This window comes from Triturus cristatus, chromosome 4_1, assembly GCF_964204655.1.
Source record: "Triturus cristatus chromosome 4_1, aTriCri1.1, whole genome shotgun sequence".
In the NCBI taxonomy this organism is placed as follows: Eukaryota; Metazoa; Chordata; class Amphibia; order Caudata; family Salamandridae; genus Triturus; species Triturus cristatus.
The window spans coordinates 89,565,932-89,710,110 of NC_140585.1; the positions used below are offsets into that span (position 1 = coordinate 89,565,932).

A 144,179-nucleotide genomic window follows, 5' to 3' on the forward strand; every position below is an offset into this window, starting at 1 on the left:
CTTTATCATTGACGGGCCGCATCGCGATACTCAAAATGGTTGTGGTGCCCAAATTCCTCTATCTGTTTGTTAACATCCCCCTACCGTTGACAAAGGCGTTCTTCAACCGGCTGCGTTCTGCCATGATAGAGCAGGTTTGGGCGGGCAGGCAGCCCAGAGTGGCATGGAACCTCCTTGCCCTCCCTTTCCGTCAGGGGGGCCTGGCAGCCCCGGACATCGAGCTGTACGCCTACAGTGCTCAAGCCCAATATTTACATTTCTGGCATCATCCGATCCCCTACCAACCCCACGTAGCTATAGAGACGGACGTGGCGGCGCCTTGCCCCCTCAGGACGGCGGCATACCAGCGATATAGAAGGTCCCAGGAAGACATTAATACAGTGGAGATGGTGCGTTGGGCCTGGTCGAACATTGCGAAGCGCGCGGGCGTGACTGAGCTATATGCCCCGAGTATGCCATTGGAGGGCAACCCACTGCTGGGACCGCTGACTGATGCGGCAGTGGAGCGGCGGGCTGGTTGCTGTGGCCTGAAACTAGCAGGTGACCTCTACCCAGACGACATGTTCCTCACCGTGCAGGACATGGCCGTAGCGCCAGATCCGTCGGCTTCTGAACTTCTACTATATTACCAGCTGAGGGCGGCGTGCAAGCACAGGTATCCTATGTTCCCGAAGGCCCCACCGGCGGTGGCAGCGCTAGAAGACATACTCTCGAATAGTTCCTCGCGCAAGCTGATAACGCGTATATATAGGGCTACGCAAAATGCTTCGCCTATTGCCCATGCAGACTCACGGTCTCTGTGGGAGAGGGAGGCAGGCATTCAAATTACAGAGAAGCAGTGGGAGTTTTGTTGCACCCAACTTGAAAACTTGTCTCCTAATTATAGATTGAGACTTATCCACTTTAATTTCCTTCACAGGACATATCGAACACCCATGCAACTCTTTAAAATGGGATTACAGGTGGATGCGAATTGCTGGAGATGTGGCGAACGAGAGGCTACATTCTACCACCTAGTTTGGGTGTGTGGTCCGATTTATGGGTTTTGGGAGGCAGTCTTCGCCGCCATAGGGAGGATGGTGGGTCTGACTAGTGTGCCGGACCCTCTCGTGGCCCTCCTGGGCTTTGTGCTGAACGTGCCTAGTGCATCGCGCAGGTTAGTGGCCCTTCTCCTATTGCTTGCTAAGCGCCAAATAGCATTACACTGGAAGAAAAAGGCTCCGCCGAGGGTTTCGGGATGGGTGGCGTCAGCAACTTACTGCAAGGAGCAATTGACCGCCTACTGGGATCAGATGCCGCTGCGGTCGAGGCCCGCTGACATTTGGCAGCCGCTGGTGGACTGGTTGGCAGCGTCTGAGGTGGCTGACGGTGACTGAGAGTGACTGCTGGATGTGTGGCATTGTTGCAGGGCTGGCGTGTGGCTGCGAAGTGGAGCCGTGTGTGCAGGGACTCTCGTAACGACGCATGAGTATAACCGCATGGTCGCTGGGTGTTCACTACAAGCAAACTTTGTTCAGGTGCTAGATTGCTCTCCTCCATTTCCAGATTGCAGCCGCTGTTGTAGTTTGTACAGTTCATATTTTTATATAGTAAAATGTGGAAAGCCGAGACAACGATGCTGTTGGAACTTTGCTCAAGTGTATGACTTTGATCCGAGCTCGCGGCGCGATGCTGCAAACACAAGCTGCCTGCCTCCGGGTTGTTGGCTGAATAGCAGTGTACACTTTAATGGTACAATAAAGGTTTTTCAAACTTTAAAAAAAAAAAAAAAAAAAAAAAGATGGTTGCTGAGGGGGTTTGGTTTAGCTCTGTATTACGTACTCTATGTCAATGAATCTATTGCATTTGAAGTTCAACTGATTTTAGTGTTGAGGTCTATGGAGGGGTGAGTTGAGTGAGGTTAGAGACTCCAGCCAATGGTTGTCCCAGATGCAGATGGAGAAACCTCTGGATCTCCTGCCATGAGTGCTCCTGTGCCTTGGCATGAGCCACAAGTTCCCCTCCCCACATCAGTGGCAAAGGAACACCCGGAGAGGTTGACGCGAGGCAGAAGGGCGAGCTTGGAGGCTCAATGAGATGCCCTGCATCTGGGTAGAAGAGAAGCCGACCATTCTTATTCCCATGTTGCTTCAACCTCTCCATTGCTAAATCAGCCAACAGTTTGCTATTGCAACTTTGGTCTTTACCGCTGATGACAAAGAGGATGTGGCCCATGGCCTTCTCGACTGGAATGACACAATCTTTGTGTTCTGGCTCTCGAGGGTCACCAAACACATAGCGAGTGTCCATCGCCCCAGAATGAGTCAAGAGGGTTCCCTCCTCACGATAGGGAATGCAGGGCATGTGGAGGTCTCGGTAGTGGAGAGGGTTCCCGTTCATGGCGTTGAGCCCGTTGATGTAGACTGTGGCCTTCACCTGCTTCAGGAAGGTGGCCATGGCCAGGGCAATCTCTGCCCCTTTCGAGACCGCGATAACCCCCACACCAGGGCCAAGGACCTAAGAGAGAAAAAAAGAGACCGAATTAGGATAAACGTTACTTAGTGAGAACTGAAGAGCCCATCTGCCTCAACATTATAAGCAATCTAGAAACTCATCAAATGCATCATGAAGACTGACCGCATCAGACCTTCCTCATCATCCTCGTCTCAGCCCTTGCTAGCTCACCTCGTACTAAAGAGGAACCCAGCTTCCTCCCTAAATCCCGCCCTCTGATTCCCTCCTAACCACCTCTGCATCTCAACCAAAAATCCAACACAGCAACACAATCACATCTATTTAATGGACCACTATACTAATTGCTTTTTCTAAAGTACTCGATTTCAGAATATTAATTTTTTGACGTTGCTTTTGCACGGATGCCCTCGAAATTTAAACAGCCTGTCTGTCTATCATATCCATGTACAAATGTACAGGAAATATGGAAAGAACAATTACAACTAAAATGTAGTCTCCTGACTTCAAAGTGAAAAGTAATATATTAAATAACCTTCAATTAATATTTTCCTACTGTCATTTAGCCTAGAGACAATATTTAGGTTAAAGGTAAAACAAGATCGCAGTTATTTAATGTAACAAAGGTAAACCTTTCGCCTGAGGGCCACAAGAACAAACATTGGCAAAGCCAATTCGTCTGGTCTTTGTATAGTACGTTCACATAAAGGCACAACATCATGAACACACACACACACACACACACACACACTAAAAACATATAGCCATGTTGACATGCAGGATTACTGCAAAATACACAGTGCTTAATTTGTAAAAGAATAATCAGAAGCACGTGACTGGCGCTGGTGAATGTCGGCGTTGCCTAATTTTATGGCTGACTGGTCTTGATTCCGCTTCATGTCTCTTTCATTCACTACCATATTATCTCTGCCTATATTCTCACCCTTGCAGTTTCTTTTTCCTCCCTACCTTATCCTTTTTTTTTTACAGTTTCCTGTCTTTCTCTTTGCTCTTCTTTTCCTCTTTTCTCCCTATCTCTTACATGTTCTGGGTGAAAGTCTAATAATGAAAAATAAGTGCTGACCCCCCCAAAAAAGTACTAGTGGGCTCCACTTGCAAACATCGTCTCAATTTAAGCACTTATAACAGCAATGGATATCACTGAGCACACACAAACATATTTATGTTTAGTAAGTAATGCCAATGACCAAGTCGTGATCTTGGGTTCTGAGTTAGAGGCTAATTCGTCGCAAAGTACCTTCTCTGCCAAAGCAATGTTCCCCCAGACTCAGGCCCTCATTTACAAGTCCATTGCTTCACTCTTCTGTCGCACAGGCTGCACAGTGTGCCTGCCCATATTCACAAGGCCACGTAAATGAAAATGAAATGAAAATTTAATTCATACCGCGCACTACTACCCTGGAGGTGTCTAGGTGCCATAAAATGGGGTATTCATTGTTAAACAACCAGCTTTTTAAAGATTTATGGAATGAGAGAAGATCAGATTTTTTCGTAAGGGTAATTGTCAGGAAGTACCAGAGCCTGGCTGTGCCAACTACAAAACTTCGGTCCATTGCTGATTCTGATTTTGCTTGACACAGAAGGACCTGACTAGTAGCTTCATCAGGAGGGCTGAACTCATTCAAACTGGGGTTGGTTTCCGATAGGTAAATACCCTGCTTTGTAGCTTCTGAGAGAGGATTAAGATCCTCCAGTGGGGTGTTAACAAAGGAGGTCTCCCCTTATGAGGGGTGAAGGCCATCTCTTCAAAATGTACTTCTCTTCGGTGCCTAGTTACAAACGTATTATAGACCAATTCAACTTTGCTCAGAAAAAAATCCGCCAGGAAATTAGAAACTTCTTGATTAGTTGCGGTGTTTGTAGGTTCAGGCAGTTTCCTCAGCTTGCATACTGCTGTAAAAAGCTCTTCAGGGACTTTTAAGGAAGTCTTTATGTTAGCTGTAAGGTAGCTAGATTTAGCATTGGAGACTGCTACTTTATAGACTTGAAGAGGCTTTTTATTGGACGATTTATCAACGGGGTCATACTGTGACCACCATTTTCTTTCCAGCCTATGACAGGCTTCTTTATGACTCCTGAGATTGTCATCAAACCAGGGCTCAGTGTGAGAAATCCTCCTATTCTTAATGGACTTAAATTGGGCCAGCCGATAGAGATTAGAGGGGATCCAATTATAATAATCTGAGGTAGCCTCCTCCAAATCTAGGGGAATCTCAGGTTTAGAATCGACTAGCAGCTCATCAAAAGCCTCTGGGGTGATTTTAGGTCAAGGCCGACTTAAGGAATTAGATGTTTGGGGGGAAAACAGTAGAGGCTTCCCTTCCCATAGTCAGGGAAAACATGACCGCAAAATGGCCTGACCAAGCCAGCGGAACGATGGACGCAACTGTAAGATTGGAGTTGTCAGAAAAAATACCATCCAGTGTGAGGCCAGCAGCATGTGCGGGTGCATTTATGAGTTGTGCTAGCCCTGCACTTTCCAAACTGCAACTCTGTCTAAGGCGGTTCTCCAGATGGAAATCACCTAGGATGCTTAAGTCTGTGGTGTTCTTTTTTATTTCCAACAGCTGACTGTTGTTGCCCAAAAAAGCTGCTCTGGGACCAGGGGGTCTATAAATAAGAGCCCAATTGAAAGAGTAATGAGTGGCCCAAAGGAAGCTTTAAAATAGTCTCTATATATTATGGATAGTCCGCCACCCATTTTCCCTGTCCGATCAAGCCTAGTAGTGGTAAATCCATTGGGGGTGGCCATGATGAGATCTGGAGCTGAAGCAGCATCAGCCCATGTCTCAGTAACAATGCCAGGTCCAGCGCATGGACATCCAAGCAATCAGAGAAGACCAAGGCATTTTTATTAAGGGATGAAGCATTTATGGGGTTAAAGTCACCCCGCGTGAATTTTCATGGCCTTGTAAATATGGGCCCCTTATACACATCACTCTGCATGAAACGGGAGTTCCATGGGTGTTGCAATGGGTTTTATAATGCAACATCCATGGAACCTGATGCATTCCCAGATTCCCAAAGTGTTGTAAACCTAGGAATGTGTCAGAATCGTATACCTCCCCAGCGGAGGCATAGATGTGGCGCAAAGAGGAGAAATATTTTTATTTCTCCTTGTTTTCTATGAAATAGAAGGAGCAAAATGCTATTAATTATTGTTTTTGTGAAGGAAGCTGTCCCTTCCTGCACAAAAACAGTCATCCCTGCCATGGCGCAAGGGTGTCTGCGTTGGTGCACGACTGCTGTTTATGCGCTGGTGCAAGGGAGAAGGACTGGAATGCGCTGTGTCTTGTAGATATGGCGCTTTCCTGCCCTTTTATTTTGATGTACTTGCTGTGCTGCCGTGCATCAGAATATAGTAAATTTGGCCCTCACGAGGTAAATGTTAGAGACTAACACCTCCTTGCTGCCTACATGCCCCTCAGACGGCCCGGCGGAGTAAGAGCCGTAGGAGCTTTAGCCACGTGTCCGTCGCCCCATTTAAAGTGGGTAAACACATGACCAGTTTTTGCTTTCACATACCATCATACAAATCTCTGTGACATGTGAAAGCAAAACTTTAAATGGCCCCCTCGCCATTGGAGAAAACTCCCATGGTGAGGAGGTCATTGTTTTTTAGGTCTCGCCTGACCCAGCGCATGCGCTGGTCTGCCGAGACTTATTGAGAGGGCTCCAAAAAGTGCTACCAGGCCAGCCTGGAGCTATAATGCATGTGCGTGGGCGCGCGCGCCGAGCTTTACCGCTATTACTTTCACTTTAGCGGCCGCACGGCTGCTTTGATGTTTGATCGTGATCGCGATCACTTTCACTTTTGCGGCCGCTTTGCATAGCCAATAGGTCTCGCTTTTGGGACCTTATAAGTATTTAGTTATGCAACCGTTGCATGGCTAAACACTTATAAGGTCCCAAAGGCGAGACCTATTGGCTATGCCAATGCTTGTTTTATTTTGAAAATAAAAAAAAATCAAAGTTTGATGCACGGATCCATCATGTTGACAGTGCCATCAAGTCAAACTTGTAATGCATTACAAGACCGGCCATGATGGTGCTTCCGGGAAATGCATGACGTGCGCTGGGCGGGCGAACATCTCTAAAGTTGACAGTGGAGTACCTTCGCCATGGCGGGAGTAAAGTATTCTGTACATACTCCATCTGCCATACTCAAAATCGAGGCCCCTAGTAGTGACAACAACCTAGAAGAATGGCACTGAAAACGCTGTGATTTGTAGGGAAAATATTACAATTAATTGAGGTTTTAAAGCACGCAATTAATTTTTTGAGTTTTGGTATTCTTTCTTCTTGAAGAAACACAGGGGCAGATTTACAAGCCCCTTGCGTCACTTTTGCGCTGTTGTTGCGTCACTTTTGTGACGCATCGGCAGCGTAAACGTTGCGGCCCATTTACAACGTGACGCGTCTAGGGAGAGGCGTCACGTTATAAAGCCCTGCGTGACATTATACCTGCGTCAGGTATAATGTATGCAGGGTAGGCGTTCCCACGCAGGAAAGCCTCGTAAAAGTGACGCAGTGAAATCAACAAGATTTCACTGCGTGACTTTTAGGACGCCACTGCGTAAGGAGTGACGCAGTGTATTGGGAATAGGCCGCAACATGCATTGTTGGAGTTGCGCCGTGCTTGCGACACATCTCCGGCAATGCGTGACTTTTCCATCAACAGATGCGTCAGAATTTCTGACGTATCTGTCAATCTTTGCGCCATACTGCGCCGTATTGTAAATACGGCGCATCCATGATGACGCAAGGGTTTTGCATGGTGGCGCAGGGAAAGTGAAGCATTACTCTACAGATGCGTCACTTTCTTGTAAATCTGCCCCAGAGTGTTAAAAATGGTACCTTTTAAAACACACACCAATACCTTTGTACACAACATGATGAGATTTAAAAACAATTTCAGAGGGGTTTTGTACAATAACCACAAGACATTTGCGGAAAGTTCGAAAGCACATAGTGGTATTTAAACACCTTTAGGCAATTATTACAAGTGCTCCTGTATCAGCGAGATACTTATCGCACCTGCTAAATACTGATTTTGGTATTTATAGTTTGCTATAGTTTGTAAACCTACACAGCGCAGCTTTTTACCCGTGGGGCTATCCAGGCGCTGTCCATGGCCATGGGGTGATTAAGTTATTTGCCCAGAATCACAGGATGTTGCGCCGACACCGAGACTTGAACCCGGATTCCAAGCTCCCGGGTCGGCGGCTCTGGCCGCGGAGCCACATCCTTTCTCACAGTGTCATAAATAGCATCTACTACAAGTTCGCCTCGTGAAATAGGGAATAGCATCTATGTACCAAAATCTGCATGCCCTGATATTAACTGGATATTTTCAATCAGTAAATATTGGTAGGTTTGACCTGCTGATATTTACCCGGGGAAAACTTCGAGGCGTGCAGAAAATTCATACAATTGCAACACCCATTAAAACCCGGGTTTACATTGGTGCTAACATTTAACCAGGCAGTTGTCTAAGGCCTAAGTCTGCAACATCATAGAAAAGTAAATATATTTTAATTTAGGTGAAAGACTGTGGCAGGTCTGTTATGTTATCTTTGATACTATCGTGTCATGCTGCCTCGTGCAGGTTCCACGTTCCATGTTCCATGGAACGTGGAGCAGGCAAAGAGCGGTTCAGACTGTTCCTGGACGTGAAGCTGACTGGTTATATTTCCTGTTGCTACTTTCTTCAATAAAGACCTTTCTACTCAACAACGATCCTGGAGTATTTCTTAACAAAATTGGCGACGAGGATGGGATATAAAAAACTGAATCCACAGAGGATTTGCTCCGGTTCACCAAGCGGAATTTTTTTTTTTTTCTTCCGTCTTCAGAAAATGCAGGAAATCATTTCTAATGGACAAACGTGAGCGCTGTATTTACCACCTACGCGAGCATCGGATCACAGAAACGGTGAGCGAAAGTTTATTTTATTATCAAGAAACCAGCCTACCGTTATCTAGGCGTCTGTTGCCAGTTTGAACTGTGCCATCGCTTAGCAACGTGGAATCTTGCTCGCGGCCAGGGTATTATGCTTGCGCTGCTTTGCGCGAAACGTTCTTCTGTCTTCTAAGAACGTAGCGCGTCAGTGACTGCTTGCGCATACAGGAAATAGCGCGTCTTCACGTCATCGCGCAGCGGCCATTTTGAATTGGGGAGGTCGCGTCTTGTAAAAAAAAAAGAAAGAAGAAGATTTCTCTCGTCGGTGCTGCGATTAGCCTACAATTGAGGAGGCATTTAAAGGAACCGGTCAGTCAGCGCTAATAATCGCTATAGCACTATCTTTAATGTTGATTATGGACAGTAAGAAGTTAAAAAAAAAAAAAGTTTTTTTTTAAAAAAAAATTTTTTTTTTGTTGTTGTTGATATTTTACAGTTTTACAACGACAGTTCAACTATCATAATTCCATTACCACATACGAGTGAAAAATGGTCTGGATTTAAGTGGTGAAGTATGGACAGTGTAGGATTTTTTTTTTCTCTCACTGAACAATTCCACTTTGCTTTGCATTTAAACTAGAGACATCATCGGATTTGTTCTTGGTTTATTGTTTTTATTTCTTTCCAGTTCACTTCTCTGGTGTGTTTGCTTTCTTTACAACGTAACCCACATTCATTTTTGACTGAATACTCGTTTTGCCACAATGAGCCAACAAACCTTTTCACTCAGTCATCCTCATGCTTTTTGGTCTTCAGGTTCCGAACCATCTCTCAAATGGTCAGAATGGAAAGAATATTTCCTGAATTACATCGAAACTGTAGACTCTGATGGGAAAATGGCTGCTCAACACAAAAAGCGGATCCTGTTACATTCTTTAGGTCCCCATGGTTTAAAAACGTATAACCAAATGAACAAAACCGTTGGCGATGGTGACAGTAATGTTTTCTTAGCTGCACTTGCCAACTTAGATAAGTATTTTGCACCAAAAGTATGTATTGGCATTACGCGTTATAAGTTTTTTCAGAGAAAACAACAAAAAAGTGAATCAGTGGATGATTATGTTGGTGAGTTAAAGAAACTAGCGGTTGATTGCGCCTTTGGAGCATTGTTGGAAGATTTAGTACGTGACCAAGTTGTTATGCACGCTTCCAACCCTGCTATTCAGGAGCGTCTCTGGATAAATGGTGATTCGTGTCTTAATGACATCCTAGCTATTGTCCGCAAAGCTGAGACTTCCAGCAGGTGTGCCAATGCCTTGAAAACAGATGAGGCGGTTAAAGAAACTGTAGCCAAAATTAAATCCAGTGCTAAAAAAAATGTTTTTGGTAAAACTAAAATAGAGGGAGGAAACAAGTATAAGTTTCATACCGGACCTCCCAAATGTTACAGGAGTGGTAGTTTAGAACATTTAGCGTTTGCGAAATCCTGTCCTGCCAGGAAAGCTAGATGTAGTGCATGTGGATTGTATGGGCACTATACAAAATCCTGCAGGAGAAAAACGAGTGCTGTCAAATGCATTCAGGAGGAACAAAATTCAGATAGTGATGCTAGCAGCAGTGATGATTCCATTTCTGAATGTTCAGGTGCCGTTAAAAAGAAATTAATGTTAAACATAAGAGATGGATGCCTCATAATTGAAAACAAACCCGAGTGTTGGATTCACATTGGTCGGGTGCGTGTTAAAGTATCACCATCTTTTACATATTCCTCATCCCATTTAGTTTTAGAAAATAATGGTATTTCTAAAACTAAATGGGATGAGGAATATGTAAAAGATGGTGAGTTGTGTGATGTTAAAACTCATCTTACTCAATCCTGGCTTAGGAAATTGGGAAAAAATCATCCTTTAAAACCCTATTGGGAAGTTAGATTTGAGTTGAGCATCCGGGGGGACAATATATGGAGAGGAGAAAGAGTTATTCCACCCAAAAGTTTACGTACGTCTATAATAGCCCTGTGTCATGAAGGTCACTTTGGCATTGTTCGTACTAAACAAACTGTCAAAGCTTCATTTTGGTGGCCTGACATCGACGCTGAAACTGAGCTATTTGTTCGCAAATGTGATATATGCAAAGTAGCTGTTTAATCTCTGGTTATGTGTAATCCCCCTTTAGGTGTGATGTCAAGACCTAGCTCTCCTTGGGAACATACCGCGATAGACATTATGGGTCCTGTAGGCAATGAACAAAAATTCATTCTGGTATTAATGGATTTATTCTCTAGATGACCCATAGTTAAAGTAGTTTCTAGAGCTGATACTGAGTCAGTCCTTAAATTTCTTGACAAATCTTTTCAATCTGAAGGTATTCCTTCGGTTCTGCTTAGTGATAACGGTGTTCAATTTATGTCAAACAGAGCCAAAGAGTATTTTGATAAACTGTGCATTAAACACAAAACTACAGCACTTTACAACCCAAATAGTAATGGAATGGTTGAGCGTTTCAACAGAGTCATAAAAAACACTTTTCAAATGGCTGCTAAGCATGGCGATTGGGAGACACAGGTTATGAAAATGGTTTGGGCTTATAGGGTATCTATTTGTGAAGCCACTGGATATCCACCATTTGTTTTAATGCGAGGAAGGAATCCCACTACAAAATTTACACCTGGTTGGTTATTCAAACACAGCATAGTGCATTGGTCTGAAGAGGATGTCAGAGAGAAAGCTGTCACTCTTCAAACTAAAAGGAAGGATTGGCATGATTCTAAACACAATACTAAACTACCTGATATAACAATTGGGCAGTGGGTGAGAGTTAGGAAACCTGGCAAGGTTGCAAAAGAGGTTAGCAAGTTTTTTGAACCTTTACAGGTTATTGAACTTTTGAATAATTCTGTTCGTTTGTCTGATGGTAAAGTGTGGAATCTCAAGAGAATTGCTAAATGTCCTGCACCTTCTACTTGCACAGGTGATGTGCCTCCACTAGTTGATCTAGAAGATTGCACGGACAAGGTCTGTGCTTATGACAATGTAAATGTGATTCCTAATGTTCTTTCTGATGCAAATGCGTCCACTTGTGAACAAAATGATGTTTCCAGCACCTCGTTACAGGCCTCTTGTCCTCTTAATGTGAATACTAATGAAGTTACTTCTGCTTCTGATCTCACACATCACAAGCGGGAAAGAAGACCGCCGGTTTGGCTAAAGGATTACATTTCTGAAAATTTTCCTTTGTGATGTGTGTTACATTTCATTACATCTGTTGTTTTAGTTTTTTTTTATGTTTCTGGTATGCTTTGTATTTTAGCATTGCACCTTTCGTTGCATTTTAGCATTGTACCTTTCGTTGTTGTTTTGCATTATCATTTTAAGTATTTTCTTGCTTTAATATAGTGCTTTGTGCTTTTCTTGGTTTATTGAGAAAAGGGGATGTGTTATGTTATCTTTGATACTATCGTGTCATGCTGCCTCGTGCAGGTTCCACGTTCCATGTTCCATGGAACGTGGAGCAGGCAAAGAGCGGTTCAGACTGTTCCTGGATGTGAAGCTGACCGGTTATATTTCCTGTTGCTACTTTCTTCAATAAAGACCTTTCTACTCAACAACGATCCTGGAGTATTTCTTAACAAGGTCCCTCAAGAATCAGTGAATAAAGGTCTGATAACTGGTGGACTCTGGACGCTGGTTCCATTGCAGTACAGAATCATGAGCTAACCAGGCAAAGGCAGGCCAGGCCCCCGTGATCGCCAGTGAGAGACAGTTTCACAGTTTGGGCCCAGGATTCTGCTCTGTGTGAGGCTCTCCCTCCAGGTTGCTGCTGGGATGGTGCCTCCCATTTGGGTCCAGAAACAAATACTGACTTTCACCTCTCCTCCACATGCAGCAAACCTCCTGCATAAACCCTCGGGGTGACATCCTCTATTCAGTCCCCCCTGCTTTGACAGACATACACCTCGAGTCCTGCCTGGAGCCAGCCTGCCTGTTCTGTCACTGTAGAAGGCATGGGAGTCTAGGGCCCTCATTTGAGGTGGAAAGGATTTACTTGCAGGAGGATTGATGTGAATTTCTGGCAACACAGATAGAGTTTAATCCTACAGAACTAAATTGCAGATTGGGCATGCACCCTGTCACCGCCGTAAGAGAATCCGCATTGCCCCATGTCTCTGGGCTGGGCCGCCATATTTTTATTAAATTAATAGTATCTTACCTCTGCCTTTTTGGCCTTCCTCACTCTAATCCACTTCTTCTCTCTCCTTTCTCTCCCATTCTTTCCCCTTTGCTCCCACACTCTCTCTCATTCTTGTTTCCACTACATGTTTTGCTCATCATCTTTCTAAAGTCTCGGGTTCCCCCTTAAGCTCTTTTTCTCTCTTCCTTTGCCCTTCCCTACCATGTGCAGCATGCGCATCTCTCCTTTGCTGCATATTTTACCTTCTGTTTTCCATCTTCCCATTTCTGTTACCTTGTGTCTTTCTTGATTATCCTCCTTGTCCTTCCATATGTGGTTCACCGCTCTTAATCCTTCTCTTGTGCATTTCCTCTCAGGCCTTGTTTCCTGCTCTCTCATCTTTTCTAGAAGCCATTGCTTCTTTCTCTTCTCTCTACCTTTCACTCTTCTCCATCAGTTTCTCTCTAGCCATCCTCTTCCTATGTGTATCCGCCCTCACACCTTTCTGTAAGTGCTCCTATCACTATTTTCATGAGGCCCATTTGAAGTGCGATTCAGCTGGAAGATCTGAAAGTGATCGATATTATGTAGAATGAAAGGAATGTATTTGGAAAGGGCATGGCAGCTAATAACTAACAGGAACCTATGCTGTATCTTGACATTTCACAGGAGTTCAATGTGTTCCTTTCTCCTAACCATTCTGCTCACCATTATGTAGGGTGGGAGTGTTAGGGGAATTTAATATTTTAGGGGAGACAAATGATTCACATATTTGTAATATCTGAGGGTTTTAAGGTACATAAGATACCTAAAGCGAAACAGCCTGCATTGATAATCCATTGAAGCAGTAGACTCATGCATCTCGCCTTTTCTCTGCACGTGAAACTGAAAAGAGTTGCCTGCAAAAGGCAAATCCAGTTATTCAGCTACTGCATATGGAGTTAGTGTATTTAATTTAGAAGCAGTCGACAAGGGCAGATACAAACATACATCACTTCATTGTCCCGAGAAAGCATTATTTGAAGCAACAAGGGGTGCTCAACGCAGCTGTGGATCCAAATATGCACCGCCTCCTGATTTGGGAAGAGAAATTGGCCCAACTATACCCCAGCTCTTATCCAGAAGAGCTGCACGCCATAAAGAAAAGCCGAGCACTGAAGCCGTCAAGCGCGAGGGTGTTCACATGGAGGGCAGTAGAATCAGGATGTGGTTGTCTTTTCAGCACCACAGTCATGCAAAGAAAAAGAATGGTGCATGATATAAAGGGTGGAGCCTGCATGCATGTAACGGGTGAGCTAAGGGGAAATGTCTGCTCACTCGGCACACTGTAAAATAAGGAGAGATATGAAGAAAGCCATTACTAAGTAACAGTCCAGGGACCTGCCAAAATGAACGTGGACGCAAGAGCAAATAGCTAAGAGGATCAGCCACGACGAACAAATGGACTCAGAGAGATTGCTCGCATCACTATCCACTGAGGTTACTGTGGAAATGACTACACAAACAACTTGCTCTCACAGCCCAATGCAAGACTTCTGATGACACTTCAGTCATGAACAGGAAGGTAGACATATAGAAACACTGACAAGGAAGACAAACATTTTGTTTTCCCTCCTCCATGTTGAAGTTTTCCTAACTTTACCAATTTCCTCTTGTACCATGATGGAAGCCCCAAATATTCAGTGGCATCTAATCCTATTTAGATCACACAACTTTGCTGATTCAGTACCACAAGTAAGCAATAAAGTATAAACTTGGCTCGGCCAAATATTTAAGGCTCAGAGCTAGTCACCTGTTGATGATAACTTACATTATTAATTAAATGCCTTGTAATTTCATTCTAACGAGTTCTCTCCTAATGTATATGTTGTAATCTTGGTATGTTCCGCCCCCCCCTATTTTCCCTGCCCGGTTGGTACCTTCCCCTGGTTGGTTATGAACGTTCTATGCAGCCTCCCTGAGGCACTCACTGTGAGAGAATATAGTGGACCAGTTGGTGATGCGTAATAAACGTTGTTCTTACCTGAGTATATTCTTCTTTTTACAACACTGGCGACGAGGGTGGGATGGATCCAGTTCTTAAAGGACACGTTCTATGAAGAAGGTATTCCGGATGCCATTGTAACTGACAATGGAGTCCAGTTTACCTCAGAGTTGATGAAGGAATTTTTGGCTGGCCTACGCATCAACCATTTAAAAACAGCTTTGTATTGCCCGAGAGCAAATGGTCTTGTGGAGCGTATGAACAGAGTCATCAAGGAATGCATACAAAGAGCAGAGGCCACTGGCATTCCAGCCAAACAAGCTCTACAAGAAATGATATGGTCGTACCGGACGGCACCCAACACCATCACTCATGTTTCTCCTTTTGTATCTTTGAAAGGAAGGAAGCCTAAGACCATTCTCACAGCAGGATGGTTGTGTAAGACCTACAACTGCGGGGTAGACAGGTCGAACATTGCAAGGCAAATTGAGAAACAACAGGAAAAGTACAAGTTGAGATATGATTCGAAACAAAGCGTCAAGGTACCGTCAATGGTGTCAGGTGATTGGGTTCGGATAGACTTACCACCTGCCAGAAGGAGGAATGCTTCTAGGTTCTCTGAGCCTATCAAAATAGCAAGTGTTGGAAGGAACGTAGTCCATTTGGATAATGGACAAACATGGAGAATGGACAAAGTGGTAAAATGTGGCCCTCCAACAAAAGAAGGAGGTACTCATGCACCCTTGATTAGGAACCACGGCCTGGGTCGCAGTTCTACTAGGAACACTACTAGTCCGGTGTGGCACAAAGACTATGTGATTGCTTAGATTTCAGCTCTAATTCTGTTGCTGCATTTATGGTTGCCCAGGGAGATGTGTTGTAATCTTGGTATGTTCCGCCCCCCCCTATTTTCCCTGCCCGGTTGGTACCTTCCCCTGGTTGGTTATGAACGTTCTATGCAGCCTCCCTGAGGCACTCACTGTGAGAGAATATAGTGGACCAGTTGGTGATGCGTAATAAACGTTGTTCTTACCTGAGTATATTCTTCTTTTTACAACACTATACATTGGAAAAATGCTTGGCGAAATGTATTACTGTGTCACACTGCATTACACAACCTAAAAACCTAATAAAAATTAGTTGTATCATCTATGCTAATAGAATAACTTTTAGTGATGCATAAGGACTCATCACTCAAGCCATAAATATGCAAAATCATGCAAATCAGGATAACAGTAACATCTGAAAGTGACCGGAAAGCAACCACAGAAGAGGAATTTAAACAAAAACATCCACGAAGGAAAAGATCTTCATGTCAATCAAAATAACTGACTATCATATCCACCACTTGAATTACTTTCTTATTTTACTATACTAATTCTCCACTAATCCTTTATGAGTTCCGAAGTAGCGTGCTACTTGCCGAAAAAAGCGCTTCAACACCCCTTCAAGGGTAGTAAGTGAAATATAAATGAATTTTTTTCCCCTCTTTTATCCCTCCACTATCCTTCTCAATCCAAATAACTGACTACAAGTACAAGTACAAGTAAACTTTATTCGGTTATTATAACAAAATAACCATAAAAATACAAAAGATAAAATTACAAATGTAAAGTTACTGTCATTGACAACACACAGAGAAAAATCCACATAAGTTCAGATCACAATTGATTTTCGTAGTTTAAAAACATTTTTAAGTGACAACCACCTCTCAGTGCTCTCGATCGCATTGACAACTACCCCTATAGTTTTTTGTAGCATCCTGTCTATTGCTGTCAGGCTTGGTAAAGGGGTTTTTGGTTGAGCTTTAGTTCTTGCGCTGGAACGGGTAGCCATTGGTGTAGTTTTGCCCATCCTTTATAATTTACGTAAGTTCAAAATATATAAAGCACCACTTTCATAGAATTAGAATGGCATTAACATAAATCAAGTTACCTGTAGTAGATGCCAAAGGGAGTGGCCCAGCCCAGCCACGGTCTGCCCCGGATGGCCACAGACGGCCCACCCTTTGCCCGGGCTTAGCCCGGCATACGCCCGCACGCGTCCCGCGTAGCAGGCCTTGACGCTGTTTAAATGCGCCTCCTGGCGCTGTTCGTGCGTGCGTGATGTGCGCCGCCGCTGGTGCTGCCGGGATTCGTAGTCCCGTTGTTGCGGCGACGCTGCAAATGGCTGGCGATGACTCCTGGGGGTGGCGGCACAACCTTCTGCTTCGTGTGACTCCTGGCGGTGGCGGCGTTAAAGATAAGGTAAGTTCTCCCCGCTCCGCCGGCCTTGACGCTGTTTAAATGCGCCTCCTGGCGCTGTTCGTGCGTGCGTGATGTGCGCCGCCGCTGGTGCTGCCGGGATTCATAATAAAAATTAGTTGCATCATCTATGCTAATAGAATAACTTTTAGTGATGCATAAGGACTCATCACTGTAGCCATAAATATGCAAAATCATGCAAATCAGGATAACAGTAACATCTGAAAGTGACCGGAAAGCAACCACAGAAGAGGAATTTAAACAAAAACATCCACGAAGGAAAAGATCTTCATGTCAATCAAAATAACTGACTATCATATCCACCACTTGAATTACTTTCATATTTTACTATACTAATTCTCCACTAATCCTTTATGAGTTCCGAAGTAGCATGCTGCTTGCCGAAAAAAGCGCTTCAACACCCCTTCAAGGGTAGTAAGTGAAATATAAATGAATTTTTTTCCCCCTCTTTTATCCCTCCACTATCCTTCTCAATCCAAATAACTGACTAACATATCCACCACTCAAATCACTTTCATATTTCACTATACTAATTCGCCAGTAATCCTTTATGAGTTTCTGAGTAGCGTGCTACTCGCCGAAAAAACGATTCAACACCTTGTCAGGGGTAGTTAGCGCTATATAAATGCAATTACAATACAATACAATATCCAAGGAATACCTTAGTCACTTGAATTCCGGGACTCTATTTCACAGCAGGTGAAAGGTGTGGCCAGGCTCACCCAATGATGCTCAAAATATGGGGTTATTCAAGAAATGGCAGAGGAGGGATATGTTGTCAAATGTATTATTAGAGCTTGAAGTAGGTAGGTACCTGGGAACCTGCAGTTTTGGCGTGGGACACCTCTTTATACCCTTGTCCAGGAAAGAACATCAGAAGGAAAAGGGTGCTATGTGGAGTAGGCCACTGCAGGGGCAACATGACAGGAGATAAGCTCTCCCAGAGGTATAGCAAAAAGATTGAACGGAATACAAAATATTACAAGAGTATACCTAATTAATCAATCAGGATTTGTCGAACGCGGCAAATCATTTGTGAGGGTTTCAAGGCGCTTGAGTTGCTGCTTACTTCATCATGATCTGTTCATTGAAACAGGTAGGTCTTGAGATGTTTCCTGAATTGCTGGAGCGCTGGGGTGGCCCTGAAGTGCAGTGAAAACATGTTCCAAGCTTTGGCTACCAGGTGTAAGAAGGAGCCTCCTCCGCTGCTGCTTTCGCGGATCTGGAAGGGTTTCTTCAAGAAAGAGGGAGGTGAATTGTAGGTGTCTAGTTGGTTGGTGGAAGATCAAGCATTTGTTGATGTAGGATGTTCCTACAGTGTTCAGGGCTTTGTATGTGTAGATCAACCTCTTGAACTGGCATCGCTTCTGGATTGGGAGCCAGTGTAGCTTCTTGAGGTGGGGTATGATGTGGGTACGTCTGGGAAGGTTGAGAATAAGTCTGACGACTGAGTTCTGAATTGTCTGTAGTCTCTTTAGGACGTGTGCAATCATTCCTACATAGAGTGTATTCCCGTAGTCTAACCTGCTGATGATGAGGGCCTGCATGACGGTCCTCCTGGTGTTGACTGGGAGCCACCTGAAGTCCTTACGAAGCATGCGTAGGGTGGGACAGCAGGCGGATGAGACTGCGTTTACTTGTTTCTTCATTGATAGCTTGCTGTCCAGAATGATACCGAGGTTGCGGGCTTGGCCTGTCAGACCAGGGGATGGGCCGAGTTCAACAGGTCACCATGTGCCGTTCCATGGAAAGTTGTTGTTCCCAAAGATGAGGATAGGTTTTTTCAGGCTTAGTTACAGGGTAAGTTTAGTAGAAGAAGATAGGTAGATGGAAGTATGGCCCCACCAGGAGCAGCTTCCCTGCTGCTCAGCCTGCATCCACCAACTGACACTCCACACATAACCAGGCAACCAAGCATCTGTGACATCATCACACATTCCGAAACTTCTCCTGGCTGAGCAGTAGGGAAGACACAGCTAGGGAAGAGGAATGTGTTGTATCCTGGTTTCTATGTGTTCATGCTCTGCCAGTGAGTTCCTCCTAGAATGATGTAATGTGGAATGTTGGGGGTCAGAGACTACAGTTGGTGGATGGGGCTGAGCAGCTAGCACGCTGCTCCTGGTGGGGTTATTGATTATCACCTACAGACTTCCTACATGAGTTATATACTTGTTAATGATGACCTACCTATTGATAAGGATCTACCTATGAATAAACCTACTTGGATTACAAGCTACAGCATGTCATCATTACCACATTAATTTTGGCGATGAGTTGAAGACGTCCACACGCTCTTCAGTTGGTACAAGTGGATTTCAAAGACATCAAGATGCCTTCCACAACACTTTGGGAAGAAGCTACAACAGGGAAGAGACGACAGGCGAAGGCAGCAAGAACAAGACGCAACATAAAAGAATTACAAGAGGCCACACAAGAATTTCACTTGAAAGACATCGTACTACAAAAGGAACAAATGAAACAGGTACACCGACCGCGCGCTGTGCAGCCCCACCAGTGTCCATTTACATCGGACAGCCCCGCCCTGGCATGCTGTACTCTGTTTCATCTGGATATATTTATAACAGCTGCGCCTTTAAAGGAAGTAAGAAACATCTTTTCTGACTTTATTTCTGTCATCTTTCATAGTAACACTGCAAATGGACATGTGAATGAAGTGTTATGCTGCACTTTTTTGCTGTTCATTCACAGTGACCAACACCTCAGCAGAGACTGTCAGTTTGACAACTACATGGAGTCCTGGTGTGTTTTGGTGTCAAAATGGTACACATTTGTAAGGTCAGCTATATATTTTTTTTAATGTGTGTTCCTGCGCCTTCTGGGAGGGTATGCTGTTTTGTTTAACTTGGCCAAATGGAATCGAGCTATATTGCAGTGCTACGTTTCAAGCGTCTTGGAAGTGCAATCACGAGCTCGCCTCCCGGTGGGATTTCTTCAATGTGCCTGGTGTGAGACATTGGCGGTTAAAACTACATTGCAGCGCTACGTTTCAAGCAGGGACTTCCTATCAGAGGGCGGATTCATCCGATTTGGAAGGTCAGATACTGTTTATTCCTCCTAGAATTATGTAATATGGAATGTTGGGTGTCAGAGACTACAGTTGGAGAAGGGCTAAAGAGCATGCTGGCTGCTCCCGTGGGGCTAGTCCTGGACTGAACTACTGGAATTGTAACCACTGCAATAAATACTCTTGAAATACTACCATCTGTCTGGACCAAGTTACTACAGAATGGCAGCAAGTAATTTATAACAATGTCTGTGAGTGCACAAATAACCCACCTTTGGATGCTTTATTAGAAAATCTGCTGCTTCCTCGAAGTACTCCAGATCCACCTCATTTAAGACGCGGGGCAAGTCGTCATATCCAAAGTAAGGCAGGGCGAGAGATACAAAGCCACGGCTGGCCAACAAACCACTGCGAAACTCCACCAATCCTCCAATTCCACCGAACATGTCAATCACGCCAGGGAAGGGACCATCTCCTGCAAAAGGCAAGCAGAGGCAGGTGAAATCGAAGTGGGGGCAATGACAAGAATGAGAAGCCTGGGTGAGAGAACAAGTTTGGGTGGTCCCAGGGCAATCTGAGGCTACAGGTTTCAAATCATGAATATTGAAGATATTTACCTCTGTCTTGCTCAACCCTTCATATTATTGGACCCCTACAAACCAGCTCACTAAACGTAGCCCCCTTTAACACATTACTCACAGGATAGTAAAGCAGGGTAGTACAAACATCACTCAAAGAGTTGGTGTGGAGTAGAAACTCCGAACAGAGCAACTATAGGAGTATGACTCAATAAGACTACTACAATCAGGTAAAAACAAAAGTACCTTCTTACATACAAAGCTGGATACTACAGAGAGCAACACATAATATGCATCTCCTTATCAATAAGGTATCTCAATCTGGCTGTCTTCATAGAACTTGGGCATTAAACGCTGCACCACTGTCAAAGTTAACTCAAGGTCAATTATTTTCTATGATTGTCATGAATTCCCAAACCCGCAAACCTGCACCCGGGTCCAGAGACACTGGCAGTCAAATCCACACCTATTATTAGGTACTTCAGATGAAGTTCAGCAACCACATACTCAGCAAACATGGCTATATGAGTGTGTGTCATAGAACTGGAAGGGGCGGTGGTAACATCCTACTTCAAAGGTCATGGAGTTGAAGGGTGTACCTGCATACTTTCAGTCAGCTTAAACCTGATCCAAAGGTCACCAACATAATGGGCAGAGGAGCCTGGCCCAAATTAGGTAAAGTAATTCTCACAATAAAGAGGATGATAGGGCCACTAATGAATGCCTTGGACTGCAGCCTCACGGGAGTCCACAGTTTCGGGGGAAATAAAGGTGGTCTAATTTCCTGTTCACCCACTTTTTAAGATTACAGAAGAATACAGTTAGCCAATGCTAGGTGGATTTTAACTAAAACGTGTTTTAAGTAAAATGTGCCGTATCTTTGAAATTGCAGATGATGGTTGGATTTGTCTATTGCCTTGGGATACACAAAGCTCCAGGAAGACATGTGGTGAACAAAAAACACTGATATCTCGACAGAGATCAATGAAGGCACTTCTACAGTACCTCCCAGACAACCAGCAGCCCAGGAGAAGAGACTAAGGAGTGCATCAAGGTGCTGTGAGGTGACTAGGGGCACACATTAAGGATCATGGAGAAAGAGCACATTCCACAAGACACTGCAAGCGAAAATCCTTCCCCTGGGCCCAAGGGACTGTGGTTGGTGGTTGATGGGGCAAGCTCATTTGAGCATGCATGACAAAACAACACCTGCACAACAGGAAAAATACACAGGGGAGAGAACTTTCTGTTGTTACGCGGGAGATGATAATTCAAGACTAGTAAATTAATTGCAAAGAAGCAGGGATACAATGGCAAGAAATGCTGAAGACAGACTGAACCGGGGTCAAAAAGCCCTCCAAGGAAGTAAACTTAGAAGCACATCATGCTTAAGAATAAATTGAATAGAGGAACTGTTAGACCTGACAGCTTTAGGGAAGTCTTCCCCCAAATGTTTTGCCTTACTCCTCCACTTATTTTGATCTTGTTGTTGTTGGTCTTAGGACTCTGTGCACTTAACAATGTTAACCAGTGCTAAAGTGTATGTGTGTTCTCCTCTTAAACATCGTAAATTTGGCTTACATCCAATTGGAACATTTAATTTACTTGTATGTCCCTAGTAAAGTGGTACTACAACTACCCAGGGCCTCTAAATTAAATGTTACTAGTGGGCCTGCAGCACCTATTGTGCCATTCACTTGAGTAGCCCTTGCAACATGTCTCAGGCCTGCCTTTGCAGCCTGCGTGTGAGTCATTTTCAACTGCCATTTTGACCTGGCAAAATAAATAAACCTTTTGCAAGGCCTAGACCTTCCTTTTAAATACATATGTTACTCCTAGAGTAGGCCCTAACTAGCCCATCGGGCAGGCTAGAGTGTATTTAAAAAGTTGGACATGTACTTTTAAATTTTAGATGTCTTGGTAGGGGAAAACTCTTAAAGTCATTTTTCACACTACTGCAAGGCCTGCCTCTCCCATAAGACAACATTGAGTTAAGCTATTACATTTAATAAGTGATAGCTTTAAATTAGGAACAGGTAGGATTGTTGAGTCTGGTGTCTAAAGAATTGTTATTTAAAACCTTCTTTAACCCCTTCAGCGCTGGGCGAATTCCGCCGCGGTGCTGAAGGGTTCGTGCGCGGGCGGGCCGATGACGGAACGGTTCCGTCATGAGCACAGCTCAACCGTGGCTCATGACGGAACCGTTCCGTCATGAGCATGGAAGGGGTTAACCCCTTCCCTGCTCATGACGGAACCACTCCGTCATGAGCCACGGGTGCCGTGTGCTCATGACGGAGTGGTTCCGTCATGCTGTGGCCGTTGGCGGACGCTCCGCCCACGCGGCGCTAATTCCCCACCTGTGCGGGCGATTAGCGCCGTGGGCGGAGTCATGACGGAACCACTCCGTCATGAGCACAGCTCAAGCGTGACTCATGACGGAGTGGTTCCGTCATGAGCACGGCGCCACCGCAGTGCCCCCAAACCCCCCCCCCCCAGCGCCGCGGCGGAGTTCCCGCCGCGGCGAAGGGGTTAATGGTGAAGACGGTTTAAGGCACAATTCTTTTAGAAAGTTGCCATTTTCTTGACCCAGCCGTTTGGTGCCTGTAGCCTATATTCATGGGCACATGATTAGGTGTATCTTGCAGCTGGTCTTTGTGTATTGCTCCCAGAGAGGCATACAAAGGGGACCCAGGTGTTGGCAGGATGGGTAATCTCTGACTCGATGAGAGGAGGAGCTGCCACCTACCACATTTGTACATCACAAAGCCTCTACTTAAACACTCTCAAAAAGGATTTGACACTAGTCTTTTGTGACCCCACTCAAGCTAGGGACAGGGCAGGAAATTACAAACACCTCTGGGGAAATCTCAACAACGTTCACCTACTTCAAAGTGGGCACCAGGTATAAATATTGGAACCACAGACCCAACTCTTGCATACACCTCAAGACCTGTGGAAGCATCAGAAAGACTGTGGTGCTGCTCTGCAAGAAGGACTACCACTCTGCTGCCTTTCTGCCTGAGTGAAAAGGGCTGTACCTGCATCTTGAACTCAGGACAGCCCGAACGCCTCCAAGAGCAGGTTAGATGGCCTGATGATCAGAGACTGAGGGACAAAAAAGGCTCCAACCAACTTAAACCCAGCACCTGAGCTCTGTCAGCTGTGAGTCCTACTACCCAAGTGGAGCCACCGCATTCTTAGGTGCTGTGCCAGCCCAGTCCTGGTCCTGTGAGGAGAACCAATGCAGTATGATGCATCTCGTCGCAAAAGCATCAGTACCCCTGCGGCATCTTTGACACAGGACTTCTTATTGCCGCCAATAGCTTCCTCAGAACAGCCGATGTGCGACACATCCTCATCACAGGCCCTACACATTGTAAGCCCCTCATTAACACCATCCTCGACGATGCAGGACTCTGCACTGCAGCCCTTCAGCTTCCTCTCAACCGCCGCTGTGTGGCGCATTCTTGGCGCAAGGACTTTGCATAGCAAGCCCCTTGTCGATGGCATCCTTACCAACACCAGGACTCCATATCGCATCACTGCAGCTTCCTCGGAACTGCTGCTGCACGACGTATCCTTGACAAGGCATCTATGAATGCTCCACAAACTAGGATTTAAGGTACTTTGTTTAGAGAGCCTACCTAGGTTCCTGTATCCGGTCTCCCTCCTTCACGGCTGGCCTGAACTTATGGCCATGTTCCTGTCTGGTACGACCAGTAACCACAGTTGGCTCTCTGTACTGCGAGGCAGTATTTTCACTTCAAACTTTAAAATTGCATATCTCTTGCTCTACTAATTGGATTTGTGTTGCTTTAGTCATACATCATTTATTAAACTTTACTGTGCTTTCACTTTATTGCTGTTTAAAGTGCTGCAGACATACTTTACACATTTCTTCTAAGTTAAGCCTGAGAGAATTTGTGCCAAGCTATCTGAGGGTTAAACACTGGCTGCTTTGGAGTTTGCTTGGGTGTTTTAACCCTGACAAGAATTGAGGTTGATGCTTGAGTAGGGTGTCAACCCCCTCAGCTAGTAACCCAATGTGCAACAGGAATGTTAACTGCAAGGCAAGAAAGAACAGTATATAAAAGTGGCACACTGGAGCATGGTGTCTCTAGCGGCACAAAGAGAGGACTGGAGTCCTGTGAATCGGAGGATGAGTTTGGAATGCTTTCTGGCGACAGGGCCGTGCCACCGGTGCCACCGCACCGGGTGCTGGCTTCTTGGGGGCGCCGTGTTTGAAAGTTTATTATGCTTTTGAAGCACCTGCTGCAGCGTTTCGTTTCCCCGGCAATTACCAGGCCTCACATAAATGTCAAGATAACTCGTGTGATTAATTATCTTCCTGGAGAGAGATCAGCATTTTGTACAGTTGAGGTTTTGACTTCGGTGAAGTTAGTGCAGAGGGTTAATATGCCTGCTGCAAAGAAGGTGTACCAAGTAGATTACAGAGTGCATATGATGTAAACAGATCAGCAGGTTACTGCTTTCAAAAGAGGCATCCTTTTGTTACTTGCAATTTATAACTTCAAAGTCCCAATATAGAATAGTGAGCTATTAACTTTCATGCTAGAACTGCATACACACTGCAAAGTATACATTATTAGAACACTGATTAATGTTGCAAAAAGGGTTAATTTGGCTAGGAATCCATTCTTATTATTAAAGGAAACTCCCAACTATGCTGTTTCTTTTTCGGCTCTGAGTTTGTGCTTCTCCACACCAAGCACTCTTAAACTATACTGCCTACAAGTATGGATGACATGTGACTCCTACACTTTTAGTCCTTTGGCTTATGCAACAATTCCTATACACTGATTTACACTCGTATGATGGATTGTCTCTGTGTAATGTGCGTGTGATGCAAAGTGCTCGGACACCCTACACTGGTATGAGTGGCGCTATATAACTAATTCAATGCATCTGAGAGAGTGTGGTTATGGAGACTTGGTCACTGTTAAAGGGTGCTAGTGAGGGAATCAGTGGTGGAGGTGGTCATTGGAGGGGCGCCAACAAACATTGTCGCACAGGGCGCCACCAGCACTAAAGCCGGCCCTGTCTGGCGATAATGATGATAAAGAATGTAATGAGTATGTTTTCGATCTCCAGAATGTAGTCAATATGATGGAAAGTTTTGATAAGGTTTTATAATACCCTTCAATCTCAAAGGCAGTTAAAGTTACCCTAGGAGAGGACATGTTTATAGCTCTGAATAGTGGCCTATGGAACATGTGACAAGATTTATAAAAGAATGGTTAACAACAGTTAAGGGAAGAGGATGTAGTCTTACGGCTAGAGCGGTCGACCTCAAAGCTGGGGAACCGGGTTAGGGTCTTCGCAACAACGCTCAACATCTTGTGATTCTGAGCAAATCACCGAATGCCCCCGTGCCTAAAAAAATGAATGTGTCCTCATGTAACGAAACTGGTGCTCATGTAAAGCGCTCTGATACCCGAAGTCTCGGGTCTAGTTTTCACTAAATCAAACTCTAAAAAAAAGAGCTTATTACTTTCCTTTTAAGATGGAATAGGACCCCATAAAGGATACAGAATGTTTACTTAAACAGTGCCAGGATAAATTATATTATAGTTCAGTTTCCTTGCTATGAATTATGAATATGGCAAAGGAAGAACATTTAAAGAATATGGACATAGATGTGGCATTATAAAGAAGGTGGAGCCACTGTGCTTTCAGAATGTTTGGTAATGCTACTGCAGGTTTAATAACGGAGAGAAGGAACACTATCCTAATGGCGATAAACCCTAAACAGGGGCATATGGGCGATCAGAAAGCCTCAGACAAGCCAACATGTTTACATTTTGTAGAGGGTCTCATCAAATCTCTAGGCAGATATGTCTCTAAATCTATGCCCTTAGCAATGGCTCAAATGAGCCTGACATGCATGTTCAGTTCAAGTGTTTTTGGAAGGGCTGGCAGGAGGGGACTGGTTTTCAGCCGTGGAATGAAGAGGCCCCATAACTGAAGAGCTTTCTAATCCTCAATCGGTTTCCTTCCACATGTAGGGAGAGTGGGGCAAACATGAGATATAGGGGCATTTGTATGAAACTATTTCGCGTTCGCAAACGCTGCGAATCGCAAAAAAACAGCGTTTGCGAACGTGAAATAGAGAAACACGATTTATCACACATTTTCGCATCGCAAAGTAAGAAATCGCAATTTAGGTGGGGTCTCACAGAGTTGCCTGTCGTGCTTCTTCGATGCATTCTTAGACGCAATGCTACAGCGGCTACAAAATCACATACAATTCCCCAGCACACAACAGGCATTACAGCAAACAAAACTGGACTTTTACCAGATTGCACGATTCCCCCACGTAATTAGCTGCATAGATGGGACCCATGTGGACCTCACCCCCCCCATCAACCAATAAATATGTATTCAGAAACCATAAATCATACCATTCCCTGAACATACAGGTCGTCTGCAATACAAAACATATTATCAATGACATTGTAGCCAAATACCCAGGCAGTACTCACGACTCCATCTTTAGACATAGTGGGATACACTGACGTCTGAATGCTGGCGAGTTTGGTGAGGGCTACCTGCTAGGTAAATGCATGGCACACATCCCTACATACAGTACATCTTTGGGGGGTGGGACATTGACTCACCTCTTGTTTCTATCCCTGCAGGTGACAGTGTATATGCAGTGCAGGACTTCATCCTGACCCCGTACCTGAATCCAGCCAATGCAAGGGAGAGGAGATACAACCGTGCACACAAATCTACGCGCTGTGTAATAGAGCGGACGTTTGAGATCCTGAAGAGCCATTTCCGCTGCCTGCATAAAAGTGGAGGAGCAATCCAATACAGCCCTGAGACCTGCTGCAAGATTGTGGCTACCTGTGCAATGCTCCACAACATGGCAATGAAAAAAGGCATCCCAATTGAACTGAGTGATACAGATACGTCGGACGATGATGGCCCAGGTCCCCCTGGCAGACCAGCAGGTGGAGTTGGGGCAGCTGCCGGACGGCAGAGACGGGCTGAGATCATACAGAATTACTTCTAGGTGAGTAATGATGACATGAGGCAACATAAATTTGTTTGCAGATCTGTGTTTATTCACACCTTTAACTGCAGGATGAAAATAAGTCACACAGTCTGAGCATCACAATAAGTGACGCTGTCCGTAGCACATGTTAGATCCACAGTGCAGGTAGTCAGGCAAGTCTTGGGTCTTGTAGGAATGGGTTGCCTCACCCATTAGCGTGACTAATTGTTCAAGATTCACCTCCTTCTCGTATGTACTGCTGCAGACCTTGGGTCCACATGTGCTGCACCTTGTCTCCCACTGCTCCTCCTTGGATCTGACACTGCTCCGACTGGATGTCCCCTCGCTCTCCCCTGTGGCCATGAGTGCTGTGCCACCTGATTTTTCCGTCTGCGGTTGTTCAACTGCAGTGGTGACCTGTGCCAGGCCTTTTGCAACGTCGTGGCAGCAGTGGGACATCTCCACTTGCATGCTGACGCTGTGACGTGTCAGCTGGCTAGTGTCAGTGCACAGGCGGTTCACTGCCTTGGTGTAGCTGTGCAGACGGAGGTTTGAGCATTGGCTAGCCCTGTGCCTGGCTGCCTGGTCCCTGTGTAAAGTTGCATAGAGTTCACAGATGGCACCTGCCATGGTCATCATGCCCTCCCCCATGTAGCGCAGGCATTTGTTCATACTACATAGCTGACCGTTAATGGACCTCATTGATTTGAGTTGCAGGCACTGAATCTGCAGCATGCTGCCCTCCAGTCCTGTGAACAATGTGGCACCTTCGTCAGTGGCACAGCTGGTCCTGGCCCTTGACCTGCGTCTGACTGCTCCGGATTCCCTATGTTGGGGTGTGTGCTGCTCACGCACCTTGGTGACGCGCTGCCCTGGCTCTGCCTGTCCATCCTCCTCCCCTGTGGACTGGTGTTCTTCCTCCTGTGTTTGCAGTAGTGGCACAATGGTGCGCCACCTACGTGGGACAGGTGGTGCCTCTGTGTCTGAGTCTGAGTCCCAATGACCTGCCTGGTCATCCAAATGTTCCGACTCCTCGCAGCCTGCGCTATCTTCCTGTGTCCTTGCTTGTGTTGCGGATGGAAAGTGGAATATATGATTTTTTGACTTTGTCTGCATTTCTCACTCAATAAAGTTTTCTGCATTTGTATTGACTAACAGCTATCTCTCACTTTTCCCCTGTACATGAATTCACATACTGCGTTAACATTGCTATGTCTCATTGCCCCACTGTCATGCATTTGAGTACGTCTCCCATGATGCATTGCTGTGTGTGCCGGAAAAAGTGGACCGAAGTGACATGTGTAGTTTGTGTTTGGTGCATTCCTGAGTGTGTGAATGGGATGGTGATGTGTGCGGCTGCATTTGGCATGCATCTTACCTTGGCTGGTCGATGCAGGGTTGGAGCTGTCTATGTCAGACACACCACTGATGCTCTCGGGCAGGAGGGTTGACTCAACCAACTCCTCATGGGGTGTTGAGTCGTTGGCAGTAGATGTTCCACCCCCGGTCTTGTTGGCCTCCGCCAGCCTGGCTGCCACCTTCTCCTTCGACCTTTGGCGCATGTCATACCAGCGCTTCCTTAACTACTCCACCATGCGCTGGGTCACACCAACTGCATTGACCTTTTACTTGCGGAGATAGTACCCATACTTAAAAAGGGTTGCCTTCTTCTACCCACCAATTATAGACGCATCAGTCTAATTGATAACACCCAAAAGCTGATGGGCAGAGTCTTATTGATCCGTATACAGGGGTGGATGGAGGAGCAGGGAATTTTGAGCCCCTACCAGGCTGGCTTCAGATCAAGTATATCCACCGTGGACCAGATATTCAGATTACAGCTACTTTTCTGGAAAACGGTGAGGATGGAGGGTGGCAGCCTCTATCTCATATTTGTTGACCTGAAGTCCGCCTTCGATCTTGTCCCTAGAAAGAAGCTGTGGGAGGTGCTTGGTGAGCTTGGGATTCCATCATACCTTCTCAATGTGCTGGTGAGGATACACACAGATAACTATGCACAAGTTAGATGCGGTAAATATGGGGAACTTTCCTTGCGCTTCTCTGTCAGAAAAGGGGTTAGACAGGGCTGCGTTTTAGCCCCTACAATATTTTGTCTTTACATCAATGGGCTTATTGCTTTTTTAAACAACATAAAAGATACTGATGCACCAAAACTGGCCACCGGGAAAATACCTGCGTTGATGTTTGCGGACAACACTTTGCTGTTGTCCAAGTCACCCTTAGGCATTCAACGCATCCTGGATGGGTTTGCACAGTTCTGTAATGTGAGAGGTTTGGAGATAAACTTATCTAAGACCAAATTTATGGTCTTCAACCCTCCAAAGAGCACACGCCCAAACCTCTCTCTCAATGGCATCCATCTTGACAAAGTAAGGACATTTGATTATCTGGGCATAACATTGTCCGAGCAATTTGGGTAGGGCCCTGAGATGACCAAAGCACGGCTTAGGTTCACCCAGTCAGTAGGGAGGATAATGAAAATGCTCAGAACATCTGCTTTCAAGCCAGTAGCCCCTGTGGTGGAGATGTACAAGTCTCAAGCAAATTGGCCACATTATATGGGGCGAAGCTTTGGGGGCATAGTTCTACTATGGATTTTGTGAAGTTAGAAAATAACTTCATGAGACAGCTCTTAGGTCTATCACGCAACACCTCACTGGTTCCCCTCCGCATGGAATTGGTATGAGGCCAATCGATCAAGAGATTGCCCTCAGGCTCTTGACATTTTGGCAGAGGTTATGGGTAACTCCCGAGCTGAATGTGTTTAAAGAAGAGCTGAAGGAGCTCCTCCCCAGACTCAATCCTAGTAAAACACCTTGGTTGGCCCATATTAGAAGCCTTTCCAATAGGCTTGGGAGACCAGAGCTTTGGTCATCACCTGAGCTATCCTGTCCCATGATTTCTAGGGTGGACCTTGTAAAACATTTTAGGCAATCCAACCTGCTGTCTTTACAGGAGAACGCTAAAGAGTGTTGTAACTTGAACAGCAATGTGATTAAGCATTTACCAAAGACATTAATGCTTTCCCTTCAGATCATGTTTTCTCTGTTATGTTGACCGAAGTTTGGACTCCATTTTGTGTTGTCATGCTGCCACGTGTTCGCCACGAGGAGAGTCCGACCTCTGTGTCAGTTGCTCTTGTAATCTGCCCAGTAACAATCTATAAATAGCCCTTCTGTCCATCTGGCGCATGCCCAGACTTGACCACATCTGTTATTAGTTAGCCTTGCTTGACCATGTGTTCGCGGGCTCAAGGAGTGTGTTGGCTCCGCCCATGTATTGATTCAGTATCGAAAATGACCATAAATGGTAATGTTCTTCGTCTTCATGTTGTATCCACCCACTCATGAGCCCCTCTACTGTGTATAAAAGGGGACCATGTACGAATGTTCTGTGTGCTACTCTATGCAATACTGAAGAGTGTTGTGTGGATTGTAGGACCACCCTTAAGGGTTAATAAATGCTGTTTTTGTACTTTGCAGTTTCCGTGCCAACTTCCTTATAGATTCCGTTACAGGAGAGCGAACCCTTGTGTCTTGCGGGCCTAGCTGGGGCCGGAATTCATCAATTGGCGCCCGTCACGTGGGGCTCATCGGCGACTCGGATGCTCGAAGGACTGGTCGCGACGAAGGTGAGGAGTTTGGCCGGGGACGTGATCACTGCCAGCGGCGTCTTAGCCCTGGCATCCCGAGGTTTTTCTTCCTTCCCTTCCGAGCTGACCGTCTGGGTGGCGCCGGTCATCGACTGAGACCTCTTCTGTCGGTCCTGCCGTGAGAGCCGTTTGGGCGATTGTGGAGCTTGGCAGTTGGAATCTGGACTCTTGATTGGTAAGAACTGTTGTACGGTACTTGCTCCGAGTTTTTGAAGCCTGATCTGGCTATTTGAGTTTGATTTGTGATGACTAGTCATATTTTGGGTTTGTCTTTGTGAAAATATATGCGTTGCAACACATATAGGCAGGTAATGTGGAGAGATTTCTCCGGAACTGTGTAAACTTTGAACGGCGCAACGATTAAGTGCCATTTTTTATAATATTGCATATTTTGCATTATTTCTGAGCATGCCTGCTTTCAGCGCACTTCGTAAGTGGTGCTGCTTTTTCGGAAACCGGTTGAACCTCGAGGAATCTGCTCCAGCTCCCCCAGAGGGGACTCCTAATAGGGATATGTATGTGAAGCATGGTCTTTCTTCCATAATGTACAGCACAGTATGGAGGAAATACACAAAAAAGGATCCTGAGTTGCGATGGCCTTTGTATGGATCGTTTGATATACGTAAGATTGAGTATGTGGAACAGTGTATGTGTAAGCGGCGTGCTCGTCAGGATATGTTTGAGTGTGTGCGGTTGTGGGTGAAGGAAGTGCGTGAGCGAGAGAAACGTGAGAAAGCGCTGTTCAATAAAGAACAACGGAAGAATGATCATGTGCGAGCACAGGAAGCGAAGCGTCGGGAGGACAGAGAGCAGACGGACAGGCAAGAGAAGGAGCGTAGGCTACAAGTTTCGGGTCAATACGTTGTTCGGCAGCCACTTTATCCTGTCCTTAATAATCTTGATGATGATTTTTCTTTACTAGATCGCCCTCCGCCCCCTTATGTCGGCGCATCTGCTCCGAGGCCGCAAGATTCTGGCCCGGGTCCGGGTAAGGTAGATACGCGGTCCATGCTATCAGCCGACCAAATGGCTGAGCTTCGGCAAATTTCCTTCCGTGCACTTAACGGCAAGATATCTATAGAGGAATTATTTCATACTTGGGGGTCGTGGCAGGAGAGAGAGAAATTGTATTTTCTGGGTCATTTCGCGGATGAAGTGATTGATGCTTTCCGGAAACGTTCTGGTGTTTTTGAGCCCGACGAAGTATCATCGGATGCTAAAGCATTGCGTAATGGTGTTTTCTCTTTTTCTAAGGCTCCAGATACGATTCGGCGGCTGTTCGCCTTGCGGGACGAGGTGCTGGCCTATAAAGAGAAAGCGCGCCAGCGAGCAGGGAAGGAGAAGCAGTCGGATTCGTGCACAGCAGAGGGCCACTCATCCACCTCCCAGTCAGATAAGGATGACATAGTGCATGTTAAACCAATGCGAGAGGCAGCGCCTTTGTATGTTCCTCCTAAAGGAGCAGGGACTAGCTCGGACATTACCTCCGCCGATGCTAAGGGATATTTCGTGTATAATTGGGTTTACACTCCGTGGCATAGGGCTGATGTTATGGCATTGAAGAATGCGCTGCCCGACCCCCGCAAGAATCCAGCGGCCTTCTATGAAGAAGTCGAGGGGGCCTTGAATTCTTGCGTTATGACTTTAGCAGATATAGACCTGTTCTTTGGCCTTATTTTACCACCGGATATGTGGTGATCTGTACGGAAGGTAGATGATATAGTTGCCTTTAAGGCCCGGTGGTCTGATCTTGAGGATGAGGATAGGGAGCGGAAGCCCGCGCAGAAACCGCCGCAGAGTATTTTAGATCTCCCTGCTGCTATTGTGACTAAATTGAAGACAATTATCCCCCCTAAAAAGATTGACTGGAATATGTTAGCTGCATGTAAACAGAAAGTTGACGAGTCAGTTGCGGACTTCTTTACGCGCTTTGAGGAGACGTTTCATGATTTTAGTGGACAGTCGCTTACCGACGATACGGGGCGCCACCTTTTTGCGGATAAATATGTAGCTAATCTGCTGCCGGCAGTTGCGGCCCGTCTAAAAGCGAGTGAAAGTTCTTGGTCCTCCGCTACGCCGACGGCCCTCCTGACTATCGCCCAGTATTATGAGCGTCAGGAGCAAGAAGCAAAGGGCCAGGAAGAAAAGAAATCGAAAGATTTGAAAACAAAGGTGATGTTGGCGCAAGTCTATGGCCCGCCTCGACGAGGTAGTAATAGAGGTAGGGGAGGATCTTATGGTCCCCCCTCGGGCCGATCTGATTTGAATAGGAACCAGTGTGCGTATTGTAAGCAGTCGGGCCATTGGGCCAGGGATTGCCCAGTGTTGCGTGCTTCGCGTCAGGGGCATACTCCGGGTGGCCCGAGAGGTAGAGGGGGTTTCTCGAGTTCTAGAGGGAATTCTAACGATAATGTCCGTTTTGACACTGCTGGCCAGCACCGAGATAGATCAAATGTTTTCGATCGCCAGCATCAGTATCACGTGTCGGAGATTGACCGATCGGGATATCATGATTCTCAGCATGCATAGGAATGCGTTGGATGGGGGTACGAATCAGTTGAGGTGCCGGTCGATCAGACGGGTCCTTATGTATCGGCTGAGGTTTTAGGCTCTACTGATCAGTTCCTAGTGGACACAGGAGCGACACGTAGTGCATTGTCTAGGCACTTGGTTCCGGGGGCTCCCCCATCCGGCTTAATGGTTACATCGGTAGGGTTTGACGGTACACTCTCCCGAAGCCCTCTTTCACAGCCCCTTACATTTAAGGTTGATTCTTTTTCTGCGCCCTGTCCGTTTCTGCTTGCTCCGTACACACCGGATAACATTATGGGCCTTGATATGTTAAAGCATTTTAGGGCTACGATCCGCTGCTCCCCTGAGGGTGTGAGGGTGATCTTAAATGACAACTACCCCCGGTCTGAGCGGATGTGTGCGATATCAGAGGATGCGTTGCTAGCTACCCTCCCTCGCGCTTTATGGGCGACTTCGGACACAGATGTGGGACAAATGGTGATTCCTCCGGTCCACATTAGTGTCCAGGAGGGGGCGGTGTTACCACGCCTCCCGCAGTATCGTATTTCCCAGGAGGGCGAGGAGGCTCTCATACAGATTGTGCAAGATTTGATCGCAGTGGGAGTAGTGGAAGAAGTTCCCTATAATATCTGTAACAGCCCGATTCTCCCCATTCTGAAAAAGGATACGGATGCTAAGGTCTATCGGTTTATAATTGATTTGAGAGAGGTAAACAAGATCGTGATACCTCAGTACCCAGTGGTTTCCGATATCACGACGTTGCTTACCTTGGTCCCGCCTACGGCGACCATGTTCTCAGTGATTGATTTGAAAAATGCCTTCTTTTCCATTCCCATTCACCCCGATAGTCGATATCTTTTTGGGTTCACTTTAAATAATAGACCTTATCGTTTTTGTAGGATCCCCCAGGGCTACACAGAAAGCCCTAGTATTTACAGTCAGGCTTTGAAACGACAGTTGGATTCTTTTGTTCTGCTCGAGGGGGTCGCCCTCATTCAATATGTCGATGACATCTTGCTGGCGGCTGACACCCTGGAGTTGTGTGAGAAAAGCACGTTATCCTTACTTTCCTTTTTAGCATCCCACAATCATAAGGTATCTAGGAAGAAATTACAATTCTGTAGACCAAAGGTGACGTATTTGGGTCACCTTTTGTCTAAGGAGGGGCGTGCACTCACACCGGATCGTATCCAAGTAATTTTGGACACACCGAGACCATCCACACAGAAGGATGTGCGTGCATTTTTGGGCCTTGTTTCTTTTTGTAGACAGTGGATATTGGGGTTTTCTCACATAGCTAAGCCATTGCTAGCTCTCTTGACAAAAGACACGCCTATCCCAATCCCTTGGTCAGATGAGTGTGATGCTGCTTTTCAGCAACTGCGACAGGCCCTTTGTTCAGCACCAGTGTTAGGGACCCCTGATTATGCAAAACCCTTTTCGCTGTATGTGCATGAGAAAGATGGATGTGCATTATCAGTTTTAGTGCAGATGCATGGCGATAAGCAACGCCCTTGTGCATACTTTTCGGCTGTACTTGATCCTGTCGCCCGAGCATTGCCTGGTTGTTTTCGCTCGGTTGCGGCGACAGCTGTGTCAATACGCCAAAGTGAAGGAATTGTGTTATCCCATAAGCTGTTGGTGTTAGTTCCCCATGCTGTTGATGCCCTGCTTAATCAAACAAAGACACAGCATTTGACCAGTGCCCGTTTAACGGGATATGAGTTGACGCTCTTGGCTCCTCATATTACGTTGAAAAGGTGCGTAACGTTAAACCCGGCCACATTATTGCCATACCCCGAGACCCAGCCTGAGGCGCGGAAAGCGCATGATTGTATTCTTGTGACTGAGGAACAAACAAAGGGTCGTATTGATCTCCAGGATACGCCCTTTCCAGATGTAGATGGAGAACTGTGGGTAGACGGATCATGCCTGAAGCTACCAGATGGTACGACTTCAGCGGCGTATGCAATAACCACGTTGCAAACGATAGTGGAGACAGCACGCATACCACAGAAATCAGCTCAAGCAGCGGAACTGATAGCATTAACACGAGCATGTGAGCTCAGTACAGGATTGTGTGTGAATGTCTACACAGATAGCCGCTATGCCTTCGGAGTAGCGCACGACTTCGGCCTACTCTGGAAGGAGAGAGGGTTTTTAACGTCACATGGAGTACAGATAATGCATGGAGAGTTAGTTCATAATCTTTTAACTGCATTGACGTACCCAAAGAAAATTGCCATTGTTAAGTGTAGCGCCCATAGGAAAGTGGTTGATAAAGTTGGAGAAGGGAATGCGTTAGCGGATCGAGTAGCACGGGAGACTGCGATGCAGCCCGGTACTACTGCCATGTATGTAGTGAAGTCACAGGTGGAAAGATGGCATGATGCGAACGAGGAAGTGCGAGAAATGCAAAGGACCGCTTCTGACAAAGAGCGGGAACAATGGGCTAGTGAGGGAGAACTGGATGACGAGGGTTGCTGGAGAAATAAGCAGATGGATAGATGGAAATTACCCACGGCCTTTGTACAACCTATGGTTCAGATGGCACATGGGCTAGCACATGTTGGAGCTTCCGCAATTGTGAAATTGCTTACCCAAGTCTGGGAGCATCCAGAGATTGCTAGCACAGCAAAGAGGGTGGTGCAGACTTGTATGATTTGCCTGAGGTATAACCCAGGAAAGGGTACTCGAACTCCAGCAGGAGGGTTTGTGACACCCACTGCACCCTTTGAGGTTCTGCAGATGGATTATATCCAGCTTGAGCGCTGTAATAATCTGAAGTATGTTCTAGTAGTGGTCTGCGCTTTCAGCAAATGGGTTGAAGCGTACCCTACGAAAGACAATACTGCAATGACTACTGCGAAGCTGCTGCTGAAGGAGTTTTTCCCCCGATATGGCGTTTGTAGACTTCTGTGGAGTGATAATGGCCCTCACTTTGTAGCGGATGTTATAAAGTATGTCTTGAAGGGTCTAGGCATCACCCAGAAGTTCCACGCCGTGTTTCACCCTCAGTCTGCAGGCCTAGTTGAGAAGTATAATGGTACACTGAAGCTTAAGATCGCCAAAATTCAAGCTTCGACGTCTTTGACTTGGCCAGACGCCCTGCCACTGGCGTTACTGTCAATTAGATCAGTACCGCACTCCCGAACTGGCCTTACGCCATACGAAATCGTATTCGGACGCCCAATGAACATTTGGGGTCCACCAAGGCCTAAGGCTGTGTATGATGTACCTTGTGTAATGATGAGCGATTATCTGGCACAGTTAACGGATAACTTGGTTTCTATTCATCAACAGGTCCGAGAGGCGCTCCCTGATCGGTCTACCGGCGAAGGACATGGTCTCCGGCCTGGGGACCATGTCATGGTGAAAGTCTTCGACAGAACAAACAGCTTGGAACCGAGATGGGTGGGCCCTGAACAGGTCCTCCTCGCAACAAGGACGGCTGTGCGAGTCTCCAACCGAAAGAATTGGATCCACTCTCTGCACTGTAGGAAGGTGCCGCCCGGATTGGTGGAACCTGCCGTGCTGACCGATCAACGAGACATTTTGGCTGCAGAGACAGGTCGTGCTGCGGAGCCAAACGCCACTGAGGAGCTCTTTCCGGACCACGCGACTTCTGGAGGAAGGCGATATCATCTTCGACCACGGAAGTGAGTTTTCTAGTACCGGGACATGCTGTCAGAACGGCCCTTGGGTTAGTGAACTGGAGAGCCGATGAGGCAAGGGGGGGGGATCAGCCCTGCGTTAGTGTAGTGACACCCGTCTTGGCCCGCTGGTGAAGAAATCAACCGCTGCCCAAGGGGAAGAGTTCTGACAGACCTATTAGTTTCAGGAAGATATCAGGGTATTGTTCTTTTTGACATGGAGAAGAAGAAAATCCTTTGTGCATCGGGGTTCATGCTGACAGTAGCTATTGTTGGGATAGCCACATGGTTTGTGGAGGAGGTAACTCCTGCTCGGAAAACACTTGTGTTGACGACTCCAGTGCCTGCGGAGCACTACTTTTATACATTACCATATCAAGAGTTGAAGCATCGACAGTCCTATTTGAATAACACTTTCATTCAGATGCTGCATCATACCCACGTTGCTACGAACGCTACGAACTGTTGGATATGTGGGATGATGCCAGCCCATCAGAAGAAAGGAGGTACGCCATTCATACCACTTCCTTTCTCTCATAATGGCTCTTGTAGAGCATGGTACACTTTGCTGTTTGCCACTCGGAAACCGACAGTGGGACGATTGCTTTTCAGACTCAATAAAGAATGTCATCAGGATAAAAATGGATATCCGCAAGCGAATGGGACAATTTGGGAATGGGAAGAGTACCGACCAGACAATGAATCCATTCCCTATATCTTCACGAACACCAGAGACACTGTGGGGAAGGACAAATTTGTGATCCAAGTGGCACAAGCTCAAGCGGACCTGTGTGTCCAGAGTGTGGGTTTTATCCCTGTTGGTGTCAGTGATTGTATCACTGTCTTGAACATTGATGGATTGAATAATAGTACCTTCCTAGCGTCCCATAATACCTACTTTGTGTGTGGAAATAAAGGTTATTACCGTTTGCCGGCTGGGTGGTCTGGGGTATGCTATGTATCATTCCTATTACCTCCTGTATTCCTAGCACCCGCATCTTATCATAAAGATTGGAAATTGTTGAATAATGTGACTGTAAATAGGTATAAACGTACTCTATCGATTGATGATGTGGATCAGACTGATACCAGCTTGCAGCAGTATATTGATTTTAACTTAGGACTGTTTTTCTTTGTTGGAGCCGCTTTGAATAGTAGGAAGATCCGAAGATTAACAAGAGTGGTAGAAGCTGTAACAAATCAGACTGCTGCTGCTCTTGGGAATCTTACGGAAGAGTTACAAATCACTAGGATTGTTGCATTGCAGAATCGTATGGTATTAGATGTAATGTTAGCTGATCGAGGTGGAGCTTGTAAAATTATTGGAAGTAGCTGCTGTGTGTTCATCCCTGATCATACGCCATCAGTTTATAACGCCATTAATAAGCTGCATAAAATAGCAGCTGAAATCCACACAGAAAACGGCACTTGGTCCTTTTCTGGATGGTTTTGGGCATTGGTTACTGCCTGGGGATGGAAGGTCTTAACTGGTCTCTGTATTATTATAGCAGTTCTGTTCCTTTTTTGTATGTGTGTTCAATGTGGACCATTGTTCTGTTCTGTATGCATTTCATTCTGCATCCCAGATAAGAAAGCTATTGCCGATGTTGCTCACCAGAAGCGTCTAGCTAAAGAGGTTGAAGGAATGATGACCATTGACATATATGATGATTATTCTGGTAAACCGGATGTCTTCAGTAAATGCTGAAAGGGTCGTCTGTTGTAACTTGAACAGCAATGTGATTAAGCATTTACCAAAGACATTAATGCTTTCCCTTCAGATCATGTTTTCTCTGTTATGTTGACCGAAGTTTGGACTCCATTTTGTGTTGTCATGCTGCCACGTGTTCGCCACGAGGAGAGTCCGACCTCTGTGTCAGTTGCTCTTGTAATCTGCCCAGTAACAATCTATAAATAGCCCTTCTGTCCATCTGGCGCATGCCCAGACTTGACCACATCTGTTATTAGTTAGCCTTGCTTGACCATGTGTTCGCGGGCTCAAGGAGTGTGTTGGCTCCGCCCATGTATTGATTCAGTATCGAAAATGACCATAAATGGTAATGTTCTTCGTCTTCATGTTGTATCCACCCACTCATGAGCCCCTCTACTGTGTATAAAAGGGGACCATGTACGAATGTTCTGTGTGCTACTCTATGCAATACTGAAGAGTGTTGTGTGGATTGTAGGACCACCCTTAAGGGTTAATAAATGCTGTTTTTGTACTTTGCAGTTTCCGTGCCAACTTCCTTATAGATTCCGTTACAGGAGAGCGAACCCTTGTGTCTTGCGGGCTTAGCTGGGGCCGGAATTCATCAAGAGGGCAGGTTGACAAGGGAGTTTTTGCAAGTAAAGGAGGTATACATGAAGGAACCCTTTCTGGATGTAATCCAGCCACCTATGGCGAGGAAACTGTACACGCAATTTAGATGGGGGAATTTACCTTTGGCAGAGTACACTAGTTCATGGGCTTCGGAGAATTCGAGTGTGTGCCCTAGTTGTAAACTAACGGCTGAAACTGATCTGCATGTGCTGTTTTTCTGCCCGGCATATGTGCTACCCCGCAAACGCTGGGTAACCCAATTATGTAAAAACTTAGGATTTATTTGTTGTGCCGAGGCTTTTAGAGTTTTAAAATATTATACTGATCCTCCAATTGTATTCTCGGCATCTCGGTTTTTAAATGCCATGTGGCATATTAGGAGAGGACTTTTAAAGCATCTATAGGGGAGGATCAACTGGAGGCACCCCTTGCCTATTCTTAAAGTGTATTTAATGATTGTCCGGCTCTTTTTTTTTTTAAAACTGAACTTGGTAGTATGTGTTTTTAATCGTGCATACACTATGAAAATGTAATTGTTGTATAAACTTGGGAATTGGTTTTTTTTTTTTTTGCACTTTTGCGGCCTGAACGGCCAAAATAAAGTTTTTACATACATGCATTGACCTTTTCCTGAATGTCCAGCCAGATCTTCCTATTCCTGGACTCAGGTACCCGGAGTTCCTTCTTCCCAAATAGGAGTTCATGGCTGCACACCATCTACTGAATGCGCACCTCCTGCTCCCTTTCACTGAATTTCTGTTTTCTTTTTCTCCCTGCACCCTCCTTGTCCTTCTGCGTGTCCTGGGACTCCATTGTAGCAGTTTCACTGGTGTGCTCAATCCTCTGCCTCTCCTCACAGCCACTGACTCTGCCTCAGGCAATCAGGTGCAGCAAATCACTCCCACTTCCTGGGTGTGATGTCAATAAGCTGCACCTGAATTGCAGATTCCCTACATTTGCGATTTCTTATTTGCGTAAATCGCAATTAAGGAATCGCAAAACGGGATTCTCAGAATTTTCTGCGATTTTTAAGAAATCGGAAAAAGTTGGCGAGTTTTTATTTACATCGCATTTTGAGAATCACTAATCGTTTTTTTGATACATATGCCCAATAGACCCAGAGGCCAGAGTTCAGAAGAAACACAAGGTGAGTACAACAACGTCTTTTTTTTTTTTTAAACAAATGTGACAGGAATGCTACAATATTTCATCAAAAATGTGTTAAACATAACAAGAGATCCTTGGGATTCGGGGACCATAATTGGTCTCAAAATAGATAGAATTACCAAGGCAGATTACAGAAGCACGAGAGTTATCTCTCAACAAGGAACACACGGATTTGGTAGACTCAGAGGTCTCTCAGCTGTTGTGAAAAGATGCTATTGCCAAAATCGCCATTTCAAGGGATAGATTTGCTGGCGACCAGTGCTTAAACTTGAGAGTGAAACAGTCATTTAGTTTAAAGACATTTCAGGATGAAGGGGATCCATCTCTTAAGAGATTTTTTACAGGAGAAAGATTGTCTAGCAAAATCAGATTTAAAAGATGTTTATTGGACAATACCTATTGAGATAAGATGCCAGAAGTGTTCACGTTTCAGATGGAGAGGATGGTTGTAACAGTGTCTTTGGGCCACATGCATCAACGAGAAAACTGGTCGCAAACGGGCAGATTAGCAGAATCTGCCCCTTTGCGACCGGTATTTTTGCATTTGGGATGCATCATCCCAAATGCAAAAATCGCAATTTAAGGAATCTCTAAATAGCGATTCCTTAAATTGCGATTGCATTTAAGGAATCCCAAATTGAGATTCCTTAAATGCAATGCATTAAAGTTAAAAAATTAGCGATTTCGCTAATAGGGGGAGCAAATTACCATGAAGTTGAACTTCATGGTAATTTGCAAAAACTTTGAAAAATGCACTTTTGTGCATTTTTCAAAGTTTCATGTTGCGCACACACATGCCCTAAGAGCATGTGTGTGTGCAACATATGTGCACAGATCAATTTCAGGGGTGCAATAGGGTGTCATTTTGACACCCTTGCACTCTTGAAATTGCATGAGCAATTTGCGAGTACATACTGGTACTCGCAATTTGCTCATGCAATCTCCAATTCATTCCTATGGGCCTGGAGGCCCATAGGAATTAATGGGACGGCATTCCTTAATTGCGACTCGCAATTTGCGACTCGCAATTAAGGAATTTGTAGGAATCGCTATTTTTATAGCGATTCCTACATGCATAGGCTTTTGCAATTCCTTAATTGCGATTCCTTAAAAATCGCAATTAAGGAATCGCAAAAGTCTTTGTTGATGCATGTGCCAGTTTGTCTTCTATTTGGTTTATCCTCTGACACTTGGTGTTCCACCAAGGTACTGCGTCCTTTATGGAAGCAGGTGTGTTCTTTAAAGGAAGAGTGTTTTTATCATATATAACTGTCCTTTAAAGTGCTCTATATTAGAGAAGCAATAAAAGGATATTGCGTAAAGCTAGTTTTATAATATGTTGAATGATCACATAGATTTAGAGTAAGAAGAGGAAATCTCTAATCCATCAACCCCAAGCTCTCCTCGAGGGACTTCTGAGGCGAGCTCTCAGCATTCCAATCCCTATACTTGGAACACACCTTTTATAGGTATAAGTTGAAGTTGAGGTACCAACGAGGATATGGAAATTATACATACAAGAAGATAACTGTTGTTAACATCCTATTCTGAAAGTATATGATATTACAACAGCTAGCCTTTGTGTTTTTAATTAAATCTAGATTTTCTATCCAGAGTAATTTGGAGTGTAGTCCTTCGCCCCAAGCAAAATCAATGCTTTGTCTAGAATTACTGAAATTAAATTGAATCTTTGTCCGGGCGTTAATCAGCCTAACTATACTTGAGAAGCACTCAATTGCTGTGTACTCTATCACATATTGATTGTGACAAGGTATACAAATTAACCTAGAGTACACATGGTGATAGAAGGTAAGCTTTACTCCTTCACTACTGAACAGAAATCAGTTGCCACTAAACTAAAATAACATGAGCCCTGCATGGCAGGTATATACAACTCCAGATGTGGAGGCCTGCAACGGCTTCGCTGGCAGTGTTTGCATAGTGGCAGCAAGCCACAGCAGAGAGTCCTTGAACCCTAGAATCTTGAAGAGTGCAGCTGCTTTATGGGTGAACAAGTAGATAATATGAACCTACTGCACTATGGGCCAGATGTATCAAAGGGTTTTACCCATTCTGTGTCTATGGGAACATGTGTTCGTACATAAGGCCCTATGTTTTCAGCACAAAAGCGTTGGATGAATATCCTCATGGTCATCATGTCCCACACCATCCACGAGACCTTGGCCCGCCCAGACTGAGTCTGCGACGTGTGACTAAACAAGTGACGGGATGGTGTGTCCACTCTCCTCTACAGACAGCTGCCACGCATCCAACCCATTAAGGGATGACGTGTGCACTCATGGTCATCATGTTGGCAGTCTATTAGTGCTTCTGCCAGCTAGCATCGCGGCTGCATTTCAAAGTCAGTTATAATGTTCAATCCTGCTCAATCTTGTGCATCTGAAGCGTCGCTCTGGACGCACAGCTGGTTTTCAGGCCAATGTGCGTTATTCTCAGCTGTGATGTGTTCTCTGATCCACACTGACTGACCTACGAAACAAGCGATCTCATTGGACCAACATGAAACTGAAAGCAGTTTCTGAAAGAATACTCGGAAATTTCTGTGAACTGACTCCAGAAAGAACATTTTGACCATTACATCCTGTGCAGAGGACTGTTTGTGAAATTCACAGTATTTACAATGGCTGATTCAGAAGAACAGTAGCTTCTTTCAAAACAAGATCATCTTTAATGGTCGGACCTTGACTTAAAGTACGTGAATGATGCAGTGGCCATCATAAACAAGCATTGGCGATGCCAATAGGTCTGGTTTTAAAGGAATGTTGTGTGGTAGATGTTGTGAATCATTACCAATAAATGGCATGGACATAGATTTGTATTTGTGTTAAAGCAAACAACTGTAGAATAATATTGACAGTTGCTTGTCAAGCCAGACCAAAATATTGCTGAGCATGGCCAAAGGAACTGGGCGGGGGGCTCTGAGAGCATAAGGGCTAAGAGATGGCTGAGCATGTCCAAAGGATTCAGGAGGGGGGCTCTGAGAGCACAGGGGCCAAGACACGACTGAGCATGACCAAAGGCTCTGGGATGAGGCCTCTGAGAACACAGGGTCCCAGAGATGGCTGAGCATGGCTAAAGGCTCCTGGAGGAGGGTTGTGAGAGCACAGGGGCCCAGAGATGGCTGAGCACAGTGAAAGGCTCCTGGAGGTGGGCTCTGAGAGCATTGGGGATTAGAGGAAGCTGAGCTTGGCCAAAGGATCCAGGAGGTGGGCTCTGAGAGCATAGGGGCCCAGAGACGGCTGACCATGGGCAAAGGCTCCGGGAGGAGGGCTGAGAGAGCACAGGGGCCCAGAGATGACTGAACATGCCCGAAGGACCCAGAATGGGGCCTCTGTGAGTACAGGGGTCCAGAGATGGCTGAGCATGGCCAAAGCCTCTGGGAGAGGGGCTATGAGAGCACAGGGGCCCAGAGATAGCTGAGCATGGCCAAAGGATCTAGGAGGGGGTCTCTGAGAGCACAGGGGCCCAGAGATGGCTGGACATGGCCAAAGGATCTAGGAGGTGGGCTCTGAGAGCACAGGGGCCCAGAGATGGCTGAGCATGGCCAAAGGATCTAAGAGGGGGGCTCTGAGAGTGTAGGGGCCCAGAGATGGCTGAGTATGGCCAAAGGATCCAGGAGGGGGGCTGTGAGAGACTTCTGAGCATCATATCATGGGATATTTATTAAGCGCACATATCACTACAAAAGTCTCCTGGCGCTGGTGGATAACTCTGAGATGAAATAGATTTGGTGCAGTTAGATGTCAAACAGCCATGTCTTCAAATTCCTACGAAAGCAGTTGTGATCAATTGTAGTGCGTAAATGAAGGGGCAATTTGTTCCAGAACGTGGGGGCAAGGAAGGCAAAAGATCTGCCTCCGTTTGTGGTGGTATGAATTCTATGAGATACGAGAAGTGCTGTGTTACTCGATCTCTAAGTTCTGCCAGGTAGATACCAGTTTAACTTTTTGGCCCAGAAGCCCGGACCTTTTACATACATATTCTTGTGCGTTAAGCAAAGAATCTTAAAACGTATTCGCTTCCTTACGGGCAGCCAATGCAGGAGTTTCAAATTGGGTACCGATGGAGATCTTGGTGGAAGATTGAGTACCAACCTCGCTGCGGTGTTCTACAAGACCTGCATCCTTGAGAGAAGATTCTCATTTGTGGCTGCAAGCAAGGCATTACCATAGTCCATATGGCTTACAATAAGTCTCTGGACTAGGGGTTTTCTTGCCTCCATCGGAATCCATTTGAAAACTTTGCGTAAATTACGCATGATGCCAAAACAGGAGCTCACTGTCTTATTTATATAATCTTTCATAGACAGTTTATTGTCCATTTGAAAACCAAGATTACGCACCGTTGATGTTGGAGTAGGACAAGGGCCAAGGTTAGAGGGCCACCAGTCATGTGTCCAATGCTCATGAGCCCTGCCATAAAGCACTATCTCAGTCTTTCCTCCATTTAGCTGCAGATGATTGGTGCACATCCAATTATCAATGTGAGACATACAGTTCTTGAAACGGAACTTAGTTTCCATTAGATCTGGACCAATAGTGATCAGAATCTGAGAGTCGTCAGCATACTACATGACATCAAAGCCATATGATCTAATCACTTTGGCCAGAGGGGTCACATAAAGGTTAAAGAGTGTTGGGCCCAAAATAGAGCCCTGAGGTACTCCCATCCTGACTGATCTACTACACGAGATGGTATCTCCTAACTGTACTATCGTAGTACGATTGGTAAGATAGTTTTTGAGCCACTGTAAAGCCTTTCCCCTGACACCAATTTCCCAAAGCCGACGTTCAAGAATGCTGTGGGAGATGGTGTTAAACGCTGCTGATAGATCTAGCAGGACGAGGATGGAAGACTGTCCTCTGTCCAATGCCTGTCTGATGTTGTCCGTTACTTCCAGCAGAGCTATTTCAGTACTGTGGGCTGCCCTAAAACCCGATTGTGAGGAGTCTAGCTGTCCATGGCTCTCCAAAGCATGGCCAAAAGATCCAGGAGGGAGCTCTGAGAGCACAGGGGCCCAGAGATTGCTGAGCATGGCCAAAGGATACAGAAGGTGGGATAAGAAGGAGGAATAGGCAGGAGACATGTGGGCAGAGAAATGTGCATGCTTGAAGCAGACTGTGTGACGGATGTGAAAGCAGAGCAATGGGCTGGGAGAGGTGCTGCCTGCCTGTAGGCTAGGATAGGTGCAGACAGGGTAGGATACGGGTGGGAGAAGTCCAGGGATGTGGAAGTAAAGGCAGTGAGACGTGCATGCTAGGTGCAGACTACGTAATGAATTGGCAAATAGGCCTACAGGATGAAGAGGTACAAGAGAGTTCTATTTAGGGAGAGTTGTGGTTTGGGAGAGGTGCCACCTGGGCGTAGACAAGGACAAATGCAGGAAGGGTAAGGTACAGGGAGGGAGAACTCTAGGTAGGTAGAGGTATGGGCAGAGAGACGTGCATGCTCAGTGCAGACTGTGTATTGTGTGGGAATGGAGAGCTATGGGCTGAGAAAGGAAAGATACAATGAGAGTCATAGCTAGGGAGAGGTAGGGCCTGGGGATAGGCTCGGACAGATGCAGGGAGAGTAAGGTATGGGATAGGAGAGGTCCAGGCAGGTACAGGGAAAAGTGCAGGCATAGACAGGTACTGATAGGTGTAGCGGGCCTCGTGGATGAGGCAGCCTTAGTGCTGCAGCTTGGAATGAGTGCAGACATACACAGCAGCTTGGGTATGGGCAAAAGACCCCGTACGGTCTTTGCTCTTTTATTATATATCCTCTGGCCAGGCGTGGCCAGAGGATGTTTCACGGTGTTACTTCTTGGTCACACTAGCACAGCGACGGCAGTGCTGGGATTATTACATCCCCACCCAACTTGGCGTGGACCTTCGTCTTGGTGTTCAACAGGCAAAGCCTGTGAGTCTTTGGCTTGACGGTGGATTTGGCATCAAGTTGTAATGCCGAGGGGAGGCGTGGCAGCTCCCCTTTCCCGTCCTTGGCTCACACTGGCGGTCTGTCTCTGTGCTTTCCACAGTACTCAGTGGCTCAGTTCTGGAGCGGGTGGAGGGGCTTTCCCCTGGGTCAAGCTGTGGCCCGCTGTCATCCCAGGTGGTGTCCTCGTCTCCTGACTGGGTAGCTTGTTGGCTGGGGTGATCCTCCTTTCGGAACCACAATACATTTCTTGTGACAACCTCACACCCTATCTTGGCAGTGATCATGGTGCCACTGGAGTGGGAGACCTCTCATATACCTGGTTTAAAGGGCACCTGGAAGTCCCATCTTGGCTGTTGATCTTTTACTAGCACAAGGACCCCTGGTACAAGCTGTCGAGGTTTAGCATGCCTATTCAGGCTGGCATGTTCGTTGGCCAGGTGCACCCGGCTTGTCTATCAGCTGGCTCATACGGGGTTGGTGTACACTGGCTGGAAACAGGGATAGTGTCTTGATGAAGTACGTTAAGCATCAGGGACAAGGGGCACTGCTACGTGATGCAGTTGGGTGTTTCCTGGTACTCTCACAGGAAGTGGGGTAACCTAAGTTCAGGGTTTGTACCTTCGGCTACTGAGATGCGGAAAGCTTTGTTTAGTGTATGCAAAAATCGTTCGGCCTCGACACTAGCTTGTGGCAACTTCGGGGTGATATGGCGATGCTTGATGCCGAGGGTTGTGAGCAAATCTTTGAATTCAGCTCCTTGAAACAGTGGTCAATTGTTCATTTTAATCTCTTGGGGGGTGACCCAGTAGGGTGAAAGGCTTCTCAAGCATCGGGGGGACATTGGAGAAAGCTGTTACCTATTACCTCAACTAGGGGGTATTTTGAATAGCCGTTGATTAATACAGCAGTGATTCGTCCATCTGGAAACTACCGAAGTCGAGGCTTATTTGGGACCATGGGACTGTGCATGGCTCATCTCTGATGATCAGGGCCGAAGCCTCTTTTGTGTGATTGTGAGTTGGCACAATGGACACTATCGTACAAAGTCATCTACTGCAGCTTCCAGCTATGAGAACCAGACTTTCTCCCTCATCCGGGACTTCATCCGGACAGTACCTTGGTGGCCTCCTTGGGCTAAGGTTGTCACTCAGAGCTGGAGACTCCTACGAATTACGATACGCGGAATATCAGTCCATCTGCTGTGGCGCTTAAGTCATCATGCACCCTCCATATCTTTCCAAGGCGTTCATTGTCTGAGTCATACCAATTATTGGCATCACTTAGAAAGTTCTGCCACGAACCTGGCTGAAGGGCCTCCATGACCTTTGTCATGACTGGATAAGCCTTGGTTGCTTCGCTGATTTCTTTGACCATGAGTGACTGAGGGCACGCACCATGAGACACCATGCTTACATACTGCTCCGTTGTGTCCGCATTGTCATTGTTCTCATCCACCAGGACTAGCGGGTGACAGGACAGATTTTCAGCTGGGTTCTTAACTACTTGCCGGTAAACTACCTCCATCTGGTAATGTTGTAGTAGGCTCACCCATCATTCAATACGATGAGTGGTTGGTGAACATCCATAACAGCTGCCCGCTGAGGTATGGGTGAAAGTGATTGCAAGCCCACTTGATGGCTAGTGCCTCTCATTCTACCTGGGAGTATTGATCCTCTGTTGCTGTGAGGGCTTTACTGGCAAATGCAAGGGGTGCCCACTTGCCTGGTTCCACTTCTTGGGTGATCACTGCACACAGGCCCATGGGGTTGGTGACGACCAGTAGCTCGGTGTTCCTCTTGGCGTCAAAGTAGGCCATGGGAGTTTTGTTGATCAGGGCTTCCTTGATGTTCTGGAAGGCTTCCTCCTCCTTGCAGCCCCCCTTCCAGGGTGCAATTTTCTTAGTTTAGGATCATAGAGGCTCAGCCATGGTTGCCAGGTTCGGGATGAACGTTCATGGCCATTCCAGTGAAGCTGGCCACTTCCAACACTAGTAGGGCGGGTGCCTGCTTGATGGCATTGGACTTGCGAGAGTCTACTTGAACACCTTCTTGGTTGAAAACAGAACCAAAGAACTCAATTGAGTTCTGGAAGAAGGAGCACTTCTCTTTATGGAGTGTAACTCCAGGGTTGGATAGATGTTTCAATGCCAATTGGAGGTGCGGGTGATGTTCTTTGGCAGTTGTTCAATAAATTAAGATGTTGTAGCTCACGTTCATCACACCTTGTAAGCCAGACAGGGTTTCTCGAATTGTACCTTGGAACACCTCTGCCGCTGAGGAGATTCCAAAGTTTACTTGCTTGTACCGGCGTAGCCCCAGGTGCGTCGAGAAGGTGGTTATGTAGCGGCTCTCGTCTGCCACCATCAGTTGGTGGTACCCAACGTTGAGGTCCAACTTGGAGAACCACCGTGAGCCATTAAGATCAACGATGATATTATCCATCGTCAATGTTATATCTCTGCCTCTGCAGCTTGATGGCTTGATTGGGGAGACACATGTCTATACACCTCGTACTTTGCCTGGTTGCTTTGGCTTTTCTGTGATCACCATGGGGAACATCCACAGAGTTGGTCCAGAGACTTTCTCAATCACACCTTGTGATTCGAGCTTGCACAGTTCTTGCGTGAACATGGGTCTCAGGTGGAAAGGTATGTGCCGGTGTCCAAGGGCCACTGACTTTATGATTTTATCGATGTGCAGCTTGATAGGAGGAGCTTTTAGACACCGGAGGCCTGTGACGAGGTGAGGGAACTGGCTTAAAATATCATCTGTCTGGAAGACATTCACTGTGTGCGTGAAAACTAAACTCTGCAGTGTGGCTTCCGACAAAAGTGTAGGCTACCCGATCGACGGTTTGAAATGTGGTTGTGACTTCCTGGCCTCCCTCTTTTATTTGAATGGTCATCTCCCATTTGAGCAGCAATGGTGTTTCCTTCGGTACGTGATGATCTTAGTATTAGTTAGGGACAGATGTGGGCGTGGTTGGAGACATTGGTACTGTTGGAATCCATTACATTTACCAAGGCTCCGGTGTCGATGAGGGCTTTGATGCCGGAGCCTGTGACCTCGACTATGCAATTAGGTTGTGGCTGTCGTCTGCGCTTGAGATCGCCTGTGAATGTGATGAGAAATACTTACTCTTCATCATCCGGGGAGGAGTCTTCTATCCGGTGTCGATGATGGTGCGGTATCTTGGAGGTGCCTTGGGGCTCTAGATCTTCCAGAGACAGTTGTCTCACTGATCTTGATGGTAGTTGTCTTCCATGAGTGCCTCTGCTTCTAGGCCATCCTCTGCAGGCAGTAGCGAAGTAGCCTAGAGTGCCACACTTTGAGCATGTTTGACCTTGCGCCAGGCATTCTTCAAGGGGATGTTTCTCATGACTGCAATACCCACAGCAGGACCCTGATGAAGGAGGGGCTGGTGGTCACAATTCATTCCCTCTTCTTCATGCACGACCTGCATTAGCGTTCTCTATCTTCGCGGCTGGATTTCTCTCTGGCTGATGCTTATTAGCTAGGTCCATTTCCATGGCCTTTGCAGAGGAGGGGTCGTGAGATCGGAGCAGGATGAGGATGGTGTAAGATGAGGCCTCTGAACGTTTTATTTCTACAGCCCTGAATGATCTGTGCCCTCACCTTCTTCGGTTGATCGTCTGCCATACATATGCTAGCTAGCTCTCACTTGTGTGCATAGAAGGTATCCATGGACTGTCCTTCCCGTTGGCGGACTTGGCTAAGCTTGAAGCGCTCATAATCCGGGTTTAGTTGCGGGTCGAAGTGTGCATTCAGCATCATAACTGCTGTGTCATACTTGTTTGCTGCGCCTGTGTTGGGTAGGTGCGCAAAGAGCTTGTAGATCTCCTCACCCACAAAGGGGAGCAAGAGTGACCTCTTCACAGCACCATCAGTTTCTCATGAGATTACTCAGTCTGGCAAGCATGACCCACCTGATGCTGGCGGAGTCGATCCCGCCCAGGAAGCCGGATATACCATGCATCAAAGACTGCGATGATGACACCCGCCCAGAGGGCCTGCACAGGCACATGGGCCGCAGGTGAGGCTAGTGTCATCTGATGGCTGGTTTTGGTATCTTCTGCTGAATTCTCCAGTGGAGGCGGTGGGGTTATAAGAGCTCCCACCCTCATCGCCAGTGTAGCAGGCCTCGTGGATGAGGCAGCCTTAGCGCCGCAGCTTGGAAATAGTGCAGACAGACACAGCAGCTTGGGTACAGGCAAAATACCCTGTGCGTTCTTTGCCCCTTTAATTTATATCCTCTGGCAACGCCTGGCCAGAGGATATTACAGGGTGTTACTTCCGTGTCACACCAGCTCCGCGACGGCGGTGCTAGGATCATTACAGTAGGAATAGCTAAAGGGAGGGAGAGGTACAGTCAGGGAGAGGCAAAGGTTGGGAGAGCTACAGGAAGAGAGAAATTAGGGAAGGGAGAAGTAAGAGCAAGCAGAGGAATTGCTTAAGACATGTTAAACACAGCCTAAGAATCAATGGCACTGTCTGTGATGCATATTTATTAAACCTAGGTGATAGCACTATGGACCCCATTCACAAACTACAATTTGTTGTACGTAAAGTAGTACTACAGTGCTGCTTCTTACTTACTACAAAATGCAATTCACAAACCTACCTGTGTAAATCTCCATGTCCACTTCTCCTATCTTTTCAATGAGGAGATCCTCACACGTTACTTTACTACTTAGTGGTACGGATCGGGGGGATGGCTGGGGCATACTCACCACTCAGAGGTGTATCGCAGGGAAAGGGGGGGTTTATGGAGGGACATGCACCCATCCACAAGAGAGTAAACCCATTGCTATTCACAAACTTTACTTCTACAGTTACTGCAGCCAAAAAGGACCCAAAACAGTTATATATGTATTTGTGTTGAGAGATGAAGCACCACACATGATCAACCACTAATACTGCAACACCAGCTCGTGGAAAACAATAGAGATGGGATTTAGGAAATAACCACATAAGAAATAATATTAAATTAAATAAAATTAGTTAAACTAGTTAAAAATACAAATAATTGTAAAAATGTAATGTAACATTTATTTTTATTAAAATATAAGTAAATTACTTTTAATTCATGGTATACAACACTTTTATGAAGTATAATACATAATAGAAAATAGATTGTTTTTTTACCTTAGTTGGGGCTTTGTATTTGAACTTCAGAAAACTAATTTTAGTTCACTTTAATATATTCAAAATAATTACATTTGAAACTTAAATTAAGCTAGTAATGTAACCTTTTGTTTTTTGTTTTATATTTAAAAGAAATGTATACAGAGTTGATTTACATTAACATGATTTCCATGTGAGCCTTGTTTGGTTGTAATCTGTAAATGATAAAAATAAATTTGAAAAATCTCTATTTTTACAAATTCAATAACGTTTTTACTTTGTTTTTGTACTTTATACATTGGGATCTCTCTTTCACCAGTCAAAAGATTATTTATTATTTATGATTTTTTGTATGGAATTCATTCATTTTTTAATCTTATTAAGAAAATAAAATGTCTCTATATAAATTATGAAAAGACTATCAGAATATTTTATAATTAACATATATTTTATTTTTATAAATACATATTATATATATATATTAACTGAAAAAACATAGGTTTCAGGAACGCTATAGTTAGTTGGACATTTCACTCGTACAAAACCATGGAAATTACAGCGATATATAGTTAGTTCAGCTAACTATAACTCGCGCCCCCGCAATGCACTGCTGATGACGTCACATATTACATCATTCATGACATGGTCAGTGACATCACTCATGACATCCAAATGACATCACTGATGACACCACTGATGACATCATCCAGTGACTGTGTGTTTCTGTAAAGTTTAATTTTGTTTTATATATATGCCAAGCTGGATTGAGGAATGAGTGGGTGTATAAGTGTCTGTATGGAGGATTTAGTAGGTATGTGACTGACTGTATAAGTGAGTGATTAAATGTGTCTTACTGAATGCATGGGTTAGTGACTAAACTGTGTGAAAGTCTGTATCAGTCTGTCTGTTGTTGCTGCTGTATGGGTTGGTGAGTAGCTGCATGAGTGTCTATATGGGTTATTGATAGCTTGCCTGAGTATTTGTATGGCTGCCTGAGTGTGTGTGTGGGTGGGTGGGAGGTGTGTGACTCTGTGCATAGATGTGTGAGTGGTTGATTCACTGGGTGTATGGGTTCAAGAGTGCATGTGGAAACAGCTGTATGGGTGGGTGAGTGTGTATATGGGTGTGTTGGTGAGTGAATGGATGTCTCAGTGGTACATGTGCAAGTAAGTACATATGTAAAAGGCAGTATATGTGAGTGATGGTTTATATAAATAACTATATGTGAGAGTCAGTAATTGTGAGAGTGGCTGCATGGATGAGTGTGTATTTGTATCAGTGATTCTATAAGAGAGTAATTATGTGTTAGTATCTGTATGAATCAGTGAGGTTGTGTCTGTATAACTGTATAGGTGAGTAAATGGAAGTATGATTGATTCTTTGCATGACTGACTAAGTGTGTGAGTAACTCTGGATATGTGGCAGTGTGTGAGTGTCTGTATAGGTGTATGAGTGCATATGATAGTGTTGTATTGATGAGTGACTGCATGTATGAGTGACTGTATGGGTGAATGAGTGGATGTGTGTGTAGACCTAGGAATCAGTCAGTGCGTATTTAGTAACTGGTATTGATGTGTCTTTTTTTTTTAAAATGGTAATCTGTATTTTAGAGTGGGTGTATCAAAGGTTATATTCAGGTGTGAGGAGGTGCATCAAATTTTCACGTGGATGATGTCATTAGTGATGTTCTTTGAGATGTCAACAGTGATGTCATCAGCAGTGCCTTGCGGGGGCGAGTTATAGTTAGCTGAACTAACTATAATGCCAGAATTTCTATGGGAGTGAAATGTCCAACTAACTATAACATTCCTGAAACCTATGTTTTTTTTTAGTTAATTTCTATGGCTTTTTAAATGCTAATTTCTAACTATAACGTGCCTGAAACCTATGTTTTTTTTAGTGAATTTCTATGGTTTTTTAAATGCTAATTTCTAACTATAAAGTGCCTGAAACCTATGGTTTTTCCAGTGAATTTCAAAGGTTTTTTAAATGAAAATGTGTAAGTCTAATGTACCTCAATCATATTTTTTTAATATTTTATAAATATATATGTATATATATATATATATATATATATATATATATATATATATATATATATATATATATATTTGAATAAATTGTGAATAATTTTTAGTTAGGAAAACTTTATTCTTTAAAAAAATATATATATATTATACAGAAGTCGAGTACCCTTCGCGCACCCTACACGATGGCTGCGCGCATTCCGGTAGCCATTTTGAAAAGTCATGCTGGGGTCGCGACTTCGGCATAATTTGTAAAGTATGAAATATCTTTAAATTCATTATAAATAAAAGTTTTCCTTTAAGTGTTTGTCTACATTTATTAATAAAAGTATTTTAAAGTATTATTTTCAATATCCTTCGGTAATGCTTTTTCTGGTGGATACGGTATCTGCCTGTGGATTCCTCACTGTCCCACCCGCCTCCCCGTTGTCCACCTGTTTCTACCAAAAAGGTGCTTTTACGGTTTGGCATGAATGTTTTTAATATGTCTTAATCATGCTTATGTTTTAATAGTGAGAAATGGTTGATCTGTTGCTATTTCTTTATGCCTTTATTGGTTATGCATTTGTGTATATATATATATATATATATATATATATATATTCACTGAAAAAACCATAGGTTTCACATACGTTATAGTTAGGAATTAGCATTTAAAAAACCTTGCAAATTCACTTAAAAAACCATAGGTTTCACACATGTTATAGTTAGCTGGACATTTCACTTGTGAAAAACCATTGAAATTCCCCCGTTATAGTTAGTGCAGGCAACTATAACTCACGCGACCGCAATCCTCTGCTGATGACGTCAGATATTACATCTCTGTATTTAGACACTTATTTACCCATGTCTTCTTCCATTAATTTTTAGCTATACATATATTACAAATATTTTTTTTTCAGAAAGACACATATGTCATCAGTGATGTAATATCTGACGTCATCAGCAGAGGATTGCGGTCGCGTGAGTTATAGTTGCCTGCATTAACTATAACGGGGGAATTTCAATGGTTTTTCACAAGTGAAATGTCCAGCTAACTATAACATGTGTGAAACCTATGGTTTTTTAAGTGAATTTGCAAGGTTTTTTAAATGCCAATTCCTAACTATAACGTGTGTGAAACCTATGTTTTTTTCAGTGAATTTGTACGTTTTTTTAAATGCTAAGTTATGTATTTTTTTTTTTTTTTTTTTTAAGGTTTTTCACCATGCGCGTACTGTACGCGCACCGTGCGCTTCACGCACCGTTCGCGCGCTATGGGCACGCGGTGCACTTTGCGCACCGCGCGCCCACGTTACGCAGTTCGCGGAATTTTTCCGTTTCTACCGTACGCGCACGCTACGCGTACTCCGCAATTTTTTGCAAAAAAATTAAAGGAAATGTTGGACCTTGGGGGTCCTTCTGGGATCCACTGACTAAGGCTAGGGGGTCAGGAACTGTCCACCCTGCCGCCTTTTCACGTTCTCCACCTTTGTTTTTCACCCCCTCAGACTGCGAGAGACAAAATGGCGGCCGACACTTCCTGGTTTCGACCGATTCGAATGTTTACTAAGATCTAACAACCAATCAGAATCGCGCTCGCGCACGGCAGGTTGCGCGTACGGTAAGTTTTACCGTACGCGCACGGAGCGCGCTTATAGACATATATATGCTTTTAAATGCTATTTTCTCAGGAAATACTGAACAGATTTACACCAGACCTGCAAAAGGCACATCCCTGACCTGAGGACTACCTCTCTGCCAAATTTCAAGTAATTCTGTTCAGCCGTTCGGGCTGCAGCTTGGACTAAAGGTCCTATGGAAAAATGCATGGGGAAAACACGTTTTGGGACCCCCCCTTTTTCTCATCCCCCGCTTGACGAATCCCCCCGATACTTTCAGGGAAGGGGCGGAGCGGAGCGCCCCACCTATTTTGAAACTTTTGTGAGGATTCGTCAATCGGCGCTAAAGTTATTCCAAATAGAATGTTGCGGATTTCCTATGGAAACACGGTCCCGACCGCCAGTAGATAATATATATATATATATATATATATATATATATATATATATATATATATATATATTCACCATAGGTTTCACACAAGTTATAGTTAGCTGTACATTTCACTCGTAAAAAACCAATGAAATTCCACGTTATAGTTAGATCAGGTAACTATAACTTGCGCGCCCACAATAAACTGCTGATGACGTCACATATTACATCACTTATGACATGGTCAGTGACATCACTCATGACATCAATGATGACATCTGAAATGACACATTGTGCATTGCGGTCGCGCAAGTTATAGTTACCTGATCTAACTATAACGTGGAATTTCATTGGTTTTTTACGAGTGAAATGTACAGCTAACTATAACTTGTGTGAAACCTATGGTTTTTTAAGTGAATTTGCAAAGTTTTTTAAATGCTAATTCCTAACTATAACGTGTGTGAAACCTATGGTTTTTTCAGTGAATTTGTACGGTTCTTTAAATACTAAGTTATGTATTTATTTTTAATTTTTGCGCGCACGGAGCGCTTCGCGCACGCGCTGTGGGCACTCGGTGCGCTTCGCGCACCGAGCGCCCACGTTGCGCATTTCGTACCGTGCACGCCTCGCCATTTTTTACAAAATATCAATTGTTTTTTTCTCCCTTGGGGGTCCTTAGATTTATATATTAAATGTGATTGTTAATTCTTTTTGTTTTTTTTATTTTTTTTTACCGTACGCGTACGGTAAGCTTACCGTATGCGTACGGTAAGCTTACCGTATGCGTACGGTAAGCTTACCGTACGCGCACTCCGCGATTTTTTTTTAAAATGATTAAATTTATTTTTCATACTTTTTGGTCCTTCGTGAACCCCCTGACGAACGCTAGGGGGTCTGCAACTCTCTTCGTTGCCCCCTTTTCATGTTATCAACCTTTGTTTTTCAGTGCGAGAGACAGAAAATGGCGGCCGATACTTTCTGATTTCGACCGATTCGAATGTTTACAGTCATGTAACCACCAATCAGAATTGAGCTCGCGCACGGCACCGTACGCGTACGGTAAGCTTACCGTAAGCGCACGGAGCGCGCTTACAGATATATATATTGATTTAAATGCTATTTTCTCAGGACCTACTGAACAGATTTACACCAGACCTGCAAAAGGCACATCCCTGACCTGAGGACTACCTCTCTGCCCAATTTCAAGTAATTCTGTTCAGCCGTTCGGGCTGTAGCTCGGACTAAAGGTCCTATGGGAAAATGCATGGGGAAAACGTATTTTGGAACCCCCCTTTTTTCTCAGCCCCCGCTTGACGAATCCCCCCGAGACTTTCAGGGTAGGAGCGGAGCGTAGCGCCCCATTAGTTTTGAAAAATTCGCGAGGATTCGTCAACCAGCGCCAAAGTTATTCCAAATAGAATGTTGCGGATTTCCTATGGAAACACGGTCCCGACCGCCAGTAGATAATATATATATATATATATATATATATATATATATATATATATATATATATATATATATATATATATATATATATATATATATTCACCATAGGTTTCACACAAGTTATAGTTAGCTGTACATTTCACTCGTAAAAAACCAATGAAATTCCACGTTATAGTTAGATCAGGTAACTATAACTTGCGCGCCCACAATAAACTGCTGATGACGTCACATATTACATCACTTATGACATGGTCAGTGACATCACTCATGACATCAATGATGACATCTGAAATGACACATTGTGCATTGCGGTCGCGCAAGTTATAGTTACCTGATCTAACTATAACGTGGAATTTCATTGGTTTTTTACGAGTGAAATGTACAGCTAACTATAACTTGTGTGAAACCTATGGTTTTTTAAGTGAATTTGCAAAGTTTTTTAAATGCTAATTCCTAACTATAACGTGTGTGAAACCTATGGTTTTTTCAGTGAATTTGTACGGTTCTTTAAATACTAAGTTATGTATTTATTTTTAATTTTTGCGCGCACGGAGCGCTTCGCGCACGCGCTGTGGGCACTCGGTGCGCTTCGCGCACCGAGCGCCCACGTTGCGCATTTCGTACCGTGCACGCCTCGCCATTTTTTACAAAATATCAATTGTTTTTTTCTCCCTTGGGGGTCCTTAGATTTATATATTAAATGTGATTGTTAATTCTTTTTGTTTTTTTTATTTTTTTTTACCGTACGCGTACGGTAAGCTTACCGTATGCGTACGGTAAGCTTACCGTATGCGTACGGTAAGCTTACCGTACGCGCACTCCGCGATTTTTTTTTAAAATGATTAAATTTATTTTTCATACTTTTTGGTCCTTCGTGAACCCCCTGACGAACGCTAGGGGGTCTGCAACTCTCTTCGTTGCCCCCTTTTCATGTTATCAACCTTTGTTTTTCAGTGCGAGAGACAGAAAATGGCGGCCGATACTTTCTGATTTCGACCGATTCGAATGTTTACAGTCATGTAACCACCAATCAGAATTGAGCTCGCGCACGGCACCGTACGCGTACGGTAAGCTTACCGTAAGCGCACGGAGCGCGCTTACAGATATATATATTGATTTAAATGCTATTTTCTCAGGACCTACTGAACAGATTTACATCAGACCTGCAAAAGGCACATCCCTGACCTGAGGACTACCTCTCTGCCCAATTTCAAGTAATTCTGTTCAGCCGTTCGGGCTGTAGCTCGGACTAAAGGTCCTATGGGAAAATGCATGGGGAAAACGTATTTTGGAACCCCCCTTTTGTCTCAGCCCCCGCTTGACGAATCCCCCCGAGACTTTCAGGGTAGGAGCGGAGCGTAGCGCCCCATTAGTTTTGAAAAATTCGCGAGGATTCGTCAACCAGCGCCAAAGTTATTCCAAATAGAATGTTGCGGTTTCCTATGGAAACACGGTCCTAACTATAACTATCTAGGAGAGAAGCTGGCACTAACCAATCTGATGGAAGACAAAATGATCATTATAAAACCTTCAGACAAAGGTGGCAATGTAGTCCTGCAAACAAGATCGCAATATCGAGAAGAAGCTTTAAGACAACTTAAAGATACAAAATACTACATGCCAACAACACGAGCAACATATCTGGAAAGCGTGGAAAAATATGACACGATGATTAAAACGTGGAATACCAGAGGAATGCTGGGCTAAGATGAACATTTATTTTTGAGGTGCCCCAATCCGGTAACAGCAACGTTTTACCACATCCCTAAGATACATAAGGATGCAGTCATCCCTCCCGGAAGACCAATAGTCTCGTCACAGGGCAGTCTGACAGAACATATGGCCATGTTCATTGATCATTTTCTATTTCCATTTGTGGTGGAAATAAAATCATATATAAGAGACACCAAAGACTTTCTGGGCAAAATTTCCTTAATTAACTGGAATTCAAGTTATTTAATGATGGTGTTAGATATCACCAGTTTGTACACTTGTATTGATCATCAGGATGGTTTAAAAGCATTACAGTACTTTTTAAACAGAAGACAGTTGAGGTTTGCTGCACACAATGAAATGATTCTACAGTTCACGGAATTCTGTTTGATGAACAATATATTCTTGTTTGAGGACAGCTACTTTAAACAAGTATCGGGGACAGCAATGGGCACCTGCTTCGCCCCCAGCTATGCGAATCTCTTCGTAGGCTGGTGGGAGGAGCAGGTGCCAAAAACATATGATTGTGCAAATTCAACAGGGAGAGTAGTTGAATGGTATCGTTACATAGACGATTTATTCATAGTGTGGCAGGGCAGTATCGAATCTGCTAATGGTTTCATCAGGAATCTGAATGATAATAATCTTAATTTGCAATTTTCGGGTGTAGTTAGTCCAGTGGCAGTGGATTATCTGGACCTGAAAGTATTTGTAATGGAAGAACAATTACACACCACACTACATCGCAAAGACACCGCAGGCAACTCTACCCTGTTCGCCACTAGCAATCATCCGCCACAACTAATTCAAAGTATCCCATATGGGGAACTATTGCGCCTTAAGCGTAACAGCACACGTCCGTGTGATTTCAAAGTGTCAGCACAAGAATGCATACAGAGGTTCACCTTAAGGGGCTACAATCCCACGTTACTGCATAATACATTGAACAAGGTGAAAAGCATTCCTAGAAAAAACCTGTTGGTCAACAAAAAGAAGTCAGTTAATGAGTCAGGGAATGAAGATCAAGGGAAATTTAGGATGATCACTACCTACTCAGCAGAAGCGAATCAATTGAAACGCATATTGAGAAAAAACTGGCACATTTTGAAAACTGATCCAGTACTGAGTGATGATATTCCAGGATATCCACAAGTGACATTTAGAAAGGCCAGGTCTCTGAGAGATCGACTAGTGCACAGTCATTTTGAGGAAGCATCTCCTGTGGTTAGAACCCTTAAGGATATGAAAGGTTTCTTTCCCTGCGGGAAGTGCAAAGCGTGCTCAAATAGCAGACGCGTTCTCTCGATTGATTTACCAGGCACACAGACAACTAGAATCATCAAGAAATTCATTACCTGCAGCACCCCATATGTAGTGTATTGCCTAATATGTCCCTGTAATTTATGGTACATAGGAAGTACCATACACCCATTAAAGATTAGGGTATTGGAGCATCAAAGGGCAATTGCTAATAAAGATACAGCATATCCTGTAGCAAGGCACTTCGCTGAGAAACATTCTAGCAATCGAAATTTATTAAGATTTTACGGTTTGGATCTTGTACCAGATAAAGTGAGAGGAGGAGATAGATTAAGACAGCTACGAAGATTAGAATCACGGTACATAGTAGATTGCCAAACTAAATTTCCGAAAGGCCTGAATAGTGGGGAAGAATTGGCATCACATCTGGGCACATGAGAATTATAACAAGCAGGAATGTGAAGTTTCAACTTTAAGATCTGTACTTTTTGCCAATGTTGTGAATAGAGTTGTCTCCAATCAACTAATCTGACAATTGTTATGTAAATGTTATCAGACTATGAAAAGGTTTTTAATATTGTATCTTGTGAGTATTTAGGATGGTACACAATAGCCGATACACGGCAAAATAAGAAGTTAGACAATGTGATAGCAACTGGGTACACTTATAATTATTTAATTATTTAGTGACGAGGTGGCACTGCTAGCCAATACATGGCCATATCCTGATGTATATTTTAGCCACGCTTTAGATCGAGGTCTCTATGTTTATTTCCAATTGGAATTGGGACCCAGAGCTGAAAGGTACCGTCATACAGTGTGAACATAATCTAAGTAATGATTTATAATTATAGCCTTGTCTGTTTATCACGACGGGTTTTTCTTAAATTGATTTGAGATTCTGTTTGTGGCGATCTTACGTGGATGCCGCAGCCAATATATGGCGCAATTTTGTTAAATAGCCTAAGTGCGTGCGAACATGTATACAACTTATTTTCAAATTTATTTTACGACTTAGGTTGTGATTTGATATGTATTTATCATTGATAAAGTTATCATTGCAAATTTAGCAATGGCGGACGAGGAACTGTCAATATGCAAGTCCGCTTTCTATGATTGATGTTCACGATGATAGGTTTTCATGCACTTAAAATGGCGGTCTCCCGGTGTGCGAGCAAACACCGAGGAAGGCAATCCGCCGAAACGCGTCTGTTTGTTTTACCGGAATAAAGACATCTTCTAAGCGTCACCCGTGAGTGCCTATTTCCTTTGCGACTGGAGGAAAGTTGGAGCTTTGATTTTCTGTGGAGTGCATCGCCACATTGAAGGCACCCACCCGAGAGTGAATTCCCGATTCGAAAGGGTGCAAGCTGAGCTGTCATATATATATATATATATATATATATATATATATTTAGTATACTATGCATACATATGAAAATGTGTCGGTCCACCTGTTTACCTCGGTGGCACTGACGTCAGCATGCCAACGAGGTCCTCTTATGGCTCCTATGATGTCACACGGTGTTGCGAGTGGAGCCGTGCTATTATGACATCGCCCACGACTAGGCCTGGGCAAAAATTTCGTTCCGTTCGCGGAAATTGCGATAATTTGACATTTTCGCGTTCCGCTGAAAGCGCGAAAAAGTCAAACTTTCCGCATTCCGCAGCTTAGCGATAATTTGGTTCTTGCGCGCGCTGTAAAATAATACATTTTCGCGCGCGCGCGATCGCCTTACTTGAATCCCTGCGTTCGCCGACAAGTTTTCTTGATCCGGTCGCGTTCTCCATGAGATGTTGTATTGTTTTTTGCGATTTGAGCTGTCTCGCGACAGTTCGCGCCCGCAGTGACGTCATGCGTCGCACGATCACGTCTTTCTTCTCGCGATCATGCACCGCGAGACAACTGAAAACAAGATGGCCGCGCCCGCGAGCAACCACATGGGTAAGTTGGCGAGCCGCAACCATGCAGAAAATCTCGCGAACATGCGGGAAAAAAACTTCCGCATCTTCGCGATATTTCCGCGTGTTTGCGATCATTTTTAACATTTTCGCGATAATTTGCAAAAGTGGATTTCGCAAATTCCGCCCACCCCTACCCACAACATGGGAGAGCTAGGAAAGAATTTCCACAGAATGCTGGCGCAGGGGAGAGTCACCTAAGTGTTCAGGCTAGTCCTTTGGGAGCAACTATTTATGTTGCCACTCCAGAAACCGAAACCAGTGATCCGAGGGCAGAGGCCCTGCAGATGGCACATGAGGTGGGGAGTCCAGTTGTGTGCAACGGCGGGGCAGCGAAGTGACAAGCACCACTACCTACAGAAAAGGTAACGAGAGCACTGAATAACACAGGATCTTTTCTTTGTATCTGGCAGGAACGACAAGGTTAAAATGCCCTAGTTCCAAAATGTAGAATTAGTGCTACAACAGTCTTCAAGAGGACCTGCGATGGATGGCGCTTCTGCCTTCCATACACTGGAAGCGGCACATGGGTCACGCAATACGGTCATGCTGCGGTGGGACGCACACTCGTTGACCTCTCATGGCACTGCTCCACACTTCGGGGACAACGCTTTCCATTAGCTGTGTTTTCTGATGACGAGTCGCACCGGCCCCGTCCAACAGCAGAACCCCTTTAGATCCAAACAGACTCTTCCACTCTCTCACTGGAAGTGAAACCAAGCCACGCGGACACTTTCACAAAACAACAGCCGGGAATGCACTTTTCGGTAAAAAAAACACATTCCTTCCTCCTAATTTATCAAATAAACGACTCACTGAAGAACAGAGGCCAGCTTCGATCGGGAAACAGCTTTTACAACTACTTTTTTACTTCGCGATACCATTACAACGCATGCATTACCACGCATGCGTTGAACATGGCGAAGTCATTACCACACATTTTTTTAGAACGCATGGTCATTTACCACGTATGCCTTTACAAAGAATTTTGTTGTAAAGGTATCTATGGTAAATGACCATGAGTTCTAAAAAAATGTAGACGATCCACGTTGTTGTAAGGAAACAGAGGCTGTTCTGTTTCCTCACAACGACGTGCACCGCCTCTCAGAGACGACATGAAGCAGGAACCATGAGGAGAGAGGAACCACGAGGAGTGAGAGGTAAGGGGGATTGGGCATGGGGTGGTGGTTACTTTTCTAGGGTTTTGGGTAGTGCAGTGGTGTTTGGGTAGTGTAGGGGGTCGTGCTGAGAGTAGTGTTTTAGGGTTTAGGGAAGTGCAGTGATGTTTATGTAGTGTAAAGGGTTGTGCTGGGGGTAGTGTTTTAGGGTTTAGGGTAGTGCAGTGCTGTTTGTGTAGTGTAGGGGGTCGTGCTGGTAGTAGTGTTTTAGGGTTTAGGGTAGTGAAGTGGTGTTCGTGTAGTGTAGGGGGTCGTGCTTGGGGTAGATTTCGGGTTTAGGGTAGTGCAGTGGTGTTTGTGTAGTGTAGGGGGTCGGGCGGGGTAGTGTTTTAGGGATTAGGGCAGTGAAATGGTGTTTGTGTAGTGTATTGGGTCGTGCTGGGGTAGTGTTTTAGGGTTTAGGGTAGTGCAGTGGTGTTTGAGTAGTGTAGGGGGTCCTGCTGGGTGTAGTGTTTTAGGGTTTAGGGTAGTGCAGTGGTGTTTGGGGAGTGTAGGGGGTCATGCTGGGGTAGTGTTTTAGGGTTTAGGGTAGTGCAGTGGTTTTGGTGTAGTATAGGGGGTCGTGCCGGGGGTAGTGTTTTAGGGTTTATGGTAGTGCAGTGGTGTTTTTGGTGGTGTAGGGGGTCATGCTGGGGGTAGTGTTTTAGGGTTTAGGGTAGTGCAGTGGTGTTTGGGTAGTGTAGGGGGTCATGCTGGGGGAAGTGTTTTAGGGTTTAGGATAGTGCAGTTGTGTTTGAGTAGTGTAGGGGTTCATGCTGGGGGTAGTGGTTTAGGGTAGTGCAGTGTTGTTTGGGTAGTGTAGGGGGACGTGCTGGGGTAGTGGTTTAGGGATTAGGGCAGTGCAGTGGTGTTTGGTAGTGTACGGGGTACTGCTGGGGGTAGTGTTTTATGGTTTAGGGTAGTGCAGTGGTGTTTGGGTAGTGTAGGGGTACAGCTGGGGGTAGTGTTTTAAGGTTTAGGGTAGTGCAGTGGTGTTTGGGTAGTGTAGGGGGTACTGCAGGGAGTAGTCTTTTAGGATTTAGGGTAGTGCAGTGGTGTTTGGGTAGTGGAGGGGGTCGTGCTGGGGGTAGTGTTTTAGGGTCTAGGGTAGTGCAGTGGTGTTTGTGCAGTGTAGGGGGTAGTGTTTTACGGTTTAGTGTAGTGCAGTGGGGTTTGTGTAGTGTAGGGGGTCATGCTGGGGTAGTGTTTTAGGGTTTAGGGTAGTGCAGTGGTGTTTGTGTAGTATAGGGGGTCGTGCTGGGGGTAGTGTTTTAGGGTTAAGGGTAGTGCAGTGGGTTTTGGTAGTGTAGGGGTTGTGCTGGGGGTAGTGTTTTAGGGTTTAGGGCAGTGCAGTGGTGTTCAGCAGTATAGGGGTCGTGCTGGGGGTGGTGTTTCAGGGTTTAGGGCAGTGCAGTGGGGTCGTGCTGGGGGTGGTGTTTCAGGGTTTAGGGCAGTGCAGTGGTCTTCAGGCAGTGTAGGGGGTTGTGCGGGGTAGTGTTTCAGGGTTTAGGCCAGTGCAGTGGTATGCGGGCAGTGTAGGGGGTCGTGCAGGGGTTGGTGTTTCAGGGTTTAGGGCAGTGCAGTGGTGTTCAAGCAGTGTAGGGGGTTGTGCAGGGGGTGGTGTTTCAGGGTTTTGGGCAGTGCAGTGGTGTTCGGGCAGTGTAGGGGGTCGTGCAGGGGGTGATGTTTCAGGGTTTAGGGCAGTGCAGTTGTGTTCGTGCAGTGTAGGGGGTCATGTAGGGGTTGTGTTATAGGGTTTAGTGCAGTGGTGTTCGGGCAGTGTAGGGGGTCTGGCTGGGGGTGGTGTTTCAGGGTTTAGTGCAGTGGTGTTAGGGCAGTGTAGGGGGTCTGACTGGGGCGATGTCTCAGGGTTTAGGGCAGTGCAGTGGTGTTCGGGCAGTGTAGGCGGTCGTGCTGGGGCTGGTGTTTCAGGGTGTAGGGCAGTGCAGCGTTCTTCGGGCAGTGTAGGGGGTCGTGCTGGGGCTGGAGTTTCAGGGTTTAGGGCAGTGCAGTGGTGTTCAGGCAGTGTAGGGGGTCGTGCTGGGGCTGGTGTTTCAGGGTTTAGGGCAGTGAAGTGGTGTTCGGGCAGTGTAGGGGGTCGTGCTGGGGATGGGGTTTCAGGGTTTAGGGCAGTGCAGTGGTGTTCTGGCAGTGTAGGGTTTCGCGCTGGGGCTGGTGATTCAGGGTTTAGGGCAGTGCAGTGGTGTTCGGGCAGTGTAGGGGGTCTGGCTGGGGCTGGTGTTTCAGGGTTTAGGTCAGTGCAGTGGTGTTTGGGCAGTGTAGGGGGTCGTGCAGGGGCTGGTGTTTCAGGGTTTAGGGCAGTGCAGTGGTGTTCAGGCAGTGTAGCGGGTCATGCTGGGGCTGGAGTTTCAGGATTTAGGGCAGTGCAGTGGTGTTCAGGCAGCGTAGGGGGTCGTGCTGGGGCTGGTGTTTCAAGGTTTAGGGCAGTGCAGTGGCGTTCGGGCAGTTTAGGGGGTTGTGCTGGGGGTGGGGTTTCAGGGTTTAGGGCAGTGCAGTGGTGTTTGGGCAGTGTAGGGTTTCGTGCTTGGGCTGGTGTTTCAGGGTTTAGGGCAGTGCAGTGGTGTTCGGGCAGTGTAGGGGGTTGTGCTGGGGCTGGAGTTTCAGGGTTTAGGGCAGTGCAGTGGTGTTCAGGCAGTGTAGGGGGTCGTGCTGGGGCTGGTGTTTCAGGGTTTAGGGCAGTGAAGTGGTGTTCGTGCAGTGTAGGGGGTCGTGCTGGGGGTGGGGTTTCAGGGTTTAGGGCAGTGCAGTGGTGTTCTGGCAGTGTAGGGTTTTGCGCTGGGGCTGGTGATTCAGGGTTTAGGGCAGGGCAGTGCAGTGGTGTTCGGGCAGTGTAGGGGGTCTGGCTGGAGCTGGTGTTTCAGGGTTTAGGTCAGTGCAGTGGTGTTCGGGCTGTGTAGGGGGTCGTGCTGGGGCTGGTGTTTCAGGGTTTAGGGCAGTGCAGTGCAGTGGTGTTCAGGCAGTGTAGCGGGTCATGCTGGGGCTGGAGTTTCAGGATTTAGGGCAGTGCAGTGGTGTTCAGGCAGTGTACGGGGTCGTGCTGGGGCTGGTGTTTCAAGGTTTAGGCCAGTGCAGTGGCGTTCGGGCAGTTTAGGGGGTTGTGCTGGGGGTGGGGTTTCAGGGTTTAGGGCAGTGCAGTGGTGTTTGGGCAGTGTAGGGTTTCGTGCTGGGGCTGGTGTTTCAGGGTTTAGGGCAGTGCAGTGGTGTTCAGACAGTGTAGGGGGTCGTGCTGGGGGTGGTGTTTCAGGGTTTAGGGCAGTGCAGTGGTGTTCGAGCAGTGTAGGGGGTTGTGCTGGGGGTGGTGTTTCAGGGTTTAGAGCAGTGCAGTGATGTTCGGGCAGTGTAGGGGGTCGTGCTGGGGGTGGTGTTTCAGGGTTTAGGCCAGCGCATTGGTGTTTGGGCAGTGTAGGGGGTCGTGCTGGTGGTGGTGTTTCAGGGTTTAGGGGAGTGGAGTGGTGTTCGGGCAGTGTAGGGGGTCGTGCTGGGGGTGGTTTTTCAGGGTTTAGATCAGTACAGTGGTGTTCAGGCAGTGTAGGGGGTCGTGCAGGGGGTGGTGTTTCAGATTTTAGAGCAGTGCAGTGCTGTTCGGGCAGTGTAGGGGGTCGTGCGGGGTGGTATTTCAAGGTTTAGGGCAGTGCAGTGGTATTCGGGCAGTGTAGGGGGTCATGCGGGGTTGGTGTTTCAGGGTTTATGGCAGTGCAGTGGTGTTCGGGCAGTGTAGAGGGGTCATGCGGGGGTGGTATTTCAGGGTTTAGGGCAGAGCAGTGGTATTCGGGCAGTGTAGGGGGTCATGTGGAGGTTGGTGATTCAGGGCCCGATTCACAGAACTAACTTAAGACAAAATCCTAAACTTACTACCATTTTCGTATTCACAGAAGGCACTTACTCATTTTGGTATTCACAGAAGACACTTACTCACTTCGGTATTCACAGAAGTTAGGAGTCCTAACTTTAGGACTCCTAAATGCCTTCTGTGAATACCGAAAGTCTTAAAATTAGGATTTTTCTCATTTTAGGAGTCCTAAAGTTAGGACTCCTAACTTTACTACTACTAAACTCAGAAAAATCCTAATTTTAAGGCTTTCGGTATTCACAGAAGGCATTTAGGAGTCCTAAAGTTAGGAGTCCTAAATTTACTACTACTAAACTGAGAAAAATCCTAATTTTAAGGCTTTCGGTATTCACAGAAGGCATTTAGGAGTCCTAAAGTTAGGAGTCCTAACTTTACTACTACTAAATTGAGAAAAATCCTAATTTTAAGACTTTCGGTTTTCACAGAAGGCATTTAGGAGTCCTAAAGTTAGGAGTCCTAACTATACTTCTACTAAACAGCGAAAAATCCTAATTTTAAGACTTTCGGTATTCACAGAAGGCATTTAGGAGTCCTAAACTTAGGACTCCTAACTACTGTGAATACCAAAATGAGTAAGTGCCTTCTGTGAATACCAAAATGAGTAAGTGCCTTCTGTGAATACCAAAATGGTAGTAAGTTTAGGATTTTGTCTTAAGTTAGTTTTGTGAATCGGGCCCTCAGGGTTTAGGGCATTGCAGTGGTGTTCAGGCAGAGTAGGGGGTCGTCATGGTGGTGGTGTTTCAGGGTTTAGATCAGTGCAGTGGTGTTCAGGCAGTGTAGGGTTTAGTTCAGGGGTGGTGTTTCAGGGTTTAGGGCATTGCAGTGGTGTTCAGGCAGAGTAGGGGGTCGTCATGGTGGTGGTGTTTCAGGGTTTAGATCAGTGCAGTGGTGTTCAGGCAGTGTAGGGTTTAGTTCAGGGGTGGTGTTTCAGGATTTAGGGCAGTGCAGTGGTGTTCGGGCATTGTAGGGGGTCGTGCTGAGGCTGGTGTTTCAGGGTTTAGGGCAGTGCAGTGGTGTTCGGGCAGTGTAGGGGGTCGTGCTGAGGCTGGTGTTTCAGGGTTTAGGGCAGTGCTGTGGTGTTTGGGCAGTGTAGGGTTTCATGCTGGGGCTGGTGTTTCAGGGTTTAGGGCAGTGCAGTGGTGTTTGGACAGTGTAGGGGGTCGTGCTGGGGGTGGTGTTTCAAGGTTTAGGGCAGTGCAGTGGTGTTCGAGCAGTGAAGGGGGTCATGCTGGGGGTGGTGTTTCAGGGTTTAGGGCAGTGCAGTGGTGTTTGGGCAGTGTAGGGGGACGTGCTGGTGGTGGTGTTTCAGGGTTTAGGGCAGTGCAGTGGTGTTCGGGCAGTGTAGGGGGTCCTGCTGGGGGTGGTGTTTCAGGATTTAGGGCAGTGGAGTTGTGTTCGGGCAGTGTAGGAGGTCGTGCTAGGGTGGTGTCTTAGGGTTTAGGGCAGAGCAGTGGTGTTCGGGCAGTGTAGGGGGACATGCTGGGGGTGGTGCTTTAGGGTTTAGGACAGAACAGTGGTGTTCGGGCAGTGTGGTGGATCGTGCTGGGGGTGCTGTTTCAGGGTTTAGATCACTGCAGTGGTGTTCAGGCAGTGTAGGGGGTCATGCAGAGGCTGGTGTTTCAGGGTTTAGGGCAGAGCAGTGGTTTTCAGGCAGTGTAGGAGGTTGTGTTGGGGCTGGTGTTTCAGGGTTTAGGGCAGTGCAGTGGTGTTCGGGCAGTGTAGAGGGTAATGCTGGGGGTGGTGTTTCAGGGTTTAGGGCAGTGCAGTGGTGTTCGGGCAGTGAGGGGGTCATGCTGGGGCTGGTGTTTTAGGGTTTAGGGCAGTGCAGTGGTGTTCGGGCACTGTAGGGGTCGTGCTGGGGCTGGTGTTTTAGGATTTAGGGCAGTGCAGTGGTGTTCGGGCAGTGTAGGGGGTCGTGCGCGGGTGGTGTTTCAGGGTTTAGGGCAGTGCAGTGGTATTCGGGCAGTGTAGGGGGTCATGCTGGGGGTGGTGTTTCAGGGTTTAGGGCAGTGCAGTGGTGTTCGGGCAGTGAGGGGGTCGTGCTGGGGCTGGTGTTTAAGGGTTTAGGAAAGTGCAGTGGTATTCGGGCAGTGTAGGGGGTCACGCTGGGGCTGGTGTTTTAGGGTTTAGGGCAGTGCAGTGGTGTTCGGGCAGTGTAGGGGGCTGACTGGGGGTGGTGTTTCAGGGTTTAGGGCAGTGCAGTGGTGTTCGGGCAGTGATGGGGTCATGCTGGGGCTGGTGTTTCAGGGTTTAGGACAGTGCAGTGGTGTTCGGGCAGTTTAGGGGGTCGTGCTGGGGCTGGTGTTTTAGGGTTTAGGGCAGTGCAGTGGTGTTCAGGCAGTGTAGGGGGACGTGCGTGGGGTGGTGTTTCAGGGTTTAGGGCAGAGCAGTGGTATTCGGGCAGTGTAGGGGGTCGTGTGGAGTTGGTCTCAGGGTTTAGGGCAGTGCAGTGGTGTTAGGGCAGTATAGGGGGTGGTGCTGGGATTGGTGTTTCAGGGTTTTGGGCAGTGCAAAGGTGTTCGGGCAGTGTAGGGGGTCATGCTGGGGCTGGTGTTTCAGGGTTTAGGGCAGTGCAGTTGTGTTCGGGCAGTGTAGGGGTCGTGCAGAGGTGGTGTTTCAGGGTTTAGGGCAGTGCAGTTGTGTTCGGGCAGTGTAGGGGTCGTGCAGAGGTGGTGTTTCAGGGTTTAGGGCAGTGCAGTTGTGTTCGGGCAGTGTAGGGGTCGTGCAGAGGTGGTGTTTCAGGGTTTAGGGCAGTGCAGTTGTGTTCGGGCAGTGTAGGGGGTCATGCAGGGGTCGTGTTTCAGGGTTTAGTGCAGTGGTGTTCGGGCAGTGTAGGGGGTCTGGCTTGGGGTGGTGTTTCAGGGTTTAGGGCAATGCAGTGGTGTTCAGGCAGTGTAGGGTGTCGTGCTGGGGCTGGTGTTTCAGGGTTTAGGGCAGTGCAGTGGTGTACGGGCAGTGTAGGGGGTCGTGCTGGGGCTGGAGTTTCATGGTTTAGGGCAGTGCAGTGGTGTTCAGGCAGTGTAGGGGGTCGTGCTGGTGTTTCAGGGTTTAGGGCAGTGCAGTGGTGTTCGGGCAGTGTAGGGGGTCATGCTGGGGGTGGGGTTTCAGGGTTTAGGGCAGTGCAGTGGTGTTCGGGCAGTGTAGGGTTTCATGCTGGGGCTGGTGTTTCAGGGTTTAGGGCAGTGCAGTGGTGTTCGGACAGTGTAGGGGTCGTGTTGGGGGTGGTGTTTTAGGGTTTAGAGCAGTGCATTGGTGTTCAGGCTGTGTAGGTGTTTGTGCTGTGGTAGTGTTTTAGGGTTTAGGGCAGTGCAGTGGTGTTCATGCAGTGTAGTGGGTCGTGCTGGGGTAGTGTTTTAGGGATTAGGGCAGTGCAGTGGTGCTTGTGTAGTTGGCAGCGCATGCGCTGCGTCTCTAGGCGAGACCTAAAAAGCATTGAACCAATACGGCTGCCAACACTTCCTGGATTGAAATGTTGGCAGCCAATTAGAGCCAAGCTCGTGCTTGTGTAGTTAGGTCCCGCCCAGATATTTAAAGATTTTTTTCTTTAATATCTCAAACGACTGAACGGATTTACACCATTTAAAAAAAAGGTCTTTTTGCCAAATTTGGTGTAATTCCGTTCAGCAGTTCGGGCTGTATTTGTGTCTAAAATTTCCTACAGGAAATAACATGGAGAAAACACGTTTTGGGACCCCCCTTTGTTCTCAGGCCCCACTTTCAGGATAGGAGCTGACCGGAGCGGGCCACAAGTTTTGAAACTTTCGCGAAGATTCGGTAACTGGCGCCAAAGTTATTGGGAAAAGAAAAAACGCTTTTCCTATGGAAACTAGGTTGTAACTATAAGTGTCTACTGGCGACCGCCAGTAGATAATAATAATATATATATATATATCATCCCGACCCGCGGCTCACCTGGCTTCTTCAAGAGAGGCTGGAACGTCAGTGGGGACTCGATGAAGCTAAGAGGACAGTACTCCAGAACCAGGCCCTACATCGGAAAAATACTTAAACCTACCTCTGTATGTTGGGACAATCATGTTGTTCCCCACGTGCTGCCTCTACCAGCAAAGAGAATTATGGGAACTGTAGGTGACATTCTGAAATTACAGGAGGTGTGCAACTGTTTCAATTGTAGGGCGGAGCTCTCCAACCAGGGCAGCAGGAGTGGTAAAAGGTGGAGATGAAACTGTGCTACGTTTTGGACAAGCATCTGAGGAAGCCGAAAGGCTTGCTGAAATGCATTATGCCCTGCGTCCTCCATAAAAGCTTCAGAAGGGTTCCCCCATGTGGCCTCTTACTTCTCGGTGGAGGGGTGTTCGATGGATATATATTATCTACTGGCGGTTACCAGTAGATGGTTATAGTTAGGACCGTGTTTCCATAGGAAATCTGAAAATTCTATTTTGAATAATTTTGGCGCCGGTTGACGAATCCTCGCGAAATTTTCAAAACTAATGGGGCGCTCCGCTCAGCTCCTACCCTGAAAGTCTCGGGGTGATTCGTCAAGCGGGGGCTGAGAAAAAAGGGGGGTCTTAAAACGCGTTTTCCCTATGCATTTTCCCATAGGACCTTTAGTCGAAGGTACAGCCCGAACGGCTGAACAGAATTACTTGAAATTTGGCAGAGAGGTAGTCCTCAGGTCAGGGAAGTGCCTTTTGCATATATGGAGTCAATCTGTTCAGTAGTTCCTGAGAAAATTGCATTTAAAAGCAATACATATCTATAGCCGCGCACCTTGCGTGCACCGTGCACGCACGGTGCGCGCACTGTGCGTGCACCCTAACGTGCACGAGCGTAATTCTGATTGGTGATTACATGTCAGTCAACGTTCGAATCGGTCGAAATCAGGAAGTGTCGGCCGCCATTTTGTTTGTTGTGGGTGCGAGAGTGAAAAACAGAGGTGGCGAACGTGAAAAGGGGGCAGGGTAGAGAGTTCCTGACCCCCTAGCCTTTGTCAGGGGGTCCCTCAAGGTCCCTGAAGGGTAAAAAAACATTTTTTTTTTTTTTTAATCGCGAGGTGCGCGCACCGTGCACACACGGTGAAAAACCATAAAAACAAAAACAAAAATTAGCATTTAAAAAACCGTACAAATTCACTTAAAAAACCATAGGTTTCACGCACGTTATAGTTAGGAATTAGCATTTAAAAAACCTTGCAAATTCACTTAAAAAACCATAGGTTTCACACATGTTATAGTTAGGTGGACATTTCACTCGTAAAAAACCAATGAAATTCCCCCGTTATAGTTAGGTCAGATAACTATAACTCGCGCGACCGCCACTCTATCACACGGATGATGTCATCAGTGATGTCATGAGTGACATCACTGACCTAACTATAACGGGGAATTTCATTGGTTTTTTACGAGTGAAATGTCCACCTAACTATAACATGTGTGAAACCTATGGTTTTTTAAGTGAATATATATATATATATATATTATATATATATATATATATATATATCCTCCAGGATTAACTCGCTCGTGTGGCTGAGAGCGGCTGCCGGCTTGTGAAGAGGGGGTTCGCAAAACAGGAAGCAGGCCCACTTCCCTTACGTAGAAACGTTGCAAACAATCACTCCATCAGGAAATGACACGAACTCCTCTTAGTGGCAAAGTGGAATTTATTTTCAGTTCTCACTGCTGTTGGTCATGACGCGTTTCGGCCGTACCGTCGGCCTTGTTCACATAACGACGCCATTACGGGAGAACACCAATTTAAATGTTTTTTTCCTCATTCAAACCCAGTGTACTCAGTCCCTCAGAAGAGCTCACTTTTTTAGTGACAGATCGTCTGCAGACCCTAAGACCACGGACCGGGAATGCAGCGAAAACACCCGGCAGAGACGAAATCGGCGCCGTAGAGAAAGGCGCAAACTCAGGAAGAGGGAGAGCAAGCAAACAACAATGGCGCAGGAGATAGAAAATGACCCAAAAACTATCGTTAATTTATCCAACTTAGTCCTTAATGAGGCAGAAACTCAACTACTAGCCCTAGGACTATCTTACTGTCCTGAAAGCAACTTCAACTACGGTAAAACCCGAGTAGATATTTATAAATATATCAGAAAGTTGAAGCTGAAGAAATTTTTCAGGATAAAAAATAGCACCAAAACGACGGATAAAAAAACTACTGAAGTGACCAGCATTCTAAATCTTTCTGCATCCGATGCCACTACCTTGCTTGCCTTACACGAATTGAATGATGAGAACGTTTTATCTGAAGCGGGTTTAAATGTTCTTTCATCTACTCAAGAAAAACTGACAGCTCTCAATCTTGTGCAAGCTAGTCCAGGTATCAGCCCTTTCAAAACTAAATCATCATTTTTTCCTATCATGCCCAAGGATGCAATCGACATATTCCACGAGAGAACTACAGATGAAATAAAAAAACTTTATCACAAAACAAACCATAGCAAAACGAGACTCAAATATAGAGATATTGAATATGAGAACCTCATCAAAAAATTGAGCAACAACAAGGATATCATCATCAATAAATCCGACAAGGGCGGAAACGTTGTCATCTGGCCGCGCAAAGAATATATTGAAGAGGCTCACAAACAATTATCGGACTCAGAATGCTATGGTACCAGTAACATTGTGGAATACAATAAGGCGAAGGAAAACTTGAGAAAAGACTTAATGAATTGGAAAAGAAATGGACTAATATCAAACCAAGAATTCAAATTCATGATGAACGAATTTCCAATAATTCCCACATTATACCTTATCCCGAAAATTCATAAGGGAACTCGTCCAGTACCTGGTAGACCGATTATCTCTGCAATAGGTGGTATGAGCGAACAGATCTCACAATATGTGGACTATTTTTTACAGATGCATGTGCAAATTCTCCCATCGTATGTCAAGGACACTAGTGACTTTCTTGAAAAAATCACACATATAATATGGGATGAGAGTTTTTCGCTCATTACATTGGACATTGAATCATTGTATACGAGTATTAATCATGAAAGTGGTCTGAATGCTGCTAAACATTTTCTTGACACTAGACCTCTCATTTTTCACAATCATAATGAGATGCTTATTCAAATGATTAGATGGTGCCTCTACAACAACTTCTTTATGTTTGAGAACAAACTATTCTGCCAAAAACGAGGCGTGGCTATGGGAGCCTGCTTCTCTCCCAGCTACGCGTGTTTACACGTGGGCTGGTGGGAGGAGCAGGTTCTCAGGGGCTCTCTGGGTTCCAAATATGAGAATAACATAGTACATTGGCTAAGATTCATTGATGATGTGTTCCTGATATGGAGGGGGGACACTAATAGTGCTGCATTATTCATCAATGAGATCAATACTAACAAACTAAATCTTAAATTTACATCTTACATTAGCCAAACACAGGTCTCCTTCCTAGATACCACTATTTATGTATCAGGTAACAAGCTGGAATCTACATTGTATAGGAAATCCACCGCAGGTAACTCCACCCTACATGCGACTAGCTCCCACCCTGGCCACCTCATTAGAAGTATCCCCTATGGGGAGCTATTAAGACTTAAAAGAATTTGCAGTACGGAAATGGAGTTAACAAAATGTACCCAAGAGGCGCTTGCCAGATTTAAAGCGAGAGGCTATAGTGATTCTATCCTCAAACAAGCGAGTAACAAAGCAGCATTGAAAGCTAGAGAAGAACTCTTATGTAAGGTTGACAGGTCATGTGATACAAGAGACAATGGAGATGAGGAGAATGCTCCGCGTCTCATAATGACTTTCAACAGACAACATAGACAGTTGAGGGCTATCATTAACAAAAATTGGCCCATTTTAAAAACCGATGGTGTACTGGCGCCCTTCTTATTAGACAAACCGTCCATCACATATAGACGTGCTGCATCCATGAGAAGCCAGCTAGTTAAAAGCAGTCCAGAAATTGTATCCAGCAATACCTGGCTACAGCCAAAGAAAGGTTTTTACAAATGCACATCCTGCAGAGCGTTCAAATTTGGGACCAACCGTATCACATACAAAACTCTGTTTAGTCCCAAGGAAACACCAATTGAAGGGCATTTTACATGCCGTACGGAATATGCTGTCTATGTCCTCACCTGTACCTGTGACCTATCATATATAGGTAGCACCAAACTTCAAGTACATACCCGTATCCTTCAGCATTTAAGAGCCATTGTTAATAATGACACCACTTATCCTGTGGCTCGTCATTTCAAAGATAAACATAACAATGACTTAAAATGTCTCAGCTATTATGTAATTGATGCCGTCCCTAAACTGCGCCGAGGAGGCAATAGGGAAAGGCTTCTAAGGCAACTAGAAACCCGCCTAATTTTGGAAATGGCTACTAAGATTCCCTATGGTTTAAACACCACTGAAGATATGTACACCTACCTATAAAGTTATCTAAAAGTCTGCTTGGAAAAATTCAATGATAGCCTCAAGATCAGAAGCTCTCTGTAACCAGTTTTCTGATAATTTTGCTGCAATAATGCTGATATGTGCCCACTTTATACACTTAGGGATCAATACAAGTATGAGTAGGATCCTTTAGAGTATAGTTGATCCACTTTTTGGATATCAATATACATCATGTTTTGTGATTTTCCCCCTCTGCAGTCTCCACTGATCTAATTCACTCATGGTCACTGCTTATTTTTATTTCTTTTTCTTTTTAATTCTTTACTCTTGCACTATTAGGTGGTTGAAATAAATAGGCAATTCTTTGCACATTCCTTCAGCACCTTATTATACGCACCAATATGTACCTCCCAATATGGATGGCGTATTAGAATTATTTCTATTTGAGAATCATAATATGTATTCTTTGCAACTTTGCACATTTGAGGGGTCAATCAAATCATTTTATACACTGTTTCTTGTTTTATGGGTGATTTTAACCATGGAGTAGAGCCTTTCTCTGTGACACTTTCCTCTTTTTTATATATATACAGACGAGTTTTGATGGACATCTAGATCAGGTTGATAACCACACATTTAAGATTCAACTACACTACGCATTTATGCTAATATTTTAAGAAAATGATTTTAATATGCATTGGATTATACTGTATTTATACTGTGATATATTTATGTATTTATTTATTTATTTAAAATAAAATAAAATAAATAATCACAGGTAGGGAGTGAAGAGGTAATGGGATAGAACCTACCTCCTGTAAACTGCGTAATAAACAAAGTGGTTCTGCCCTACTAGAAAATACTAGTTTTTTAATTGTTGTACTTTAAGGTGATGATCAGTTAGGTGAATTAAAGTGATCCATGAGCTGTCATGGAAAGCACTATGTGTTTTTAAAATACCCCTCACACACTATGAATCCCATAGTGTCATGCTTCATCATGGGGGTCTTCCCGTCCCTCTACGGGGCGGGGCGTGCTACTACCTACGAATACGTGGGAGCACTGTTGTTTATGATGAATAGGCTATGTGTAGTGGAGGAATGTGAGTGTTGGGATTATGTGTAAAATGTGAGGGAATGATTAAAAGGACCCTGGCTAGTAGAAAAAACAATTTTATTCTGTTCTCTAGCTGGGAGCGTTAAAAATGGGGAAGAGAGTAGGAAATGCCACAAGTTTGCGGCTACCTACTAGGTCGACATGTTTCGTAAGCAGTCCCCACTGCTTTACTCATCAGGACCAATAGATAATCCCTATAACACTAGAATAGAATTAAATAAGGTGGTTCGTATGCCTATTATTCCGATGTGCCCGACCTATAACAAATATTGAGATCTGCGAGCAAGGGGTATAATGACCCCGAGAAACTCAAACCAATTAGGTATGTTCTTTTGGCGTAATGTTCAGGCTTCACGAGCACACACTGGAGGGGAGGGCGCCTGGTTTATATCAAATAGGCAGGATCGTCCCTCACTTCCATGCACCTCCGTGTAGCTCCGTCGACGGAGCTACACGGAGGTGCATGGAAGTGAGGGACGATCCTGCCTATTTGATATAAACCAGGCGCCCTCCCCTCCAGTGTGTGCTCGTGAAGCCTGAACATTACGCCAAAAGAACATACCTAATTGGTTTGAGTTTCTCGGGGTCATTATACCCCTTGCTCGCAGATCTCAATATTTGTTATAGGTCGGGCACATCGGAATAATAGGCATACGAACCACCTTATTTAATTCTATTCTAGTGTTATAGGGATTATCTATTGGTCCTGATGAGTAAAGCAGTGGGGACTGCTTACGAAACATGTCGACCTAGTAGGTAGCCGCAAACTTGTGGCATTTCCTACTCTCTTCCCCATTTTTAACGCTCCCAGCTAGAGAACAGAATAAAATTGTTTTTTCTACTAGCCAGGGTCCTTTTAATCATTCCCTCACATCTTACACATAATCCCAACACTCACATTCCTCCACTACACATAGCCTATTCATCATAAACAACAGTGCTCCCACGTATTCGTAGGTAGTAGCACGCCCCGCCCCGTAGAGGGACGGGAAGACCCCCATGATGAAGCATGACACTATGGGATTCATTGTGTGTGAGGGGTATTTTAAAAACACATAGTGCTTTCCATGACAGCTCATGGATCACTTTAATTCACCTAACTGATCATCACCTTAAAGTACAAAAATTAAAAAACTAGTATTTTCTAGTAGGGCAGAACCACTTTATTTATTTATTTATACGTAAATGTGTATTCAATTGTGTATATATTTATTATTCTTTCTACCTCATGTAGTAGTTTGCAATCCGTGTGGAGAACCACTACCCGGTCTGTTTTCTAAATCTATCATGTGTGAAGTGCCGCAGTCTATCTTCCATGTTTATTAATCATGTGACACTGGGTTTGAATGAGGAAAAAAACATTTAAATTGGTGTTCTCCCGTAATGGCGTCGTTATGTGAACAAGGCCGACGGTACGGCCGAAACGCGTCATGACCAACAGCAGTGAGAACTGAAAATAAATTCCACTTTGCCACTAAAAGGAGTTCGTGTCATTTCCTGATGGAGTGATTGTTTGCAATATATATATATTATCTACTGGCGGTCGCCAGTAGATAGTTATGGTTAGGACCGTGTTTCCATAGGAAATCCGCAACATTCTATTTGGAATAACTTTGGCGCCGGTCGACGAATCCTCGCGAAATTTTCAAAATAGGTGGGGCGCTCCGCTCCGCTCCTACCCTGAAAGTCTCAGGGGGATTCGTCAAGCGGGGGCTGAGAAAAAAGGGGGTCCCAAAACGTGTATTCCCCATGCAATGTTCCATAGGGACCTTTAGTCCAAGGTACAGCCCGAACGGCTGAACAGAATTACTTGAAATTTGGCAGAGAGGTAGTCCTCAGCTCAGGGATGTGCCTTTTGCATATATGGAGTCAATCTGTTCAGTAGTTCCTGAGAAAATCATAAGTAAAATCATATATATATGTGGGCGGAGCCTAACCAAACATCTCATCCTGAGATCTGATTGGCTGTCAGCACTTCATCCAAGAAGTGTTGGCAGCCATCTTGGGACCAATATACATGATAGCACCTCATTAAAAAGCATTGCAGTTAATAGAAGGTTTTAAGACTTTAGTTACATTATAAATCACTTGTTGATGGTACCATACTCATTTTAGGAATTGTGGTATGCTCTAAGGTGATTTCACCATGTGAAAAAGCCTTCTGCTGGGATATCATGATTGAGAGAAAAATATTTTCTCATGCTTTTCCCACAGAGGTTTGGAAGGAGATCTATAAGCTAAACTGAGAGCTTATTTTCTGTAAATTCACATTATCTTTCTCAGTCATGTGAGAATGAAGTCTGACATTCTCAGTAAAACATGTACATCCAACAAGGGCAGAGACTGTCAGTTGATTCCTTTGTGTTCTACTGCAGCTTCCCATAGTGTTCCAAAGAACAACTAGAGCGCTAACAGTCCTACTTATGATAAATGTATGGCACACCTGAAGCCATCTTGCTTGGATTAAAGTGGTAACTCTTAAAACATTTAATTTAAAAAGGAACAAAATGAGGGGGTTCATTTTTCCATAAAAAGTATGATTAGTGCTGCAGAAAGAAAAATTAGGGCACATTTTGAGTGACTTCTCAAATCCTCTTCTATTTCATTAAAAAATTCTGACATGCAGACTGAAACATGCACTTTCAATACCAGCAGCAGTTTTCCCTGGTGAGCAGTAGCTTTACTACAGTGATCTAATGAGCAAAAAGAGTGCTAACATTCTGAATGTATGGCAAATGTGTGACACATCTGAATGCCTTCTTGATGGAATCAAAGTAAAAAACTGAAAGTATTTCCTACTGAGGAGACTGCAGTAAATGAGGAAATTAGGAAACTTCATAACAAATAAGTCTCCCAAGATGGCCACCAGAGACAAAAGAGCCCAAATGTAGCCCAAATATCACCCAGATGTAGCCCAAGTATAGCCCAATGACAGAATGTCCCAGAGTGTTCTTAAAAACAACTAGAGCGCTTACTGTCTTCATTATGACAAAAGTATGGCACACCTGAAGCCATCTTGATTGGAATAAACTGGTAACACTTAAAACATTTAATTTAAAAAGGAACACAATGAGGGGGTTCATTTTGCCATAGAAATTATGATTAATGCTGAAGAAAGAAAATGAGGGCACATTTTGAGTGACTTCTCAAATCCTCTTCTATTTCATTAAAAAATTCTGACATGCAGACTGAAACATGCACTTTTAATACCAGGAGCAGACTTCCATGGTGAACAGTAGTTTTACTACAGTGATCTAATAAGCAACTAGAGTGCTAACATTCAGAATTCATGGCAAATGTGTGACATATCTGAATACCTTCATGATGGAATCAAAGTAAAAAACTGAAAGCATTTCCTACTGAGGAGACTGCAGTACATGAGGAAATTAGGAAACTTCATAACAAATAAATCTCCCAAGATGGCCACCGGAGACAAAAGAGCCCAAATGTAGCCCAAAATCACCCAGATGTAGCCCAAATATAGCCCAATGACAGAAGTGTGCAAAACACTTAGGGGCAGATTTACAAGCCCCTTGCGCCACCTTTGCGGCACTTTTCCCATGTTAAAAGTGACGCAAAATTGGTGCAAGGGGCTTGTAAATAAGCCCCTTATTATTTTGTGTTTTTGCAGTGTTATATAGTGCAGACTTGTCAGGTATTGGAGTGCTTTACATGAGCATTGGTGACATCACACAAGAACAAATTCATTTTGGTTGTAGACATGGGGAGACTAAGTGATTTGACCAGAATCACAGAATGTCGAGCTGAAGCAGAAACTCCAACCTGGTTCCCCATTTGCAAAGTCTGCAGTTCTGGAAGTAACACCACATCCTCTCCCCTAAGTGCAACATTTAATCAAGTTGTCAACTGGATAAAAAAACATAAAGATAACAAATAATTTAAAAGTGCTTTGTCGCTATTTGAAAACTCAGAAAATATGTCCTTATTTTAGTCTTTTAGAGCACTAACCATAATTTTGATGCCAATAAGACCCTCTCATATATGTAATTTCTAAAGGAAATGCTCTAGGTATTACAGTTTTGATTACATCAAGATGACGTCAGGCGTTCCACACTTTTGTAATAAATATAGAATGTTAGCAATCTAGTTGTTCATTAGGATACTGTTGAGAGGCCAGGGGCACGGACTCTGAAAATTGAAGGCAGGTAGGAGGGTGCAAAGGCAACAATTTAACCACACTGAGCAGGCAGGAAGGGCCGTGGCAGCACAACAGACTATGGAGGGCAGTGGAAAGGGGGGCAGGGGCAACAAACCAACAATACAGGACTTGCAAGAGAGGCTGTGGCAATGTAATACACCATTGTGGGCAGAAGGAAGAGGCAATGGTAGTACAACCATACATGCCAACAGACCCGATTCAGCCAGGAAACGTCCAATGTTTCTAAGCTCAAATGGGCTTTATTTGATCTGTCTCCTGTCTACAATCTCCTCTTTTTCAATGTAACTCAAAGGGGAAAATCAATACCCCATTTTTTTTCAAAATCTCCCTCTTACCAAGTATGGTACATTGGATCATGGAAGGAAATGGGGTAGGGACATGGACTTGGATAACAGAGGACAGGAGGGACATGGAGAGGTGCACCAAACTGACCCTGCAGGGCAGGCATCAGGGTTTGCAGCAGCACAATACACCACACAGGGTATGCGGGACGGGAGTGCAGCACAACAATCCATAGAAAGCAAGAGGGAGGGGACAGGACCATGCACATGGACAACAGAGAACAGAGGGGCAAGAGGCAATGGTAGCTAGCTGACCATAATGGACAGACAGGAGAGAAAGCTGCAGCATAACAGATCATAAAGGGCAGGAGGGACGGATCAGGGGCATTACAATGGAACAGACAAGCCAGGAGGGAGGGAGTAGGGGTCTGCACATGTAAACAGAGGGCTGGGGGCAAGGGGGCAGGAGCAGCAAGATAGCCATGGAGGTCAGGCAGGATAGGCACTAGAAGCAAGACACACCATGAAGAGCAACAGTGAGACTGTGATGGCATACACACAGACCATGGAGGGAAGGTGGGAGGGGGTCAGGGGCAGCTAACTGACCACACAGGGAAGGTGGGAGGGGCCATGGCAGCACAGAAGACCATGCATGGCAAGTGGGAGGGTTAGTGGCAGCACAATGGCTAAGATGGGCAAGAAGGAGGGTGCAGGGGCATGCACAAAGGACGATGGAGGATAGAAGGGAGGGTCAGGACCTGTGCACAGACAAGAAAGTTCAGGGGAAGGGGCCTCACAACAGACCGCACGGGACAGGCAGGAGGAGCAGTTGCAGCACAACAGACCAGGGAGGGCAGAAGGGTGTGGCAGTACAATGGACCATGTAGGACAGGAGGAAGAGGATAGGGGCATGGCATGTGGACAGGCAGGGTGGAAGTGGTAGGGACAGGTTACAGTCATCTGACAATGCTAGGCAGGTGGGAGGGGAGTGGCAGCTCAACAGAACACTCAGAGTAGATAGGAGTGGCAGGTCCATGGAACATGGTGGGCAAAAAGGATGGAGCAGGGACATGCACAAAGACATCGGAGGGCAGGGGGAAGGAGAATAGGGGCAGCAAGCTAAGCACAGAGTTTAAGCAGGAGGTCAATGATGAGGCATAGAATTGGGCAATGGAGGGCAGGAGGAGTGGACTGGCACATCATACTAAATTGAGGGCAGTGGCAGCACATCAGACCATGCATGGCAGGAGGGAGGAGGCTAGTCCATGGATTCACACAACAGAGGATAGAGAGGAGGGGGATGGGGCAGCAAGCTAACTGTTCAGAGAAGGCGGGTATTAGGAACTTTATTGTTTTTAAAACGTGTGTCTATGCGAACTACTTAAAATATGAACAAGTATGCAGCATAATCCCACTTTTATTCAGGAAGAAGAGGACGTTTGTGACTGTGACTCCGGGCTCGCTTGGCAGAAACACCCCCTGACCCTCCACCCCCTATCGCAAAATGTAATGCCCGTGAAAAGGGTAGGTGAACATAGTGTTATATAGAACATAGTCCTGAGAGCACGATTGAAAATGAAAACTAGATATAGTGTATGGTATAAACTATGCACCAAAAAGTGTGATATAAGATGAACCGGGCGTGAAATATAATATGCAATACATTGTGCGCAATGACAGATTCATTGGAGAGCGCGAGATAGCACAGGCACTAGCGCATGCTATGCGATATGCGCCTTGGAGTGTAATATGCACAGGGCAGTGTTGTGTAACCTAACTAGTCTCTAAAGTTGTAATATAAAATATGTGCTGGGGAGTGTAACGTTGCATATGCACTGTGACAAAGATATGGATCCCAGATTGTAAAATGTATGGCATAGCACTGTGCGTTATAAAATAGGCATCGAGGAAGGCACGTTAGATGGGGCAATATAACCCGTGCGAAGACAAGTGTGGCATGACATATTCACGGGGTGGTGTTAGAGTGCACATGGGCTAGAGAGTGTCATAGCATATGCACTAGCTAGTGGAATACAACACAGAGGTGTGTGGCACTCAGCAGGCAATGGTGGGTGTAACAGAGCATTGGGCTCTGCCAGGAGCGCGCTGTGACTCTCAAGTGATGTTCGTCCCCTTTCCAGAGAGTAAAATAAAAAGTATTACACATCCGGCAGTGGATGTGTGTTTTATTAACCGTGAGGGTGGTTTCTTGCATAGTTTTGGTCGAATTTTTGTCGAATCCCCTTTGAATGGCTTGGTGTGCATGTGTATTAAATGTGCCCGTCAATAGCTACCCATGATTGTATAAATAAACGACAAGGGTGTCTACCGGGATTAGGCACGGTAGGGCATCAGACATGTCAGAGCTTCACTAGTGGTGTAAATACATTCCACGTGGATTCATTGTATGCATAGTCGCCTTTTAATGAATATCACGCAAATCGTCATGGTGATAGGTACGTACGGTTTGTCCAGCATGTCCTAGGTGTGTCTATAAATATATATTTTTTAAAAATAATAAAAAACAGTGGCCGGCCCTGGGGATTGGGGTCAAAAAAATATAATTAGGAGACAGGCCCTGGGGGATGGGGTCATCAGGGCCAATAAATTAGAATAAGAAGGGGAACCACACAGCCCCCCTTCTTAAAAAATTAAAATAAATAAAAGACTGGCATTGCGCCGGAGGCCACGCCCCCTCCTTGCAGCACTCTGCAAACGCGCCCCCTGGCGAGTTGTAAGTTGGGGAATTAATTCCTCTTCAATACTGAGGGCCAACTAGCCCAACAGGCATCTCCAGTATGCGCCAGGGAGCTGCGCTGCAGACAGGTGTTCTGAGGCCAAGCCCCTTTTTACACCTCTCTGCAACGCAGCTCTGTGGTGCTTACTGGAGGTACCTAGTGTTCTAGTTTGACCCTAGGGACCCTTAGGATTCAAGGGGACTTAATCTCTCAACTTAGAACAGCCACAGGGCGCGTTTACACAGTGGTGAAGGGAGGGGACGGGACCGGAGGTGACGTTTGCAAACACGCACTATGGCACGTTTAAAATTGGGGATATAATTTCCCTTCAATACTGAGGGCCCCTGGGGGCTAACTAGCCCTCCAAGTGCTTCCAGTAAGCACCACTGAGCTGCATTGCAGAGAGGTGGTCCAGGCCGTGCCACTTTTTACACCTCTCTGCAACGCAGCTCTGTGGCACTTACTGGAGGTACCTAGTGGGCTAGTTGGACCCTAGGGACCCTCAGGATTCAAATGAACTTAATCTCCCAACTAAAAACGGACACAGGGCGTGTTTACACAGTGGTGAAGGGAGGGGACGGGGCCTGAGTTAAAGTGTGCAAAAACGCCCTGTGGCCTGTTTTAAGAGGTAGTTTTAATCCCCCTGCCCTATTATATACTAGGGGCTTACAGAGGCGGTCATGCTAATCACAGGGGGACCCCAACGCATAATGTTCCCTAGTGTATGTAGGTGTTTTCACTGTATTCTAAGTGTCTTTTAACATAGCACTGGCTCTAGGACTGGTTAGTCAGACTCAGTTACCACCAGTATCCTTCTGAAAAAGTTGAGGGTACAGGATGATTTTGCAACAAGGCTTCTTTCTGCTCTTCTTTTTGTTCTTTCTGCACGTTATCCTTCTTCCTGCACTTTTCTTCGTCTTTGAGGACTTCTGTTGCTTCTTTCTGCACTTCTTTTTTTTTCTTTCTGTGCATGTTTTCTTCTTTCTTCACATGTCCTCTCTCTGTAGGCATAGTTAAAAATTATCATTTAAAAAACCTTTGAAATTCACAGAAAAAAACATAGGTTTCAGGCACGTTATAGTTAGGAATTAGCATTTAAAAAACCTCAGAAATTCACTGAAAAAACCATAGGTTTCAGGGGTGTTATAGTTAGCTGGACTTTTCACTTGTACAAAACCATTGAAATTCCGCCGTTATAGTTAGTTCAGCTAACTATAACTCGTGCGCCCGCAATGCACTGCTGATGACGTCACATATTACATCACTCATGACATGGTCAGTGACATCGTATTGTATTGTATTGTATATCGATTTGTAGAGCGCGATTGCTGCCCGACAGGCGTCCAAGCACTCATGACATCACTGATGACATCTCAAATGACATCACTGATGACATCACTGATGACATCATCCTTGTGATAGAGTGGCAGACCTCCTCTCACCCTAATATAACCTTTGATACACACATTCAAAAATAGAGACTAAAATTTTCAAAACAATGGACATACCAATACCAGTTACAACAACCTCTTCAGTAATTCTAAGATCCACATACACATCCACTCATTCACCAACAGTCCTATACAGTCACTCATACATGTACTCACTCATCATATGTACTCATACACCTATACATCCTGTTACACAATGCCACTCATCCATAGAGTTACTCACACACATAGTCACACATGCTAATAAAGAATCAAACATACATTTACTTGCATATACAGTTATACACACACCACCACACTTACTTCTACGGAAACTTACACATACTTAGTCTTTTAAACAATCACTTATAGAAACACATACTTATTCATACAGGAACTCTTTCAATCTCTCACTCTCACATATACTCACTTATATACACCAATAGTCACATATACTAGTTTAAAACATATGTAGTTACTCATAAAGACACTATTGAGACAGTCATTCACTCACTAACACACCCTTACACACACTCATCCACCCATACAGTCCTGCACACATGCTGTCTCCAACACATACAAACAGTGAGTCACTCATTCATGCACCTATGCACTACGTAATACCCCCCACCGAACCATGCAGACACTCAGACTGATACTCAAAAAAACAACTAATAACCTATTATAGACACCCATGTAGCTACTCACCAACCCATGCAGCCACTTATACACAAAGTGAGAGACTGATACAGATATTTACATATTTAAACATTACTCACTAAGCCATGTATTCACTATGATACACTTAATCAGTCAGTTCCACAATCAATTTTTCAAAAACAAATCATCCATTTAGACACTTATATACCCATTTATTCTTCCATCGACCTTGAAATATAGATATATAAAACATATTTAATTTTCAGAAAAACACACATTCACTGGATGATGTCATCAGTGATGTCATTTGAGATGTCATCAGTGATGTCATGAGTGATGTCACTGACCATGTCATGAGTGATATAATATGTGACGTCATCAGCAGTGCATTGCGGGCGCGTGAGTTATAGTTAGCTGAACTAACTATAACGAGGGAATTTCAATGGTTTTGTACAAGTGAAAAGTCCAGATAACTATAACACGCCTGAAACCTATGGTTTTTTCAGTGAATTTCTGAGGTTTTTTAAATGCTAATTCCTAACTATAACGTGCCTGAAACCTATGTTTTTTTCTGTGAATATATATATATATATATATTCACTGAAAAAACCATAGGTTTCACACACGTTATAGTTAGGAATTAGCATTAAAAAAACCTTGCAAATTCACTGAAAAAACCATAGGTTTCACACATGTTATAGTTAGCTGGACATTTCACTCGTAAAAAACCAATGAAATTCCCCCGTTAAAGTTAGTGCAGGCAACTATAACTCACGCGACCGCAATCCTCTGTTGATGCTAATACTGTATCTTTAGCTATACATATATTACAAATATTTATTTTTCATAAAGACACATATGTCATCAGTGATGTAATATCTGACACCATCAGCAGAGGATTGCGGTCGCGTGAGTTATAGTTGCCTGCACTAACTATAACGGGGGAATTTCATTGGTTTTTTACGAGTGAAATGTCCAGCTAACTATAACATGTGTGAAACCTATGGTTTTTTCAGTGAATTTGCAAGGTTTTTTAAATGCTAATTCCTAACTATAACGTGTGTGAAACCTATGGTTTTTTCAGTGAATTTGTACGTTTTTTTAAATGCAAATTTTTTTTAAAGATTTTTGGTAAACCTATGTATAAAATAATATATGTACTATATCCTGCATTATGGAATGGTGAATTTTTTTTTTTATGCATTTTTTTCCGTGCGTGTACGGTAAGCTGATGCTACGCGCTCCGTACGTCATAAGTACGGTGCGCTTACGTGATACGATGCGCGTACGGTAAGCTGACGCTACGCGCTCCGTACGTCATAAGTACAGCGCGCTTACGTGATACGTACGTGACGTACGCGTACATGCGGAAGCAACGTCGCGGTTACGCAGGGGCGTGTAATGCGCATGTGCGAGTGTGTCTTACGTACGCGCTCCGTAAGCGTCACGTTCGCGCATGCGTACTTGTTTCCGAGCGCGTACCGTAAGCTTACGGAGCGCGCACGGTAGGTCATGTGATCCACAAAGAACACTTTTCATTGGTTGAAACTAATTTCAGTTCCAGAAACTTCCCACACCACACCCATTCCCCTCATTACTGCTTGAGATCCCCTAGGAGAAGGAGCTGAATTGACATTGAGATACAATGGCAGAACAGCAGACCTCTTCTGAGAGTGAGGCTAGCAGCACCACCATCATCCAGAGAAGGAGGAAACAAAAGAATTCTTTTGTATGGGAGTATTTTACTTTTCCAGAGGGGCAGAAAAAGGTCAATGCTCCATTGGTCACTTGCACACTTTGTGACCGTGTTTTATCTAGAGGAAATCCAAGGAAGAAGTATTCCTTTGGAAATCACTCTCTGATGAGACACCTTAGGGATAGACATCCCAGGACCTTTGCTCGACATACTGGAGAAAACTCTTCAGTAAGTCACCTGAGCCCAACCTCAGAAGCTCAGCCGAGTACATCATCGGCAGCTCAGCTGAGCCCTTCCTATGAGGTGGGAGCATCACCTTCTTCTGCTCCTCTGGACATTAACCCTCGATTTGGGAGGGTTGCAATGAGGTGTACAACGTGTTGTGGTCTTATTGTTTTTGGGGAGACCAGTGTTTCCCTTATTAACAATAAGATAGACCAGCACGTTTGTAGACGCTCATAATATTCCCATTCTTTCTTTCCTCCATCCCTGTATTAACCCAACGGCTCTTTTAAGAGCCAACCTTACCTCACAATTTTTTTTATTTTTTTTTAAGCTTTCCTTTTTGAAAAAATGTTTTTGCCGTGCGCGCACGGTACGCGTAATAGTTACGCGAAGTTCGCGGAATTTCTCCTCGCGGAATTTCTCCGTTTACGCTGTGCGCGTACGCTACGCGCATTCGGCGATTTTTTGAAAAAAAATTAAAATTAATTTTTGCCCTTGGGGGTCCTTCTGGGACCCCCTGACAAAGGCTAGGGGGTCAGGAACTGTCCAGCCTGCCCCCTTTTCACGTTATCCACCTTTGTTTTTCACCCCCTCAGACTGCGAGAGACAAAATGGCGGCCGACACTTCCTGGTTTCGACCGATTCGAATGTTTACTGAGATCTAACAACCAATCAGAATCGCGCTCGTGCACGGCGGCGTGCGCGTACGGTAAGCTTACGGTACACGCTCGGAGCGCGCCAATAGATATATATATTGATTTAAATGCTATTTTCTCAGGAAATACTGAACAGATTTACACGAGACCTTCAAAAGGCACATCCCTGACCTGAGGGCTACCTCTCTGCCAAATTTCAAGTAATTCTGTTCAGCCGTTCGGGCTGTAGCTCGGACTAAAGGTCCTATGGAAAAATGCATGGGGAAAACGCGTTTTGGGACCCCCCTTTTTCTCAGCCCCCGCTTGACGAATCCCCCCGAGACTTTCAGGGTAGGAGCGGAGCGGAGCGCCCCACCTATTTTGAGAATTTTGCGAGGATTCGTCAATCGGCGCCAAAGTTATTCCAAATAGAATGTTGCGGATTTCCTATGGAAACACGGTCCTAACTATAACTATCTACTGGCGACCGCCAGTAGATTATATATATATATATATATATATATATATATATATATATATATATATATATATTCACTTAAAAAACCATAGGTTTCACACATGTTATAGTTAGCTGGACATTTCACTCGTGAAAAACCATTGAAATTCCCCCGTTATAGTTAGTGCAGGCAACTATAACTCACGCGACCGCAATCCTCTGCTGATGACGTCAGATATTAAATCACTGTATTTAGACACTTATTTACCCATGTCTTCTTCCATTAATTTTTAGCTATACATATATTACAAATATTTTTTTTTCAGAAAGACACATATGTCATCAGTGATGTAATATCTGACGTCATCAGCAGAGGATTGCGGTTGCGTAAGTTATAGTTGCCTGCACTAACTATAACGGGGGAATTTCAATGGTTTTTCACGAGTGAAAAGTCCAGCTAACTATAACATGTGTGAAACCTATGGTTTTTTAAGTGAATTTGCAAGGTTTTTTAAATGCTAATTCCTAACTATAACGTGTGTGAAACCTATGGTTTTTTCAGTGAATTTGTACGGTTTTTTAAATGCTAAGTTATGTATTTATTTTTTTAAGGTTTTTCACCGTGCGCGTACCGTATGCGCACACGGTGCGCTTTGCGCACCGTGCGCGTGCTGTGCGCTACGCTCTCCACACTCCCACGTTACGCAGTTCGCGGAATTTTTCCGTTTCTACCGTACGCACACGCTACGCGTACTCCGCGATTTTTCACAAAAAAATTAAAGGAAATTTTGGCCCTTGTGGGTCCTTCTGGGACCCCCTGACTAAGGCTAGGGGGTCAGGAACTGTCCACCCTGCCCCCTTTTCACGTTCTCCACCTTTGTTTTTCACCCCCTCAGACTGCGAGAGACAATATGGTGGCCGACACTTCCTGGTTTCGACCGATTCGACCGATTCGAATGTTTACTAAGATCTAACAACCAATCAGAATCGCGCTCGCGCACGGCAGCGTGCGCGTACGGTAAGTTTTACCGTACGCGCACGGTGCCCGCTTATAGATATATATATGCTTTTAAATGCTATTTTCTCAGGAAATACTGAACAGATTTACACCAGACCTGTAAAAGGCACATCCCTGACCTGAGGACTACCTCTCTGCCCAATTTCAAGTAATTCTGTTCAGCCGTTCGGGCTGTAGCTTGGACTAAAGGTCCTATGGAAAAATGCATGGGGAAAACGCATTTTGGGACCCCCCTTTTTCTCAGCCCCCGCTTGACGAATCCCCCCGAGACTTTCAGGGAAGGAGCGGAGCGGAGCACCCCACCTATTTTGAAAATTTCGCGAGGATTCGTCAATCGGTGCCAAAGTTATTCCAAATAGAATGTTGCGGATTTCCTATGGAAACACGATCCTAACTATAACTATCTACTGGCGACCGCCATGGTTCAGTGACCAAGGCGGCAAGTCCGTCGAAACGCGTTTGGCCTTTGGTGTGAATAAACATTTTTCTTGACGAAATCTCCCACGGAGTCAGCGCCTCTTCAATATTGTTTGAATTGGATCGTCGAATATATATATATATATATATATATATATATATATATATATATATATATATATATATATATATATTACCTACTGGCGGTGGCCAGTGGGTAGTTATAGTTAGGACCTTGTTTCTATTCAAAAAGCACTTTTTCTTTTCCCAATAACTTTGGTGCCCACTGTCGAATCTTTGTGAAATTTTCAAAATTAGTGGCCTGCTTCGGTCAGCTTCTGCCTTGAAAGTTTCGGGGTGATTCAACAAGCGGGGGCCGAGAAAAAAGGGTGGGTTCCATAAAACGTTTTCCGAATGTTAATTTCCATAGGAAACTTTACACAAGGCTACAGACCGAACTGCTGAACGGAGTTACACCAAATTTGGCAAAAAGTTAGGTCTTGGTTCAGAAAGAGCCTTTTCTTTAAATGGTGTAAATCCGTTCAGTAGTTCATGAGAAATTAGATAAAGAAATGGTTTCAATAGCTGTGGTCACGGTGGGTTTGTGAACCCTCCCGGGCACGAGCTTCACCCTGATTGGCTGCCAACACTCCAAACCAGGAAGTGTTGGCAGCCATCTTGTGACTCGGTAGAACCGAGTCACAAGAAGACAGTAAAACAAGAAAAGGGGGCAGGGTAGAAACACCCTGACCCCCTAGGCCTGCTCAGGGGGTCCCACAAGGACCCCCAGGGCAAAGAAAGCACTTATTTGTTTTAAATTTTGGCGGAATTCGCACTGGGGTTGCGAATCCCACCAACATTTTTTTTAATGAGGTCCCGGGTGGGCCAGGTCCCGGGGGCATTGACAAAAAGTAATAGCGGGGGGCCCCCGCAGCCCCGGGGACTGCCACCTCCCCGGGGCTATGCTGATGATGTGTGGGGGCACGTGGCCCCACCGCAGCCCCGGCGACTGCCACCTCCCCGGGGCTTGCTTGTAAAAGAATGCGTGGAGGGTCCCACCGCCCACACGCTCCCCTGGGACTGCCACCTCCCCGGGGCTTTTTGAATTGTATGCGGGGGCACGCAGCACCCCGCAGGCCCAAGGACCACCACCTCCCCGGAGCTGTGTTTATTTTTTTTTAACACAATAAGTGTGGGGGCAAGAGCCCCCCACACACCCTGGGGACCACCACCTCCCCGGATCAATCTTTATTCAAATGTGGGGGTCCGTTATGGACCCCCGGGCCCTGGGGACCACCACCTTCCCCGGGCTTTAAATGTTGGGGGGGGGCCTCGCGGCCCCCCTCCTGGAGCCCTTGAAGGCCCTGGGGACCACCACTCCCCAGGGCCGGCTTCTACAGTGTCCCGGGGTGCCCTTCCCTGGGACACTGCTGTTTGCTATGGCAGGGCAGGAGCATGGCTCCTGCCCTGCCATAGCAAACACAGCATTGCTTCCTTGAAGCAAGAGCCGGGAAACCTGCTCTCGCTTCAAGGAAGCAAAGCAGAATTGCTTTTGAGCAAGGGGAGGTGCATGTCAGTAGGCGTAGAGCAGGCGGGACCATGGGGGCATTGGGGCTCCCCCCACGGTCCCCAAAGCAAAGGGTAGGCCCCGGGGGATGGTGTCCCCGGGGCCAGAAGTGGCCTGGGAGTGGGGCCACGCAGCCCCCTTCTTAAACTATATTTAAAAAATATATATATATGTGGCCATGCCCCGGGATGGGGTCCCCAGGGCCAAAATTGGCCTCAGCAGGGGGCCCGCGCGGCCCCCTTCTCATTTAAAAAAATAAAAATTGTAAGGGGCAAGGCAGGCCCTGGGGATGGGGTCCCCAGGGTCCCAAATAATGTAAAAGAAGGGGGCCACACAGCTTCCCTTCTAAAAAAATAAAAAACATTTTAAAAGCCTGCATTGTGCCGGAGGCCGCGCCCCCTCCCTGCAGCAAACGCGCCCCCCAATGGTGCAAGGAGGGGGTGGGGCCTAACAAAACAAGTGTGCAAATATACCCTGCAGTGTGGTGTAAAAAGAGGCATGGCCTCGGAACACCTCTCTGCAACGCAGCTCTGTTGCGCTTACTGGAGGTACCTGGTGGGCTAGTTGGCCCCCAGGGACCATCAGGGTTCAAGGGGACATAATCCCTTAAGTTACAACGTGCCAGGGGGCGTGTTTGCACAGTCATGCAGGGAGGGGGCGGAGCCTGATATAACAAGTTAGCAATCTTGCTGTGTGGGACTTACTGGAGGTAATAAAAGGGGTAGTTGTCCCCCATGGTTGACAATGGGGGCTAACTACCCCTCCTGTTACCTCCAGTAAATCCCACACAGTGGGATTGCTAAAAGGTGTTTGGAGGCCACGCTCACCTTTCTCCACCACTCTGAAAATGAGACTGCTATGTTATAGTTAGAAATTAGCATTTAAAAAACCATTGAAATTCACTGAAAAAACCATAGGTTTCAGGTTTGTTATAGTTAGAAATTAGCATTTTAAAAAACTTAGAAATTCACTGGAAAAACCATAGGTTTCAGGGACGTTTTAGTTAGTTGAACATTTCACTCGTACAAAACCAGAGAAATTCCACCGTTATAGTTAGTGCAGCTAACTATAACTTGCGACCCCGCAATGCACTGCTGATGACGTCACATATTACATCATTCATGATCATTCATGACATGGTCGTGAAAATCTGATGCACCTCCTAACACCCTAATATAACCTTTGATACACCCACTGTAAAATACAGCCTACCATATTCAAAATCATCGACACACCAATACCAGTTACTACATACGCACTCACTGATTCCTAGGTCTACACACACATCCACTCATTCACCCATACAATCACTCAAACATGCAGTCACTCATCAATACAACACTATCATATGCACTTATACACCTATACAGACACTCAAACACCACCACTCATCCAGAGTTACCTACACACCTAGTCAATCATGCAAAGAATCAATCACACTTCCATTTACTCACGTATACAGTTATACACACAACAAGTACAGGCATTGAACCTAGAGTAAAATAGAAACAATATCACATGTGTGGCACAGTAAAAGGACTGGGAAAGAAAAACAAAAGAAGAATAAAAAAGTAAAGGTCCAAATAAACTGTAGAAACAAGGTACATTTCAGAAGTAGGCACCGATCAGCAGGGTATCACAGAGCAAGTTTGGGGATTGCCTATTACAGCATTGAGTAGGGAACAAGGGGTTAATCTGCCGCTTCAACGTCTGCAGCATGATCCAAGGACAACAAGTAGTCCCGCAGTGGCTGCTAGATATCTTTAGGCCTGGAAGCAACTGGCTGAAGAGAAGCATACAATACAGAATTAGTATCACAGTGGGTCAGGTCTTTCAGCCAGGCTGACACAGTTGGAGGGGTCCGAGCACCCTAGTGAAGCGAGATCCGTTGACTGGCTAGGAGCAAGGCAATGTCAGTAAAACAACATAGTTCCAATGGGAATGGTCGCACATACCCCAGCAAAGCCATCAGTGGGTCAGGAGTAAGGGACTGTTCCGGCATGAGGGTCAAAGTAGAGTAAATGTCCCCCCAATAGGAAACTATCACCTCCAGGAAATCTGCCTGGTCATACTGGCATTTGGGGCAATAGTGGGTTCTGGATGGATCACATTTTGCCAGCGACTTGGGGCTAGTATAAGCCCTGTTGTGGAAATGTTCTTTTTAATGAGCAAACCGGTGCAGGGGTCACCCTTCTCTGTCCACGGGTCCATAGGCCAAGAAAATAGAGATTGGCACTGAAGATTTGAGGTTATAGTCCTTTATCATTTCAAATCAGGCAGTTGTCTGCTAAAATAATCTAAAGACAAGTAATAGTTTTCTTCTTTGTCCTACAACGCTCATGCAGAGCACAATTATACAAGTATCTGTCAGGCAAAGTAAGGACGTGAAGGGTTAGAGATGACAGGACCAGGACCACCTGATTGAGTCTCCGGAGACAGGGCGCCAACAAGGTTAAATCAAGGAGATCTCCTTCTAGGTCCCCCCGGGTCTGATGATTAAGTCTAGACGATCCTTGCTAGTCTTGCTCCACCGCCGTTCCTGGCCGGGTGACGGTCCCACAGTTATACACACACCACATCAGTTATTCACACAGAAACAAACGCATACTTACTCTCTTATACTATCACTGATACAAGTACACACTCATCCATACAGCCACTCTCACAATTACTGACTCTCACGTATAGTCATTTATATACTCAAACTCTCACATACACTGCCTTTTACATATGTAGTTACTTGGACATGTACTACTGAGACATCCATTCACTCACCAACACACCCATACACACACACACCTACCCATACAGCTGTTTCCACATGCACTCTTGAACCCATACACCCAGTGAATCAACCACTCAAATATCTATGCACAGAGTCACACAGCACACACACTCAGGCACCCATACAAATACTCAGGCAACCAATTGATAACCCATATAGACCCTCATGTAGCTACTGAAAAACCCATGCAGCAGCTTATACAACAACAGACAGACTAATACAGTCAGTTAAACCACTTTTATTCGGTTAGTGAAAACCATAAAAAGTACCATACATAAATAAGTTACATGGTTCACTATGCATGATTATACAATACAATACACAATCAAATATTAAAAACCGAATCATCAAAGGTATGATCGACATAAAAGTTAGGGAGGGTACAGACCAACTTCATTGGATTACTTGGACGTCTTGACTGTCTTAAAAACATGTGAAACAGTACATCACAACAATAAAAATAATTCATAAAAAAGGCATGTATCAGAAAATGAATAACAGGTATTTCACAAGTCCTCTTAAGATAACATAGGATGCCGTTTTTTCCTAAGTCTCACAGCTGCAACTAAAAAACTTGCAATATTGAAAATTTCCCAAGGGTCATTAATCAGCTGAAGGTACAGTAAGGCGGGTTTGACCTGTATAAAACCTTTACCCTTTAAAGTTGGGACTAAAAACCTCCTGCGGATAGTACTATAGTGGTCACAGAACATTATAAAATGCATTGTGTCCTGTGATGAAAAATTATCACAAGTACAGGGACCCAACTCACACAACCACTTCAACCTTGCGAATTACCCAGAAAAAAATGAATTAGGTTTAATCGAAATCTGTTTAAAAGCTGGCGATGAAACGGCTTTGTGAAAATCCTCAAGTAAGGTTCAATTTCGGGGGAGATTTTTAACATAAAGTACGCCTTAACTGAAGATTTCTTTAGCTCTTCCCGCTCTGCCGACATCAGATTCAAAGAATGTGTTTTAACCCAAGCCAGATCGTCTTTTCTTATTCTATCAGTGAAATCAAATAGTTCTATGCCTCCAAGCTTGGTTAAAACATTCTTAACATAATATAGGCATGGAATATTATTTTCTCGCTCCAGGGAGACACAATCCCTAATGATCTCATGGTTCAGACTTAATTGGGGATTGAGCCATGTTTTGAGCCAACAGACAACAGGGGCCAGCCTCAGCCAATCTGTCACATAACCCACCCCCAACTCCTGATGAATTACGTAGGTATGGGTGGACTGGGGGACGGACAGCAGAACGCATAAAAACTTATTTTCGGCTATCTGTATCCCCTCCATTGGCTTATAACCCCAAATGGCCAAACCATATAGGGCGATGGCTATACATTTGGCCCTGTATATATTAAGCATAGCATCTATTGGTTTGCCCCCCAGACGCTGTGCAAATCCAATCACGGCGGCCGTTGACCTTGGCATCGCATTAACTTTAGCTTTTTGTTGTGGAACCCAAGAGCCCCTTGCATCAAAAAGTACCCCTAAATATGTAAAGGAGGTCACCCTGGTCAATTCTGCACCTTCGCAGTAGAATGTTTTAAGTTTTTTATTATTCCGGCCCATTGACATTATGTGGGATTTGGCTATATTGACCACTAGATCCAAAGATTTCATATAGGCCCCAAAGGCGTCAAGAAGCCTCTGAAGCCCTACTGCTGTGCGAGCCAGTAAAACAGCATCATCCGCGTATAGGAGCACAGGAATAGGCCTGTCCCCTACACGCGGTATATCTGGACTAGCTACATTTAAGTGCCTTGTGCATTTTCCTTCTTGGTTGGCCCTCACCCTTGTGGTGAGATCCCTATGCAGGTCAGCCAGAAAGTGGACTAAGCTTGGATCAATGCCCATGTCTAGCAGGATTTGCCAAAGCTTGGATCTATTAACCAGGTCGAAAGCCAACTAAAGATCCATAAATGCTAAGTGTGATGTCCCGTTTTGGCTATAGTTTATTTACTTGCTAATAAATATTAGTTTAGACACTGATCCGTAGTGCCCCTGCCACTTCTAAAACCATACTGGGAATTAGTGAGGACCTCATTCTCATCCAGCCAATCAGTTAGCTTAGCTAAAATCACTCCCCTAAAACTTTAACTGCAGAATCTATTAGTGAGATTGGTTTATAGCAACGTGGGTCCCCCCTTTGGCCCTTTCTAAAAACTGGGACAATAATAGAAGATGCCCATGAGGACGGAAAACCTTGGCTACTAGATAAGTTAAGAACATTAGTCAGGATTTACGCCCAAAAAGATGGGTTTTGTTTGTATAAGTCCACCGGAACACCATCAGGGCCCAGAGCCTAATTACTGGTCATACCCATAATTGCCAATTTCACTTCCTCTTCATTAAAAATTATAGTGGGAGACACTCATAAATTCACGACTAGCTAATACTTCCGAGCTGTAAGAGGCCTCATATATGGCTTCAAAATGAGTGAGCCATTGGCCCTCAGTAATATTACATTCGACCAGGGCATTCCCTATACCAGTGAAAAAAGGTTTATTCACAATAGCCCAAAATCTAGAGCAATCTTTTATAACCTCTACTGATAATAGGGCATTCCAAGCTTCATCTTTGATTTCCTTTTTCCTTACAGAAAGAGCAAGCTTGTACTCTCTTCTTAATCTGGCAATATGCTCACGATCCAGTGGGGTCCTTTTCAATTCTGCAATCACTGTGCTGTGTGCTTCTGAGCAGTTACTGTCAAACCATCTCTCTCCCAAGAGAAGCCTGGGTCTTATTGGTGAAGTAAGATCTGATGCTATCTGCGCACATATGCGCACATATGACTGATACAGACATTCACACAGTTTAGTCACTAACCCATGCATTCAGTAAGACACATTTAATCACTCACTTAAACAGTCAGTCACGCACCTACTAAATCCTCCATCCAGACACTTATATACACAATCATTCTTCAATACACCTTGGCACATATATAAAACATATTTAAACTTTAAACAAACACACAGTCACTGGATGATGTCATCAGTGATGTCACTTAACATGTCATCAGTGATGTCATCAGTGATGTCACTGACCATGTCATGAATGATGTGATATGTGACGTCATCAGCAGTGCATTGCAGGTGCGCGAGTTATAGTTAGCTGAACTAACTATAACGGTGGGATTTCTCTTGTTTTGTATGAGTGAAAGGTCCAACTAACTATACCGTCCCTGAAACCTATGGTTTTTTCAGTGAATTTCTAAGTTTTCCTAAATGCTCATTTATAACTATGACGTAACTGAACCCTAAGTTTTTTTCAGTGAATATATACATATATATATATATATATATATATATATATATGTATATATATATATATATATATATATATATATATATATATGGGCACGCTTCCTAGAAAGAGGTTATCCCATTGAAGTGATCAGAACAGCTAGATCCAAGATCAATGGAAAATCAAGGGAATCTATACTTAGAGTTAATGTGGAAGACGAAATTGAACATCTGGAAGAGCAGGACACAATCAGACTAATTGTAGATTTCAATAATGAAAATGTTGAAATTAAGAAAATGATCAAGAAGAATTGGAAAATCTTAATGTTGGATGAAACTCTCAAGGAAAAACTTCCAACTTACCCAAGCATAACTTATAGAAGAACTGCAAGTTTGGGGGATATTCTTACACAGAGCCATTATGAAGAAAAAAATCCAAGAAATTGGCTAAACACTCCGGGATTCTGGAAATGTCAGAAATGTAAGGCCTGTGAATATGGCCAGAACAAACAAAACTTTAAATTACAAAATGGTGAACTAGAGCAAATTCAAGATCATATCACCTGTGAGTCACATCATGTAATTTATATCCTGGAGTGTTCATGTAAGAAACAATATGTTGGAAGCACCATAAACAAGTTAAAATTAAGAATATTGCAACACCTAAGAGCAATCAAAAATAAAGACTTCAGCTACCCAATTGCAAAACACTTCTCTGAACACCATGGGAGCAATGACTGAGAACTGAAATATTTTGGAATCAAGATTGCTACTTGGAAGAACAGAGGGGGAGATAGAACTCTTGATTTGAGAAAAATGGAATCAAGATATATCTTGAAAATTGGCACGGAGACCCCCTTTGGCCACAACTTGGATGCTGAACTGTATTGTATATACATTTGCAATGAAAACATCAGGATAAGAGTTATTACACCCAATTTAAAATCAGACTTTGAATGAATTTATAAATCTGGAAGATCATTGTAAATATTATCGAATGAAGAGAGAAAAAAGAGAAAAAGAATGTTTCCTTTGGGACTGCTGAAGTTATTTGTTTGTCTATTAGTGCTAAGATGATCATGAGAGTAGAGATGGTCAAGGGACCCAGTAAGAGAGATTATATCATAATTTGGGATTTTGAAATTTTGCACTTTACATTGAACATACTCATTTTTGTCTTCTCCTTTGTGTTTCCCCCCTTTTTTTTTAATTGGGAGAGTACGTTAATTATATAAATACTGATATTGCATTATTTGCACAGAACGTTTGGTAAATACAGTGGAGTATAATGAAAAAGATATAGAAAATACTGAAAAGTATGAATGATTTCGATAAAATTGTACTTTACATGGAAATTGTTGAGATTTGTTAAATGTATCCCTTTAACTTACCAAATGAAGCTTTTGCTATTTTGCACAAATTCAGAAAATTTAAATCAATGAAATTATATTCACACCATAGAGAAGAGCTTAGGTAATATCACTAAAAAACCCCATGAAAATGTAAAAAATCTCTCTAAAAAAACTCTCTATGAAATCGTTAATTAGTTGATCCCTTCTCAACTTTTGAGAATTTGTTTAACTTTTGCACAAATACTCATGCACTTTATATAGCAGAAAATATATATGCAGCCTGTTTTTTCATGAATTGTTTTAAGTACTTCACAGTCATGATGATTATTTTTAGCCAATTATAATGAAATCTTTCGTGTTGTGGGAGAGCGATACGTCTTAAAATAACAGTGAATGTTGAAGAAAGTTTTATTTGTTAAAAAAAACTCACACAAAAATGTAAAAAGAGAAAATGGACTTAATATTGCACCTTTCACTTGAAATAAGACAATCTAGACGTAGAAAACCCTATGGTCCAGTTGAAGGCATATCGCCGAAACGCGTAGACCGTTTGTACCCTCTACCTTGGAGATGGAATAAATAAATAGAAAAATCTAACCTGCTTCGAGTCCTGATTGGGGTGCTGTGGATGCCTGTTACTACCGGACGGGTAGTTTTGGTGAACTCTTCAATATATATATATATATATATATATATATATATATATATATATATATATATATATATATATATATATATATATATATATATATATATATATTTATATATATATTATTTTTTCAAAGTCAAAAGAAATTATTTTAATTGTAACTTATTCTCTATGGGGTTCTATTTTATGTCCCTGCCTCCATTATTTTATATGGGAGGGATTTTGCGGTATAAGCGGTTGCTTTGAATCCCACAAGATCTTATCATGACCGCAAAGTATAAGAAAGCAATCGAGGGAAAGAAGCGATTAACATTCTTCTCCTATGGGAAGATCAAATAGGCAAGTGTAGCCATCGTCAAAATGCTAAGGCCTTTATGGAAAAGTCAGTCCAAGCCCTGGGTATGTGTGAATAAACAAACAAAGCCTGAAGGATACTAATAGGAACACACTCTTTTATTGTACTTTTTTGTTATGGAGATTCCCTATCAGAGAGCTATACAATGTTGACTATGGTTACATCTAAAGATACTTGTCTTAATAATGACCATGGTTGGGACACCTTCTGTGCCTACGATTAATTTAATGAATACTGCCCTTGGTTTTGCCACAGTGTGATATACATGATGTAGACAGACATGTTTCATATAAGTGAGAGGACCAATGGGTGTTCCCATTAAATGTTCACTCACCTGGAGGAAGGTAAAGAGCCCCACGGAGTCTGCCTTCCCTCATCTGTATTCGCTGTACACCAGGGGCCACAAACCACTTCTCCAACACCTGACTAGCCATTGGTTGCGCAGCAGGAACTGGTTCAAACTGAAGGGAGTCGTATACATCCAGTGTGATCCGGAATGGGCTGCCTATAACATCTCGCTTTATAAGCCTATGAAAAGGCTTCAATGATCGCAGGGTCCAGAACAGACCCATTGGGAGTACGCCCCGGAAGTCTCCGCCGGTGGCCTCCGAGTGCTCCAGGTCCACCTCCCCAGCGGCATCTCCCTGGTAGAAAGCCTTGGAGTGGAATGAGAACCCCTTGTCATCCTTGAGAGAGGCTCGAAGCGTCACCAGCTGGTTTGGTTTCAAGCCGGAAATGCAGATCTTCACTGGTTCATCTGCAAGGGAGACTGGTGGGGTCACTGTGACTTGGACCATTGCAGACAGAATGCACAATGCCTCTCGCTGTGTAGGTTTTCTATGGAGAGAGAGAGAGAGTACACCATGAGTAAATATATACTCAGTACACCCTAGGAGATTCTCAACAATTACATGCAAAGATTCCATTCTTAGCACATGGAAATATGTCATCATGGAAACATGGAAACAAGTATCAGCTTCCTACTCATTATTAATGTCTGCCTATGAAATACCTGCTTTGACCTTCCACCAGTCTAAGAGAGGAGTATATGGGGGAGCACAGAGGTTAACCAATCCTAAAAGACGAAACAGAATTCAGATCAAGGTATTCATAGATGGAGGGTAGACAACACTCCAATGTCTCTATCATACATCCCATGACCATTTAAGTTGCAGGGAATGCCCATGTAGGTTTATGTGAAGTGGAGTTCTGGAGGTAGGCAACAGTCTTGGTCTCTAGACCTCCATATAGGCCATTATCGTGGGTGATACAGAAGATGATGACCACCAGGGAGTAGAATGTACAGCGCTGTAGCGGAGACAGAATACCTGTTCAGAGGCACTGTTTACCTGAGGGAGTGGTTGACTCCCGCCTAACTATAAAGCAGTGTAACCTGATCTTCATTTCCAGCAGCCGCGGTGCGTCCATTAGGGCGCTGGGGCATTGTCCCACCAGCCACCCGTACCCGCAGCTCCCTCGGCGTCTCAGAACTTAAGTAAACTCTCAGTTTACTTAAGGGGGGGGGGGGAGATGACAATAATGATCTTTAATGAAGTTTCATTTTTTCTATTTGCACTATTATGCAGTGGCCCTTGAACAGCTAGTTAGTTTACCTTTCCTGCAGGCCTACAATGATCGAAAATAATCGCATTAATACCCTGGTGTGCTTATAATTAGGACTTTAACATATGTCAATGCTTCAAGTGCCAGAGTCCATGTTAAAAATTAAAATAGAGTTGATTAAAAATGATGTTGAGGAGGGAAAGGTAGAGTAGAACGGAGAACGCATGGAAGGCACGGAAACTCCCTCGTTGTAGCCTGCATCTGATTATTGTAAAAAGCTCTCATGTCTTAAATGGCACGCACGGCGCGTGAACAGACACGCCTGTGTAATTCTGTTGCACTTTGAAGTAAAGGAACTAATTGCAGACAGAGCCTTTTCGATGTGAATCCCCCAGCGTGCTATGCATACCAACAAGAACTCAACCATCTCCCACTCTTCTTTTGGGTCGCAAACACAGGGAAGCTGTTAAGGGCCTTTAGTTTAAATTAGAAACAAGTGAGCAATTCTCCCAAATTTGTGGTCGTTCCAATCATTTGTGAGAAACAAATCCTGACTGAAACTTGCTATTCATTACACATCACTTACGAAAACATGGCCCATATTTCCAGATTTAGAAAAATTGCAAATATTTCCCGAACTGCTGATGTAAATTATTTTGGAGTGGTATTTATGAATCCTTAAATACGAGCTCATGTGTAGTATTTTCCTATATGAATATACCCTTATTTTTCCAAACACAAAGACTATACAAACAGGAGCCAAGGTTGTTGAACTATCCCGATTCTTAATCACCCTTTCAGTCCGCATAACTTTGATATTTCTATTATGGATGTATGGAGAGACAACTTTGCATATTAGGTGAAACCTACTTCAAATTCCGCTTGCTCTTTTCAGATGCCTTCAAATAGGAATCTGATATGTTTTCCTATGTTTTTTTTAATTTACATAAAATAAAGAAGCCCATTAATTAAATATAAGGACAAATATATGTCCTCTGGCGTCCTTTTTTACTTTTAACCTGTCACGATGATTGCAATAAAAAAATCTGCCTTATGCATCATTTTAGTAAAAGTGATCCCTTTAGGCTATCTTTGAAGGAACATCTCCTAAAATAAAAGATACTTTGAAAGAAAAGTAGCGCCAGATGTGCAAATGTTGCAATTGCAAACTTTAAGATATTGTAAGCCGCAGGTTTTGTGACCCAAAAATGGCTTTTTAGTGTACATCTTACTATACGATAGAATATTATGCCATAACATTAGGCACCGAGTAATAACAGAAAGTGCCGTGAGCTATTGTTATCTTATTATTTTTTTTTTGATAATCAATTTTATTGAGTTAAAATCACACCAAAACAGTACATTGGTAGCAGAATCAAATACACTAAGACGAGGGTCGACAGCCACACAACTATGGATAAAGGAGCATAAGGCATACAGCAGGGTAAAGTAATGCCCGTAAGGGACATGAAGCCAACACATCCGCAACCCTCTTAGGGAATTAGGTTGAACCATTTGCCCCACACATTTTGGAAAAGTTCAGGACAACCACGGGCTTCAAAAAGAATATTATTATCTTATTTTTATGGTAAGTGTTTAGTAGAGATTCTACATTCCCAAGGCCTTTTATCCTTTCTCCTGTTTCGATGGATGCCCAGTATAATTCTGTGAGCTTGATTTCCTGTGGTGCGTGCAGTTAAAAGCCTAAGTGAATTAGTATACGTCTATGTGAACATTTGCACGTGAGTATGTAATGCATAGGTGCATACATGTGCGAATGCGTCTGTGAGTGTGTTTTTTGTCTGCATGCGATTTTTTGGTGTGGTCAAGAGCTTGCCCCATGTTAAAGATTTTCCAAGTGCCTGTATGACTTTCTGTGTGCTGTGGACCGTGGCGCTTTTTCGTATGTGCTTGTGTCTGGTGCGTGAGTGTGTGGCAAAAAGATGACAGCGCAGTGACTCACTGGGACGGTTTCTTTCAGTTCATGTCTGCTTGGCCTGGTTTTTAGAATCAAAACTGGGTCGAGCCTACGTCTGTTTACAGAAAGCAATAATTGTCTGCCAGCGCGAGGCAGGTTACACAGGCCAGGTTAAGTTCTATGCAAGCAGGTGTCTGTGCTGAAGACTTTCACAAGAATCTGGTTGTAGGATCTTGCACGCACGGTGGTACTCCAGCTCATTATCAGTGTGGGTATGCTCACCCGGCTATGCAGAAATTTCTAAAAATGATACATGGCCGATAAGGGTTTGGGTTATAATGATTGGCGATCTCTCAGTCTATGCTATGATGATTGGCATGCCTGTGTTTTATGCGATGTCACACCTCTCAGGTTAAGCTATGATGAGAGCACTCACAGGCTTATGCTTTCATTACTGGTGCATTCCTTGATTTATGCAATGATGACGGACACACCTGGGTGGTAAACCCTTCATTTACAGTATGATGAATGGCACTTTCTTCATGTTATGCAAAATTGAATGGCGCACCCCTTCATTAATATGAGATGGATGTTGACATGAGCTTCATCGATGCTGATGATGACTTTTCCTTCGGTATAAACTAAGATAATTTTGGCACACACCTCAGTTTATGCTGAGATCATTGGTGTATTCCTCAGTGTATGCTTTAATAATCAGTGTACCCCTCGGTTCATGCTTTATCGAATAGCATCACCCCCTGGTTTATGTTTCAATGACTGGCGCAGCACCACAGTTTATGTGTCAGTGATTGGGCAACCCCTCGGTTTATGCTTTAAAGAACTGTGCTACCCCTAGGTTTATGCTTTGATGAATGACACTACTTTTAAGTTGTATGCTTTGTTGAATGGCGTTACCCATTGGTTTATGCTTTGGACACAAGGGTACAACCCCTAGGTTTATGCTTTAATGAATGATGCAAACATTGGGTTTATTCTTTAATGAAAAGTGCTACCTCTGCATTTATGCTTTAATGAATGGCGCTACCACTGGGTTTACACTTTGATGAGTGGTGCACCACTGGGCCTATGTTTTTATGAGTGGTGCACCACTGGGCCTATGTTTTGATGAGTGGTGTACCACTGGGCTTCTGCTTTGATGAGTGGTGTACCTCCGGGTTTACACTTTGATGAGTGGTGCACCACTGGGCCTATGCTTTGATGAGTGGTGTACCACTGGGCTTCTGCTTTGATGAGTGGTGTACCACTGGGCTTCTGCTTTGATGAGTGGTGTACCACTGGGCTTATGCTTTGATGAGTGGTGTACCTCCGGGTTTACACTTTGATGAGTGGTGCACCACTGGGCTTATGCTTTAATGAGTGGTGTACCACTGGGCTTCTGCTTTGATGAGTGGTGTACCACTGGGCTTATGCTTTAATGAGTGGTGTACCTCCGGGTTTACACTTTGATGAGTGGTGTACCACTGGGCTTACGCTTTGATGAGTGGTGTACCACTGGGCTTATGCTTTGATGAGTGGTGTACCACTGGGCTTATGCTTTGATGAGTGGTGTACCTTTAATGAACTGCGCTTCCCCTTGCATGTATGCATTGATAAATGGTACTACCCTTGGGTTTATTCCTTGACCAATACTGATACCCATTGATATGTGCAATGATGACCAGTGCACATTTTGGTTCATGCTGGGATTAATGGTGCTCCCTCGGTTTATGCTTTATCATGCGATGCACCCCTCAGTTTATTCTATGTTGAGTAGCACACACTAGCTTTTGCACTTCACGGCACACCCTAGGGTTATGCCATTCCTCGTTGTTCTCATCAAAAGCAGAGCCTCTGTGTTCTAACTTAGAACACAGAATTTCACTTAGAGGAAGGAAACGATTACTGCACGGGATCGAGGGTACCTGTAGTGTATAGCCGATTTGTGAATGCCAGACCCATTGATTAGCTCGGAGTCTAGTGTGTCCTGGGAAATATGAGTTTCTTTTGAATGGGTTTCTTTTGTGGGACCATTGAAATAGCTCGCTATATTGTATATATATAGATTTGTCCATTGAACTTGTTCACATCGCTAACTAGTGTTTTCTATTGGAAAGGGTAGAGCCAAAGCAGTCTTGCCTAGTACTCTAGCCCTCTTCAGAAGTCAGACTAGCTTGGCAACCCATAAATTCCCTGAAATAATGTATGAGTTTTCTTCTATGAATGCCTAGAAGAACTGAATTTTTAGTCCATATATCACAGAAATAGTCCTGAAAATTGCATCATAAAGATGACAATTTCAAAAAAAAAATCTTCACGGGGAGAACCCCCCTGAACCTCCCTTATTGCTGTCGGGCTCGCTCGCATACGTTGATTCATTCTGCTTACGCCTCACCAGTTGAAAATTCCACCAGCCGCCCGGATTTCCAGGTGCATGTAGGTAATTAATACTGGAATTGTTTCAGGTCCTACCTAAGGAGATGTGAATCCTGTCACAAATTTGCCTTTTTTAAGGCATATAGGGGCATATGTAAAAGCCACTATCGCCACCACAACGTCACTTTTTACGAAGTTGTGGTGGCGATAGGGGCCTTGCCTTATTTTCAAGGCAGCGTTAAGCCACTTAATGTGGCTTAAAGCTGCCTTGTAAATAAGGTCCCCTTTCATGCTATGCACAGCGTGAAAGGGGTGGGCAGTGGGTGTTGCGCTGGGCGTTCCACCGCAACACCCATTGATTTTGCCGCTGCCTCCTATTTACAAGGGCAGTGTAAATAGGAGGCAGCGCCACAATTGACCAAGGAAAACCTGGTCTTAAGTTGGCAAAAAAAGCAGAAATACATTTTTCTCCTCGTTTTTGATTTTTACATGTGTGCTGCCTTGTGCTTACGGTGCTCAGACCAATCACAACGCTGCATTGCAGTGTTGTGATTGGTCAGGAGAGCCTGGGTGCTTCCTAGTCCCTGTTCCGGTCGAGTCCTGACAGGGAGGAGAGACTTGAGAGATGTGGTGGCAATAAAGTAACGTTTGTTTTTACATTCACCCTCCCAACTCGCCAACCCCCATCCGTGCCAGCCGCCACTGGTTCCTATACCTGCCCCTGGAATTAGGGGCCAATGAGTTTCATTGGTCATTTTCAAAAAAAGTTCTGCAAGCAGGTGTTGGACAAAGCCTTTCTGGATCAAAGAAAAACAAATGCTTTCTCATCTGCAGGTGGGATTTAGGCCGAGAGTTAGAACTCTTGATCAGGTTTTCTGTTTCTTTACAGTCAAACAGAAAACTGTTTACTTGCCTTCAGGACATCTCGATGTTGTCTTTGTCAATTTAAAGGCTGCTGTGGACCTTGTCCCTTGGGGAAAACTCTACTATGCAAGGTAAATTAAGTGATAAAATGCCCTTTAGAAGAAGGGTTATGCACGTTTGCTTACTCACATCTACAGAATTCTTGCTGTACATATACAATGCAATTCCTTTTCTGTTAGAATGCATTAATGATTCCCCATGTATCGCTGGTCATATAGTTCTTGTTCTTTTATATGCTGACAACACTTTATTGCGGACAAAACCTCCAATTGGCCTTTGAGTATTACTTGAAAGATTTACGGCCCTATTTATCAAGGGGTTATGTCACATTTGCACCACGCATCCACGTGCTGCATGCGACGAAACCCCAAAATGCAATTTATCAAGGCACGCAAGGCCAGTTTGCGTGGCCCTGAGTGGCATGATGAACCAGAATTAATGCAACACATACCAAATCACTGCCCCGGGGAGACGTTCCATGGGTGTTGCGTTGGTGTTCCCACACAACTCCCATGGACTTTGATGCATTCCCAGATTTACCATTATTGGTAGATCTGGGAATGTGCCTAAATGCTATGCCTTCCCAGGGAAGACGTAACAAAGGGAAATATCTTCATTGAATCAGTAGAATGTTTTTGTGCAGGAAAATGCCCCTTCCTGCACAAAAACAATCCTGTTTGTAACACAGGCACCCTTTCTCCAGTGTGCAAGAGTGCCTGTGTTGATGCTAGGCAGCACATTGTGCGCCCAGACTAGGAAAAGGCAGAAATGTGCTGCATTGTGATAAAAACAGCTAATGATTGCCCTTTCCATGTCACCCAGCACAGCAAAGTGTAATGCTGTGTTGCTTACATCTAGATAAATATGGCTCTTCGATCATTCTGCTCTATATGCGGCTTGAAATTACTGCTAGCAAGTCAAAAATATTGGTTTTCAATCCTCAAAATTTGTTTAAAGGAACTATCCCTCACTCTAAAGAGAGTGGACGAGTTCGACTATTTGGGTATCTGTTCGTCAGATTCTAACAAATGGGTACCAGAAATAACTAAGAGCCAACTTATGATTGAACATAGAACAGTGGCTCTACTAAGAACTACAAAACATTTCTACTTTTTCCCTACATCCCCGATCCTATTAATGTATAGGGCTAAGGCAGCAAGTGTAGCCCTCTGTAGGGCTGACCTATGGGTTCTCGTAAAGGTGAGAAGCAATATATACAGGAAACAAATGTATAAAATCCCTATTGAAGGCACCTAGAGTGCCCCTACAATTCCAATATGGCTCGATCTCGCACTCAAACCCATCTCCCATAGTGTCCATTTTAAACCAATAATTGACTGCACCCACATTTGGGAAATGCTAAATTACAGAAAAGTCCTGTAAGATATTTTCTTTAGATCTGGTGCCTCAGAGGGGTTCACTGACAAAACGTCAACACCCAAAACATCGTCATACAACAGTATCGAATCATAAATATCGATGTCAGAAATATCGGCATCCTATATTTATATTGGTAAGTACAAAAACATCGAGAAAAAAATATCGGTGTCATAAATATAAATGTACAAAATATCGTTTTTATATAATATATATAAAATAAAATAATAAATATTAAATATATTAAATAATAAAAACATTTTTTAAAATAAATAGATTTCATATATATTTAAAAGAATATAACAAATAAACTTAACTTAAAAAATGTAAACACCTATATAATAATTATTATATATATTTACTGTAAAACAATTAATAAACTATTAATTTTAATTTGATATGTAACAAATAAATAAATATATATGTATATATATATATATATATATATATATATATATATTACCTACTGGCGGTCGCCAGTAGGTAGTTATAGTTAGGACCACGTTTCCATAGGAAATCCTCAACATTCTATTTTGAATAACTTTGGCGCCGGTCGACGAATCCTCGCGAATTTTTCAAAATAGGTGGGGCGCTACGCTCCGCTCCTACCCTGAAAGTCTCGGGGGGATTCGTCAAGCGGGGGCTGAGATAAAAGGGGGGTCCCAAAACACGTTTTTCCCATGCATTTTTCCATAGGACCTTTAGACAGGGCTACAGCCCGAACGGCTGAACAGAATTACTAGAAATTTGGCAGAGAGGTAGTCCTCAGGTCAAGGAAGTGCCTTTTGTAGGTTTGGTGTAAATCTGTTCAGTAGATTCTGAGAAAATAGCCTTTAAATCAATATATATATATGAGCCAGCTTACGGTGCGCTTACGGTACGCTTACCGTACGCGTACGGTGGTGTGCGCGAGCGCGATTCTGATTGGCTCTTAGATCTTAGTAAACATTCGAATCGGCCGAAACCAGGAAGCGGCGGCCGCCATTTTCTCTCTCGCACTGAGAGTTAGGTTTTAAAATAAAGCCAGAAAACATGTAAAGGGGCTGTTTAGACAGCTCCCACACACATAGCCATGTTGAGGGAGTCCCCAAAGATCCCCCAAGGCCAAAAACTGATTTTTTTTTTTTTCGCTAATTTCGCCGATTACGCTTACCGTACGCGTACGGTAAAAAATAATAATAAAAAAAAAACTATCCACACTCTCCCCACCCCGTGTGCAATTGGTGGCCGCAGGCCACCAATTGTGCATGGCTTATAAGAGGTGTGATAAACTATAATATTTTAAACAAAAATAATAAAAGAAAAAATTATCCACACTCACCCCGTGTGCAAATGGTGCCCGAAGGGCACCATTTGTGCATGGCTTATAAAAATTACGAAAAATTAAAATATTACCTTTCAAAACGAAGTGCATCATATGTCCTCCATGTGCGCACGGTGCGCGAAGCGCATCGTGCGTACATGGCCCATCTAGCGTAACGTGGGCACGCGGTGCGCGAACTGCGTTAAGTGGGCGCGCACGCCACGAATGGCGTAAAGTAACTTAGCATTTAAAAAACCGTACAAATTCACTGAAAAAACCATAGGTTTCACACACGTTATAGTTAGGAATTAGCATTTAAAAAACCTTGCAAATTCACTGAAAAAACCATAGGTTTCACACATGTTATAGTTAGCGGAAATTTTACTGATAAAAAACCAGTGAAATTCCCCCGTTATAGTTAGTGCAGGCAACTATAACTCACGCGACCGCAATCTTCTGCTGATGACATATGTGTCTTTATGAAAAAAATATATTTGTAATATATGTATAGCTAAAAATGTATGGAAGAAGACATGGGCAAATAAGTGTCTAAATACAGTATTAGCATCAGCAGAGGATTGCGGTCGCGTGAGTTATAGTTGCCTGCACTAACTATAACGGGGGAATTTCACTGGTTTTTTATCAGTAAAATTTCCGCTAACTATAACGTGTGAAACCTATGGTTTTTTCAGTGAATATATATATACACAATATATATATATATATATATATATACCAATGACATAACATTTATGTTAAAAAACATTCTATTATTATTTAAAACATTAAACTATTTAGAAATTGAGAATTCCAATAGAAGCCCATGGTCTGGTGTGAACATGGGCTTCTATGGAAATTCTCTACGGCATATTATCAAGCCCATTATTGCCTGCTTTAGCGGCAGTTTTCTGCCGATAAAGCGGCGATAATTTTAACGCCGGACCTTGATATTATGCCCCCAAGTTCTTACTTTGTTAGGACCCATTTGGGGTCAACATATGAGAGTACTCTCGAGAACAGATACATTTCCACTTATTCTTTTACAGGGGCTCGCATAATAGCCTTATACTGTCTTGGCACAATATTTGGCTGACACATACTCCCATGCGAAACCTTTTGGGATCCAGATTGTATATACCCGCCTCAGAAACATTTCCATTCTAATCCTGTCATGTCCATTTTCTGAAACCGCTATCCGCATACTCTGTGAGTTTTTCGACAGTGTGCCAAAGAGTTTATTCATTTATTTTTTTCTCCGCAATCACATTTGCCAGCGATTTAGCAGATTGATAACATCTAAAACATATGTATATATATATATGTGTTTGTCTCCTTTAGAGTTTGACTGCAGGGGGTCACTCACAACACCTCGCTATTTCTAGAGACTCAATTTATGAAACTCAGTGAGTGATCTCCCTTTTTACCCAGCACTAATGAGGACTGGATGTTTGAACAGGTGGTTTCCTGGAAGGTGACTTGTGGTCATTTCTATGTGGGCATTCCCTCACATTGAATGACTGAATCCAATTGGAACTGAATCCTTGTATTAAATTTGAACAGCACCTATGAGCGTTCCTTGTGTTGCGTGTTGATTGTTGTTATAACTAAGCATACAAGGGCTAGATACTATCTTACCCTGTAAACCTTCCTTTAGGTTTGTTTTTGGGTGATTGAGTGATTATCCTTTCCCCTGTATTTTCTTATTTCACAGAACATGGACTGTGTGTGGATCAAGATACCTTTGCATTGCTAGGATTAATATTCCACAGATGCCGGAGGTAGGATCGGAGGGGACCTCCTTTTTGGGTCACGAACAGTCCTGATGTATGCCGGAGTGACCTTTTTTGGGCAAACCTTTGACAGCAGAAACATGTCGACACCTTGGCAGTAAGGAGGGGTGAAGGAACATTAATTTTCTCCTTTCATTTCCATCCTGCACGTTTTTAAACCTAGCCAGATGGCCCCGGAATAAAATTGTGAATGGGTACATATCTGAGCTAGAGTTAACCCTCACTGGCTGCACTGTTTCTTCGGCGATCCCAAGAATATAATTGTCTGTATTGTCTTCCCCTCCCTTTTTCTCCACCCCAGGCGTTGGTCTGCGCAGGGGTGTCTTTAGCACACCCGATGATGAAGCATGTCACAATTTTGTGAGTGGCGCACTTTTCTCACAGGGAGCACGTGCCACTATTCTCCGACCTCTTCATACATTTTATATTTTATTTATTTCCCTACTTCTTTCTGTGTGTTTCCAATTTGTCAACAGTCCATATCATGGTAATCAACAATGTTACAGACACTTTGATCAGGAAATTTCTGTACTCTCAAGATCTGACTATGTCCATATTGACTCTTCAGAAATTTGCAAATGTTTCGGAAGGCCCTCCCTGGATCTGTTTGCCTCAAGGACCAACAGTGAACTCATTGGTGATGAAATGGCAGAGGGGTCTACTCTGTTTACTCTCTCTTTCTGTTGATCCAGAAAGGTATCTCCAAGTTCCAACTGGAGTAAGGAGAGCTGATAGTGGTAGTCCCAATTTTGCCAAGGAGGTCTTGGTTTTTCCTTCTGAAATCCCCAGTAATTTGGTCTCTTTGGGTACTTCTGATATTCCCTACTCCTCCCACCAAAGTTTCTTCTCTTCTTTTCAGCTTCAACTCACTCTATCCGTTTGGACGTTGAAATTTCCAATCTTTTACCAAAAAGTGTATCTTTGTCCTTGGTGGAGGTGTGGCAGAGGTTTAAGAGACCTTCCTCTTTGAAATCCTGTCCAAAGCATCAGACGTTTTTTGACACATGATACTTTTCTAATCTGTCTGCACCTGCTTGTAATTCCCTTTCAATGTTACAATTTCTTTTGGATTGTTTTCACTTAAACCTTTCGGTTTCAACACTTTAGTGTTAGAGGTTTGCTATCAAGGCTTTTAGAAAGGGATTTTCGGGAGCCTTTATATCTAAAGTTCTCTCTTAATTCTATGTTTTTTTACAGCTTTGCAATGAGTAGACCTGGAAAGAATCCTATTTTCCCTTCTTGTGACCTTCCTACAGTATGAAAGGCGATGTCATTTCATTCTTTTGGGCCCCTGGAGAGTGTTGACCTGCAGCTTATATCGTTTCACGTCTTCTTCCTAGTTTCCATTCCATCAGCTCATAGGATTGGGGAATTGAAGTCTCTGAGATGCTGCAGTTGTTTTGAAACCTGACCCTACTATTGTTCCTAAGGTCAACTCTACCTTTCATCGTGGATGTAATTTCAGGCTTGTTAGGGGTCGCAGCTGCGACCTCTAACTTGCTCTCTGCTACACCTGCTACTCGCATCTGCGACCCCCTAACCAGCCTCACAGGACGTCATGAGTCTCAAGAAATGATTCTTCCTTCCTTCTTTTTTTCCTGCCCCTGGCAGTGCGGTATCAGTTGTTGAATACACCAGATGTCAAAGGAGCCTTTTTGACTAATGTTGACGGGTCGTAGGAGTACAGACAGACTGACACCTTGTTTGTGACTTGTGGGCATCTGGGAGGGGTACGAAGGCTTCTTCAGTGACTCTCAGCAGACAGATCACGTCTACTGTCCTCTCGGCGTCACAGGGCGTCACTTCAGATCTTCCTGTCCAGGAGGGGTCCGCAAGAAGGATGGCCATTACCTCCGGGAGTTCCAGGGGGTATCGAGTCAAGAAACCTGCTGCGCTAGCCCCTGGGCTCCAGAGCACACTGTCATGAAACATTATCTTCTTAATTCTGTTTCCGGTTCTCCGCCAAATTTGGAAACAGGCATGTGAGTTCAGCATTACACTGGAGGAGTGTGAACCTGTTTTTATTTGTGCATGCATACATTAAAGTTTGTTGTATTGCACTGTTAAGACTCTGTTCTGTTTGGGATGGGTCGTAGACTTCGGCTTTGGTTTACCTCATCTGGTATGACTGGGAGGAGGACAAGGGGCGATGGGGTAGTTGCCCTAGTTACTTACCGCTATTCTTCATTGTCCATCTTGTCCTGGTCACAATCATTACATAGACCCCGCCCCGCCCTCCCTCCTTTCAGTCCTTTAACGATGGGATTGGATGTATAAGGAGGAGCCAGAAGTCCCCGCCCCCTTTAAGGCGGCCGGGTGGGGTGGGTGGGGCTACCTTACAATGTTCCTTCTGCTTGCTTCCTGCTGTGAGATGTCGTCGCCCCATCTGTTATGACTGTGACGAGGACGGGATGGACTACCAGCAAGTAACCGGGGCATCACCCGAGCCAGCGAAGCCTCACACACCATACTCTCCTACATACAGCCTCTTATGTTTGAAATATTTCTGCTGAAAACAAGTTCCTTATCGTGCTGCGCTGCTCCTTGAAGCTAGGTCTGCTCTATACCATATAGAATAAGACCATTCTTGTGTTACTCCTGAGCCTCACATCTCCGTTGCATTTCACCCCGTAGCTCTGGGGGCAGATTTATGTTGCACTTGCGGCACTTTTGCGCCGCCGTTGCGTTACTTTTGTGACGCAGCAGCGGCGCAAATCCTGCGCCATGGTGCAGGGCATTTACAAACGTGACGCATCTCCCAGATGCGTCACGTTGTAAAGCCCTGCGCCACATGTAGGCGTTCCAGGGCAGGTGGGGGCGTTCCGGCGCAGGAACGCCTCCTAAAAGTGGCTGAGTGAAATCTACAAGATTTCACTCAGTCACTTTTAGGCCCATGCTGCGTCAAAACCCTGCGCCTGCTTGAAGCAGGCGTAAGGATTGACGCAGCATTGTACAGATAGGGCCCCCCAGATCATTGCTGGAGCTGCGTCGCGCTTGCGACGCAACTCCAGCAATGCGCCACTTTTCGGCACAGATGCGTCACGCATCTGTGCCGTTTTTACCCCATGGTGCGCCGCATTATAAATGCGGCGCATCCATGGTGGCGCAGCTGTGGCGCATAATAACTGGCGCATCCCTGCTGATATGCAGGGATGCGCCAGTCGTCATAAATCTGCCCCCTGGTGTTTATTCCCGTGGTGCGTTTCATTTCTTTGAGCATGTCTTCCATTCCTTGCTTCAGTGTCTGGTCCTATATTACAACGAATGGGGGCAAAGGTGAAGGCTGCAAACATGTTTAACAGACTGACCTTGAAAGTTAGTACACGCGCACACACGCACGCACGCACGCACACCATTGTAAGAGAGGTGCAGAATCATCTATTGCGTCAGTCTGCAAAGGACACCCTGCTGTGTTGGGCTACCTGGCCTTTTTATGGCACTTGAGACTGCGGCTTGTCCAGGCTCCAGACACACTGCGGCCCAGGCACTAGGGGCAGATGTACAACAATTTGATTCAGGGAATTCTCGATGAAAAAGTTACACAAATTCTGCCCTATTTAACTTTAAAGGGATGTTGCGCCTCTGTTGCTGCCCTGGGACGTCCAAACTAAACAACTTTAACAGTTTCAATCCGTGCAGACTCAATCAGCACAAGTTAAACTCTCTGGTTCAGGGTTCTGATGATCAGCCAAAACGTATTTACAGAAACCTTACATCGTGCACCCTCTCTAGAGTCATCTGTTCCTCAGGGCTTTCTTTTACTTTGAGTCCCCAAACACCTCCAGAGCTGGAAGTGGTGCTCCTGTGCTCGTGCACCCTATCAAGACTTCTCTGCTCCTCAGGACTTTCTCTGCTTTGAGTTCCCAAACACCTCCAGAGCTGGAAGTGGTGCTCCTGTGCTCGTGCACCCTATCAAGACTTCTCTGCTCCTCAGGACTTTCTCTGCTTTGAGTTCCCAAACACCTCCAGAGCTGGAAGTGGTGCTCCTGTGCTCGTGCACCCTATCAAGACTTCTCTGTTCCTCAGGGCTTTCTCTGCTTTGAGTTCCCAAACACCTCCAGAGCTGGAAGTGGTGCTCCTGTGCTCGTGCACCCTATCAAGACTTCTCTGATCCTCAGGACTTTCTCTACTTTGAGTTCCCAAACACCTCCAGGGCTGGAAGTGGTGCTCCTGTGCTCGTGCACCCCATCAAGACTTCCCTGCTCCTCAGGGCTTTCTCTGCTTTGAGTCCCCAAACACCTCCAGGGCTGGAAGTGGTGCTCCTGTGCTCGTGCACCCTATCAAGACTTCTCTGATCCTCAGGACTTTCTCTACTTTGAGTTCCCAAACACCTCCAGGGCTGGAAGTGGTGCTCCTGTGCTCGTGCACCCCATCAAGACTTCCCTGCTCCTCAGGGCTTTCTCTGCTTTGAGTCCCCAAACACCTCCAGGGCTGGAAGTGGTGCTCCTGTGCTCGTGCACCCTATCAAGACTTCTCTGCTCCTCAGGACTTTCTCTACTTTGAGTTCCCAAACACCTCCAGGGCTGGAAGTGGTGCTCCTGTGCTCGTGCACCCTATCAAGACTTCTCTGCTCCTCAGGACTTTCTCTGCTTTGAGTTCCCAAACACCTCCAGAGCTGGAAGTGGTGCTCATGTGCTTGTGCACCACTAACACAACTGTGCGGCATCCAAATAGCTCTCGCAGTGCACCTCCATCATGACCAGTCACGCACCACTATCAACATCCTATCATACCCATGTGGCTCTCACGGTACGCATACATCCTCTGCTGTCATGTTCCACAATCTCACTACTGAGACATCAATCTGGCTCTCACTGTCCTCCTATATCCTGAGCTGTGATTGGCCACTATCTCAGTTCTCCTTTGTCCTGACCTATGATAGACCACTATCTGAGCCCTCCACTGTCTTGACCTGTGATGGAACACTATCTGAGCTCTCCACTGTCCTGACCTGCGATGGGACACTATCTCAGTCCTCCTCTGTCCTGACTTGTGAAGGACCACTATCTCAGCCCTCCTCTGTTTTGACCTGTGATGGACCACTATCTCAGTCCTCCTCTGTCCTGACCTATGATGGAGCACTATCTCAGTCCTACTCTGTCCTCACCTATGCCCTCCTCTGTTCTGACCTGTGATGGACCACTATCTCAGTCCTCCTCTGTCTTGACCTGGGATGGACCACTATCTGAGACCTCATCTGTCCTGACCTATGGTAGACCACTGTCTGAGCCCTCCACTGTCCTGACCTGCGATGGGACACTATCTCAGTCCTCCTCTGTCCTGACCTATGATGGAGCACTATCTCAGTCCTCCTCTGTCCTGACCTGCGATGGGACACTATCTCAGCCCTCCTCTGTTTTGACCTGTGATGGACCACTATCTCAGTCCTCTTCTGTCTTGACCTGGGATGGACCACTATCTGAGACCTCATCTGTCCTGACCTATGGTAGACCACTGTCTGAGCCCTCCACTGTCCTGACCTGTGATGGAACACTATCCCAGTCCTCCTCTGTCCTGACCTGCGATGGGACACTATCTCAGTCCTCCTCTGTCTTGACCTGGGATGGACCACTATCTGAGACCTCATCTGTCCTGACCTATGGTAGACCACTGTCTGAGCCCTCCACTGTCCTGACCTGTGATGGAACACTATCTGAGCCCTCCACTGTCCTGACCTGTGATAGAACACTATCCGAGCCCTCCACTGTCCTGACCTGTGATGGAACACTATCTGAGCCCTCCACTGTCCTGACCTGTGATGGACCACTACCTCAGTCCTCTGTCCTGACCTAAGCTGTACCACTATCTCAGTCCTCCTCTCTCCTGCCCTGTGTTAGGCCACTATCACAGCCCTTCTCTGTCTCTTCTAAGAATTTCAGGCACATTTTGTCTGTTTTCGTTCCCAAAGGTTGTCTATGTCCTTAAAAGATAGGTTTATAGCGCCTACAGGGCGGAGAGCGCCTGGCAGAGAACCCTTCACCACGCCCTGCACGTGCACCGAGAGGGGCAGCGTTCACGCTCTCCCAATACCGAGAGATTCGACGCACTCTCACTATGCACCTCTGCCCTGGCTGGCGGTGGGCACTAGCATTAGTGCCCAGCGATGCCCTCTGAGCTGTCTCAATGCACACACCTGTCGCTGTAAACGCCTCTGATGCTTGAAGGGTGACGCACCCAGACAGTACTTGTGACTGGATTTAAATGGAATCACATCCTTCTTTGAAGGTGGAACATCTCAGGGCTAATGCACCTACTGCAGAGATCTGTATAACTAACTGCTTCGAGTCCTTAGCGGGCTGGCTCGTCATGTCATGCTTCTATGGTGGATACAATCGGTAGCTTTAAGTTGGGAAACATCAACAACGTGCACTGATTCCATAGAGGTAGTTCAGTTTAAATTACCATTCACAAATTCTGTCAAATATAAGGAACTCTCTATACGGGATTAAAAACTAGAACAGCTTCGGTGATGCCTGGGGGGTCCTGGGGTTGATCAGATAAGAACTCTGAACCCCCCGGTCGGATGGTCTGTACCCGACATAGCACAAATGCACTCATTCCAGTCCATGTGTCAGCTCAGCAGGTTCAGCTCCTGCTGCAGGCATCTGCTTGGTAATTATTCGCTAACTCTCAGTTATATTGCCCCATTGAGTTACCCTGCCTGCTTCTGAGGTCTGCGTGTACCCTCACGTCCCAGGTAGCTCAGTGGGTTGCATGCTGGGTGATGAGATGTATATGTCAAAACTCAATCACGTTTCCTTGCAATGTTGCATCCTGCTACTCTGTAGCGCATAAGTGTCTCTGGACTGGGGAACAGGTACGCACGAACCAGCTGGGTTTTGTTTAAAAATGGGACAGGTATACACAATAAACATGAAGGTGTCAACCATCACTCTCAAAATGTATGCATGTTTACCTAAACAACAGAGACGTATAGACTGAAGCATGCAATGCATTTACTATCCTTCCCCAGTCAAGCAACTAGAATTTCGTTTCTCGGCTCACTTCTCGCCACCAAAACGTCAGAATAATGAAAACTAGAATGCTTGTGTTTCCTCTTCTATCAACCGCATAAAGTACAGCGGGTCACGTGACCCCTTCGCACATTCTTCGGGGACTCAGTAATTACTAGCTGATCATAAAAACATAAAAAATGAAAGCATCTTCCAGTCTTAGGGCAGAAAGGTAGAGGTCTCCTTTTTAATAACATTAAGCGTTCTCAGGGGAAGTTTTTATTGGGTCACAAGGAGTAAATGCCTATAAAGACATCCTTTGTAGATCTCCCCTGCTGGAGAGAGAGGTGAAAAGGAGGGGAGAAGGGGGACACCTCGATAAATAAGGGGGATATTACCCTGCTCTGTCTCCTTGAGTGACTCCCCTCTCCGCCCCCCCCCCCCCCGAGTCTGATCCCAACAAGGAGCAATCTATTAAAACCAGGGAGCTTCCCCGAAGCACCTGTACCTTGTGTCCGGGCCTCGCGGGAGCCGGTGGTCCGTCTGCCGCAGCTGCTGTGAGTGCCAGAGAGCCGGAGAGCCGCGGCACGACGGTACCACCCTCTGACCAAAGTCTGCGAGCGGCGTCACCGACACAGGGGCTCAGTTCATGGAAAGAGTAACTGACATACGTAATGACCTGCGCCAGGACTGTCTCACGTGAACCCCCCCCCTCCCCCCCCCCCGCGGGACAAGCTTCACAGATTTCTTTTACTAGTTACTGATTACGTAGCACAGACGGTTGCGAGGTTTAGGTATTTATTGCTGAACGTTTAGCGGTCTGTCGCAACCCGACTTACACCGGGTGAGGTTGGGGGAGCAGGCTGGACCCCCTCCACAAGACTCGAGAGTTCTTCCCGCAGAAGAAAGCGTAGGAAAAAGGGAACAAATGATGAATCTTCCAGCAGGCAGGAGTGAAGTATGACGACACTTGAATGACGTGCCCCCATGACAACGCTGACGACATTGATCAAAATCGCATTTTTGAACATATTATCAAAAATGCCATGTCGGGAATTCAATCAAATTGGATTTGCAATATGGCATGCCCCACTATCAAAATGATTGTATTTGAATTGTTGCTTGTGGAGCGCCGAGTTCACCCCAGGGGGGCTCTTGGTGAGAGCAGAACAGCTAAACATCTAAAAACCTGACAAAAAAGATCAACAAAGAGGAGACACAGAAGACGACCATCCAGAGTACAAGAAAACAACCCTAGCTTTCCGTAAAGCAAAATGATCCTGGATGGTCCGAGGCGCATCTCTTACATCTCCCAGAGGTCAGGGCCTTCATCCCGACCCTTGAGCGGGATCCCAACCCCTGGTCCTTAAAACAAACAGGGCCCGATTCACAGAACTAACTTAAGACATACTACCATTTTGGTATTCACAGAAGGCACTTACTCATTTTGGTATTCACAGAAGGCACTTACTCATCAATGGTATTCACAGAAAGCACTTACTCATCAATGAGTAAGTGCCTTCTGTGAATACCAAAATGAGTAAGTGCCTTCTGTGAATACCAAAATGGTAGTAAGTTTAGGATTTTGTCTTAAGTTAGCTCTGTGAATCGGGCCCACAATGTGTAGAAGCTAGAGGGAGCTCGAGCGCAGAAGTCTGGGTTTGTTATGCAGAAATATACATACCAATGAAAAAGAGCCCTCAAGATATTAGCAGAACTAGTGCATTAGGCAGAAGGTCTTGAAAGGGACCTGTAGGAGAGTAGGATCTGCCTCTTATGGTTACCCCCACTTTTTGCTGATGTTTCACTGTTTTTCGACCTTAGTCTGGCTGGGGCCTTGCTATTCAGGACCCCAGTCTAGCTGCTTCCTCTCTAAACTGATTCCATGTACTCTAGGTACATAACAGATTGGATCCTGAGGTGCCCTTATAAGTCCCTAGTATATGGTATACCATGTACCCAGGGCATAGGTACCCCAGGGGCCTAACGGGCTGAAGCATGTTTGATGCCACCCCTGGGAAGCCCTCCAAAATGACACCACAGGTCTGCTACTGCAGCCTAGGTAAGGTGGTGCATGCACCCCTTACAGAGATATAGGTTCACTATATCTCACCTATCACTGCACATAGAAACCTATCAGTCACCCCTATGGCAGGCCTTACCAATCCTGAAGGCAGGGTGCTTGGTTATATGTGAGAGTGTGCCCAGGCATGAGCTAAACCCCTCTGAGCGTTCGGAATCTATCCTCCGGGTTTGTCAGTAGTGCAGCCTGACCATTTAGTCTTAAGTGAATTATAGCTAAACGGTAAATGCTAACTTTGGACTGGCTGCATGGAAACATGTCGTGTTTGGTGTCAAACACCTTGGAATCATACCCCCACACCAGTAACTGGTGTGGGAGTATGATCCCACCCTTCTAGAGGGAGAGACATGACAGCACCGGTATACCCGGTACCAGTTTAAACGAGCCCTGGCATCACAAAATGGATGCTGCAGCCACAGCCACGAGTCTGGCCTCCTGCTGCTAACCGAAACTCCGGCAGGGGAGGCCTGGACAATAGGTTTCCTGTCACAGGGAGGTGTAACCACCTCCCAGACAGGCTTTAGTGTATTAGGGCTGGGTGGGAGCATTCCAAGAGTGCTTTGAAGTCTGCACTGGGGGCACATTTGGTGTCCCTGTGCATAGTCCAGTTCAAACCGGTGCATGGGCTACCAGCCCCTGCTCTGGCGCGAAACTGGACAAAGGAAATGGGTGTAGGCACCCCTCTTTTCAAACCCTTCCATAGGTGGGTCCCCAGGGTTAGTCCAACCCCTTTCTTAGGTATAAGTAAGGAACCACTAGCAACAGGACTTTAGTCATCCCTAGACGAAACTCTGCAACTGAATCCTGGAACTTCGACGCTCTACTCAAGATTAGAGGACTGAAGAAATCTCCTTTGGGGTGAAGGAGTGACTCCCCTGCTTGGCAGATACCAATGAAGCATTTGCCCGTCTGCATCTCTGAAGCTCCTCACAGACTCTGAAGTACCTGCAGCCCAGGAAGAGGATTTCCAGACTTCTCAGAAGCTGACCCAAGTCCCCAGCAAAGCTGAGACACGCAGCCCTCGTGAGTGACGTGGAACCGGAACCCCTGGACCTGTGCCATTTGCAAGTGCATCAGCTTCTCGACGTCCCCTGAGGCTGTGCATTGGGTTACTTGTAGACCACACCCCGAGTAGAGAATCCACCAGAAGATTGTCGGCCTAGTACCCCGAGTGACTCATGGGCCACCATTTTGTGATTCCTCTCAAGGTCCCTTCGCGATCCCTTGTCTGCCGACTGGTGGGTCCCTGTGTAGGAAACTCTGATTTTCCTTGGGCTTCCCTGGTTGCTCCAGACATGGCCTGACTCCTCACTGCGTGATGAGTTCCTCAGACCTTGCTAGTCTGCACCGAAGCATCTTTCTCCTTTCTACGTGGGTTGCTGTTGCCAAGGCTTGTTGGGTCCAATACAGGCACCGACGCCGCAGCACTCGACATCCTTCGTGGGACAGCTCGAATCCAGCTCTTGGTCATCCTCGATGCCTCCTGGTCCTCGTGGCTGAAGAGTTAAGCTTCATCTTCTTCACCTGAAACACCCAACATCGGTGGGCATTCGTCTATCGTGCAGCTGGTCACTGGCAAGTGACCCAGACTCTGTCCCCTCTGCTTTCAGGTTCTTCACATCTTTGATCCAGGCTTGGAACTCTTCGGACACTTCGCATCTTCCCGGCAGCAGCACTTCTTCGCCAGCTTCCATTGAAAACGACGACGCGACCCGACACCATTTGACACCTATGCACCCGGCTTCCCTGGGTGAGGTAACTCGAGTACTCCGGTGCTCCCGTGGGTGTTGAACCTAGAACTGCCTAAGTCCAAGAGGGTTTGGTCCTAGTCCATTTCTAACTGTCCCTAATATTTAAAAATCTAACCGCAACTTTCCTCATAGAAGCTAGCGGGAGCTCGCGGCTGTGTTCTCACACTGCACACGGCCCCTGTGGGTCCCCTGTGTCACTACCTTGGGTGGTTCCTTGGGGTCCCAGCGATTCAACAGGCTCTAGGCCTTGTGTCTAGTTAAGTCGTGGTTCTTATACCACTATTTTAGTATCCGGTTTGGCTCGCCCCTAGGGCCTGACGTGTATTTGTGCTATTGTACTGTAATATTTGAAGGGTAACTTAGGTGCTTTTGCTTCTAGCCTCATAAAGAGACTAGAGGGGTGTGTTTAGTAATAAATACATATATCTTATATATATACCTGGTGTGGTTCCCTTTCATTTGGTCATTCAAGAGATTATAGACTGGTAAAACAAGCTGCTTTACATTCCTTCAATACATAGCCTGAAGGCTGCTCTCCATAGCTACCACTAGGATAGCTTTCAATAAAGGTTGTCTTTAACCTATCATAAATAAGGGGTTGTTTGGACTGGCGCAAGGTGCCCACTATAACTAGTGGACAGTATATACCAGGTCAACTTCTCACGGGACCCCCTGTCTTACTAGTAATTCATAGAATGTCCTTCTCGCTTCTGAAATAGGATCACATTTTTTCAGCGCACTTCTCTCTGGACCACAACATTTTCAACCCGTTGGTCTCAGGAAGTCCCGGGTACAGAAGTTGCAATAGTCTATCCAGGAGAACGTCTTAGCATTGAGTTAACATGGCAAAAAGGGTCGGGTCTTTCCTAGACGTTCCAAGCCGTTGAAGCAAGAGGGGAAGCCATGTTTACATGTGTCCTGATTGAAGATGCGTTCTTTAACTAGACACACAAGCCCTTGAACATGGATGTTCTCTTCGAGGACAGTCAAGTTTTGTCAAGCCAACAGTTCTAATCCTTTTCCTTAAATTGTTTTGGGAAACCAGACAGAACACCAAGTCAAATCTTTTCCAATCCAGGCAAATCTTCTCTGACATCCTTCACTGAAGTAAACCTGGGTAACATTATTTCTAGGCTCAAAGCTATGTCCACAGGTTCTCCTCAAATCTCTGCGCAGAAAAACTTTGGCTTCGACTCATAGGCCTGTTCTCACCGACATCTGTACGTCCTCTCCATCACCTAGAATCACAAATTCATGGGATTCAAGGGAAAGAGCCCTGATAGTCCCACTGATACAGAGTCCCACCACTGACTCTTTGGTCCGCTCCAACTCTCCCATTACTTTTCTTTTTCTAATCTCTAATTAGACTGAAAGCTTTATCAACAAACAGCTTATAATGAAGACCATCCGTTTGATACATAACCGTCCGGTTGTCATCCTAGCTTCAGTTCTGGAACTGGGCTGGGCTCGGTCGCCAATTATATTAACACTGGATTCAGGCAGCTCGCAGCTCTTATTCTATTAGATCTTTCGGCAGCCTTTGACACCGTATCACATGATATCCTTCTGGACAGACTCCTGGGTAATAGTATGAAGGACACAACCCCTACTACACCCTGTATGAATAAACCAGGCTCAAACAAATGGTCTTGCTTGCTCAGTTGTGCTCAGCTTTTAAATCTAACCTGTGGGAGGTCCCAAGTCGACTTTCCCCCAGCCCTATATTGTTTATCATATATGTCGCTCCGCTAGCTGACTGTATTCAGTATTTTGATTTCAACACTCAGCTCATCCTTGAACTTGATGGCACTCAAGCGAATCTTCAAGATCAGTCCAGAGCTTGCCTGTGTTCAGTTGATAATTTGATGACCATCAACTCTTCAGGTTGAACTCCGACAGAACAGGAATCATTATCTTTGGTGAACTCTTGATGTAGGACCAACTCTCATTTCAGTATCATCTGCTCGTAAAGTAGGCATCATTTTTTATGATAAACTTACTTTCGAACAACATATGATCAAGCTTATTTCTACTTTACTTCTTATCATGAAAATCTTAAGGCAGGTATAGCTCTTCTTCCCACATCATCACACAAATTGCTAGTCTCTTTTTGCAGTTTTTTTTTTTTTACAGAGTTTTATGTAGCACAAACTTGACCAGAAGGTATCAGAGCGCTTTATACAAGCACCAGCTGCATTACATTAGGACATATTCATTTTTGTTAGGCACAGGGAGATTAAGTGATTTGCCCAGAATTTCAGGATGTTGAGCGTCCTTGCCGAGACTCAAACCCGGTTCCCCTGATTTGAGGTCGGCTGCCCTAGCCATTAGGTAAACTCCGGTTTACCGGGGTTACCAGGGTACTTTACTAACAGACTGCAGTTAATTCAGAATGAGGCTGCTCGCCTCCTCTTCAGTCTCAGCAAAGGAACTACTGTGTCTTTTCATCGCCATGCCACGGCCCTCCCTTTCACAACGGTATCTATTCAAAGATTTTATCACTTAATCAGTACAATGTGCCAATTCAATGCTAATTTCAAATTTTCCATGTCTTTTGTTGCTGGATATTTCTTTAATTACTGCCAAAAATGTGTTAGAAATTGGAGACTGCTTGTCTGAGAGTATTCCATAAACAAGAGGCATATTAGTGTTATTTATTTCCACATGCATAATATAAATTTGGGGGAATAGATGGGGTGCAGATTTAAAGATTCCATCCGAATTTCACTATTTGCTAGAGTAATATTGGTATGGAGGGGACCACATATGAGTATGTGTTTATGAGAGTTGTTATTGTCATAGAGTACAAAGGGTTTATGGTTAAAGGTCTCTGTTAGTTCTTCAGCTATACAAATGTTAACAAACGTTTTGGGATGGGGGTAGATTTTTAAAAGCCCAGATGTGGGTCCCTTGCTCACTGTGCCACTGAAACCAAGCGGTACCCAACTGATGAGCCCTAATCAGGCAAAACCGGTCTTTGGTTCAGTCTGTTCCAGTTTAGAGAGTACATGGCCTGGCTGTTTGGATCAGGGTCAAGACAGATTGCATATGGTTGGGCCCAAACTGAGGTGACATGGTGGGCAAAAGAACGGTGGGTTGGGATGCTACCCTGAGCAATTGCCAGTGGTTAGACGAATTGCAAGCTTTCCTCCCATCTCCTTGTGTGTGTTCGAAGATTTTTACTTGCCTGTCTTTTTCTATTAATAATTCTTTTCAAGTTCAGAGTGGCAAAAAATGTTCATCTGTTTCTCAAACTGCTATTTAAGTTTCAGAGGAAAACTTGGCATGCTCCAAAATACTTTAAACAGCCTCCCCCACAGTAACAGCACTGCCCATGCATCAGGTAGAGAAATAGTTGAGACTCTTCCAATGATCTCTTGGTTCACTCTGCCTTTCCTTACAGTATAGGAACTCCATATGGTTTAATAGCCAGTGCCCTATTCCTGAGGTCACTTAAGTGGCAGAGGTCATGTACTCCATTTTTGGTACAATAGAAATAGAGAAACACATCTTTACATATTTGTTTACATGCTGAATTGTTTAATGTTGAAATGCTTTCACTACGTTTACTGTTCGCTTACTTTTGTTTTCTTCTGAATTTTGTTTCCTTTACCACTGGTGTTGTTCATTGGGTTTTTTCTAGATTTTTACAGTAATCTGTATATTTAGAAAAATCTTAATTAGATCTTTTAAAATTGTTTTTCTAAATATTTTGTTTTCTGTTAAAGACAAAACGTGTTTGTTAATTTCAGATTCTTCTTTCTTTGACATATATTTTAAACAGCAGCAATTCAACTTAGTAGTCCTTGGAAAGAATTGTTGTTAGATATTTTGTTAAAAAAAACATATATATATATATATATATATATATATATATATATATATATATATATATATATATATATATATATATATATATATATATATATATATATATATTTAATTAAACAGGGTGCCTCGGATCTTAGAGATGCACTCCTCGAGGTAGCAGGTATCCAACCTTCTTTATTAGGAGAACTGCGCACCACAGCTGTTAAGTTGAAAGTCCCGACGCGTTTCGAAGCTCCCGCTTCTTCCTCATGGGACAGCAATGAGAAAAGTGACGAAAGCCTGCAACCATTATTTATCCATAGCGCATGCGCTCCCTGGTGAGAAGCATGCTGGTAGTTGCAGTAATTCATTCTCCTTCAGTGGAGTCCGTACACTTTAACTAAGTTTTTTATTGCCTTTGAATTGTTCACAGCCCTCCGGTGGGCTCCAGGCGTGGTGTGCAGCTCTAGTCTGCGGCTCCCTCACGCTACAAGCAGGCTGTCTGATGGCAGCCATGTAGACCCGCTATCTCATTCCCAGCGGGTGGTGCATCTCCCGCGGCTGAGGCCGCCGCGTGAAACATGATTAAACAGGGTGCCTCGGATCTTAGAGATGCACTCCTCGAGGTAGCAGGTATCCAACCTTCTTTATTAGGAGAACTGCGCACCACAGCTGTTAAGTTGAAAGTCCCGACGCGTTTCGAAGCTCCCGCTTCTTCCTCATGGGACAGCAATGAGAAAAGTGACGAAAGCCTGCAACCATTATTTATCCATAGCGCATGCGCTCCCTGGTGAGAAGCATGCTGGTAGTTGCAGTAATTCATTCTCCTTCAGTGGAGTCCGTACACTTTAACTAAGTTTTTTATTGCCTTTGAATTGTTCACAGCCCTCCGGTGGGCTCCAGGCGTGGTGTGCAGCTCTAGTCTGCGGCTCCCTCACGCTACAAGCAGGCTGTCTGATGGCAGCCATGTAGACCCGCTATCTCATTCCCAGCGGGTGGTGCATCTCCCGCGGCTGAGGCCGCCGCGTGAAACATGATTAAACAGGGTGCCTCGGATCTTAGAGATGCACTCCTCGAGGTAGCAGGTATCCAACCTTCTTTATTAGGAGAACTGCGCACCACAGCTGTTAAGTTGAAAGTCCCGACGCGTTTCGAAGCTCCCGCTTCTTCCTCATGGGACAGCAATGAGAAAAGTGACGAAAGCCTGCAACCATTATTTATCCATAGCGCATGCGCTCCCTGGTGAGAAGCATGCTGGTAGTTGCAGTAATTCATTCTCCTTCAGTGGAGTCCGTACACTTTAACTAAGTTTTTTATTGCCTTTGAATTGTTCACAGCCCTCCGGTGGGCTCCAGGCGTGGTGTGCAGCTCTAGTCTGCGGCTCCCTCACGCTACAAGCAGGCTGTCTGATGGCAGCCATGTAGACCCGCTATCTCATTCCCAGCGGGTGGTGCATCTCCCGCGGCTGAGGCCGCCGCGTGAAACATGATTAAACAGGGTGCCTCGGATCTTAGAGATGCACTCCTCGAGGTAGCAGGTATCCAACCTTCTTTATTAGGAGAACTGCGCACCACAGCTGTTAAGTTGAAAGTCCCGACGCGTTTCGAAGCTCCCGCTTCTTCCTCATGGGACAGCAATGAGAAAAGTGACGAAAGCCTGCAACCATTATTTATCCATAGCGCATGCGCTCCCTGGTGAGAAGCATGCTGGTAGTTGCAGTAATTCATTCTCCTTCAGTGGAGTCCGTACACTTTAACTAAGTTTTTTATTGCTTTTGAATTGTTCACAGCCCTCCGGTGGGCTCCAGGCGTGGTGTGCAGCTCTAGTCTGCGGCTCCCTCACGCTACAAGCAGGCTGTCTGATGGCAGCCATGTAGACCCGCTATCTCATTCCCAGCGGGTGGTGCATCTCCCGCGGCTGAGGCCGCCACGTGAAACATGATTAAACAGGGTGCCTCGGATCTTAGAGATGCACTCCTCGAGGTAGCAGGTATCCAACCTTCTTTATTAGGAGAACTGCGCACCACAGCTGTTAAGTTGAAAGTCCCGACGCGTTTCGAAGCTCCCGCTTCTTCCTCATGGGACAGCAATGAGAAAAGTGACGAAAGCCTGCAACCATTATTTATCCATAGCGCATGCGCTCCCTGGTGAGAAGCATGCTGGTAGTTGCAGTAATTCATTCTCCTTCAGTGGAGTCCGTACACTTTAACTAAGTTTTTTATTGCCTTTGAATTGTTCACAGCCCTCCGGTGGGCTCCAGGCGTGGTGTGCAGCTCTAGTCTGCGGCTCCCTCACGCTACAAGCAGGCTGTCTGATGGCAGCCATGTAGACCCGCTATCTCATTCCCAGCGGGTGGTGCATCTCCCGCGGCTGAGGCCGCCGCGTGAAACATGATTAAACAGGGTGCCTCGGATCTTAGAGATGCACTCCTCGAGGTAGCAGGTATCCAACCTTCTTTATTAGGAGAACTGCGCACCACAGCTGTTAAGTTGAAAGTCCCGACGCGTTTCGAAGCTCCCGCTTCTTCCTCATGGGACAGCAATGAGAAAAGTGACGAAAGCCTGCAACCATTATTTATCCATAGCGCATGCGCTCCCTGGTGAGAAGCATGCTGGTAGTTGCAGTAATTCATTCTCCTTCAGTGGAGTCCGTACACTTTAACTAAGTTTTTTATTGCCTTTGAATTGTTCACAGCCCTCCGGTGGGCTCCAGGCGTGGTGTGCAGCTCTAGTCTGCGGCTCCCTCACGCTACAAGCAGGCTGTCTGATGGCAGCCATGTAGACCCGCTATCTCATTCCCAGCGGGTGGTGCATCTCCCGCGGCTGAGGCCGCCGCGTGAAACATGATTAAACAGGGTGCCTCGGATCTTAGAGATGCACTCCTCGAGGTAGCAGGTATCCAACCTTCTTTATTAGGAGAACTGCGCACCACAGCTGTTAAGTTGAAAGTCCCGACGCGTTTCGAAGCTCCCGCTTCTTCCTCATGGGACAGCAATGAGAAAAGTGACGAAAGCCTGCAACCATTATTTATCCATAGCGCATGCGCTCCCTGGTGAGAAGCATGCTGGTAGTTGCAGTAATTCAATAAAGAAGGTTGGATACCTGCTACCTCGAGGAGTGCATCTCTAAGATCCGAGGCACCCTGTTTAATCATGTTTCACGCGGCGGCCTCAGCCGCGGGAGATGCACCACCCGCTGGGAATGAGATAGCGGGTCTACATGGCTGCCATCAGACAGCCTGCTTGTAGCGTGAGGGAGCCGCAGACTAGAGCTGCACACCACGCCTGGAGCCCACCGGAGGGCTGTGAACAATTCAAAGGCAATAAAAAACTTAGTTAAAGTGTACGGACTCCACTGAAGGAGAATGAATTACTGCAACTACCAGCATGCTTCTCACCAGGGAGCGCATGCGCTATGGATAAATAATGGTTGCAGGCTTTCGTCACTTTTCTCATTGCTGTCCCATGAGGAAGAAGCGGGAGCTTCGAAACGCGTCGGGACTTTCAACTTAACAGCTGTGGTGCGCAGTTCTCCTAATAAAGAAGGTTGGATACCTGCTACCTCGAGGAGTGCATCTCTAAGATCCGAGGCACCCTGTTTAATTAAATATATATATATATATATATATATCTTACTCAAAGATGAAGTACACGGCACACCTCTTGATGATTTTAAAGTTGTTTATTCAGTTCGTGACTGTCTCCTACGCGTTTCGAATCGTAGTTCCTGATCACGGTAGAGTGTTATTCTAGTCCTTTTTTAATTTCCTCTTAAATACACTGTGATTCTTTCTAGTGCATTATGGGTTGGGTAGTTTTTACAAACATATTTTTTGCATTTTTACAAAACTTTATTGTTTATTGCGCTAATCATTCTCTTGTCTGTGTGGCGAGTTTGAGCACCAAAAAACACAGTGATTTAGATCAGGTTTTTCGCTTTTGTTAAGTGACCTCCATGTACTGATAGGACAGGTCCACTTATAGTAGCGGACGTGCCGATATTGGTGATTTATCCAATATGTTTTATATGATTATACATGGGGTGAACTTGAACTAAGTGTTCACAGATTAGAGGGCTGAGTGCCCCTTACTGTGTTTTTGTTTACTCATGTCGCCAGTTAGAAAGAGAGTGTGCGAGCATCATTGTTATTAATGCAACTGCTGTGTGGTTGTTATTGTCTTTCTCAACACAGTCCGGATGTATACATACAGTTCTACTGCAAGCATGTTCTTGAGAGTTCATTGACAGATTCGTCGGGTTTTTGTTTCTTGATTTTCTTTCTTTTTCCAATCAGTGTCAAAGGTGAACATACATCTCCTCATCCCCATTGAGACCCAGCGGTTGTTTTGTCCTGAATCTCATGATCATGCTGGACTCTAGGCAGCGTAGTTTTTGTACTCTGTTCCCTCCACGTTCATTTGTTGGAACTGTTATTAGTCCTGAGTACCTGATGTCTAGCCAAGTTTTGTCCTTATGCATGGTCATGTGTTTCGCGATAGCGTATGTGTTGTCCATGTTTTGTATCGCTCGGATGTGTTCCAATATCCTTTTCTTCAGGGGACAGATCGTGCTCCCTATGTATTGTTTTCCACAATAACATTGGAGAATATATACCACATGTGTGGATTCACATGTGATGGTTTCCCTTATTTCAAAGATTTTGCCCGTTGGGTCACTCAAATTCTTCAGATTTTTGCCGATTTTGCATGCCTTGCAGGATGTGCATTTGGTGAACCCTTTAGATCTCATCTGTAGCCAAGTTTCCGGTTTTTTGTTTTCAAAGTGGCTTCTGATCAGGTGGTCATTGAGATTTGGCGCCCTCCTATATGAGATCAAAGGCCGTTCTCCAATAGAGTTCCCTATGTCTGGATCCTTTTTGAGTACATTCCAATATTTAGTTATTCTTTTTTGAATTTCATAGCTTTCTTTGCTGTAGGTGAGTATAAGCCGTGGTTGATTGTTATTAGGTTTTGTAATACTCTTTTGACTGTCTGGTTTGTCATTTGTGTCTGTGTTGTTCTCTTCACAGCTCCTTGGTTCTTTTTTGGGCAGTAATGTGTCCGCTCTTGTTTTTTGCCTTGCTTTCATTTCGCCACATCTTATGTCTGCATATTTATATCCACGTTGTTTGAAGCGTTCTTTTGTTTCTTCAAATTTCTCTTCCATTTCCTGCTCCTCCGAGCAGTTTCTTTTCATCCGCAAAAGTTCACCGTAAGGTATGCTTTTTTTCAGTGCTTGGGGATGAAAGCTTAAGCCATGGAGCAGACTGTTTGTTGCTGTTTTTTTGCGGTAGACTGTGGTGTGCAATTGGTTGTCCTTGACGTATACCTTTGTGTCTAGGAATTCGATTTCTTTCGGGCTTATGTTGTAAGTGAATTTTAAACCTACATCATTCTCATTGAGCTCCTCGAAGAAGTCTTGGAATTGTTTCTCAGTTCCTCTCCACAAGATAAATAAATCGTCAATAAATCGTAGCCAAAGGGCTACGTTTGACATATGATGGTCGTTTTCCTCTCTCCAAGCTATGTTCTTCTCCCACCATCCCATCATGAGATTCGCATAGCTTGGAGAGAAAGAAACTCCCATGGCGGTACCGCAGCATTGGGCATAGATTTTTTTGTTAAATAGAAAAACATTATTGTACAGGCACAAGGTGATCATTTCAATCAGCATCTTGGAATGCTCTAATTCATTCATAGGCCTCTGTTTGAGAAAATATTGGATAGCGTTTAGTCCCTTTTGATGATCAATTGAGGTGTAAAGTGACACCACATCAATGGTTACCAGTAGGTAGGTTGGTTGCCATTCAGTATTCATGAGTATTCGCAGAAAGTCCCTAGTGTCCTTTATATAGGAACTCAGAGTTGTTACAAGGGGTGCTAGATAAAAGTCTACATACGTTGATATGTTTTCGTACAGGCTTCCACAGCTCGAGATGATTGGACGACCTGGTGGTTTGTTAAATGTTTTGTGCACCTTTGGGAGGAAGTAGATGGTTGGCATGATTGGGTATTCAACCATTAAGAATCCTTTTTCATTTTCGGTCAGCAGACCTTTCTCTTGCCACATATTTAGTTTTCTTTGTAGATCTGATATTAGTAAAACTGTTGGGTCCTTTACCAGATTTTTGTAGTTTTTTGTTTCATTTAGTTGGCGCAGTGCTTCTTCTATGTAGTGCTGTTTATCAAGCACTACAATGTTTCCGCCTTTATCGGCCGGTTTGATTTCGATTTCATTATTGTTCTTCAGAGATTGTATGGCCTCTCGTTCTTTTTTGGTTAGGTTTTCCCGTTTTTTCTTTGAGGTGACATTCCGCATGATGTCTATTTCTCCCAATACCAAATCATAAAAAATGTCAATTTTGTTCCCTGGATGCAGCGCTGGGCAGAACTTGGATTTTTTCTTGAATGTGGTTGGCATGCGTTTGTTCAGTTGTAGCCCCATTTCCCCCAAGATTTGGGTGTCTGTTAGTTGAGAAGCATCAGTCTCATTTGCTAATTCGTAAGCTATTCTCAGGTGTGGTGCATCAGAGATTCTGTAGGTTTCTGGGTTTGTAGGATCAGGCAGTCGGGTTTGATCTGAATTCGCTTTAGGCGAGTGCCTGGCAAAGTATTTTTTTAGTTTTAATTTTCTTACATATTTATATATGTCTATTTTGGTTTCCAGGGGGTCCTGATGTTTCTCTGGGCAGAATGATAAACCTTTATTGAGAAGTGTTGTTTCTGATTGAGATAAAGTATATCTGGATAGGTTGATGACCAGATTTGGGATTGCATGATTCTTGCATTTTATTTCCTCACCACCGCGCGGTTCCTTAGATTGTATCTTCCGCTTGGGCCGCTTGCTTCTTCTTGTTTTCCTTGGTCTCTTGAGTGAGAGAATCCCCTTCCCCTTGCCCTGGTTCTCCCTGATCCACGTCCTCTTGTTTTGTCTCTGGGTGTCTGTTGTTCTTGATAGAGCAGTTTCATCTCCTCTAAAAAAGAGAATTTGCGTAGGCCTGTTTGTCTTTGTTCTCCTTCGCCTGGATCTGATTCAGAGCCACTTGTTGTGTAGCCAGCACCCGTGTCTACATTAGGTTGTGTATCCCATTGTTGTTTATAAATTTCGAATTTTCTTGCAAATGTGAAGATGGTTCCAAATTCGTAGTCGTCTTCATCTCTACGAAACTTGCGTTGTTTCCTCTCCTGTACTTCTTCTTCATGTTTGTCAAGATTGCGATCTATGTCAGCTCGTAGTTTCTTGATTGTCTCGCTATTTTCATTTGATGCTGTGATTTGAGTTTCAAGTTCTGATATTTTTTGTTGTAGTTCATCTACGTCTTTTTTAGCATATTTGATGATTATATGCATCATGTTCTTTGAACACTCCATGTTGTTCCTGCCCCACTCTTCAAGCATTTCAGATTTCGTGTCCGGGTGGTTTGGGAGAGTGAAAATGCGGAGCCCTCTAGGTACCATGTCGCATTCGATGTATTTTTCCAGAGTAATAATCTCCCAGCTCCGTGAGGTTTCCTTACGTAGTAATTTTTCAAGCTGCATGAATAATTGTTTGATGGTAGTGATTTAGGGTTGCGATCTTTTGTCCGTTGAATTCGCGTTTTTCGAGGCCCCTGTGCTTCTTTGAAACATGTTCTGCGCTCTGGATGTTCTCTTGGCAGCCCTTTCCTCCATGATGGCCCCAAATTACGAGACGCTGTGGGTTCTGCTGCCAGTTGTGTTAGGTGCAGGCACTGTATATAGCGCGTTTTGGAAATGTTTTTCTGGGTTTGTACTTTATTCGTTAGGACTTTGAAAAAACACTCCTGATGGTTCTTTAGTGAGCGGGGATAAGCTAGATTCAACCCCGAGTAACGAACTTTTTTAAACAGTTGTCATCAAGAGAGAAAGGAAACACTGTGAGTTTGTTTCCCAGCGTGTTATTTGGTAACTTTTTGATTACGCTATATTCTCGCTGCAGCGTATATGACTCGCAAAGGAAGAGAAGAATTGTTCTTACCCGGGAGACTCCCGTCGTGATGGCGTCCTCCGACCCCAAACGCCAGCGCTCAACCGGGTCTCTTGGATGCGTTCCGTCACTGTTTTCTGCTGCGGTTCCTTTGATAGGCGTGTGACTGAGGATGGTGGTTCCGAATACTTAGTGTCTCGCTGTAATGGCCCCGGCTTCACTCATCAATTAATCACTGAGCAAAAATGTCCACTGTCAAATGGACATTTTTGCTCAGTGATTAATTCAGGACAGAGGAGAGCCCAGCGGAAGAAACTGCCGTTCCTTAAACTTCTCTTTGGAGGCAAAACATGCGGATGATTGAAGCCGGGGCCATTACAGCGAGACACTAAGTATTCGGAACCACCATCCTCAGTCACACGCCAATATCCAATATTTTCTCAAACAGAGGCCTATGAATGAAGTAGAGCATTCCAAGATGCTGATTGAAATGATCACCTTGTGCCTGTACAATAATGTTTTTCTATTTAACAAAAAAATCTATACCCAATGCTGCGGTACCGCCATGGGAGTTTCTTTCTCTCCAAGCTATGCGAATCTCATGATGGGATGGTGGGAGAAGAACATAGCTTGGAGAGAGGAAAACGACCATCATATGTCAAACGTAGCCCTTTGGCTACGATTTATTGACGATTTATTTATCTTGTGGAGAGGAACTGAGAAACAATTCCAAGACTTCTTCGAGGAGCTCAATGAGAATGATGTAGGTTTAAAATTCACTTACAACATAAGCCCGAAAGAAATCGAATTCCTAGACACAAAGGTATACGTCAAGGACAACTAATTGCACACCACAGTCTACCGCAAAAAAACAGCAACAAACAGTCTGCTCCATGGCTTAGCTTTCATCCCCAAGCACTGAAAAAAAGCATACCTTATGGTGAACTTTTGCGGATGAAAAGAAACTGCTCGGAGGAGCAGGAAATGGAAGAGAAATTTGAAGAAACAAAAGAACGCTTCAAACAACGTGGATATAAATATGCAGACATAAGATGTGGCGAAATGAAAGCAAGGCAAAAAACAAGAGCGGACACATTACTGCCCAAAAAAGAACCAAGGAGCTGTGAAGAGAACAACACAGACACAAATGACAAACCAGACAGTCAAAAGAGTATTACAAAACCTAATAACAATCAACCACGGCTTATACTCACCTACAGCAAAGAAAGCTATGAAATTCAAAAAAGAATAACTAAATATTGGAATGTACTCAAAAAGGATCCAGACATAGGGAACTCTATTGGAGAACGGCCTTTGATCTCATATAGGAGGGCGCCAAATCTCAATGACTACCTGATCAGAAGCCACTTTGAAAACAAAAAACCGGAAACTTGGCTACAGATGAGATCTAAAGGGTTCACCAAATGCACATCCTGCAAGGCATGCAAAATCGGCAAAAATCTGAAGAATTTGAGTGACCCAACGGGCAAAATCTTTGAAATAAGGGAAACCATCACATGTGAATCCACACATGTGGTATATATTCTCCAATGTTATTGTGGAAAACAATACATAGGGAGCACGATCTGTCCCCTGAAGAAAAGGATATTGGAACACATCCGAGCGATACAAAACATGGACAACACATACGCTATCGCGAAACACATGACCATGCATAAGGACAAAACTTGGCTAGACATCAGGTACTCAGGACTAATAACAGTTCCAACAAATGAACGTGGAGGGAACAGAGTACAAAAACTACGCCGCCTAGAGTCCAGCATGATCATGAGATTCAGGACAAAACAACCGCTGGGTCTCAATGGGGATGAGGAGATGTATGTTCACCTTTGACACTGATTGGAAAAAGAAAGAAAATCAAGAAACAAAAACCCGACGAATCTGTCAATGAACTCTCAAGAACATGCTTGCAGTAGAACTGTATGTATACATCCGGACTGTGTTGAGAAAGACAATAACAACCACACAGCAGTTGCATTAATAACAATGATGCTCGCACACTCTCTTTCTAACTGGCGACATGAGTAATCAAAAACACAGTAAGGGGCACTCAGCCCTCTAATCTGTGAACACTTAGTTCAAGTTCACCCCATGTGTAATCATATAAAACATATTGGATAAATCACCAATATCGGCACGTCCGCTACTATAAGTGGACCTGTCCTATCAGTACATGGAGGTCACTTAACAAAAGCGAAAAACCTGATCTAAATCACTGTGTTTTTTGGTGCTCAAACTCGCCACACAGACAAGAGAATGATTAGCGCAATAAACAATAAAGTTTTGTAAAAATGTAAAAATGCAAAAAATATGTTTGTAAAAACTACCCAACCCATAATGCACTAGAAAGAATCACAGTGTATTTAAGAGGAAATTAAAAAAGGACTAGAATAACACTCTACCGTGATCAGGAACTACGGTTCGAAACGCGTAGGAGACAGTCACGAACTGAATAAACAACTTTAAAATCATCAAGAGGTGTGCCGTGTACTTCATCTTTGAGTAAGATTTCGTACGAGACCCTGTCCTGGTCTCGACGCGGGCACCAGCTGATTAAGGAGCTCCCACTGTCAAATGGACATTTTTGCTCAGTGATATATATATATATATATATATATTATCTCGCCAAGTTGCTCCTGCCGACAGCCGGGGGACCCAAGGAAGATGGCGCGCACACCGGCGGAGCACGCCGGTGGTTAAATCAAATTCCAGAAAGTCAATATTAGCGCGCTCTCAGTAAGCGGACAACAGGACACACCAAAGGCTCCAAGGGTGTTTATTACGACGCGTTTCGACTTACAGGGAAGTCTTGCTCACGTAAACTAACAGTGTATTGAAAGAGCATGACTGATAAAGTTACACGACGCTAGGCATAGACAAAGGACAGCACACACCATATTAACTTACATACATATATATTAATATGTGTATTATCCGCACTCTCTTTTGCACACAAGCACCTTTTTGCACATATTATTTTTTTAGCACATTTGCACATATATATATATAGTAAAAAAATCAAAACAAAATAAAATATAGTTGAAATTGGGATCTCGATTTTAGAATCAATTATATTATGGGGACAATTCTCTTTTTATGCACTTAGACACTTTATATACAGAATTTTACATGGTTGCCCTACGAAATTTTGAGATGATTGTATTAGGAATATGCCAAGGGGTCAAGATGTATTTATACTGAGATCCCCACCTGCCCTCACAAAACAGTTGAGGAACAGAATATAGGGTATATTATGCAAAATAGGATTGATCAAATGAATTAAAATTACTTAATGTATTTTAAAATCCTATTATTCTAATCATGTGAATTTATTCCATGTATTTTTAAGTCATATGATAACCCAATATCAGGCATATATTCCTTACTCTTTTCGGTCATACAATATTTGGAGGCATTTAAGCCCTAAAATGTATATTAATTGTATTTACATGCAATGCTATGTACAACTGTAGCACTTTCAAATGGCAGTAACTCTTCCATGTTTACACTTTTTTGATTGTTTGCACTATTTAAAGGGATATGCCGCCCATGCGCTGTTGTGTGAGCAAGGTCGGAGTTTCCCGACCGAAACGCGTCATGGTGACATGGTGGTGAGCTAAATAAATCATTTTCGACGAATCTGGGTCTGCTCTTGTTTTCCGTCGTCATGAAGGAGTTTAAGCAAGGATCATTGGATATATATATATATATATATATATATATATATATATATTATCTCGCCAAGTTGCTCCTGCCGACAGCCGGGGGACCCAAGGAAGATGGCGCGCAAACCGGCGGAGCACGCCGGTGGTTAAATCAAATTCCAGAAAGTCAATATTAGCGCGCTCTCAGTAAGCGGACAACAGGACACACCAAAGGCTCCAAGGGTGTTTATTACGACGCGTTTCGACTTACAGGGAAGTCTTGCTCACGTAAACTAACAGTGCATTGAAAGAGCATGACTGATAAAGTTACACGACGCTAGGCATAGACAAAGGACAGCACACACCAGAGAGCAGAAAGCCAACAGGGTAGGCCGCAATTAATAACAAAGACGAAAGCACCCAACTTGGAGAGCCTGCATACGTAGTGTCATTCTTTATTCTGTAAGGCAGCCCTGCTAAACAGCCTTCATGCGCACAGAATTGAATTCGCCAACAGTTCCTGACGCGTTTCGGGTGTCCTCGCGCCCTTGTTCACAGGTGCTGGCAATGAGGACAGCCTGCATACCGCTTCTCTTATACCCAGCATACTTAGTTCCATAGTGGGCGTATCTCTGCATAGTGCATGCTGGTATAGTGAGTTCATTAATTTGCAGTTCCTTTAATATATGCGGCCACCATAGTCCCCATTGAAAATTTCTCTTACCCCAGTGGGTTACTGTAACATGTGAGGGTTGTTGCAAGACTTGTAATGTCCTTGACAGAAGACACCACGTTCCGTGTTGCGCCGTCAAATGACTGTGCCCGGACCCGCTCATCCGCATGAGGGCTCTCCGCGACCCGGGTAGGCCGCAATTAATAACAAAGACGAAAGCACCCAACTTGGAGAGCCTGCATACGTAGTGTCATTCTGTATTCTGTAAGGCATATATATATAAAACACAGGTTGCCTTTTTCTTGAGGTGCACTCGCTGGTCGGATTTGTTGCCACACACAAGTCATGCAGATTCGAGGCATTCAGCTCCCCAAACTTTGGCCTGACGCGTTTCGGGCTAACCACGCCCTTCCTCATAGGCACTGAAACAAAAAATGGCTCGTTTAAAACCAGCACGTCATCCTTTTTATTCATTCAATTATAGGACAGTTCCTTTCAGGTGAGTAAAAAACACATTGCATCATGGAGCTGGTAGTTTTCATAATAATACCCATGTGGGTTACTTGCCATTATGTCCATGTTTAAAAAAGATTTTCCCGGGAAACCAAGAATATCTCACACTGCTGCTTGTAGGCTCCGTCCTGCTCTAAGCATATCGCTGCTCCAATACGCAGCGGCCGAACCGCAAGGATATTGCGGCGGTGCTCACTCGTGGCCCGGGCAGGACCACATTACATAAAACACAGGTTGCCTTTTTCTTGAGGTGCACTCGCTGGTCGGATTTGTTGCCACACACAAGTCATGCAGATTCGAGGCATTCAGCTCCCCAAACTTTGGCCTGACGCATTTCGGGCTAACCACGCCCTTCCTCATAGGCACTGAAACAAAAAATGGCTCGTTTAAAACCAGCATGTCATCCTTTTTATTCATTCAATTATAGCACAGTTCCTCTCAGGTGAGTAAAAAACACATTGCATAATGGGGCTGGTAGTTTTCATGATAATACCCATGTGGGTTACATGCCATTATGTCCATGTTTAAAAAAGATTTTCCCGGGAAACCAAGAATGTCTCGCACTGCTGCTTGTAGGCTCCGTCCTGCTCAAAGCATATCGCTGCTCCAATACGCAGCGGCCGAACCGCAAGGATATTGCGTCGGTGCTCACTCGTGGCCCGGGCAGGACCTCATTACATAAAACACAGGTTGCCTTTTTCTTGAGGTGCACTTGCTGGAGCAGAGTTTTCTGTTGAAAATTTATTGAGTTTTAAGCTCTAGTTTTGTCTATATGTTATGATTAAAATTATTAATTTTTAATTACTAATTATTAGTTTTGTTTAAGGTCCTGACTAATCAACATTACTAATGAGAGAAACTACACGTGGGAATGCATATATGTTGCTTAATACTAATGTGTGGTTTTAATTAAATGAATGTTGCAAAGTGCTATTTGTTTAAAGCACAAACGCTTTTAAAAACAACGTGTACTAATGCTTTATTGTGTTGCAGAAGGCTAGATAAATACAAACACATAAGGGTATTAGACACACTTTTCACCATTTACGTAACTTCTTACACGTAGCTACGCAGTCGCTGTCACTTCGTAACAGGCTTATATTCTCCCGTTTTGATTGGCCTCCACCTCCTATGACTAACCTACCGGTTTCACACACGTTGGACGACACATTGACTAGTAGCAACGCACACGATTGGCTATGAAGCCTCACACACCTGATTAGTGATAATTATCACCTGACACCCTTTAAAAACCGCGCGCGTTTCACAGTCTACTGACTTGCTGAGAAGCCGGTACCTTTGACCGCTCTGCTCTAATCGACCATCATCACGTAAGTAGTGTACGCCACTTGATGACATTGTTATGCTTCCAGATATTCGTGCTACTCTGCGTCTACATTCTTAACTTATACACCTTTGGCGTTCTTCTTCACTTGGCACCTTAATTCTATTATCACCTCTCATTTTTTGACTCTCGTGCAATTCCCGTATAGTTTATCTATCTTTGTACCCGTCGCAACCTGATCACGTGCACTCGTTACGTTTACCGTACGTTGTTTAACTTCCCTCACACGGTTTCTTGCTCATTGCTCTTTCTGTTCGCACGTAATCCAGTCCAAATACTTGACTGCTTTCACACGACTCACCACTCATGTTGGTGTATCCAGCTAATTCAGCTCATTCACAAATTTTTTTTAAATTTTTTTTTTTTGACATAATACAATGCATGTGTTCACGCACCGTCGTTTTACTTTAATTACACTCCTCAAATTCTGTACACACCTTTGCTCGTTGGTTTCACAGTTAACCTGTTAATTTGAAATGTGAATTTATGTTTCCTGTACTTTGCTCTTTACAATGATGACACTATTATATTGAGTAAAAGCTGTTCCCTTGTATCCTCCCTTTTAGTGCTGCCCCTGACGAAGGGCCGCATTGGCCCGAAATGCATTGGGCTACATCGAGTTATGAATTTCAATATACTCGTTTGTGATGTACAATCTTCAGTGATAACGACACATTTTCAAAGGAATGATTAACTTCATGTGAATTGAATAAATCAATGAATTACAGAATACAACCTTCGATTGATTAATTTCTTCACCGGAGTGCAATTCGAGTGACACGCTTCCTACCAGAACGTGCTTTCACAGTATTCTCATCCCTACTCAGGGGGATCTACTCGTCTGCACCCATACCTTGTTTACTGAAAGTACACAGATTGAACACGAGTGCGCTTCCTCTCTTTTCATCAATTTATTTACCCATCCTGAGCCTCAGAGATCGCGCACCGCCAGACCATGGATGACACGGAAATTAACAAAGAAAGCAGAACAGAGACTTTCATGTACACACACGAAGAAACACAACGTATATATGCACTTTTCGAGGACACTACAGGATCCAGCTCCAGTACTACCTCTGTTCAATCCAATATAAAGCAACTACTATACACATCAAAAAGAGCGATAAATCAACGTTTGCACGCGAGCACCCTCATCAGGTACCACAAGGTTCAACGGATCCCAAGGGGATTAAGGATAGCACTTAAATCAACCTTATGCAAGAACAATCCAAGATTCACATTACGTTGGGAAGCCATCCTCAACAAATGCTCACTCGATCTAATACTCCTGATTGTAGAAGAGTTATCAAAACTATTGGAAGATCTGTCTAAAGAAATCGACGACCTAAGACAGGATATCTCCACAAATTTATCGGAAACAGATTGGAATGCGACATTAGCAGATATCAATAAACAACTAGATGCATACACTAATGAAATCAATGAGAGAAAAACCAGAAAATTTAAGCGTGACACAGTGGATTATAAGCTCGGAGAGGTCTACACCTGGGCCGATGTTTACGCCACAAGAAGACAACAACGCAAACAAACAGGTCGTACGTTTGAGTCAGACGCTACATCTTCTGATGATTCTTCCGCCAACATCAGACCTTCTACCAGTGCACCTACCAAACCAACCACGGAACCTTCCGAATCAACAGAATCATTACAAGCAGCCTGTGATGAACCATCAACCAGCGCCAATAGACAACATTTTTTAGGATCAGGTCCAAAACCACCAGGAGATCCAGGAGGAAAGTCCACGTCCAAAACCATTGCAAAAAGCACACGCAGTCAGAAAACTTAGTAATCAACATTTCCGGTTACACTCTCACACAATTTCAAATACAAACTCTGCAAAAAGGTACTTCATTCGTACCCACCTACCATTTTAACCAGTTGGAAACAGAAATCAGTCTTTTTAAATTCATGAGATCCCTAAGATTGAAACACTTCTTTCACAACGTTATCCAAACACCGGATACACCTCGTGAGAACACGTTACTTGGTTTAAGGAACAAGAGTACTTTCATGGCTCCATCCAGCCACAAAGCACTAGATGCTTTTGAAACAATTGTTAAAAAAGATCTCATGAAGATTACTTACCACACCAAAAGCACTTTTGCCAATTTGACACGTAAAGAATATGATACTCTTAAATACCTGGCTAACAAACCCGAAATTACCTTCAGAGAAGCTGACAAAGGGGGTGCCCTAGTTATCATGGATTCCACCTTTTACCACGATAACGTCAACGAACATGTTCAAAATTCTGATATTTACATGCCAATATCATCAGATCCTACCAAGGAATTTACAAACATTCTCAAGATTATTGTGAACAACGCTCATGAAAAGGGCACCATCAAAGATGAAGACAAGAGATTTCTAACCAAGGAAGATCCGGCCATTCCATATATATACATGTTACCTAAAATCCACAAACACGCAACCAAACCTCCGTTCAGACCCATTGTATCGACAGTAAACTCAATTCATGAACCGGTGGGAAGATACTTGGATAAACATTTGCAACCATAGTCCAATCGATGTCAACATACATCAAGGACACCACCGATTTCCTAAACATCATACAGTCAATACAGAATCAAATCACCCCTGACATTACACTGGTTACAATTGATGTAAAGTCATTATACACATCAATCCCGCATGACAAAGGACTTGAAGCTATTGAATCATTTCTACTCCAGACTGATAAACCTAACAACCTGAATATATTCCTCATGGAACTCATTCATTTTTCACTCTACCACAGTTACTTTGAATGGTCCGGAACGTACTATATGCAGTGCTCAGGCACATCTATGGGCAATTGTGCAGCACCCACGTACGCCAATCTCTACATGTATCGTTTTGAACTGGACCACATTCTCTGTAATAATGATTGGACAAATAATTTGATTCTTTACAAAAGGTACATAGATGATATTTTTATCATTTGGAAAGGACCGACTACCCTTCTGGTTCAACTGATTGAAATTCTCAACACAGTGGATCATCGAATCGAATTCACCCACAACATCAGCCATGAGTCAGTAACTTTTTTGGATACTCTTGTCACCAACACTGGAAATCAAGTTACCACACAAGTATATACTAAACCTACTGACAGGAACAACCTACTACATTATGACAGTTTCCATCAGCCTTCTCTAAAAAAACATCTACCGTATTCACAGCTGTTACGACTCAAAAGAATCGCCAGCTCAGATGAACTTTACGAATCTAGCAAAACTTCTTGTATAGACAAATTCAAACAACGCAACTATCCTCTTACGATCTTGGAAAATGCTATCACTAAAGCTGATATTCCTACCAGACAGGACCTGCTTCAACCTAAACTACAGGTCCAACAAGAAACTAGATCTGTGTTCATCTCTAAATTCTCAACGAGAAGTCATCAAATCAAGAAAATTGTGTTAAGGTATTGGCCGATATTGAGCAATGAACCAGATTTTCAACATATCTTTGATTCACAACCGAGATTTGCATACCAAAGATCTCAAAATTTGAAACAACTTTTATCCATGCCCAAAAAAGTCCATACCAGCGATTTCAAAGGTACCATCCCCTGCTTGAACTGTGGAAACTGTAACTCTATCATCAAGGGTAATAAGATTGCACACCCTCATAAAGGTTTTCCTATAAACCTATCTGTAACAGCCACGTGTAACACACAGAACGTCATTTACTTACTCAAATGCCCCTGTGGGCTTGTTTACGTTGGCAAGACAGAGAGAAAAATACGTATTCG

At 44.6% G+C, this 144,179-nt stretch overlaps 1 protein-coding gene across 1 annotated transcript; it reads right to left on the reverse strand.

The window, feature by feature from the left end:
* Positions 1–1,226: 1,226 nt before the first annotated feature.
* LOC146839627 (acyl-coenzyme A amino acid N-acyltransferase 2-like) lies at positions 1,227–119,279 on the reverse strand. Its single transcript, XM_085651712.1, has 4 exons — positions 119,128–119,279; positions 100,753–101,255; positions 20,089–20,291; positions 1,227–2,496 (listed from the first exon to the last, which is right to left on the reverse strand). The coding sequence occupies exons 2-4, from the start codon at positions 101,213–101,215 to the stop codon at positions 1,876–1,878; spliced, it is 1,287 nt and encodes a 428-aa protein (XP_085507838.1). The 5' UTR covers positions 101,216–101,255; positions 119,128–119,279; the 3' UTR covers positions 1,227–1,875.
* Positions 119,280–144,179: the final 24,900 nt, after the last annotated feature.

What these genes read in the sequence shown, in the direction of transcription:
- LOC146839627 (XM_085651712.1), bottom strand. Translation starts at nt 101,215, where the DNA reads ATGGTCCAAGTCACAGTGACCCCACCAGTCTCCCTTGCAGATGAACCA. An exon ending in GGCTCTTTACCTTCCTCCAG is followed by an intron (nt 20,292 to 100,752) that starts GTGAGTGAACAT and finishes TGCCTTTTGCAG; the next exon opens with GAGATGGTCCCTTCCCTGGC. An exon ending in TTCTAATAAAGCATCCAAAG is followed by an intron (nt 2,497 to 20,088) that starts GTGGGTTATTTG and finishes TTTCTCTCTTAG; the next exon opens with GTCCTTGGCCCTGGTGTGGG.